At 44.2% G+C, this 107727-nt stretch overlaps 3 protein-coding genes across 8 annotated transcripts in view; all 3 read left to right on the forward strand.

Annotated features, from left to right (window-relative positions):
• Positions 1-17815: 17815 nt before the first annotated feature.
• ZNF766 (zinc finger protein 766) lies at positions 17816-44325 on the forward strand. Of its 2 annotated transcripts, XM_030821204.1 has the most exons (5): positions 17847-17870; positions 25928-26469; positions 31156-31282; positions 32329-32457; positions 39384-41070. In XM_030821204.1, the coding sequence occupies exons 2-5, from the start codon at positions 26407-26409 to the stop codon at positions 40514-40516; spliced, it is 1452 nt and encodes a 483-aa protein (XP_030677064.1). In that variant the 5' UTR covers positions 17847-17870; positions 25928-26406; the 3' UTR covers positions 40517-41070. The 2 variants fall into 2 exon arrangements, with proteins under 2 accessions (XP_030677065.1, XP_030677064.1); XM_030821205.1 differs by lacking the exon at positions 25928-26469 and having other exon boundaries at positions 17816-17870; positions 39384-44325.
• Positions 44326-50306: 5981 nt separating this feature from the next.
• ZNF480 (zinc finger protein 480) lies at positions 50307-78860 on the forward strand. Of its 4 annotated transcripts, XM_030821208.1 has the most exons (6): positions 52949-52981; positions 53395-53455; positions 53542-53632; positions 66897-67023; positions 68553-68681; positions 74543-76659. In XM_030821208.1, exons 3-6 carry the CDS (start codon positions 53561-53563, stop codon positions 75820-75822), a joined length of 1608 nt encoding a protein of 535 aa, XP_030677068.1. In that variant the 5' UTR covers positions 52949-52981; positions 53395-53455; positions 53542-53560; the 3' UTR covers positions 75823-76659. The 4 variants fall into 4 exon arrangements, with proteins under 4 accessions (XP_003269923.1, XP_030677069.1, XP_030677068.1 ...); XM_003269875.3 differs by lacking the exons at positions 52949-52981; positions 53395-53455 and adding an exon at positions 50307-50374 and having other exon boundaries at positions 74543-78860; XM_030821209.1 differs by lacking the exon at positions 53395-53455 and having other exon boundaries at positions 52939-52981.
• Positions 78861-97138: 18278 nt separating this feature from the next.
• The window catches only part of ZNF610 (zinc finger protein 610), a 21632-nt gene continuing 11043 nt past the window's right edge, over positions 97139-107727 (forward strand). The window contains exons 1-4 of one of the 2 annotated variants that reach the window (XM_030821210.1): positions 97139-97376; positions 98580-98661; positions 102359-102485; positions 102929-103057. In XM_030821210.1, the coding sequence (XP_030677070.1) occupies positions 98599-98661; positions 102359-102485; positions 102929-103057 (319 nt within the window). In that variant the 5' untranslated portion in view covers positions 97139-97376; positions 98580-98598. The remainder of the gene's footprint in view (positions 97377-98579; positions 98662-102358; positions 102486-102928; positions 103058-107727) is intronic. The other variant, XM_030821211.1, reaches the window with a different exon arrangement.

Consider the following 107727-nt stretch of genomic DNA (forward strand, 5'->3'; position numbering starts at 1 on the left):
CCATTCTCCTACCTCGGCCTCCCGATAGCTGGGACTACAGGCGCCTGCCACCTCGCCCGGCTAATTTTTTGTATTTTTAGTAGAGACGGGGTTTCACTGAGTTAGTCAGGATGGTCTCGATCTCCTGACCTCATGATCCACCCGCCTCGGCCTCCCAAAGTGCTGGGATTACAGGCGTGAGCCACCGCGCCCAGCCTAGTATGGGCTAAATTCTTATCAGATCTCTGCAACCTGCAGCTTTGAGGCACAATGATCCAAATACCCCCAGCTGCTCCTCCTCTGAGTGTCCACGTAGAGGGCACTCAGCACCTGGGAAGCTGCCACAGGTCTAACAAGCACAGTCTGGGGATGATGCAGTGACACCTCAAAAGCCACCATCTCTGGGCACAGTCATTATAGTGGGAAACACTTAAACTTGGCTCTGGTAATTTACCTCCATTTTATTAGTAGCCTCAACTCATGAGCAAGGTGGTTTTAAAAGAATGACTTCTCCACAATATTGATCATCAGAGTTCCTAGTGGAAGGGAGCATGTTATTGCACCCTTTAGATGGCGCATACGCCATTTAGATTTTTAATATTTTCTTTTTTCTTTTTTGAGACGGAGTCTTGCTCTGTTGCCCAGGCTGGAGTGCTGTGGCATGATCTCAGCTCACTGCAGCCTCCGCCTCCTGGGTTCACGCCATTCTCCTGCCTCAGCCTCCCAAGTAGCTGGGACTACAGGCGCTCACCACCACCATGCCCAGCTAATTTTTTGTATTTTTTGTAGAGACAGGGTTTCACCGTGTTAGCCAGGATGGTCTCGATCTCCTGACCTCATGATCCGCCCACCTCGGCCTCCCAAAGTACTGGGATTACAGGCCTGAGCCACTGTGCCCGGCCAGCTTTTTAATATTTTCTAACTCACCCTCTCTGAGCACATTTTGTGGTATAGGTTGGGGATCAGGAGACTTCTTAGGCTTACCTTTTTCCATGGATCTCCAAAATTCTTGTCTCCTGGGGTATTTCTTGGCTGGAGTCTCTTATTACTATACACAGCAAACAAATATGTCCTGTACTCCAGGGGTCCCCAACTCCCATGCCATGGGCCTGTGCCGGTCCGTGGCCTGTTAGGAAACCGGCTGCATAGCAGGAGGTCAGCCGTAGGTGAGTGAGTGAGCATTCCTGCTTGAGCTCTGCCTCCTGTCAGATCAGCAGCGCCATTAGATTCTCATAGAAGCATGAACCCTATTGTGAACTGCACATGTGAGGGATCTAGCTTCCATACTCCTTATGAGAATCTAATGCCTGATGATCTGAGGTGGAACAGTTCCATCCCGAAACCATCCCCTGCCGGCAACCATCATTGGAAAGATTGTCTTCCATGAAACCAGTTCCTGGTGCTGAAAAGATTGGGGACCACTGCTCTGCCCCCGAGAAGCTGACACTACCCCTATCATTCAAGGTTCCTTATTTGCATACACATTCATGAAAAGAAAGTCCATGGTAAATTGCACATGTCTCCGCCTATAAGACCTCACATGTACAGGCAGCCCACAGAGAGTTGTCTAACAACTTTATCCACCACCCATTTCTTCACTATATTTACTTTTGGCAAATATTCTCATGAGTACACCATATAGGAAACCACCCTGATTCATCAGATGCAGGAGGTAAAACGAAACACATTCAATTCCCTCAAGTAACATTTCATTAAGACCATTGTAAACAGGATAATACACACCAGAATTAGGCTAACCTGCTTAAATCCACTCCACTGTGCTCATGAAGGTACCACATTCAGCCAGCGGAAGAAACTCCAATAACCGTGAGGGTTTATCCTAGAAATTAATGTGGCTTCTCCTTAAATTTCTATATTGACTTTTCGAGGGTGATGAGCAAGTAAACTACTCAACATTTTTCAGAAACATGAAGTTTACATATTTCTGATCAGATAAGGACATTTTTTATTCCTTATCCAGACAAAGAAGAGCCTGGACACATTGGAATCACGGCTCATGAGCCGAAAGGGGCTGACAGTTGGAAAACATAGAGAAATTAGTTAGAGATGTTCACCAACCACCAGCTGAGATTATGAAAGAGGGCGATAGAAATGTGAAAGATGGAGGAGAGGGTGTAGAAAGATACAAGGGTGCTCGCCAGGATGAGAATGCTTTGGATGGCTCTGGACTCAGGGGAGGATCCAGAAGCATGAGTTCTGTGAATGGATTGGACCTGCTGCTTGTGCCTGTACAGGGTGAAAATCGTAGAGCCACTCACCCAGATTATAAGCACAGAAAATAAAACTTCAGGGAGCACTATCAATGCTGTATACACGGAGCCAGGTATTTTCTCATAATCTACAACAAAACAGTATCCCAAATCCCTTTCCTTGGTGATATTTTTGGATCTGCATTTGCTAGACAAGAACAACAGACACATTGGAAAAATAAAATTGACCAGCATGTGTAGGATCTAGCAAAGGGAAATTGAGAAGCCAATATACTTTGGAGCTTTTACTTTAAAATCTTTCCAACAGGAGTTCATAGGGCTGATCATGATGGTCTGGGAGACACTCAAGAGGCAGGTGGTGCCAGTGGACACTCCCCTGCTCATTCTCTGAACAAACAAAACAAGTTTGCACCCAAAATCATTGAGGAAATGTTTCAACCCAAAGCCTACTATTGTTTGTGGTACTCCATAAGAGAAAATGACCAAGGAGTTGGCTATAGTCAGGTGCTTGAGAATCAAATCTGTGGACCTCAACCTGCATTCAAAGTGGTCAAATAAGAGATAATGGTAAAGAAGAGAGAAATTGCCCAGAATTCCAACTGTAGTCTGTGATAAGAAGATCATTCCTATTGCAAAATTTATGTAAACTATTCTGTCATTCAATATGTTTTTAAAAATTATAGCAATTGTTCTTCTGATAAAAACGTTCATAGTTGAGTTTTGAAATCGAAAATGTACTTTGAAAGTGCGCTCTTGTGGGATTGCCAAAGACTGCAGGAGGCAGGAAGAGATGCATGGAATTCCCAGTATAATTCATGGAGAAGTCAGCACTAGGAATGAGGTAGAATTAACCTGGGGGAAGAAATGACAGGTGAGTTCAAATGGAAAGAAAACAGAATCAGACATTTTCATTATAACCTGACGTTTATGCTAGTCATATTCGAAAAAAGAAAAACTGTAATCATTACCCACATCACAGAGTGTAAATTCTGAATGGATTACTCATCTAAATATTAAAGATAATAAAGGTTTTAGGAAGAAAAATTAATATTTCAGTGGTCTAAGAATAAGAAAATATCTCTAACAAAACACAAACATTAACGATATGAATGAAATGACAAATTACATTAAAACTAATATTTATTTGCATCAAATCCACATACGTATGTACACACACGAGAGAGAGAAGGTGGGGGAGAGAACAGAGGTGGTGACAGACAGAGAAAGATGTGTATCCATCATGAAGAACTTTAACAAACCACACAAGAGATTACAAAGTGGGCTGATTGTTCCATCTGAGACTATGAAAAAGAAGTTATTCGGCCGGGCGCGGTGCCTCACACCTGTAATCCCAACACTTTGAGAGGCCAAGGCAGGGGGATCACTTGACCCAGGAGTTTGAGAACAGCCTGGGCAACGTGGTGAGACCTCGTCTCCACAAAAAATCCAAAAATTAGCCAGGCATGGTGGTGTGTGCCTGTGTTCCCAGCTACTCAGGAGGCTGAGACAGGAGTATCACTTGAGCCCAGGAAGTTGAGCTATGATCACACCATTGGAATCCAGCCTGGGTGACAGCGCGAGACCCTGTCTCTAAAAACAAAAAACAAAACAAAACAAAACAAAAAAAACTAGCTGGGTGTCATGGGCATCCGTGTGAAGAGATCACCAACAGGCTTTGTGTGAGCAATAAAGCTTTTTGCCGGGCGCGGTGGCTCACGCCTGTAATCCCAGCACTTTGGGAGGCCAAGGCGGGTGGATCACAAGGTCAGAAGATTGAGACCATCCTGGCTAACACGGTGAAACCTCATCTCTACTAAAAATACAAAAAATTAGCCGGACGTGGTGGTGGGTGCCTGTAGTCCCAGCTACTCGGGAGGCTGAAGCAGGAGAATGGCGTGAACCCAGGAGGTGGAGCTTGCAGTGAGCCCAGATCATGCCACTGCACTCCAGCCTGGGCGACAGGGCGTGACTCCATCTCAAAAAAAAAAAAAAAAAAGGTATTCAGTGGCTAAGGAATATGCAAAATATTCAATGCTGTTAGTAATCAGGAAAATTCAAATGAAACCAATACCTGGTACCATCATACACCAAACAGAAAGCTCAGATGGAAATGACAGGAAATACTAACTTTGACAAGGATGTGGATAAACTAAGAATTCAGGCACTGCTGGTGGATGTTGAAATGGATACAAACATTTTATAAAACTGTTCCAATAAGCTCTAAATAAACTTACCAGATGTCAATTTATGTTGCAACAATTTCATTTCTATGAATTTACAAAACATAAATTCTTACATATACCACCAAAGGATGAGTCACACACTATATAGTGGCACTATTCATTACTTATAAGAGCCACAAACTCAGTACCAGTCACATGCCCATTAACAATGAAATGGCTTGATCAATTGTTTGATATTCATGCACTGGAATCTGATGAAGCAATACTGATGAATACCATCAACAATACATAATCATAAAGATATATTCAGCCAGGCACGGTGGCTCACGCCCGTAATCTCAACACTTTGGGAGGCTGAGGCAGGCGGATCACGAGGTCAGGAGTTCAAGACCAGCTTGGCCAACATAGTAAAACCCCGTCTCTACTAAAAATACAAAAATTAGCCAGGCATGGTGGCGCATGCCTGTAGTCCCAGTTTCTGGGGAGGCTGAGGCAGGAGAATTGCTTGAACCCGGGAGGTAGAGGTTGTGGTGAGACGAGATCGTGCCACTGCACTCCAGCCTGGGCAACAGAACGAGACTCTGTATCAAAACAAACAAACGAACAAAAAAAACAAAAACCATAATCATAAAGATATATTCACAAAAAATTCTTATGGAATATAGGAGCCAAATAGGAAATAATTTATGCTGATTTCATTTATATCAAGTAGCAAACAGACAAATGTGATTTAAACTCTTAAATACTGGAATAAATGTAAACCAGTATCTTGACAGCAACACTTCTACAAATAGTTCCAACAGAACGAGAGCCTTGAGGATAGTGACTTAGCACAGAGGAGCTTCTGGTGAACTGGCAGTATTCTGTTTCCTCATCCGTGTGTTGCATAAAGAGTTATGTTCTTTTGTGAAATTCCAGTGAACTGTGATTTATAACCTATAACAAGTCTTTGACTTAATCAAAATACATATCACTGGAAGCCTTTATCCTCAGCAGACACAGGAACAGAAAACCAAACACCACATGTTCTCAGTTATAAATGGGAGCTGAACAATGAGAACACATGGACACAGGGAGAGGAACAGCACACACTGGGACCTGTCGAGGAGGAGGAGGGGAGGGAGAGCATCAGGATAAATAGCTAATGCATGCAGGGCTTAATACCTAGGTGATGGGTTGAGAGGTGCAACAAACCACCACGGCACACATTTGCCTGTGTAACAAACCTGTATGTCCAGCACATTGATCCTGGAACTTAAAATTTAATTAAAAAAAAAACAAAACTATTAAAAAAATTAAAAATAATAATACATATCACCAAAAAGAGTTAAAAGAAGTTTAGGGTGGGGATATTGGTGCTAAGAATGTGTGTGAACTTCCACTTGTGTCTGTACCAGATAAAATTTATGAAGATGCAGGCACAGATTAACAGCCACAGCAAGAAACATAAGAGAATAATGCCAATGCTATATAGGCTGATTCTTTGATTTTTGTCCTGAATGCAGAAGAAAACTATCCTATCTTGTTTTGTCTGTAATGTTTCTGCTGCTATATTTGGCAATCACACGCACAGGGAAAAACCATATTTATCAGCATATTCAAGGTCCAGTAGAGGAAAATAGAAAGCCCCATATACTTAGGATAGTTTATTTTAAATTCTACACATCTGGAATTCCTGGGGCTCATCATGATGGCTTGAAACACTGCAGATACAGTTGGTGCCAACGGTCACACCCTACCAACTCTGTGAGGATAACAAATCAGAATCCAAAATCACGAAGGAAATTATTCAATATAAAGTCTGCCATTGACTTGGTGCTGCATACAGAGGTGTGTCTTGGGAGTACCCTTAAACAGAATGCGTAAGAAGTGGCTATAATCAGGTGCTTCTGATTCGAATCTGTGGTCCTCAACCTGCACCCTGTTAAGTAAAAGAAGACATAATGGTAAAGAAGACAGAAACTCTTTAGGATTCCAACAAAATTCTACAATAAGTAGATCATTCCTATTGCCAACTCCCTGGAGGCCATTCTGCCAGTTCCCAGTGACTGGTATTCATCTTTAGAGCCAGAAGATCCTGCAGAGAACATGAAGTGTAGGTGAGGTGATATTATCAATTGATAATATCAATGGAAAAACCCGTATTCTACTGAGAAACATTTAAAGTTTTGTTTTGCGAAGAAGCTTTCTAGGGTTGAATGTGTAACACTTAAAGAGCACTTACGATATAGGAATCACTGCTGTAATGTGGTATGTATGATACCTTCTTTGATTTTTATAACTGTATGATGGATTCACTAGCATAATTTTCCTTGTAGAGACAAAAGGAACTTAAGATACAGAGAGGTGCAGTGATTTGTGGAAATTCACCAGCTGCTTAGGGGCTAAGAGGAGACTTGCACTTGACTAGGGTGGCTGCGAAGGTCATTGCTAAGGCCTGTGCTATGCTAACAGACCATTCAGCTGTGTTTTCAAAAAACCTGGACCTAATTAGTTTTGTTTGTTTACCATGCCATTTTATTTTCCATCTCTGGTATTTTAAAATTTTGTTCAAAACAAGTTTTCATTCCTGTGTAAAGATTTACTGCATAAGTCAATATCCAATGTCAGTAACCTTTGATATCCCAATACACTGTTGGTGCACTAATTAGAGTATAATCCTAAAGGAAACTTCCCCCGGTACAAGTTGGATTTACTGAATGCAAGAATGGCTCAATATTACTTTGGTAGCAGGGAAACTCATTAACTCATCCAATAGGAGGAAAAAATACTATGGCATTTATCAATGAAATTATTGAAGAATATTACTCTGTTTCTAGACTGTTAAACATGAAATACTAACAGGTAATAAAACAATATAGAGAGAAACTCAATTATTGGTAATTTTTGATCAGTCAGAAATCAATATGTTAATGTACAAGTTATGTGAAACTATCAGCAGGATAATGTAATTTGTAAAATACATTAAAACAGAAGAAATATCTGCAAAATGGAACTGGAGAACACAAAATCTTGAGCATTATGGATGTTGAAATCATAGTAAAATGAACTTTTACAACTCAATAGCAAAAAATAACTCCTAAAACAAAAAATAGATCAATTTAAAAATGGGTTAAAGGCTTGAATAGCATTACTCCAAAGAAGACATTCAAATGCCCAACAGGTATATAAAAACATGCTCCATGTCACTGATTCTGCAGAAAATACAAGTCGAAACCACAGTGAAGTATCACTTCACACCTCTTATAATTACTATTAGCAAAAACCCAAAACAGCAAGTGTGGCAAAGAGGCAGAGAAATTGTAACTCTTATACACTGTGGCTGAAAATGCAAAATGGTGCTGCCTATATGGAAAACGATACAGACGTTCCTCAAAAAAATTAAAATGAAGCCAGATGTGGTGCATGCCTGCAGACCTGCAGTTACTCAGGGAAACTCTGTCTCTAAAATAAAATAAAATAATAGAATAAAATGGTGACAATTACCATATGATCCAGCCTTCCCACTTCTGAGTATATAGCAAAATAACTGAAATCAGGACCTCAGAGATGTCGGAACTTCCATGTTCATTGCAGCACTGCTCACAATAGCTTGGATGTGGAAACGACCTAACTATCCATTGAATGATGAATGGATGAAAAAAATGGGATGTGTGAATATACAGTGGAACATTATTCAGCCTTTAGAAAGAAGGAAATTCTGCAAGAGATGACGACGTGGATAAATCTTAAGGATGTTATGCTAAGTAAGTAAGGCAGTGGTCAGTGAAGGACAAATACTGCATGATCTCACCTGTGTGTGTAATCTGAAATAGCCTAATAGAATGAGAGAGTAGGATAGGCCGGGCGCGGTGGCTCATGCCTGTAATCCCAGCACTTTGGGAGGTCGAGGTCGGTGGATCACCTGAGGTCAGGAGTTCGAAACTAGCCTGGCCAACATGATGGAACCCTGTCTCCACTAAAAAAAAAAGTGCAAAAATTAGCCAGGCATGGTGGCATGTGCCTGTAATCCCAGCTACTTGGGAGGCTGAGGCAGGAGAATAGCTTGAACCTGGGAGGCGGAGGTTGCAGTGAGCTAAAATCATACACTCCATCTGGGGCAAAAAGAGCAAAATTCTATCTCAAAAAAAAAATTAAAGAGTTATGCAGAATATTTTTGACCAGGAAAAATAACACAAGATACAGCTGATCCTGACTACTGCTATTTGCAACTCTTAATAGTAAAGTTACCCTTCCCTTAAATGCTACTTCCCTAACATGAAGAGGGAAAGCAGCCTCACCATAATCCTAAGAGCACAGAGGTTTTCCGTGGAGGACAATCACTGTCTCCATTAAGCGCATCATTTATACAGAGTTAGATTTCTTAAAAAACGAACTATTTTGTTCCAGAAATGATTTCAGATATATAGTTTCTGCACAGGATAAGGTAATTTTTCTAGCTCTATCCTACTCTTCATTATAATCACAGAGGCAGTATAAGCATATTATTAAAAATATTGTAAATGTACTGTGTGATTCTTATGAGGTGTGTGAACAACATATATATTTATTTACTACAATCCTTGAGCACCATAAATCTTATTTAATTATCACTGGAATTATTCACCAACTCTCATCCTAAGTGAAGATTTTATTAAGTTACCTTTGTTTTGTTTGGTTTCTGAGACGGAGTCTAGTTTTGTCATCCAGGCTGGACTGCAGAGGTGTGATCTCGGCTCACTGCAACCTCCGTCTCCCGGAATTCAAGCGATTCTCCCGTCTCAGCCTCCCAAGTAGCTGGGATTACAGGCGCCAGCCATCAAGCCCAGCTAATTTTTGTATTTTTAGTAGAGATGGGGTTTCGCCATGTTGGTCAGGCTGGTCTCAAACTCCTGAACTCGAGTGATCCGCCCACCTCAGCCTCCCAAATTGTTGGGATTACAGGTGTGAGCCACTGTGCTCGTCCAGATTTTATTATGATAGCTTTGTATCCATCAGGGATTGGTAGAAGGTTTAGGCCCCTCATCTCTCTTTATTGACTCAGCCCATAAGACAGGAATTATTCCTCCTCCCTGTCTGGCTTTGCTACTGACTCTCTTTCTACAAAAGATAAAATCCCTTTCCAGACATGAACACTTGGACTTCTTTTCTTGCAGATTCTGCCTCCCAGACTGAAACACAAAAATACTCACCTGATTCCTTCCCACTTCCAGGACAGCCCAGTTTGTGTGAAGGTCGTAACAGCACCGTGTGGGAAGGAGGCAGCCAGACCCTGAGATAAAGGTTTGTGAGTCTCTGACCTCATCTTCCCTCAGAAGTGCAATTATAATTTTACCTGTAGCAGCAATGACAGCCGACTTAGGGAGTTGATAACTTTTTGAAAAACTTTTTGCAGTTGCTAATTACCAGAGGCAATTACAACTTTCTCATAAATGTCTCCAAAGAGACCATGAGTATCCAAAAGAGTATCCAAAAGTATCCAAAAGAGGCTCTTACTTTTTAACAATCCCTGAAGACTGCAAGGAGCAGAAAATATTGGGGTCTGATCTGTGAGGCACTTATAGAGAAGCATGTTTGTCTCACTGGATTTCCTAATTCTTTTTTTTTTTGAGACGGAGTCTCGCTCTGTCGCCCAGGCTGGAGTGCAGTGGCGCAATCTCGGCTCACTGCAAGCTCCGCCTCCCGGGTTCACGCCATTCTCCTGCCTCAGCCTCTCCGAGTAGCTGGGACTACAGGCGCCCGCCACCACGCCCGGCTAATTTTTTGTATTTTTAGTAGAGACGGGGTTTCACCGTGGTCTCGATCTCTTGACCTCGTGATCCACCCGCCTCGGCCTCCCAGAGTGCTGGGATTACAAGCATGAGCCACCGCGCCTGGCTGGATTTCTTAATTCTATGAGATACTCTTCTTCCTAAAATCAAGCTGATCCTTAATTTGCAGATCCATTATGTAAGTATTCAGCAGGTAACTGGAATCAGACAAAGGATCTAGAATGGATTAATAATAAGAAATGAGATAAATGTGGGAGAAAAACATGGAGTAATTTGCATTAGAAATCGATGGACTCATTTATATAATTAAATGTAAATTAATTTAGAAATGATAATATGGGCACGTTCTAGGAAATATACTTTACTGTTGTGACCTCAGCAGTGACAGAAAAAGTCTGGACATAAGACTATTCTAAAGAGAAAGATGTAAAAAAAAAAAAAATTCTCACAAATAAAACACATGATTTAACAGGCAAATTCTACCATTCTTTTTTTTTTTTTTTTTTTTTTTTTTTTTGAGTTGAAGTCTTGCTCTGTTGCCCAGGCTGGAGTGCAATGGTGCGATCTCGGCTCACTGCCACCTCCACCTCCCTGGTTCAAGCAAGTCCCCTGCCTCAGCCTCTCAAGTAGCTGGGATTACAGGTGCATGCCCCCACACCCAGCTAATTTTGTTATATTTTTAGTACAAACGGGGTTTCACCATATTGGCTGGACTGGTCTTGAACTCCTGACCTCAGGTGATCCACCCACCTCGGCTTCCCAAAGTGCTGGGATTACAGGCGTGAGCCACCATGCCCAGCCATTCTTGTAACTATTAGATAAACCTAGGCTATCTTCTCAATTGAACAGCAGTAGCTAGGAAATTTCTTTATATTTACGATTCCTGAATTTTTAGTAAAAAGCACTAATCAGTTATGCCATTAATTTGGAAGTTTAAAATAGAAGAGCCGAAAATGAAACTTTGGTTTCCCAACACATAAATCCACAGTTTGACCCAGGTCTACTCTCCATTCTCCTAGGAGACATTTGAAGTAAACTGAGAAGTTACAGGAAACATAGTCCACACAAGACCACACTCACTTCAGACGCCCACTGCAATTTCAGGGCTTCCCCAAATCACCCTGAAGTGGGACAATTCACTGGAAGAACTCATGCAACTCCTTGAAAGCTGCCATGCTCACGGTTACGGAAAAGATCCAGGGTAGCAGCAGCCAAGGGAAGAAGCAGATAGGGCAAAGTACAGGATATGCACCACATCTGGAGCTTCCATTTGTCTTCGCCCTGTAGTCCCAGCTATTCGGGAGGCTGAGGCAGGAGAATGGCGTGAACCCGGGAGGCGGAGCCTGCAGTGAGCCGAGATTGCGCCACTGCACTCCAGCCTGGGCGACACAGCAAGGCTCCGTCTCAAAAAAAAAAAAAAAAAGTAGCCAGGCGTGGTGGCGGGCACCTGTAATCCCAGCTACTTGGGAGACTGAGGCAGGAGAATTGCTTGAACCCAGGAGGTGGAGGTTGCAGCGAGCCGAGATTGCGCCATTGCACTCCAGCCTGGGCGACACTAGAGAGACTCTGTAAGTTTTTTTTTTTTCTACAAGGAAAATTATGCCAGTGAATCCATCATACAGTTAGAAGGTACCATACATACCACATGATAGCCGTGATTCCTGTATTGTAAGTGCTATTTAAATGTTATACATTCAACCCTAGAAAGCCTCTCAGCAAAACAAAACTTTAAACATTTTTCAGTAGAATACTGTTTTTCAATTATGTCATTAATGCGATCTACACCTCATGTTTTCTGCAGGATCTTCTGGCTCTCAAGACGAATGTCAATCACTAGTAAGTGGCAGAGTGGCCTCCAGGGATAGGAGGAATGGTCTATTTATCACAGAATGTTGTTGGAATCCTGAAAAATTTCTGTCTTCCTTACCCTTGTGCCTTCTTTTATTTAGCAGGGTGCAGACTGAGGTCCACAGATTTGAATCGGAAGCACCTAATTATAGCCACTTCTTGCTCATTCTGTTTAAAGGTGTCCCCAAGACACACCTCTGTATGCAGCACCAAGTCAATGGCAGATTTTAGGTGACATAACTTCCTTAATGATTTCAGATTCCAATTTGTTTCTGTCCTCACAGAGTTGGTAGGGTATGACCGTTGGCACTACCTGTGTCTGCAGAGTTTCAAGCCATCATGAACTATAGGTGTGTAGAATTTAAAATGAATTATCCAAGGTATATTGGACTTTCCATTTTTCTCTGCTGGACCCTGATACATTGATAAATACGATTTTTTTTCCAGCCGGGTGCAGTATCTCACACCTGTAACCCCAGCACTTTGGGAGGCCAAGGTGGGCAGATCACTTGAGGCCAGGAGCTGGAGACCAGCCTGGCCAACATGGCAAAACCCCATCTCTACCAAAAATATGAAAATTAACCAGGCGTGGTGGCGCAGGCCTGTAATCCCAACTACCTGGGAGGCTGAGACATAGGAATTACTTGAACTTGGGAGGTGGAGGTTGTAGTGTACCGAGATCGTGCCACTGCACTCCAGCCTGGGTGACAGAGTGAGACTGTCTCAAAATAAAAAAAAAAAAAGGATTTTTCACATGTTTATAATTGCCAAATATAGCAGCAAAAACATCACAAAGAAAACAAGATAGGACACTTTTCTGCTGTATTCATGACAAAATCAAATCAAAGGGTCAATATCTACAATATTGTTATTATTCCCTAATATTTCCCGTGTTTCTTAATCTGTGCCTGTAGCTCTATAAGTTTTCTCCTGTACAGACACAAGTGGAAGGTCATTCATAACCTTAGCACCAATATTCCCTACCCCCACCAAAATTATTTTAACTTCTTTTGGTCATATGTATTTTTATCAAATTCAAGACCCATCACAGGTTATAAATCACAGCTCATTGGAATTTTGCAAACAAACATAGCTCTTTATGTAATACATAGATACAAAACCAGAACACTGTTCTGTTCACAGGAGTTCACAAGAAGCTCCTTCTTTGCCCTCTAAGCCACTACCCACAACATTATAATTCTGTTGTTTCTATTTGCAGGAGTGGAACTCTTGAGATTTTGGTTTATATCTCTTCTAGTATTTAAGGGATTAGATTATTTTGGCCTGTTTGCTACTTTATATAAATGGAATCAACATGAATTCTTTTATATTTAGCTTTTATATCTATTCCATTAGAATTTTTGTGTGTGACCATACCTTAATTATTGCATTCTATTAATGGTATTCATTAGCATTGCGTCCTATGATTCCATTGAATGAATAATCAGATGATTGAGTCATACTATTCTGTTTGTTTGCTTTTACTTTTGTTTGTTTGTTTTTGAGATAGAGTCTTGCTCTTGTCACCCATGCTGGAGGGCAATGGCGTGACAAAGGCTCACTGCAACCTACCTCTGCCTCCTGAGTTCAAGTGATTCTCCTGCCTCAGCCTCCTGAGTAGCTGGGATTACAGGCACCCGCCACAACACCCGGCTAATTTTTTTTTGTATTTTTGGTAGAGATGGGTTTTCACCATGTTGGGCGGGCTGGTGTCGAACTCCTGACCTCAAGTGATCCACCCACATCGGCCTCCCAAAGTGCTGGGATTACAGGCATGAGCCACTGCGCCCAGCCGAGTCATACTATTGTTAAAGGGCATGTAGTAATTTTGAGTTTGTGGCTTTTATAAGCAATGAATAGTCCTACCTATATAAACTATGTAACTTGTCTTTTGTTGATATATATATGAATTTATGATGGATAAATTCATAGAAGTGAAATTATTGAAGCATAAATTGACATCTGGTAGGCTTATGTAGCCACTACCAAACAGTTTTCCAAAATGTTTGTATCCATTTCAGCTCCCACCAGCAGCACATGAGTTCTTGTTTTATTCACATCCTTGCCACACTTAATATTTCCTGTCATTTTCTTTTTTCTTTTTTTTTTTGAGACAGAGTCCCATTCTGTCACCCAGGCTGAGGTGCAATGGTATGTTCTCAGCTCACTGCAACCTCTGCCTCTTGGGTTCAAGTGATTCTCCTGCCTCAGCCTCCCTAGTAACTGGGATTACAGGCGCACGCCACCACGCCCAGCTAATTTTTGTATTTTTTTGTAGAGATGGGGTTTCACCAGGGTGGTCTCGAACTCCTGACCTCAGGTGATCCACCTGCCTTGGCCTCCCAAAGTGCAGGATTACAGGCGTGAGCCACAGCGCCTTGCCTAATTTTTTGAATTAGCTGAAATTTTCTTCTGGCCAACATTAAGGTCACTGGTGAATATTCTATGCATGCATTATAGGGATAAATACGAAATAAAAATGAGAGCCTGCATTCCTCCTTTGAAAATATGGGAAGGCATTTCTCTTCCTCTTCTTTTTGTCAGAACATATACCTTAGAAAACTTGTAAGTGTGAGTACTTTCTCCTGAAATGTTTATTTTTAGAAACTAAATAAACCTTTTGTCAGCATAATGACCTAGGGACATCTTTCTCAAGGACTTGGGAGACCTCTCTTTCAAATGTCAACATCACTAGGGATAGCACCTGTATCTCTGTTTCTGTGGGATAGTAGGAGCCTATCTACAGTGGGTACCTGGCTCCATTTTGTAAAACTGCCACCTGTTGTAAACATATAAGTTAGGGTTTTCCCCGCCGTTTCTGAATAAAGCTGATTGGCTAACATAGATGGTCTCCCCAATTACCATGTAAGGTCAGGATGAACAATGTATGAGCAATAGTGCAATCAAGTTTTTGAGGCTAATCAGTGCTTATCTCAAAAACCAGTCTATAATGGGTTGTATAGAAATTACTCTTTTTCCTATCTCCTAACGGATTGCCTCTATTGCCTATGATATTCCTGTTAAATGTTTATTCATCAGTAAAATTGTTGGCCAGGTGCAGTGGCTCACACCTGTAATCCCAGCACTTTGGGAGGCCAAGGTAGGAGGATCACTTGAGGTCAGGAGTTTGAGACCAGCCTCGTCAACATGGTGAAACCCTATCTCTGCGAAAAATACAAAAACTTAGCTGAGTGTGGTGGCACATGCCTGTAATCCCAGCTACTCAGAAGGCTGAGGCAGGAGAATCACTTGAACCTGGGAGGCGGAGGTTGCAGTGAGCTGAGATTGTGTCACTGCACTCCAGCCTGGGCGACAGAGCGAGACCCCGTCAAAAAAAAACAAAAAAACAAAAAACAAAAATGTCCATGCTGATCCCTTGAAAATTTTAGAAGCAACAAACTCCCCATATACATAATGGATTCATAACTTTAAGCTATAATCAGCTTATCCTCTGCTTTTTAGTTTCATGAAAAGCTCTGCAATCAACTCATTTCTTTGCTTCAGATCATAGAAGTCAATGCTAAAAGTTCTTTCGTGGCAACATAGCTATTTAGCAATATTGCATAATATAGACATCTATCTTGTTCAGGTCCCAAAGTCTATCCCAGATACTGCATCTTCAAAAAATAATGCTGACCTAGGTCACCGTGGAGTGTGCCTGGAGTCCTAGCTACTTAAGTGGCTGAGGCAAGAGGATTTCTTGAGCCCAGTAGTTCATATGCAGCCTGGAAAACACAGTGAGACCCTGTCTCTAAAAAATAATAATTGAAGTAAAATATGCTGATATCGGCTGGGCACGGTGGCTCACGCCTGTAATCCCAGTGCTTTGGGAGACCAAGGCGGGCTGATCACGAGGTCAGGAGTTCGAGACCAGCCTGGCCAACATGGTGAAACCCCATCTCTACTAAAAATACAAAAAATTAGCTGGATGTGGTGGCAGGCGCCTGTAATCTCAGCTACTCGGGAGGCTGAGGCAGGAGAATCGCTTGAACCCGGGAGGCAGAGGTTGCAGTGAGTGGAGACCATGCCACAGCACACCAGCCTGGGCAACAGAGCGAGACTCCATCTGAAAAAAATTAAAAAAAAATGCTGATATGTCATCTCGTATCCATCTTTGTGACATATCACTATATCCTTCTCATTTTAACCTGCTAATATTTTAAATATGTTCATTTTCATATCTAAACATGATCATACTTCAAGATGGATGAAGGGATCCAAAAATAGGGATATAAGGCCGGGTGCGGTGGCTCACGCCTGTAATCCCAGCACTCTGTGGGCCAAGGTGGGCAGATAATCACCCGAGGTCAGGAGTTTGAGACCAGCCTGGCCAACATGGCAAAACCCCATCTCTACTAAAAATACAAAAATTAGCCAGGCGTGGTGGCACGCGCCTGTAATCTCAGCTACTCGAGAGGCTGAGGCAGGAGAATTGCTTGAACCCAGGAGGCGGAGGTTGCAGTGAGCTGAGATCGTGCCACTGCACTCCAGCTTGGATGACAGAGTGAGACTCTGTCTTAAGAAAAAAAAAAAATTGGGGGAGTGAGATATGAGAGAAAAACATACTTATTAGTACCTGTTAATTCAAAAATATTGCCATAAAATTATTGCCGGCAGATGTAAGGCTATTTAAAATTTGATAATCTAGTTTTACTTCTATCAGGGTTCTATAAAAGAATAATCTGCCTACCAAATACACTTAGAATTACTGCAGAATTATTCTTTAGATCAATAAATACAATTGTCTTCTGAAGACTATTTTAAGGGCTTTGTTATCTACAGGTGCCAGGACATTGAAGAAGAGAAAACAAGATTTAAAAGAGATTATAATTTTAAAATAAAAAGTATGTTTACTTATTACTTTCAGAATGCACCTAAAGTGAATCTGAAATTACAGTATTTTTAGAAAATACTGACGTAAGCATATTTCAAAGGTGTTTAAAATAACTCAAGTGTGGAATAGAACAAGTGAAAGGAAGAAGGAATTTACATGTATTTTTAAAAAGCTATTGCTTATTTATTTATTTAGACGGAGTTTTGCTTTTGTCGCCCAGGCTGGAGTGCAATGGCGATCTCGGCTCGCTGCAACCTCCACCTCCTGGGTTCAAGCAATTCTCCTGCCTCAGCCTCCCAAGTAGCTGGGATTATAGGCGTGTGCCATCACGCCCGGCTAATTTTTGTATTTTTAGTAGAGACGGGGTTTCTCCATTTTGGTCAGGCTGGTGTCGAACTCCTGACCTCCAGTGATACGACCGCCTCGGCCTCCCAAAGTGCTGGGATTACAGGCGTGAGCAACCGCGCCCGGCCTCTGTTGCTTTTTTAAAAGCAACAGCTGGTGACCTGACTTCTCACTGGCCTTAGTACTCCACGCCCCAGATGTGGCCCAGGAAACTCTTTGGAACTCTCTTCTCCAGAGTGAATGGGGAATAGAAATGGAGAGGATTTCTATGCTATTCTGTGGGGCGTCAGCATGAAATTACACATTCTGCACAGGTTGAGTTTGCATATTGTATTTTAGTTTGCATTCCTTTCACAGACAATTTAAGGGCTTTTCAATCAAATTTCTAAATTTTAATTGAATTCCTTAATTTTAATTGTGGGAACTTTCCTGGATCCAAACAGACGTTGACCCTCCTACTGAGATCGCAAGTCACAAACCGTGGAGCGGCTCCAGCCTGACTGTCAAGTGTGGCTTGCAAAATCCGGAAAACCGAGACACGCCCAGAGATAGGAGAAGGGAAGCGCGGGGCCCGGCCCATAAGCATTCAGGCCCCGCCCACCGCGTCGCTGGCCACGCCCCGGCCTGGCCTCTCCGTTCGCGCGCAGCCGCCTGCAGACCCGGAAGTGGATGGCGAGGAGATATGGCGCAACTGCGGCGCGTGAGTTTTCCTTTGTTTAGATTAAGTGTTCGCTTAGCGGTGTCCTCACGCTTCTGTACCCGGGATGTGGGGGGCGGTACAGACCTTAAAATCCCCGCACCGCTCTCTCCACCCCGAGTAAATTCATGCGTCCCTTCAGAATACTGGGGGTCGCTTCCCTGTGTGTTAAAATCGCCCTAGGGCTGGTTCTGTCCCCGGTCGTTCTGCCGTAGGGCCGTGTAGGCAGCTGCTTTCGCGCCGTTTCTCTGCTTAAAACCCTTCAGTGACCCCTCCGCCAGCCCCGCGCCACGTAAAGTCCCCACCTGCGAGGCGGATCCACGCCCTCCGGGTCCCAAGCCTCGCCCTTGTCGGCCCCTGGGGCGCAGCGCCGCGGCCGCAATTCGGGAGGGGCCGCGTCCTCTGCCTGGCCTGGAGATTCTGCAGACCCCACCCCTGATCTGCCTGCCGCCCTAGTCCTCCTTGGGCCGTGCCCTTCTGTCCCCAGGCCTCTTCGCAGTCACGGCTTCTCCTGATCCCGTGTTGGGGGAGGTGGCCGGGACCTATCTTAGGGCACCCAGTGTTCTTCCGTCCCAAATTCCTCCCACTGGAAACTGTGCTCTTGAGGAGGTGTGCATTTTATTCCAGTCCCCTCCCTGTGAATGTGTAGTGAAAGAGAGATGGAGAGCGAGGTAGAGGAAACAGAAAAATTTAGAGAGAAAATAATGAGGGAGATCCATAACAAGACGGCAACGCAGAGGGAGGGTGAGAGATTTGCAAAGTGAAAGAAGCACCCCAGGAAGTAGCAGGGAGAGAAAAGCAACTGGAGAAATGTAGAGAAAAGTTCTGTTTCTAGACAGATGAAGGACAGCAAGGTAGGGAGAGGGGCAGCAAAGCGGGAGGCTCCTCAGACAAAGTTGGGGAGAGGAGGAGGGATTTAGAGCCAGGGCAGACGGAGCAGCGTGGTGCTGGGACAGCAAGAGGGGGCAGCCGGTGACAAGGAGAGCAGAGGGAGAACCACCCCAGAGATCTGGGGTTGCCAGACACTGGGGACAAGGGGGCGTAACAGAGAAGAGGGAATTTAACAGGAGGAGCACAGATGGGAGAAGAAAGAGGCAGAAATATATGGAGATTGGAGACAATCAAAAGATTGGAGAGAAAGAGCAACAAGAGGAAAAAAATTGCAAGACAGAGCAGATCAAGTGGAAAAGAAGGAATAGAGGGAAGAAGGGGAGAAACTGCGGGAGAGGAGAGGGGCTCAAAATCTCGGCTCACTGCAACCTTAGCCTCCTGAGTTCAAGCGATTCTCCTGCCTCAGCCTCCCAAGTAGCTGGGATTACAGGCGCCCGCCACCACGCCTGGCTAATTTTGTATTTTTAGTAGAGACAGAGTTTCACCGTGTTGGCCTGACTAGTCGTGAACTCCTGAGACCTCAGGTGATCTGCCCACCTCGGCCTCCCATAGTGCTGGGATTACAGGCTTGAGCCACCTTGCCCGGCCTCCTCACATTTTACTAATTCGCTAGAATGGTTCCCAGAACTCAGAGAAAATTTTACTTAGGTTTACTATCAGTTATAAAGGTTATTACAAAGGATACAGATGGAAGAGCCATCCTAGCAAATCAAAACAGAGGAGTGTGTTTTGGAAATCGTTAATTTTATCCATATCTGAAGTGAGGGGCAGTCTTGTGGGACTGAGTCCTTAACTGGGATTTGATTCTATTTCCAGGTAGATACTATCAAAATGGAGTTAAATTGTGGGTCATCCAGTTGGGAGTGTGCCAGAGAACTGGTCAGTATGGGGAAAAACACGTGCACATTTCCGTCTCAACTAGTAAAGGGAAGAGATCTCCAACCGGCCCACCCACCTGTATCAGGGCCTGTGATCTCTGCACAGTAGTGACTGGGAATGGTCTGTCCCTCCCCCTGGCTGTTGCTGACCCTGCGATTGTGCACCATGTGCCAGCCCTACTCACAGTCTCAGGACACTGTAACATCCTTCCTCTGTGGCATCACCAATATTTACTTCAAGGAATTACTTTGGTTAGTGTACCCACATGGAGGTATTGTCCATCAAAACACACACAGACACACTGGCTGGGTGTGGTGGCTCACGCCTGTAATCCCAGCACTTTGGGAGGCCAAGGCATGTGGATCACTTATGGCCAGGAGTTCCAGACCAGCCTGGCCAGCACAGTGAAACCCCATCTCTACTAAAAATACAAAAATTAGCTGGGCATGGTCACACGTACCTGTATTCCCAGCTACTCCGGAGGCTGAGGCAGGAGAATCACTTGAACCCGGGAGGTGGAGGTTGCAGTGAGCCGAGATGGAGGTTGTAGTGAGCCGAGATCACGCCACTGCACTCCAGTCTGGGTGACAAGAGTGAGACACTGTCTAAAAAAAAAAAAAAAAAAAAAAAGGCACGGAATGAAGCCTTTATTTTCTTGCCACTCCTCCATGATTAAAACAAAAAATATTCTATTAATTACATCTCTCCCTGTAGTGAGTACCCCTCTTTCACTGCTCCGTTTGAGAACACAGTACACTAAAATCTTGTTTATATTTCTGTCTTCAGTCTTGCCTCCAGTTCTTGATTTACCCCCTTCCAATTACTTTCACCTCCACCATTCCTTTGATCCTTTTTTCCCAGAGGCACCAGTGATCTCTGTGTTTCAAAGTCCAGTTTTGAATTTCCTATCCTCATCTTTTCGTCTTAGCAACATGTTGCACAGCTGATTGTTCCCTGTTCTTTTTTCTTAGCTTTGAAGACATCTCTAAATTTATTTAATTACTTTGTTTCAGATTTTTGTCTTACCAGTTTCCTCTGCTGGTGTCTCCCGAAGCTGTCTTCTCTGAATATGAGAGTGTCCCATGATGTAGGTCTTTCTCGTTTTTGTTTTTGTTTTTAAGACAGGGTCTCAGTCTGTCACCCAGACTGGAGTGCAGTGGTGCAGTCATAGCTCCCTGCAGCCTCGAACTCCTGGGCTCAGGAGGTCCTCCTGCGTCAGCCTCCCAAGTAGCTGGGATTCTAGGTGCACACCACCACACCCGAGTACTTTTTTTATTTTTTATTTTATTTTTTATTTATTTTTATTTTTTAATTTTTTTTTTTGAGACGGAGTCTCGCTCTGTCACCCAGGCTGGAGTGCAGTGGCGCGATCTCGGCTCACTGCAAGCTCTGCCTCCCGGGTTCACGCCATTCTCCTGCCTCAGCCTCTCCGAGTAGCTGGGACTACAGGCGCCCGCCACCACGCCCGGCTAATTTTTTGTATTTTTAGTAGAGACGGGGTTCCACTGTGTTAGCCAGGATGGTCTCGATCTCCTGACCTCGTGATCCGCCCGCCTCGGCCTCCCAAAGTGCTGGGATTACAAGCGTGAGCCACCGCGCCCGGCCGTACTTTTTTTATTTTTTAGTACAGGCTGGGTTTCCCTATGTTGAATAGGCTTAGATCTCTAAACTCTTCTCATCTCTGTTCACACACACTACCCTTCCTTATCATCTCATCTCATGGCTTTGAACCCCATCTACCTGTCTCCATGTGCCTTGCAGACCTCTGCCCTGAGATCTAGAAACCTGTGTTCAGTTGTCCCCTCACTTCTTTGCTGGGACATCTAACAGGCATCTCCACCTTCATATGTGCCACTTTCTGAACTTCCCCAAATGCATTCCCCTGCAGTCCTGCACATCTCAGATGAGCGTGACCCTGTACTTCCTGGGGCTTAGCTGAACTTGTCATATGTTCAAAATATGTAAGATGTTACATTGTAAATACATTAAATTTTTTTTTTTTTTTTTTTTTTTTTGAGAGGGAGTCTTGCTGTGTCACCAGGCTAGAGTGCAGTGGCGCGATCTTGGCTCACCATAACCTCCACCTCCCAGGTTCAAGCAATTTTCCTGTCTCAGCCTCCTGAGTAGCTGGGACTACAGGCGTGCACCACCACGCCCGACTAATTGTTTATATTTTTAGTAGAGATGGAGTTTCATCATGCTGGCCAGGGTGGTCTCGATCTCTTGACCTCGTGACCTGCCCGCCTTGGCCTCCCAAAGTGCTGGGATTACAGGCATGAGCCACCATGCCAGCCTATAAGTACATTAATTTATAACATAAATAATTACATATTTACTAAAACAGATGAGGAAATTTGTTGTTTTTGAAATTCTTTTGAAGTATTGGAGAGAAATGTTGGCGGCCTCATCCCTGTGTGATCTGCGTCCCAGGACCTCTCTGGGCTCATCTCCTGCCTGTGTCCCCCTCGTTCCCTCTGCTGCAGCCACACAGGCCTCTTTCCTGGGGCCAGGGTTGCCCCTGCCTCAGGGCTTCCACCTGGGCTGTCCCTCTGCCTGGACATCTCTAGCCTGTCAGCTGCAGGTGCAAACACCTTTTCTTCCCCAGGTCTTTGTTCTGATATTACCTTCTTCATGGAGGCTTCTGCGTTCCTCTCTACCCTACATTTAACACTCCAGCTACACCCTTACCCCCACTGTGGTCCACATTGCCTGCTCTGGATGTTTCTTTGTGCTCTTTTGCTGTCCAGTACCTAAATCCTGGTAACGAGACCCAAGGGTAGAGCAGAGCCAGAAGGTGGGGGTGTGATGGGCTTGCACCGTCTGAGTGGAGCTCACCCCTGGTTTCACATTGGAGTGCAGATACATGTCTTGTGCCCCCAGCCTCTTACCTGAGATTCCCATTCACATACTCAGGTTGGGCCCAGCCTTAATATTTGAAGTTGATTCTACAGTAGTTGCTCTTTATCTGCCAGTGTACTTTTTGAGGTTCCAGTTACTCATGGTCAACCACAGTCCGAGGATATTACGTGGAAAGTTCCAGAAATGAAGAATTCACAAGTTTTAAATTTCTTACCCTTCTGAGTAGGATGATACAATCTCTCACTGTCCCACTCTGTTTTGTCCAGGACTTGAATCATCTCTTTGTCCAGTATGTCCCCCTATATAGTCATCCCTCGGTATCACATAAGATTTGCTTCCAAGATCCCCCCCCAAGACTACCCAAATCAGATGATCTTCAAGACCCTTATATAAAATTGCATAATACAGTCACATGCCACATAAGGACATTTCGGTCAACAGCAGCCCACGCCTATGATGGTGGTTCCATAAGATTACACTGGAGCTGAAAAATTCCTGTTGCCTAGCTACCTCAGAGCCGTCATGACATCATAGTGCAGTGCATTCCTTGTATTTGTGGTGATGCTGGCGGAAACGAACCTAGTGTGTTACCAAACAGCTTTAACCTGGATGTGGAGGAAGATGACATTGAGAATCTCTTAGAGGTGGTTCATGAGGAATGGGTTAATGAGGAGTCATTGGAACTGATACAGGAACATGTAGCTGAAGAAGAGGCAAGAGAATAGGGAACTGGCTGGGCACGGTGGCTAACATCTGTAATCTCTGCACTTTGGGAGGCTGAGGCAGGTGGATCACTTGAGGTCAGTGTCAGGAGTGGTGGCACATGCCTGTGGTCCCAGCTATTTGGGAAGCTAAGGTAGGAGAATCACTTGAACCCAGGAGGTGGAGGTTGCAGTGAGCCAAGATCGTGCCACTGCACTCTAGCCTGAGCGACAGAGTGAGACTCCATCTCAAAAAAAAAAAAAAAAAAAAAAGAGAATGAGCCAATAGGAAACTGAAGGAGAAAAAGAAAGTACTCTCAAGGCAATTCACAGTTAAAGATATAGCAGAAGCTTTTGCAGACCTTGAAAAGCTCCTTAAAAGGTTTGAAAACATAGGCACCAACACCTAAAGATTTTCATTAATAGAAAGGAAGGTCCATGATGCATTATCTGCTCATAAGAACATTTAGGAAGACAAAAGAAACAAAGCAAGCAAACCGCCATGGATGTATTTCTGAAAGGAGTGACGCCTCTAGAAGAGCCTCAGGCAGGTCCTTCAGGAGGCCTCCGGGAGAAACCATTGTTACCATAGGAGGACTTTCTGGTGGGACAAGATGTGGCACTGGAAGACAGTGACACCGATGGTCCTGACCCTGTGCAGGCCTAGGCTGATGTGTGTGTTTTTGTCTTAGTTGTTGACAAAAATGTTTAAAAAGGTTAAAAAAAAATTAGGCCGGGCGTGGTGGCTCACGCTTATAATCCCAGCACTTCGGGAGGCCGAGGTGGGTGGATCACGAGGTCAGGAGATCGAGACCACGGTGAAACCCCGTCTCTACTAAAAAAAAAAAAAATACAAAAAATTAGCCGGGCGTGGTGGCCGGCGCCTGTAGTCCCAGCTACTCGGAGAGGCTGAGGCAGGAGAATGGCGTGAACCCGGGAGGCGGAGCTTGCAGTGAGCCGAGATTGCGCCACAGCACTCCAGCCTGGGTGACAGAGCGAGAGTCCGTCTCAAAAAAAAAAAAAAAAATTAAAAACAAGAAAAAGTTTAGAGAATTAAGGTAAAAAGATAAAATATTTTTGTATAGCTGTACAATGTGTTTGTGTTTTAAGCTGTTATTGCAAAAGAGTCAAAAAGTTAAATTTAAAAGTTTATACAGTAAAACAGTTGCAGTAAGTAAGCTAAGATTAGTTTATTACTGAAGAAAAAAGTATTTTTTGTGAAGTTAGTGCAGCCTAAATGTGCAGTGTTTATAAAGCCTGTAGTAGTGTACAGTCATGTCCTAGGCCTTCGCATTCATTCATCACTCACTCACTCCCCCACAGCAATTTCCAGTCCTCCAAGCTCCATTCATGGTAAGTGCTCTAGGCAAGTGTACCATTTTTTAAACTTTTATACCATATGACTACTGTATTTTTTTTCTTTTTTTTGGGGGGGGGGACAGAATCTCACTCTGTCACCCAGGCTGGAGTGCAGTGGCGTAATCCTGGCTCACTGCAACCTCCGCCTCCTGAGTTCAAGTGATTCTTCTGCCTCAGCCTCCCGAGTAGCTGGGATTACAGGCACCCACCATCATGCCTGGCTAATTTTTGTGTTTTTAATAGAGACCGGGTTTCCCCATGTTGGCCAGGCTGGTCTCGAACTCCCAACCTCAGATGATCCACCCGCCTTGGTCTCCCAAAGTGTTGGGATTAGAGGCATGAGCCGCCGTGCCTGGCCTTACTGTACCTTTTCTATATTTAGATATGTTTTGACTTACGAGTACTTACCATTGTTACAGTTGACTATAGTATTCAGGACATAGCATGCCCTACAGGTTTTTAGCAGTAGGCTGTATTATATATAGCAGATGTGTAGTAGGCTATGCTATCTTGGTTTGTGTAAGTTCACTCTGTAATGAAATGGTCTGAAAATGCGTTTCTCAGAACATGTCCCTGTTATTAAGCAATGCGTGACTGTATTTGCATATAACCCACGCACATCCTCCGCATCCTCCCATATACTATAAATCCATCTGATTACTTGTAATACCTAATTAAATATAAATGCTATGTAAATACTTGTTATACTGGGTTGTTTTCTTGTATTATTTTTATTTTATTGCTGTTTTATGTTGGTATATTGCTTCCTTTTTTAAAAATTATTTCAGTCTATAATTGGTTGAATCCATGGATACAGACCCCACGCACTGTATACTCTGTCTGCCCATTAATCCGTTAATAGTCTTCTTTTTTGTTTTGTTTTTAATAGTAGTCTTTTTGATCAGATCCAATTTTGTGGTATCTCATTGGTTTTGTTTAAGTGATCCTTATTTTACTTAACATGTCCCCCAAGCACATGAGCATTGATGTTGGCAATTTGGATATGCCAGTGAGAATCTGTCACATGCATCCTTTAAGTGGAGTAAATAGGGTTCAGCATTGTTCCAAGTTTCATTCACTCGGGGTTTTGCACCATATCCCCTTGGATAAAGGGATTTTACTATATTCTGTATCCAGCATTGAGCACCGAAGCCGTGTCCTCATTTCTGAAGGCTGAGCTCAGCCTCTGATTCGCAAAGAGGTGTGAGGGGGGCTGTGCTCTGCATGGGGTTTGGTCAGAGCCAGGTCTGCGCCCTGAAGGGGAGCTTAGTCCAGCCCAGCTCCCCACTGCTGCAGCTTGTGTGTGGGCTTCTCTAGGAGGGGAGCGGGTTCTGAAGAAAGGGGCCAAAAACTCACTTGTTCTTCCTGTAGGAGTTTGTTGTCCCGGCATCAACTCTGACGCAGTGGGCAGCAGAGGACCGTGTTTCCACAGGGTGAAGTCTTCCCTACGTGTGTGGTTGTGGCACAGCAAGAAAGTATGTTGATTCTAAACCCTAAACAGCATATTTTTGACATTCAGGATTGACTTCTAAAGAGTCATGTTGGCCGGGCGCGGTGGCTCACGCCTGTAATCCCAGCACTTTGGGAGGCCGAGGCAGGTGGATCACAAGGTCAGGAGATCGAGACCATCCCGGCTAACATGGTGAAACCCCGTCTTTACTAAAAATACAAAAAATTAGCTGGGCATGGTGGCGGGAGCCTGTAGTCCCAGCTACTTGGGAGGCTGAGGCAGGAGAATGGCATGAATCCGGGAGGTGGAGCTTGCAGTGAGCTGAGATCGCCCCACTGCACTCCAGCCTGGGGGACAGAGTGAGACTCCATCTCAAAAAAAAAAAAACAAAAAAAAAGTCATGTTATTTGAAGGAGAAGCCCAGAAGAGGAAAGCAGAGGAGTCAGGGATGCCACTTACTCAGGTAAAGTGATATTCTCAGTAGATTGTTCTGTTTCTTATTTCTTCCTGAAATGCTGGGTGCTGGAGTTGAGAATCTTCTCTGAGTCTGAAGCGTCCTGCCTGACAGTTTTGCTCGCACTCACCCATGCCTTCCTTCAGTCCCTCTCATCTCGCTTAGATTCCATCTTTTGTGACCCAGTGACATGAACTTGGGAAGAGGCTGCACTGGGCATGGTCCTGGGAAGGGCTCACACCCAGACATGGATGGAGATGGGGTGAGGGTCCTGTGGTGTCAGTGCTGTTGGGCAGCAGGGATTGTTCAGGGGCCACATCTGGATGCACTGTCAGCTCTCTGTGGACCAGGATTAGAGCAGCTGCCCACAGAAATCATGTATTAATGTGCACAAGTACCTGGTAAATTCTGCAATAAAAATTCAGGAAATCTTTTCTGCCTTTTTTTGTTCGTTTGTTTGTTGGAGACAAGAGTCTCGCTCTGTCATCCAGGCTGTCGTACAGTGGTGCAGTCTTGGCTCACTGCAACTCTACCTCCCAGGCTCAAGCAATCCTCCCACCTCAACCTCTTGAGTAGCTGGGACCACAAATGCGTACCACCACGCCCGGCAATTTTTTGAATTTTTGGTAGAGATGGGGTTTCACCATCTCCACCCACCTCAGCCTCCCAAAGTGTTGGGATTACATGTGTGAGCCATCACGCTGGGCCTTTTCTGACTTTTAGTAATAGCCATTCTGACTAATGAGATGGTATCTCATTGTGGTTTTGATTTGCATTTCTCTCTTTTTTTGTTTTTTGAGACGGAGTCTTGCTCACCCAGGCTGGAGTGCAGTGGCGCGGTCTCGGCTCGCTGCAAGCTCCGCCTCCCAGGTTCACACCATTCTCCTGCCTCAGCCTCTCCGAGTAGCTGGGGCTACAGGCGCCCGCTACCACGCCCGGCTAATTTTTTTTTTTTTGTATTTTTAGTAGAGATGGGGTTTCACCGTGGTCTCCATCTGCTGACCTCGTGATCCGCCTGCCTCGGCCTCCCAAAGTGCTGGGATTACAAGCGTGAGCCACCGCGCCTGGCTTTTATTTGCATTTCTCTAATGATCAGTGATACTGAGCTTTTTTTCCATATGCTTGTTGGCTACATGTATGTCTGCTTTTGAGAGGTGTCTGTTCGTGTCCCTTGCCCACTTTTTTTGTTTGTTTGTTTGAGATGGAATTTCGCTGTTGTTGCCCAGGCTGGAGTGCAATGGTGTGATTTCAGCTCACTGCAGCCTCTGCCTCCCGGGTTCAAGCGATTCTCCTGCCTCAACCTCCCGAGTAGCTGGGATTACAGGCCCCTGCCAGCACACTCAGCTAATTTTTGTATTTTCAGTAGAGACGGAGCTTCACTGTGGTGGCCAGGCTGGTCTGGGAACTTCTGACCTCAGGTGATCCAACTGCCTCAGCCTCCCAAAGTGCTGGGATTATAGGCATGAGCCACCGCACCTGGCCCTTTGCCCACTTTTTAATGGGGTTGTTTTTCTCTTGTAAATTTGTTTAAGTTCCTTGTAGATGCTGGATATTAGACCTTTGTTAGATGCATAGTTTGCAAAAATTTTCTCCCATTCTGTAGGTTGTCTGCTCACTCTGTCGATAGTTTCTTTTGCTGTGCAGAAGCTCTTAAAAGTTAATTGGATACCACTTGTCAATTGTTGTTTTTGTTATGATTGCTTCTGGTGTCTTTGTCATGAAATCTTTGCCCATTCCTGTGTCCAGGATGGTATTGCCTAAGTTGTCTTCCAAGGTTTTTATAGTTTTGGGTTTTACACTGAAGTCTTTAATCCATCTTGAGTTGATTTTTGTATATAGTATAAGGAAGGGGTCCAGCTTCAATCTTCTGCATGTGGCTAGCTGGTTATCCAGCACCATTTATGAAATAGGGAGTCTTTTCCCCATTGCTTGTTTTTGTCAGCTTTGTCAAAGATCAGATGGTTGTAGATGCACGGCCTTATTTCTGGGCTGACTGTTCTGTTCCATTGGTCTTTGTGCCTGTTTTTGTACCAGTACCATGTTGTTTTGGTTACTGTAGCCTTGTGGTGTAGTTTGAAGTTGGATAACTTGATGCCTCCAGCTTTGTTCTTTTTGCTTAGGATTGCCTTGGCTATTTAGGCTCTTTTTTGATTGCATATGAATTTTAAAATAGTTTTTTTCTAGTTCTGCAAAGAATGTCATTAGGATTAGCCTTCAATCTGAATCTGTAAATTCTTTGGGCAGTATGGTCATTTTAATTATATTGATTCTTCTTATCCATGAGCATGGGATGTTTTTCTGTTTGTGTCTTCTCTGATTTCTTTGAGCAGTGGTTTGTAATTCTCACTAGAGAATAAATTTTAATGGACAAAGCAATGGGTTAGTGCAGTAGTATAAGCCTATAATTTGAGCTTCTTGGGAGGCTGAGATGGGAGGATCTCTTGAGTTTGAGACCACCCTGGGCAACATAGTGAGACCTCACATAAATTTTAAAACATATTTATATATTTGAAAATAGGTATTTGTGACTTGAGTTCAAGTTTCTATGTTTGTTTTCATGATTTACCTTTTTTTTTTTTGAGACGGAATCTCACTCTTTTGCCTAGGCTGGAGTGCAGTGGTGTGATCTCAGCTCAGTGCAACCTCCATCTCCTGGGTTCAAGCAATTCTCCTACCTCAGCCTCCCGAGTAGCTTGGATTACAGGTGCCCGCCACCACGCCTAGCTAATTTTTGCATTTTCTGCAGAGATGGGGTTTCACCATGTTGGCCAGGCTGGTCTCGAACTCCTGACCTCAGGTGATCCGCCCGCCTCAGCCTCCAAAAGTGTTGGGATTACAGGCTGAGGAGGGAGGATCATTTGAGATCAGGAGTTCAAGGCTGTACTGTGCTATGATTACCCACTGCACCCCAACCTGGACAACATAGCAAGACCCAGTCTCTAAGAATTTTTTTTTAAAAAGATGACAAATACCATCTAAAAAATAGGTCATTGAGAGACAACTCCTTATTTCATCTGATGTGTAAATTGTATGTGTATTACTTTATAAGCTAAGTGTGTGTAAGTGTGTACATGTGATGTGTTTGCATGAGTACATGGATAAGCAAGCCTATAGTTAAGGTACAACATCATTTTATAAGAATTTTTTTATTTTTATTTTTATTTTATTTTTTATTTTTTTGAAACTGAGTCTTGCTCTGTCACCCAGGCTGGAGTGCAGTGGCGTGATCTCGGCTCACTGCAGCCTCTGGCTCACTGCAGCCTCCACCTCCCGGGTTCAAGCGATTCTTCTGCCTCAGCCTCCCGAGTAGCTGGGACTACAGGCATGCACCGCCACACCCGCCTAATTATTATATTTTTAGTAGAGACAGGTTTCACCATGTGGGCCAGGATGGTCTTGGTCTCCTGACCCCGTGATCCGCCTGCCTCAGCCTCCCAAAGTGCTGGGATTACAGGCGTGAGCCAACACTTTTGGCTGTGCATGTTGGCTCACGCCTGTAATCCCAGCACTTTGGGAGGCCTAGGCGGGTGGATCACCTGAGGTCGGGAGTTCGAGACCAGCCTGACCGATGGAGAAAGGCCATTTGTACTAAAAATACAAAATTAGCTGGGCATGGTGGCACACACCTGTAATCTCAGCTACTCGGGAGGCTGAGGCAGGAGAATCCCTTGAACCTGGGAGGCAGAGGTTGTGGTGAACCAAGATCGCACCATTGCACTTGAGCCTGGGCAACAAGAGCAAAACTCCATCTCAAAAAAAAAAAAATTATATTTTTGAACAGTTGAAATTACATCTGAAATACTTTCCATGACCTTATAAGTGTTCTGCACTATTGGGCTGGGTGCGGTGGCTCACGCCTGTAATCCCAGCATTTTGGGAGGCCAAGGTGGGTGGCTCGCATGAGGTCAGGAGTTCAAGACCAGCCTGAGCAACATGGTGAAACCTTGTCTCTACTGAAAATACAAAAATTAGCCAGGTATGGTGGCGCATGCCTGTAATCCTAGCTGCTCGGGAGGCTGAGGCAGGAGAATTACTGGAACCCGGGAGGCGGAGGTTGCAGTGAGCCGAGATTGTGCCACTTCACTCCAGCCTGGGTGACAGACTGAGACTCTGTCAATAAAAAAAAAAAATGTGTTCTACACTATCACGTTAATGAGTTAATGGCAGTAAGAATAGTAACGTATTATGAGGAGGATACATGTGTATGCATATATAATGACCTTTTATGCAGATTCAGGTTTTTGTCCATGCACTTAACTTTACTCAGGTAATTGTCCGTTTACTTTTAATGCTGATGTGTTACTTAACTGTTTGATTCTTTAGGTTTGATTCTAATGCCCAGACACAAAATTAACCCACAATTATCTCTATAGAAGTGTTAGGTGTTATGTTCGACACACCAAGTGATACTCATTATCTACCTGAGCTAGAATACAAGTAGTTGGTGTCTTCAGCTCAGGTAGATATTGAATAAAAAATCTACACTAGTTTAAAGAATATCATAACTTTTTATGGAAAAGTATAATAAAACTCAATCACAGACACATAACTAGCTCAAAAATACCTTAATGTGGATATGTCAGAATATTCACATCAGCACTTCAGTTGAGTCAATCCTTACAACCCTCTTCTCATTTTGTGTGAACATAATTACTCTCTCCATACCCTGTTGGTCAAATACATCTTTTATTTTAGGGACACTTGACATTCAGGGACGTGGCCATAGAATTCTCTCAGGAGGAGTGGAAATGCCTGGACCCTGTGCAGAAGGCTTTATACAGGGATGTGATGTTGGAGAACTACAGGAACCTGGTCTCCCTGGGTAAGGATAATGCCCCTCCAGAAGTTGGGGTCTGCCCTTAGTATCTCCGCATTTGCCCTTCTGTGCCTCTTGGGAGCCCCTGCATTGCTTGACTGAGATTGAAACTCTGTTGACTTGGCTGGGCACGGTGGCTCATGCCTGTAATCCCAGCACTTTGGGAGGCTGGGGTGGGTGGATTGCTTGAGGTCAGGAGTTCGAGACCAACCTGACCAAAATGATAAAACCCCATCTGTACTAAAAATACAAAAATTAGCCAGGTGTGGCGATGCATGCCTGTTATCTCAGCTACACGGGAGGCTGAGGCAAGAGAATCGCTTGCACCCAGGAGGTGGAGGTTGCAGTGAGCCGAGATCATGCACTACACTTCAGCCTGGGTAACAGAGCAAGACTCTGTTTCAAAAAAAAAGAAACCCTGTTGACTCAGAAATGAAAAGCTCCCGTATGCTTTCTGGACTTGAAATGCCCCCTTTCTTCAGACATTCTGTATCCTTCATGATACACCTTTGGGTGGTACCTGGGTTTAAGTGTGCATAAAACCTTATGACAAACTTTTAAAATATCCGGTTCCCTGTTTTCTACCCCTGTGCTTTTGATTCTGTAGTTCTTGGAAGAGAGTTCGATGTCCAATTATTACAGGGTTCCCTAAGCATTCAGAAGGAGACAGTCTGTGGGTGAATTTGTGAAATGTTTTTCTTGAATCCTTGATTAGTTTTTTTATTTATTTGTAGTAGAATGACTTATAATCCTTTGAGTATATACACAGTAATGGGATTGCTGGGTCAAATGGTGTTTCTGGTTCTAGATCCTTGAGGAATCGCCACACTGTCTTCCACAGTGGTTGAACTAATTTACACTCCCACCAACAGTGTAAAAGTGTTCCTGTTTCTCCACATCGTCTCCAGCATCTGTTGTTTGCTGACTTTTTAATGATCGCCATTCTAACTGGCGTAAAAGCATTAATTTTTAATATCATGTCTCCTGCCTAAACAGAGGGCTTGGATTTTGGAGACATCACAGCACATCTTGATTCTTTCTTCTATAAACAGGAATCTGTCTTCCTGACCTGAGTGTTATCTCCATGATGAAGCAAAGGACAGAGCCCTGGACTGTGGAGAATGAAATGAAAGTAGCAAAAAATCCAGATAGGTGGGAAGGTATCAAAGATATCAACACAGGTAAGAGCTCAGATGGATAGAGTGAAAGCCACAACTTTTTTTTTTTTTTTTTTTAGACAGTCTCTGTCCCCCACACTGGATTGCAGTGGCCATCATAGCTCACTGCAGCCTTGAACTCCTGGGCTTCAACAGTCCTCCTGCTTTGGCCTCCCAAAGTGATGTGATTATAGGCATGTGCCCCATGCCTACCAGAGCCACACTATTAAATCATGTTTGGGAAACTCTCTATAAGTGGGAGAATTGTGTGGAGAAATAAGAGTTTAAATCCTGTGAGTTCTTAAGAGAAATCTTTCTTTACTCCCACCTGTCACCATGTCCTTTATGTATATATGTATTTATTTATTTATTTTGAGCTGGAGTCTCGCTCTGTCTCCAGGCTGGAGTGCAATGGCGTGATCTCAGCTCATTGCAACCTCTGCCTCCCAGGTTCAAGTGATTCCCCTGCCTCAGCCTCCCGAGTAGCTGGGATTACAGGTGCCTGCCACCATGCCCAGCTAATTTTTGCATTTTTAGTACAGACGAGGTTTCACCTTGTTAGCCAGGATGGTCTCAATCTCTTGACCTCGTGATCTGCCCGCCTCGGCCTCCCAAAGTGCTGGGATTATGGTGTGCGCCACCGCGCCCGGCCCACGCTGTCGTTTAGATGGGTAATAGTTTTATGTTTTTGCCCTGCAGTGTTCCTGCAGCCCAAACAGAGGCAAAAGCAAGGGCTTTTATCATGATGGACAATACCCTGTCATGTGGCTTCTGTCAACTCTTTAGTCCTTGATTCTGAGGGTCACAGAGAGCGCTGTTTCAAAGGAGTCCCTTTCCCCTGTGGTCTCTTTCTGTATGGGATTTTATCTGATGCTCAGTTCTCTGTCCTTATACATCAGAGCTGAGGTCTGCGTAGACCTGCCTCCTTGACCTATTCATGATCTGCCCATTTCCTGTACTGGGAAGACCTGATGGGGAGATGAGAAAACACAGGCTGCTGTCTTTTGCAGCTGGGTCCTGGAAACTGCATGGAGCTGTTTCAAGCCCTCTTTGTCTGTTCAGGTCTGTTTGAGGTGGGAAAAAGTCAGTGATTTTCCTACTCTCACATGCCACTTGGTATAGAATGCTTCATTTCTGGTCACCAAAATGTGTGGAGATTTCTCCCCACCAACAACCGGTTTTGGGGTTTCCTGCAACTCATTGGTGACACTATCTACCTGAGTTAGAGTTGCATCCCACAGGCTAAGGGTTGAGTTCCCAAGCCTGTCCCCCACCTAAGCCACCAATTGCCAGTAGCGGGGTTGTCACCTTTCCATCTGACCAACCAGCCACAAGTCAGGGTTCCCTCGACCCCCTTCTTCTGTTTGGTTACTTTGCAAGGGTGGCTTACAGAACTCAGTGAAACACTTCGTTATGTTCATTGGTTCATGAGGAAGGATGTTTCCAAGGATCCAGATGGACAGCCAGATGAGGAGATTCACAAGGCGAGGCATGTGGGAAGATTCACTGGCTGTGCCACCCTCCAGGCCCACCGCATGTGTTCAGCATGTGAAAGCTCTCAGGAATTTGTATGGAGGCTTCAGTACTTAGGCATGATTGATATTAACTCAGTCTCCAGCCCCTGTACCCTTCCTGGAGGATGGTGGTTGGTGCTGACAATTCTATGCTTCTAACCGTGGCCTGGTCTTTCTGGGCTTTCTGTATCTGCAGGTTTAGAAACCATGGATATGAAGGCCAATAGTAAGGGACTTGAGCATCACACATTTTGGTATCTCAGGGTTTTTTAGCACAAAACTCGCAAACCATGTTTTTCCTCTGCTCTCACACCACCACAGTTATCAACACAGAAGAAGACTTCTCTGACCAAAGGTGTGGGGGTTTTTCCCCATACACCAAGCAGCAGACAGCAGCTGCGTGTCCTCCAACTCACTTCCAACACTGTACCTGGAGATAGGGCCAGGTCCCGCAGGTTTAGGGCTCAGTCTCCAAGACTTGCCCCACTTGCCACCAGTTGCAAGTCTGGGTCCTCAAACTTCTGACCAACTGGCTTCTAGTTGAGGTTTCCACAATCCCCTCTTTGGGCCCAATTAATTTGCTGGAGCAGCTCACAGAAGTCACAGAAACACTGAGATGTTTGCCGGTTTATTATGAAGGATATTGCAAGGATACAGATGAAGAGACGTGTGGGACAGGTATGGGGGAAGGTCTGTGGAGCTTCCAAGCCCTCCCTGGGCGTGCCACTCTCCAGGAAACCGCCATGTGTTCAGACATCCTGAAGCTCTTGGAACCCAGTCCTCTAGGGTTTTGATGGAAGCTTTGTGACATCAGCATTCCTTCCCCCAGGGTATACAGCAGGACCCTCTCTGGGGAGGTCTTAAGACCCGCAATCAGAGGCCGGGCGCGGTGGCTCATGCTTGTAATCCCAGCACTTTGGGAGGCTGAGGCGGGCGGATCACGAGGTCAGGAGATCAAGACCACGGTGAAACCCCGTCTCTACTAAAAAATACAAAAAATTAGCCGGGCGTGGTGGCGGGCGCCTGTAGTCCCAGCTACTCGGAGAGGCTGAGGCAGGAGAATGGCGTGAACCCGGGAGGCGGAGCTTGCAGTGAGCCGAGATTGAGCCACTGCACTCCAGCCTGGGCGACAGAGCAATACTCCGTCTCAAAAAAAAAAAAAAAAAAAAAAAACAAAGACCCGCAATCAGAAAGGTGGGGGGAAAGTTAGAGTCCTGCCTTAGGGCAGGTGAAAGGACAGGAAGAGAAGGTTGGAGAGGTTATTTTTCTTAAGGTCTGCAGAGAAGGTCTAACCCAACATTATAACGAAAGACCGTAGCAAGGGCTATGGGAGTTATGAGCCAGGAACTGTGGACAAAAACCAATGTATATGTGTATCATACCACCACACAGAGGAGCCTGGAATGTGTCCTCCCTGGATGCCAAGGGAGGTATTCTGAATAGAAATAATGGATGTGCACCCAGTCAGTAACCAATGAAAGGGAGCTAATAAGCACAAGTGGGTACCACTGCATTTAAATGATGGAAGAACAGAGAGTCAAGAAAGACCTGGATCCCGGAAGAGCTCAATTAAAAAAAAAAAAAAAAAAGAATCCAAGTGGGCTTCCTCTCCCAGTTATAAAGGAAAAGCCTTCATTCTTTCAGTATTGAGTATGATGTTACCTTTCGGCTTTTTATATATGGCCTCTATTATGTTAAGTAGGTTCCTCGTATTCCTAGTGTGTTGAGTGTTGTTTTTTTCTTTTTTCTTTTTCTTTTGAGGGGTGTCTCATGCTGTCGTGATCTTGACCTTGGCTCACTGCAACCTCCACCTTCCAGGCTCAAACGATCCTCTCACCTCAACCACATGCCTGGCTGATTTTTGTATTTTTTTGTAGAGGTGGAGTTTCGCTATGTTAGCCAGGCCGGTCTGGAATTCCTGAGCTCAAGCGATCCTCCCGCCTTGGCCTTCCAAAGTGTTAGGATTACAGGCACGAGCCACCGTGCCTGGCGAGTGTTTTTATCATAAATGATTGCTGAGGTTTTTCAAATGTTTTTCTGCATCAGCTGAGATTATTGCATGGATTTCTTTTTCTTTATTCTGTTATTGTGGGGTATTACATAGACTAATGTTCCAAAATTACATCCTTCTTGCATTCCTGAAATAAATCTTGCTTGGTCATGAGGTGTGATCCATTTTAATATGCTGCTGAATTTATTTTGCTACCATTTTGTTGAGGATTTTTGCATTAGATTAATCAGGAATATTGCTCTGCAGTTTTGTTTTGTTTTAAGATGGAGTCTCACTCTGTGGCCCAAGCTGGAGTGCAGTGGTGTGATCTCGGCTCACTGCAGCCTCTGCCTCCTGGGCTCAAGTGCTTCTCCTCCCTCAGCCTTCCAAGTAGCTGAGACTACAGGCATCTGCCACCATGCCTGTATAACTTTTATATTTTGATAGAGACAGGGTTTCACTATGTTGGCCAAGCTGGTCTCGAACTCCTGACCTCAGTTGATCTGGGATTACAAGTGTGAGCCACCATGCCCAGCCTGCTCTGCAGTTTTCCTTTTTTTTGGCTGCAGTGCAGTGGTGCAGTCTCAGCTCACTGCAAGCTCCGCCTCCCGGGTTCAAGCGATTCTCCTGCCCCAGCCTCCCGAGTAGCTGGGACTACAGGCGCATGCCACTACGCCCAGCTAATTTTTGTATTTTTAGTAGAGATGGGGTTTCACCTTGTTGGTCAGGCTGGTCTCGAACTCTTGACCTCGTGATCTGCCCGCCTCGGCCTCCCAAAGTGCTGGGATTACAGGTGTGAGCCACCGCACCCAGCCTGCTCTGCAGTTTTCTTTAGGGCCTTTGCCTCTGCTTTCAAGGTAACACTGGCCTCATTGAATGAGTGTAGAAGTGGTTCTCCTCGTCAACCTTATGGCAGATTTTGAGGATTGGTGTTAAATCTTTTTTCAGTATTTGATAGAATTTTATACTGAGGTCATCTGGTCCATTGCTGTTGTAGTTGGTAGGTATTTAATAACTGAAGCAGTCTTATTTGTTACTGGTGTGTTTAGATTTTCTACTTCATTGTTAAGTCTTGGTAAGTGGTGTCTATCTACAAATTTATCCACTTTTTTCTTGGTTATCATATTTTTTGTTATATAATTGTTGAGTCTCATTTAATTTCCATTTTTGTTTGTATAGACTTGTTTGTAATGTTCTCTTTTACCTTTCTAATTGTAGTTATTTCGATCGTATGCTTTACGTTTCTTTTTTCTAGTTTAGGTAAGGGTTTGTCAGTCTTATTCAAAGTGTGAACTCTTACTTTCCTGACTTTCTCTAGTGCTTCTCTGCTGTTTTCTCTGTTTTCTAACCTTTATTTTTTCTTTCTGCTATCTTAGTGTTCATTTTTTTCTTTTTCTCTTTTTTTTGAGCCGGAGTCCTGCTCTGTCGCCCAGGCTGGAGTACAGTGGTGTGATCTTGGCTCACTGCAACCTCCGCCTCCCGGGTTCAAGCAATTCTCCTGCCTCAGCCTCCCAAGTAGCTGGGACTATGGGCACACGCCACCATGGCCAGCTAATTTTTTGAATTTTAGTAGAGACGGGGCTTCACCTTGTTGCCCAGGCTGGTCGTGAACTCCTGAGCTCAGGCAATCCACCCGCCTCGGCCTCCCAAAGTGCTGGGGTTACAGGCGTAAGCCACCACGCCCGGCCGTGTTTGTTTTTTTCTTTATTGAGATATAAAGTTAGGTTGTTTACATGTTATTTTATTCTAGTTTAGTTATTTATTTTTTAAGAGAGAGGGTCTCACTGTGTCACTTAGGCTGGAGTGCAGCAGCATGATCATAGATCCTGGGATCCAGTGATGATCTCACTTTAGCCTCCTGAGTAGCTGAGACTACAAGCACACGACACTGTGCCTCACTAATTAAAACAATAACTTATTTTATTTTATTTATTTTGTTTAGAGATAGAGGGTCTCACTTTGTTGCCTAGGCTGGTCTGCAACTCCTGGCTTCAAGAGATCCTCCCACCTCAGCCTCCCAAAGTGCTGGGATTACAGGTGTGAGCCACCGCACCCAGCCATTTGTTTATTTTTCATGTATGCATACATCATTACAATATCCCTTCCAGCACTATTTTTGTTGCATTTCATGAGTTTTGCTGTGTTATATTTACATTTTCCTTTATATCAAGATATTTTCTAATTTTCCTTTTATTTTATTTTTATTTATTTATTTACTTTTATTTATTTATTTTGAGATAGACTCTCGCTCTGTCGCCCAGGCTGGAGTGCAGAGTGGCACGATCTCGGCTCACTGCAACCTCTGCCTCCCGGGTTCAAGTGATTCTTCTCCTGCCTCAGTGCTGAGTAGCTGGGATTACAGGCGCACGCCACCACAGCCGGCTAATTTTTTTTTTTTTTGTATTTTTAGTAGAGACAGGGTTTCACCATGTTGGTCAGGCTGGTCTTGAACTCCTCACCTCATGATCCACCTGCCTCGGCCTCCCAAAGTGCTGGGATTACAGGTGTGAGCCACCGCATGTGACTTTTTTTTTTTTTTGAAACAGATTCTCATTCTGTCAGGCTGGAGTGCAACGGTGCAGTCTCAGCTCACCACAACATCTGCTTCTCGGGTTCAAGCAGTTCTCCGGCCTCAGCCTCCTGAGTAGTTGGGATTACAGGCACACACCACCATACCTGGCTAATTTTTGTATTTTTGGGTGGAGACGGGGTTTCACCATTTTGGCCAGGCTGTAATCGAACTCCTGACCTCAAGTGATCTGGCCGCCTCGCCCTCCCAAAGTACTGGGATTACAGCCACCACACCTGGCCTATGCAGCTGCTCATAAGTGTCGCATTTTCCCTGAGAGGCTCATCCTGCTTTTTCTTAGAAGCTTTCAATTTCTGTTGTATTTCTCTACTCATAATCCCTCTCAAACTCACCCATAATCCTCCTGAGTCCTGCAGATTCCCCATTGCTCCATTGCATCACCCTACCTTTTGGGTTTTTTCCACTGCCAGTGTGATATACGAAGTATGCTGATATTTCTTCCAGTGTCTGAGTCAGATGAGGCAGATTCCAGTTCCTCCGTCAGGGTCTAAACATGCCAGAGGCCGGGCGCGGTGGCTTACGCCTATAATCCCAGCACTTTAGGAGGCCACAGCGGGTGGATCACGAGGTCAGGAGATCGAGACCATCCGGCTAACACAGTGAAACCCTGTCTCCACTAAAAATACAAAAAAATTAGCCAGGCGTGGTGGCGGATGCCTGTAGTCCCAGCTTCTTAGGAGGCTGAGGCAGGAGAATGGCGTGAACCTGGGAGGCGGAGCTTGCAGTGAGCCGAGATCATGCCACTGCACTGCAGCCCGGGCGGCAAAGCCAGACTCCAACTCAAAAAAAAAAAAAAAAAAACAAAAAACATGCCAGAACCATGGGTTCAAATTACACTCTTTACTTGCTTTCCTAGGGAGGAACTGTGCAGTGAGAAGCCAAGCAGGAAGCAAGCCTATTACAAATCAACTCGGATTAACCTTTCACTTACCTCTGCCAGAACTGGAGATATTTCAAGGTGAAGGGAAGATTTATGAATGTAATCAAGTTGAAAAGTTCGTCAGCCACAGTTCTTCAGTTTCGCCACTTCAAAGAATTTATTCTGGGGTCAAAACCCACATTTTTAATAAACACAGGAATGATTTTGTTGACTTTCCATTGCTGTCACAAGAACAGAAAGCACACATTAGGAGAAAACCTTTCGAATGTAATGAGCAGGGCAAAGTCTTCAGAGTGTCTTCAAGCCTTCCTAATCATCAAGTAATCCACACTGCAGATAAACCTAACAGATGTCATGAATGTGGTAAAGCCTTCAGGGACAAGTCAGGCCTTGCAAAACATTGGAGAGTTCGTAAGGGAGAGAAACCTTACAAATGTAAAGAATGTGGCAAGCTCTTCAATCGAATTGCATACCTTGCGCGACACGAGAAAGTACATACTGGAGAGAGTCCTTACAAATGTAATGAGTGTGGCAAGGTCTTCAGTCGAATTACATACCTTGTACGACATCAGAAAATTCATACCAGAGAGAAGCCTCATAAATGTAACAAATGTGGCAAGGTTTATAGTAGCAGTTCATACCTAGCACAACATTGGAGAATTCATACAGGAGAGAAACTTTACAAATGTAATAAATGTGGCAAAGAATTTAGTGGGCATTCAAGCCTCACCACCCATCTGTTAATCCACACTGGAGAGAAACCTTACAAATGTAAAGAATGTGACAAGGCTTTTAGGCACAAGTTCTCCCTAACAGTTCATCAGAGAAATCATAACGGAGAGAAACCTTATAAATGTCAGGAATGTGGCAAAGTCTTCACTCAAGTTTCACATCTTGCACGACATCAGAAAATTCACACTGGAGAGAAACCTTACAAATGTAATGAGTGTGGCAAAGTCTTCACTCAGAATTCACACCTTGCAAATCATCAGAGGATCCATACTGGAGAGAAACCTTACAGATGCCATGTGTGTGGCAAGGTCTTTAGACACAGTTCATGGTTTGTACAGCATCAGAGAAGTGTTCATGAGAGAGTCCTTACAATCTGAGTCTGGCAAACTCTATCATAAGTTCTAGCAGTAAGCAACATCTGAGAGTCTATACTGGAAAGAAATCATTTAAATATACTATATGTGGCACAGGCTGTATCGAGACCCACCAAATCACTAGACATCAAAACATTCATCTTTGGTGAAGCCACACAAATGGATTGTGTGTGCCAAGGCTAACAAGTCAAAATATATTGAACCTAATGATATGATGTGTATAAAGGGTGCAAGGACACATGGAAATGGTCTGTTATATTCGGGTTATTTAAAATGTAATTGGCTGGGCGCCGTGGCTCACGCCTGTAATCCCAGCACTTCGGGAGGTTGAGGTGGGTGGATCACAAGGTCAGGAGTTCGAGACCAGCCCGGTCAATATGGTGAAACCCTGTCTCTACTATAAATACAAAAAAATTAGCCGGGCATGGTGGCACATGCCTGTAATCCCAGCTATTCAGGAGGCCGAGGCAGAAGAATTGCTTGAATCCGTGAGGTGGAGGTTGCAATGAGCCAAGATCGCGCCACTGCACTCCAACCTGGGTGACAGAGTGAGACTCCGTCTCAAAAAAAAAAAAAAAAATTGGGATTTGAAAGGCCAAGTACAGTGGTTCATGCCTATAATCTCAGCACAATAGAAAGCCAAGACAGGAGGGTCACTTGACGCCAGGAGATCAAGATCAGTATGGGCAACGTAGCAAGGCCCATCTCTACAAAATAAAAAAAAGTAAGCCACGCCCCTGGCATGTGTCTGTAGTTCCAGCTACTCAGGAGGCCGAGGCAAGAGGATTGCTCAAGCCCAGGAGTTTGAGAGTTTGAGCAGTGAGCTCTGATCTTGCCATTTGTACTCCAGCTTGGGTGACAGAGCGAGACCCTGTCTCAAAAGAAAAAAAAAAGGGTAGTTTTTATTACTTAAACCTGAACTTTGAAATCTCTTCATGTGCCTTCCCTACAGGCCTTTCACTGTGGTCTCTGGGAAAGAATCAGTAAGATGACAGGGCTGACTTCATTAGCTGAGGAGCGTTTCTATCTAATTTCCTGGAGGAATAAGGACACTGCCTTTTCAGATTAAAGATTGTCTGATTTCGAGACCATGGAGGTGGACAGAGAATAACAAAACCGTGATGGCAGTCATCATGCTTATTGCAGTTAGCATACTTTTCCTGACAGGCACAGTGCTGCTGTGCTCTACAAATGACCATGAAATAGAACACGCCATGACTTTAGGACACAGGGATTTTTATGGGAAGAGAGGTTATTAGGGACTGATTACGTAGTAGAGACGATGCAGGGGAAATGGTGTCCACCTTCTCCACTGGATAGTAATAGCTGCTGTTTAGCAAAGACTGATTAAAAAGTACTCTGATTTTTCAAATGGAAGAGAGAACAGTTAAATCAGAGTGGAGAGTTTAATCCAAACTACCAATGGAACATGTTCTTGAGTGGGATTCACATTTAACTGCTGGCATAATGTGCAACTGTTTGATTTTCTCATGTTTGGAACAATAAAGTTGAAATTTTCCAAAGTGTGAATGATTCACCTTCTTTCTACCAATATTGTTTTATCCCATCTCAGGAGGATACTTTATAGCAGACAGTAATAAGGCACCATTAGGATTTTTAAATTATTTTTATTTATTTTTAAAATTATACTTAAAGTTCTAATGTACATGTGCACAACATGCAGGTTTGTTACATAGGTATACATGTGCCATGTTCGTTTGCTGCATCCATCAACTTGTCATTTACATTAGGTATTTCTCCTAAGGTTATCCCTCCCCCAGCCCCCCACCCTCCGACAGGTCCCGATGTGTGATGTTCCCCGCCCTATGTCCAGGTGTTCTTATTGTTCAATTCCCACCTATGAGTGAGAACATGGGGTGTTTGGTCTTCTGTCACTGTGATAGTTTGCTGAGAATGATGGTTTCCAGCTTCATCAATGTCCCTGCAAAGGACATGAAGTCATCCTTTTTATGGCTGCATAGTATTCCCCCCCTTTTTTTTTTTTGAGATGAAGTTTTTGCTCTGTCACTCAGGCTGGAGTGCAATGGCACGATCTTGGCTCACGGCAACCTCTGCCTCCCGGGTTCAAGTGATTCTCCTGTCTACACCTCCCAAGTAGCTGGGATTACAGGTGTGCACCGCCATACCCGGCTAATTTTTTGTATTTTTAGTAGAGATGGGATTTCACCATGTTGGCCAGGCTGGTCTCGAACTCCTGACCTCAGGTGATCCAGCCGCCTCAGGTTCCCAGAGTGCTAAGATTACAGGCATGAACCAGGCATGAGCCACCGTGCCTGGCCAGGATTTTTAAGGTTGAAGCATCCACAACAATTTTGTGTGTGAAATGAAATGACATGCACTTTTGGGTATATACACTTGAGTAAGTATGGTTTTGGGTAATAATACTTAGTACTTAAGTTATTCTCTCTACTCTTTGTTTTTGTTTTTTGTTTGTTTTGTTTTGTTTTGTTTTGAGATGGAGTTTCACTCTTGTTGCCCAGGCTGGAGTGCAATGGTGTGATCTCGGCTCACCGCAACCTCCGCCTTCCAGGTTGAAGCAATTCTCCTGCCTCAGCCTCCTGAGTAGCTGGGATTACAGGCATGTGCCACCACACCCAGCTAATTTTGTATTTTTAGTAGAGACAGGGTTTCTCCGTATTGGTGAGGCTGGTCTCGAACTCCTGACCTCAGGTGATCTGCCCACCTCGGCCTCCCAAAGTGCTGAGATTATAGGCGTGAGCCACCGCACTTGGCCTACCTCTCTACTCTGCCCTAAGATACTTATGTGGGTAAAGTGAAAATCACGTAACAGTGCAGCTTCATCATCATATACCCTCAATGTTCATCACTGTTGGTAAACATGCACTGTATTATGTTTCTATGTGCCTTTTTCTTGTGTGCCAAATAAGACCCATGGCAGGCACCTTCATTTTCAGGAAGCAAAAATACTGATGCAGTAATATGGAAAATAGGACAAAGTGTGGACTTCAGGATGAAAATATTATAACAATCTTGCTATTGACCTCGTAGCGCTCAGTGACATAATTTGAAAATATTAATGTTCAGAAATGTTCTCTTGAGGATGAACACACAGAATGGGAATTTCGTTTTGCTTTGGTAGATTAACTAGAAACTTCATATTTTCACTCTTATAACCTTTTTGGTAATTTGAATTTTTGATCACTCTTCTGGAACTGCTTTGACATCCACCTGAAGTTTGGTTTGGATATTGAGAATAATGATGCCATTCACTAATGTGATCTCAAAATGTTTACTCCATAATGAGGCTTTCTGGGGAGAGCAGGGTAGACTTCCCCAGTTGGTCCAAATATGACTAGGGAATCGGCATAGGTGACTGGCTTGGGGTATGATGATTATTAAGGAATAGGGCTTGGGCAGGAGTGCCCACTTGTGGTTTGAACTTTCAGCTGGTGCCAAAGGAGTGGGCACTGAGGATTTTTCAGTTGGCCAGACGGGCAGAATAGGAAGAGGGAGTGCAGAGGTGTAAAAGGCGTTGGTGTTCAGACATCACAAAATGCAGTCAACTCTAGTACAACACTGAATGCTTCCTCTGGAAACTCCTGCCATCTTGGTTAGCAAAGACCCCGATTTTCTTCATGATAATATCTTACGTTCCTTTTATAGTTACAGTTACAGGTCTCATTGCACAATATGATTGTTGAAAACACTTGTGAAATATTTTTTAGTAAAATTGCCTAAGATACTTTTTATAGTAGACAATGAAAATTATTGTGTGGGTTTATAATAAATAGAATGTATTATATGATTCATTAAAATATATTTATTATAAACATGATATTACTAGAAGAGCATTTTTCCAAAAGCTATGGAAATGTCATTTTCCCATTATAGCATTTAGCAATATATTCCATGGTTCATTTTCAACTCTAATAAAATTATATTTTGTGTTTATATATGTATATATGGACACATACATAATTTTTTTTTTTTACTTTTTTCTTTTTCTATACATTGCATCCAGATGCTATGCTTGTTTTTTTTTTTTTTTTTTTTGAGACAGTCTCGCTCTGTCACCCAGGCTGGAGTGCAGCAGCACGATCTTGGCTCACTGCAGCCTCCGCCTCCCAGGCTCAAGTGATTCTCCTGCCTCAACCTCCCGAATAGCTGGGATTACAGCCGTGCACCATCACCACACCTGGCTAATTTTTGTATTTGTAATAGAGATGAGGTTTCACCATGTTGGCCAGGCTGGTCTTGAACTCCTGACTTCAGGTGATCTGCCTGCCTCGGCCTCCCAAAGTGTTGGGATTACAGGCATGAGCCACCATGCCCAGCCAGATGCTATGCTTAATACATTTTTTCCGAATGTCACTCTAGTGAAAATTTTAGGGGACATAAAAATGAGACTGTTGTTTGGAGACAATATTTTTTGACAGGAGTATGCACAAGACAATGGCACATATAAACGTTTTATTGTAAATATGAAAAAGGAAAAAATGCTTTCACTATATTAGAGGACTTGAAGTAACGTGAAGTGATTCCAAGCCTTTATCTTTATTTTATTTTATTATTTATTTTTTTTTTTGAGATGGAATTTCACTCTTGTTGCCTAAGCTAGAGTGCAATGGCGCGATCTCGGCTTACTGCAACCTTCACTTCCTGGGAGCATGCCCCTCTATCTTTTTTTTCAGATGTTTGAGCTATTCCAGGTTTTTTGGGATTTCTGTTGGTTTGTTTTGTGTTTTGCTTTTCTACATAATTGTTTGGATAATCTTGTCAGTATCTACAAAGTGCCTTGATAGTAAATATATTAACCCTGTGTATCAATTTGGGGTAATTTCACATTTTTTTCTATGTTGGGTCTATCAATAAATTGATATTGTATATGTCTCTATCTGGGTGTCTTTGATTTCTTTCATCAGCATTTTGTAGTTTTAAAATCCTGAGAATGTTAAATTAACATATTTTTTGACTTTTTTTTTTTTTTTTGAGACAGAGTCTTGCTCTGTTGCCCGGTCTGGAGTGCAGTGGCACGATCTTGGCTCACTACAACCTCTGCCTTCTGGGTTCGAGCGATTCTCCTGCCTCAGCTTCCCGAGTAGCTGGGATTATAGGCGTATGCCACCATGCCCAGCTAATTTTTGTATTTTTAGTAGAGATGGGGTTTTACTGTGTTGGCCAGGCTGGTCTCAAACTCCTGACCTCAAATGATAGGCCCACTTCGGCCTCCCAAAGTGCTGGGATTACAAGCCTGAGTCACCACGCCTGGCCTTCATTGACCTTTTTATTGAGCAATCATATGTGGTATTGTGTTTTTAATTTCAGGTTCCACGTGTTAATTGCTAGTGGATAGAAATATACGAGATTTTCGTATGTTGATGTTGTACCTTGAGACCTTGAAATTTTACTTTGGAGACTTTTGTAGATTTTTTTTGGAATATTCTACATAAAGCTATTTTGTTAGTTTCCTGTTGTTACCGGAGTGAATGCCTTAAAACAAGAAAAAATGTGTTCTTGCCCAGGCGCGGTGCCTCACGCCTATAATCCCAGCACTTCGGGACACTGAGGCAGGTGGATCACTTGAGTTCAGGAGTTTGAGACCGGCCTGGCCAGCATGGTGAAACCCCGTCTCTACCAAAAATACAAAAATTAACCAGGCTTGGTGGCGGGCACCCGTGATCCCAGGTACTTGGGAGGCTGAGGCAGGAGAATCGAGGTGGAGGTTACAGTGAGCTGAGATCGCGCCATTGCATTCCAGCCTGGGCAACAAGAGCAAAACTCTGTCTCAAAAAAAAAAAAAGAAAAAGTACATAATGGGTCATATACAAGGGTGAGCCTTCTTTGTTGTTGTCGTCTTGGTTGCTTGTTTTCTTTTTTTCTTTTTTTTCTTAGGGTCTCAATCTGTTGCCCAGGTCGGAGTGCAGTGGTGTGATCTTTCTGCTCACTGCAACCTCTGCCTCCTGGGTCCAAGCGATTCTCCTGCCCAGCCTCCCAAGTAGCTGGGAATACAGCCACCCCCCACAACACCCAGCTAGTTTTTGTATTTTTAGTAGAGATAGGGTTTCACTATGTTGGCCAGGCTGGTCTCCCAACTCCTGACTTCAGGCAATCCACTCCCCTTGGCCTCCCAAAGTGCTGGGATTACAGGCATGAGCCACCGTGCCCGGCCGACAAAAATAATTTTAAAGTAATGGCTAGTTCATCCATATCTATATGTACTCCCTATATACAGAATCTGAATTCAAATTCAATTATAGCCTTTTTTTCCCAGGTCACAGAAAACAGTCTCTTCTTGGAATTAATACAAGTTTATTTTTATCAGCTCACTTCTCTGATGGAGAAAATGTCTCCTCTTACTTGTCTTCATCAGGGCTCAGTTGGTACAAGAGAAAATACCATGATAATTTAATTTTTTAAATGTTACATAGACATGACATTTTAATTACTGCTTGTATTTTGTAGTAAGACCAAAGAATTCGTAATTCTATATGCTGTTTTCCCCATGATTAGTAGGAAAGAGAAAAACATTTTTCTAAATATCCTTTTTATTTTTGGAGACAGAGTCTCACTCTGTTGCCCAGGCTGGAGTGCAGTGGCACAATCTCAGCTCACTTCAACCTCCGCCTCTGGGTTGAAGCAGTTCTCCTCCCTTCGTCTCCCAAGTAGCTGGGATTACAGTTGTGCACCACCACTCCCGGCTAATTTTTGTATTTTTAGTAGAGACAGGGTTTCCCCATTTTGGCCAGGCTGGGCTCGAACTACTAACCTCAGGTGTTCTGCGTGCCTCAGCCTCACAAAGTGCTGGGATTACAGGAGTGAGCCACCATGCCTGGCCTAAATATACTTCTAAGTTTTTGTTCCATTTAACAGGTACAAACAATGGAAATTTCTTAACAATGGAAATTGACAAGCACACTTGGCAACAATTCATAATCTCTCTCTCTCTTTTTGAAAGGAGGTCTCTTTATGTTGCCCAGTCTGGGCTCGAACTTCTGGACTCAAGCAATTCTCCTGCCTCATAGTCCTGAGTAGCTGGGATCACAGGCCCGTGTCACTGTGCCCAGCTAGTGTTGTCTCTTGTACGTGACAGGAACAGATGCCAGACAACCAAAATGAATACTTAGGGCCCCTCAATACCATTCAAAGAGAGAAGTATGGGCAAAGTTTATGCTGACGTTATTTTCAGTTTAAACTTTTTCATGTTCCATTTGACAATTATAACGTGTGTTTATTATGTTTTCAATTTTTCATGTTAGAATATGTGGTGACAATGTTGAAAGTGACTCCACTGCTAAATTCCTAGAAAATAGCAAAGGGTGGCGGGGTGCCATGGCCCACACCTGTGATCCCAGCATTTTGGGAGGCTGAAGAAGGAGACTTGCTTGAGCCCAGGAGTTCAAGACCACCCTGAGCAACAGAGGGAGACCTTGTCTCTACGAACAGTTTTTTGTTTTGTTTTTTAAAATTATCAGAGCATGCTGGCATACACCTGTGATCCTAGCTACTCTGGAGGCTGACATAGGAGGATCACCTGCACTCGGGGAGGTCAAGGCTGCAGTGAGCCCTGCACTCCAGTCTAGCTGACAGAGCAAGACTCTGTCTCGAAAAAAAAAAAATAATAATAATTAAAATAGAATAAAGATAAAAATTATTTGTGCTGGTGATCCCAGTTACTCAGGAGGCTAAGGTGGAGGTTCTCTTGAGACTGGTCCAGGCTGCAGTGAAGCCCAATTGCACCACTGTATTCAAGCCTGGGCAACAGAGCAAGACCCTATGATTAAAAAAAAAAAAAAAAAAAGGCCAGGTTCAGTGGCTCACGCCTGTAATCCCAGCACTTTAGGAGGCCGAGACGGGCGGATCACGAGGTCAGGAGATCGAGACCATCCTGGCTAACGGTGAAACGCCGTCTCTACTAAAAATACAAAAAATTAGCCAGGCGTGGCAGACGCCTGTAGTACCAGCTACTCGGGAGGCTGGGGCAGGAGAATGGAGTGAACCTGGGAGGCGAAGCTTGCAGTGAGCTGAGATCGCGCCACTGCACTCCAGCCTGGGCGACAGAGCGAGACTCCGTCTCAAAAAAAAAAAAAAAAGGAAAAAAGAAAAGAAAATTGCAAAGGTTAAACACCCACCACAGCACCCTCCCACCCGCCCCTTCCTCCCTCTCTCACCTTTGTTTTCCTGGGAACAGCTTACTGGAGAGAACCAGCAATGAAGAATTACTCTTCCTCATAGCACTTCATTAAGTCTAATGATCCCCGCCTTGTTTACAGAAGTAAAAGCCAGATGGAGACCTCCCAAATTCCCATCCTTTGACTTACCAAGGATTACTGAATTGTTTGTCCCCACTGCCAGGTGCTCTTGCACTGCCCCATACCTGGTCCTTTCTAGCCTTTCTCCCTGCTCCACATAAAAGAAAAACTCTTTTCTTTGTGGCTCTTGGTCATGTGGTGATCTTGTGGTTGGAGCATCGTTCCTATTGTAATAATCCTTTTGAATACGATCTCTCCCAACTAAAGTATGAATTTGTGTTTCGAGAGACGTAAATATTTTCATTATGCCATCTGTGTTGGAATCTGTTCATTCTTTTGTATTTGTGTGTGGCATAGGCTATAAAGCATACTCAACAGTTGAAAATAGTTCCTATGTTAGTAAAATATTTTGAATCTTCAATGATTTGCATCTGTGTTATAATGATATTACAGGGTAAGCATATGTTAAAATCTCTGAGGAAATATTCATTTTTACTTATTAGAGAAAAACTATATCCATGTTGGTCCCTTGAAAATTTTATGCTAATTTTATATCCTAACAGGATCATATTTTTTGTTGTTGTAGTTTTTTGTTTTTTTAGATGAATAGATGGAGTCTCACACTGTCACTCAGGCTGGAGTGTAGTCACCTGATCTTGGCTCACTGCAACCTCCGCCTCCGGGGTTCAAGCAATTCTCCTGCCTCCACCTCGAGCTGGGATTGCACGCGCGCACCACCACGCCCGGCTAATTTTTGTATTTTTAGTAGAGATGGGGTTTCACCATGATGGCCAGACTGGTCTCAAACTCCTGACCTCAAATGATCCACCTGCCTTGGCCTCCCAAAGTGCTGGGATTACAGGTGTGAGCCACCTCGCCCGGTTAATGCTTTTTTAAAAGCAACAATTGGTGACCTAAATTCTCACTGGCCTTAGCCCTCCATGCCCCTGGTGCTGTCACTAGAACACTCTCTGGAGCTGAGCACAGAGTTACCTCTGTCCCTCCCGAAAGAACAGGGAATAGAAAAGGAGAGGATTTCTATTCTGCTTTGTGGGCCGTCAGCATGAACTTGCACATTCTACCCAGGCAGGGCTTTGTAGTTCACATATTAATTTGTGTCGCTTTCACAGACAATCCCAGGGCTTTTTAATTAAATTCCTAAATTTAGTTTTTTATGTATTTATTTTAGAGACTGAGTCTCTGTCGCCCAAGCTGGAGTGCAGTGGCCGTTGTAACTCAGTGTAAATTCGAGCTCCTGGGCTCAAGAGATCCTCCCGCCTCAGTCTTCGGGGTAGCTGGGACTACAGGTGCCCGACCCCACGGTCGGCTTACGATTAACTTTAATAGCAGGAATTTTCCTGGATCTAATCATTAGCCCTCTGTCCTGGCAAGAGTACAGTTCGGAGACAGCTGAGTTGCTCCAGCTTCCTTGACAGGTCTCGCCTGCAAAACCCGGAAAACACAGGCACTGGAAGCGAGGCGGTGGGAAGCGCAAGCCCCGCCCCCGCCCCCGCCCCCGCGTTGACCCCGGCCAGGCCCGGCCCCGCCCTGCTCAGACCCCTCCGCTGCGCGCGCAGTTTCCCACAAACCCGGAAGCGGATCGCGTGGAGTGAAGGTCACGCCGCGGCGCGTGAGTTTCCCTTTGTGTAAATTAATCTGCGCTTCCCAGCTCCCCCGCGCTTCTGTACCCGGGATCTGAGGGGCCACACAGACCTTGAAATCCTCGCACCGCTCCCTCTACCCTGACCAAATTGAGGCGTCTCCGTGAGAGTCAGGCGGTCGCTTCCCTGTGTGTTTAAATCGCTCGGCGGCGGGTCCTGTCTCCGTCTTTCTGCCACAGGCCATGTGGTCACCTCCTGTCGCGGAGTTTTCCTGCTTCAAATCCTTCAGTGATGCTTACATCCGCCCCGCACAGCGTAAAGTCCTCCTCCGCTAGGTGGATTCCGGTCTATCAGGTCCCCCAAGCCTCGCCTTTGTTGGCCCTGGAGCTCAGCGCTCCAATCTCAATCCAGGAGAAGCCGCGTCTTCTGCCGAATCCTGGGATTCTGCGGACACCACCCCTTTCTTGATCCAGACCCTACCTTTACCCTCCTTGATACGGGGCCCCGCTACTCCCCAGGCCTCCTCTTCCCAGCCACCGCTTCTCCTAACCCTGGGTGTGGGGAGGTGACTTATTCTGTCTCTTGACATCTAGTGTTCTTGCGGGCCACATAACACTCCACTGAAAAGGTGTTCTGCATGTGGGCATCGGATCCCAATTCCTTCCATGGGAATGTGTGCAGAAAGAGATGGAGAGCGAGGGAGAAGAAAGAGAAGCATTTTGAAGGAGAAAAGAAGATTGAGGGAGAGCCTTAAGTAGATGGCAAAGTAGGGAGTGGATGGGGGATTTGCAGAGACAGCGAATGAAGCTGGGAAAGTAGCAAGGGGAGAAAAGCAACTGGAGAAATGCAGAGAAAAGTTCCATCTCTGGAGAGATGAAGGACAGCAAGATACTGAGAGGGGCAGCAAAGTGGGAAGTTCCTCAGTTTGAGAGTGGGGGAGAGGAGGAGGGATTTGGAGCCAGGGCAGACAGAGCAGCATAGTGCTGGGACAGCAAGAGGAGTCAGCTGGTGACAACGAGAGCAGAGGGAGAACCACAGCAGGTGGAGGCCTGGGATCTCAGGGTGCCAGAGAGTGGGGACAAGGGGGTGTAACAGAAAAGAAGGGATTTAACAGGGAGAGCAGAGAGGGAGCAGAGACAGGGAAAGAGGCAGGACCGGGCACAGTGGCTCATGCCTGTAATCCCAGCACTTTGGGAGGCCGAGGTGGGTGGATCACCCGAGGTCAGGCGTTTGAGACCAGCGTGGTCGACATGGTGAAACCCCATCTCTACTAAAAATACAAAAATTAGCCCGGCGTCAGCACGCGCATGTAATCCCAGCTGCTCGGGAGGCTGAGGCAGGAGAATTGCTTGAACCCGGGAGGCGGAGGTTGCAGTGAGCAGATTGCGCCATTGCACTCCAGCCTGGGCGACAAGAGCAAAACTCCATCTCAGGAAAAAAAAAAAAAGAGGCAGAAATAGGTGGAGATTGGGACGATCAAAGATTGAGCAGAAAGTTTAGGAGAGGGGCGAAACAAGTTGCCAGAATGGAGCAGAACAGGTGGAAGAGAAGGAATAGAAGGAGGAAGGGGAGAAACATCAGGAGAAGAGAGGGGCTCAAAATGAGCAGAATCTTAGGGGAAAAATAAAGAGGGGGAAAAAAGCTAGAGAAAGAAGGTGAGAATGAGAGATGCGTACAGAATGAGGGAGGGAAACAGTACTGAGAAAAGAGGGAACCCTGGGTGCAGATGAACGGTGAGTTGATTGGATATTATAATTAAGTTGTGACATTGATTTATCTGTTTATAATCTGATAATATGAAATATACTTTAAAAATACAGATGAAGATGAAATGTACGAAACTCCTGTCTGTAAGGCTGGTGCATTTTATAATTCTTGGCATCAGAATTTAGCTTCCGCTCACATTCCCTATTCAGGCACAGGTCAGTGACTTGAGTCATTCAGGTGTGGGTCACCCACTTTCCTTTTCCTGGGATGGGGTAGGGTGTGGGCGAGTGTATAAGATAGCAAGAAAACCGAAGTGTTTTTCTTACTCTTGCAGTCAACACCATAATGAACACTCAACACAGAATGCTTCATATTTGATGAACAAAATGTGTGGGGATTTCTTCCCACCAACAAGCAATTCGTCAGACTCCGCCTGGGTGATCCGTAATTTCACTCAACTTGACACTGTCTACGTGAAGTTAGCATCATATCCCACAGGTTGGGGGCTCAGTTCCACAAGGCTGCCCCTACTTCACGTGCTGGTTGTAAGTTCCTGGTTGGGACCTGAACTTCAACCAAACATCTAAAAATTGAAGATTCCCTTGACCCTTTCCTCAGATTTTATTAATTCGTTAGCCTCGTTCACAGAACTCAAGGAAGCATTTTGCTTAGTTTTACCCATTTGCTATGAAGAATATTGCAAAAGATACAGATGACTAGCCCGATGGAAGAACCCTCCTAGCAAATTAATCAAAAGAAGGGGCTTTGGGATACCCTGATTTTTTTTTCTTTTGTTTTGTTTTGAGACGGAGTTTCACTCTTGTTGCCCAGGCTGGAGTGCAATGGCGTGATCTCAGCTCACTGCAACATCCACCTCCCGGTTTCAAGCATTTCTCCTGCCTCAGCCTCCCAAGTAGCTGGGATTATAGGTGTGTGCCACCACGCCCAGCTAATTTTTGTAGTTTTAGTAGAGACGTGGTTTCACCATGTTGGCCAGGGTGGAATAAATGGAGTTCAGTACTGTTTGAATCAAGTTCCAGGCATCCAGTGGGGGTCTTGAGACATATCCCCATGGATAAGGGGATTCCACTGTGTTCTGCATCTGGCACTGAGCACCAAGGCTCTGTGTCCTCCATTTCTGAGGGATTACATGAGCCTGGGATCCATAGAGAGGGGAGGAGGGGCTGTGCTCTGCATGGGGTTTGGTCAGGGCTGGGTCTGGCCCTGAAGGGGAACTTAGACCAGGCCAGCCCCCCACTGCTGCAGCATGCATGTGGGCATCTCTAGGAGGGGAGCAGTTTCTGAAGATGAGTAAAAAACTCACTTCTTGTTCTTCCTGTAGGAGTTTCTTGTCCCTGCATCAACTCTGGTGCAGTGGGCAGCAGAGGACATCTTTCCACAGGGTGAGGGCTAACCTGTGTGTGTGATTGTGGCACAGGAAGAGGGTGTGTTGATTCTCAGCCCTAAACAGCATATTTTTGACATTTAGGATTGACTTCTAAAGAGTCATGCTGTGTGATGAAAAAGCCCAGAAGAGAAGGAAGAGGAAAGCAAAGGAGTCAGGGATGGCTCTTCCTCAGGTGAGATGATATTCTCGGTGGATTGTTCTGTCTCCTTTCTTTCAGAAACACTGGGCCTTGGAGTTGGGAATCTTCTCTGAGTCTGAAGTGTCCTGCCTGACAGGTTTGCTCACGCTTACCTATGCCTTCCCTCAGTGCCGAGAGCAGCTTGGTCGTGGGGACCCTAACCTAGTGGCACTTGAGGAATTAAAGACACAGACACAAGAATAGAGTGTAAAGTGGGATCAGGGGCCAACAGCCTTCAGAGCTGAGAGCTTCGAACAGGGTTTTACCCACATTTTATTGACAGCAAGCCATTGATAAGCATTGTTTCTATAGATTATAGATTAACTAAAACCATTCCTTACGGGAAACAAAGCATTCTTAGCAAGGAGTAGAGAAACAGGCTCTGGCTAATTATCTGCAGCAAAAACGTGTTGAGACACAGGCCACTCATGCTGTTGTTTGTGGTTTGAGCAGTTTTCCACTCCGGGCAGGCCAGGTGTTCCTTGCCGTTGTCCAGTAAACCAACAACTTCTAGCCATGTGTGTCATAGCCGTCACGAGCATGTTTCATTGCTGCAAAAATCCTGCTTATGGCCAGTTTCTTTAAAGCCTGTTTATGACAGGCTTAGGGCCTGTTGCCAGCATGTCCCCCTTTCTGTTTTTGCAAGGCAACAAAGGCAAAGGCTGCTTTGTCATGGTGGGCTACTTCTCACTGGATTTGGGATTCGGATCTGCAGACTACACAAAGACAAACAACACAGATTAAAAGCACAATCATCATTGAAATCACGGCACCTCCAAGTGTCTTGATCCATTTTAATGTGTTAATAGCTGCTAATCCGTCTGCAGCTCCTTCAAGCTCTTTAGTTCCTGGCATTAGCATCAGATGTGCCTGAGAGGCTTGGAATACTTGTTCCTTCAGTTTTGTAATATCTAAAGATAAATTTCCAGTGTGACCCTTTAAATGTCTGTTAACTCTTTCCTACTCGTGCTCTGTTTCATTATACAGATGAGGAGTAATGCAAAAATCAGAAGTATTCTAATTACATTGTATCTGCATTCTATATTCTGGACTAACTACTTGATCTCTTAGCCACATTACAGTTTATCGGAGATCATTTATTTGATTACCTAGTTTTCGGTCTGTGTTAGTCTGGGCATTCCACCACAAAGTAGAATTTTTCTGCCAATTATTTACATAGTCTACTCTTTGTACTGTGGGATGCAAAGTAACTCCAGCTACCATGGCAGTAGCTGTGACAGCAATCAATCCCATAATGATTAAAATTAAAGTGGCAACGAAATGCCAAGAGTACCTCAAATTCTTTTGAAGAATTTCAGTAATGTATGCACAGAAGGAGAGGCTTCCCAAGGACAGGAAAGCTTTACAGGTATGCATACTCCTTCTCGGGCTCTTACCACTAAAACAGAATGATCAGTATTATACAAGGAAGAATTCACACAAGAAAACAATGTATATTCTTGACAAGTCACATGATGATTAGGGAGATCAAGTTTTAAATCGCTTACTACAAACAGAGAAGGAGGTCTTATTGTCAGTCTCGACATGGCTGCAACTGGGGGGTTCTCGGGTTCCTCCAAAAATCTCTTCCTCAGCATCTGGCTCATGATAAGATTTCAGGTGTCTTAATGGTATCCAAATCGGCTGCTGGTTTTGGCCTGGAGATACACAAGCATAACTTCTACCCCAAGTTGTTATTTTACCTATTTCCCAACTTTTTGTTATCGGATCTCTCCACCAAACCAGTTGTTCTGCTTCTGTCTTTGCAGCTGATTTCTGTAGATGCTGTTCAGCTGCTGATAGCATCTGGCCTTTAGGCAGACTCAAAAAATTTCAAGTCAATACTGCTAGATTCAATTGCATAATTGGAGTTCCATAATCACTGTTCCCCCCTTTGTGTTTTTGTAATTGCTCCTTTAGGGAGAGATTCATTCTTTCCACAATGGCTTGTCCTTGTGAATTATATGGGATGCCAGTAATGTGTTTAATACTCTATACAGAGAAAAATGTAGCTAGAGCTTGGCTAGTACAGCCTGGGGTGTTATCTGTTTTAATAGAAGCTGGAATGCCCATCACTGCGAAGCATTGCAGAAAATGCCATTTAACAGAGGCAGAAGATTCTCTTGTTTGACAGGTAGCCTAAACAAAGTGAGAAAAGGTATCTACACATACATGCACATAAGCCAGTTTACCAAAAGAAGGAACATAAATGACATCCATTTGCCAAAGAGAATTAGGTTCCAATCCTCGAGGATTAACTCCTCCTGTGAAAGATGAGGAAGGCACCATTTGGCAAGTTGGGCATCGCTGGGTAATAGCTTTAGCTTCTTTCCAGGTAGTGCTGTATCTACGTTTTAGACCAGAGGCATTAACATGGGTTAAATTGTGAAAGTGTCTAGCATTAGATATTGCAGTAGCAACTAGGTGATCAGCCATTTGATTCCCTGCAGTTAAAGGTCCTGGAAAGGGTGTATGGGCTCTAATGTGAGTAATGTAAAAGGGTGCATTCTATTCCTAACTGTGGTTTGTAATTGGGTAAATAGTCATTAGCTGTTCATCTGTATGAAATCGTAACTGAGCATTTTTAATTGTGTGGAATGGACTACATATGAAGAATTAGAAATTACATTGACAGGCATCTTAAAAGCAGTCAGTACCTTAATTACAGCTACAAGCTCCGATTTTTGAGCTGAAGTATAGGTCATCTGGAAAGCTAGTTTTTGATCCAGAATAAGAAGCGTTACTATTACTAGACCCATCTGTAAAAACATTTTCAGCACTTTTAATTGGTTTAAATTTAGTTATTCTAGGGAGAATCTAATTAGTTAATTTTACAAATTGAAATAATTTTGTTTTTGGAAAGTGATTATTAAGAACACCCATGAAATCAGCTAACTGGGTTTGCTAAGTAAGATTATTTATAAAGGATTGTTGTATTTGTGCCTTTGTAAGAGGGTCAGTAATTTTTTCAGGGTCATATCCATGCATTTTAACATTTCAAATTCTCCCATTTCCTATCAGAGTAACAATTTGATCCTAATAATGAGTTAGAATCCATGAATTCATATGTGGAAGAAAAAGCCATTCTACCAAGTCTGCTTGTGGACAGTAACACCAGTAGGTGAATGCTGAGTTGGAAAAATCAATAAGTCTAAAGTCTTTTCTGGATCTATTCTATTTATTTGAGGTTTTATATACTTGTTTTTCAATGAGTTGTAACTCTGCCTCAGCCTCCTTTGTTAATTGCTGAGGGCTAGTGAGACTAGGATCTCCTTTAAGGATAGAAAATAGATTACTCATGGCATAGGTAGGAATGCCTAGAGCAGGTCGTATCCAATTAATGTCCCTTAGTAAGTTTTGAAAGTCATAAAGTGTTTTCAGTTGATCCTATGGTTACTTTCTGTGGAACTATTGTAGTGTCGTTTACTAAGGTCCCTAAGTAGGAGTAAGGAGTAGTAGTCTGAATTTTGTCAGGAGCTACAATTAAACGGGCACGAGAAATCGAATTTTTTAAGTGATCATAACATTTGAGTAATATTTCCTGAGTGGGGGCAGCACAAAGAATATCGTCCATATAATGAATAATGTTAACACTGTGAAAATTTTTTATGAGTAGGTTCAATTGCTTGTCCTACGTAAGTCTGACAAATTGTTGGACAGTTTAACGTGCCTTGTGGCAACACTTTCCAATGAAAACACTTAGCAGGCTGCAGGTTGTTTACCGCAGGAATTGTAAATGCAAACCATTCACAGTCTTACTCAGCTAAGGGGATAGTAAAGAAACAGCCTTTTAAATCTATGACTATTAAAGGCCAGTTTTTTTGAATCAGCAGGAAAAGACAATCCTGGCTGCAATGCCCCCATAGGTTGTATAACTGAATTAATGGCTCTAAGATCTGTCAACGTGCTCCATTTATGTGATTTTCTCTTAATAACAAAGACTGGATAATTCCAGGGGGAAACTGTTGGAGCTGTGTGTCCTTTTTCTAATTGTTCAGTAACTAATTTCTCTAAAGCCTCCAGTTTCTCTTTACTTAGCGGCCATTGTTTTATCCAAGTTGGTTTGTTAACCATTTTAAAGGTATAGGTTCTGGAGATTTAACAATGGCTGCCATGAAAAATTATATCCTAAACCCTGGTGAGAATTTTGTCCTTCTGCTTGAAGTGGTTTCTTTAACCCTTTTAAATTTTTTTCTAATCCCATGCCAGGCACATACCCCACCTCTTGCATCATATGCTGACTTTGAGGGCTATATAATTGTTCTGGAATTAACACTTGTGCTCCCCATTGCTGTAATAAATCTCTTCCCCATAAATTTATAGGTACAGAAGTTACAATTGGTTGGCCAGGTGTGGTGGCTCAAGCCTGTAATCCCAGCATTTGGGAGGCCAAGGCGGGCGGATCATGAGGTCAGGAGTTTGAGACCATCCTGGCCAACATGGTGAAACCCTGTCTCTACTAAAAATACAAAAAAATTAGCTGGGCATGGTGGCGGGCACCTGTAGTCCCAGCTACTCAGGAGGCTGAGGCAGGAGAATGGCGTGAACCTGGGAGGCGGAGCTTGCAGTGAGCTGAGATCACGCCACTGCCCTCCAGCCTAGGAGACAGAGCCAGACTGCATCTCAAAAAAAAAAACAAAAAAAAAAAACAGAAGTTACAATTGGTTGAATAGTCCCAGATTGTTCATTGGGTCCTTCACAATGCAATATATAACTGCTTTGATATACTTTATGGGCTATACCAACTCCAACTATGTTAAATTGAGTGGGTTGAATTGGCCACACGGACGGCCAGTGCTGTAGAGAAATGATTGAAATGTCTGCTCCTGTATCTACCAATCCTTTAAATTTTTTTCCTTGTATAGTTATTTCACATATTACTAATATTTATTAGTAATTTGATTCACCCAATAAGCTGCTTTGCCTTGTTTATTTGTGCTTCCAAATCCTCTCGTTCATTTAGTTTCACTTTTCCCCATTTCCACTTATGGCACAATCAGGAGTTGTGCTATGGGCTCTCCTGGCTCTGCTTTCCAGGGAACAGAAGTAGATATAACAATTTGAATTTCCCCATTGTAATCTGAGTCAATGACTCCTGCATGTACTTGCACTCCTTTTAAACTTAAACTAGACTTACCTAGAAGTAATCCTACTGTCCCCACTGGCAAGGGTCCACAGACTCCTGTTGGCACTTTTTGCAGGGGTTCCCCAGGCAGAAAGCTCACAGGTTTTGTGCAACATAAATCTACTGCAACACTACCGGCTGTGGCAGGGGACAGGTATTGCATGGGGGTGAGGGAGTGGCCTGAGCTGGAAATGCCCCGGTTTGGAACGAGGCCCGGGACGGGCCCCTCATGGCCTTTCCTGAAATCGGGTTCTCATTTTTATCAAACTAAGAGTGACATTGATTAGCCTAATGTTTTCCTTTTTTACATTTTGGACATATTTCAGGCTCAGCAGATTTCTTTTTTCCCCCAACTGGTAGCCTGACTTGCTGGTTTTTTCTACATTCTTTTTCAGTATGACCATGCTTCCCCCAGTTAAAACAAGCTCCAGGAAATGGAGTATTTCCTTTACCCACTTTCAGTCCTGCCATTGCCTGGGCTAGCGGAGTAGTCTTATGCAGTTTACCTCTGATACCATCACCAGCTTTAATATAGTCAACCATATGTGCTTTTCCCCTAATAGGTCGCAGAGTGGCTTGGCACTCAGGATTGGCATTGTTGAAAGCTAATAACCGCAACACTATGTCCTGAGCAGCCGAATCTGCAATCACCTTTTTAAGAGACTCCTGTAATCTAGCTATAAAATCTGGGTACAGTTCTTTCAGTCCCTGCTTGACAGCACTTGAAGGGTATTGTTCCCTGCCTGAAGTGATTTTTTCCCAAGCTCTAATGCACACTCCTCTAAGTTGCTCTATGGCATCATCCCGTATAACCACTTGTACATCTAAACCACCCCAGCCACCAACTCCCAAAAGTTGGTCTGCACTTATATTAATTTGAGGTTGGGCCTGGGCGTTGTGAGCAGCCTGGATGGAAGCTTCATTTGCCCACCAAGTTTTAAATTGTAAGAATCGAGTAAGTGCATCGTGGTCAGTAGGAATCATTCAATCGGAGACAGCAACATTCTTTAACAGTCCCATTACAAAAGGAGAAGCTGGTCCATATTGATTAATAGCTCGTTTAAATTCTTTAAGTATTTTAAAAGGAAAAGGCTCAAATGTAGCCATCATATTCCCCTGTTGATCAGGTGGGTGTATTCTAACAGGGAACTGCTAAGCATCCATATCACACTCTCATCTAGCTTGCTGGATTCCTGCCTGAATAGAACTGAGAGCAGTTGCTCGAGGCGCAGCTCGAACACTCACTAGGGCAACTACTTTTTGCCCAGTGTCCTCTGGAAAAGAAAGATCTGGAGGGTGAGGCCACTCTTTCTTCAAAGTGATGAGGGGGTGTAGATGGGTAGGGACAAACCTCTCCCTCCTTTGTTGCTTTAGCTGGCAAGGAAACCTTCTCTGTCACTTCTTCTGTACTTCATTATACTCCCCTTCTTCCTCTGATTCCTCTTCCTTATCATCTGTGTGGAAAGGCTCCAAGGTGGAACAAACCAGAGCCCACACTGACCAGACAGTTATAGGACTATCCTCAGTGCCATCCTTATGTGCTTTCTTCAGTGTGCTGCCTACCTTTTCCCAGACCTCTACATTCATAGTTCCTCAGTCTGGATACCAGGGGCAATATTTCTCTACCACACTAAAAACCTGCGTGAGTCAGCTAGTGCTAACCTTTACTCTTCCTTTTCTGAGGAGCTGCTGAAGCAGACTCAAGCCTCACGTCTGCTCGACCCTTGTCGAGCTTCCAAGCTCCCCTTCTTATTCACCACAGGGATTGCTTAAGAGTACTTGGGTGTTCTCCAGCGTAGTTCCGTGTTCTCCAGCCGTCACTCTGGCGACCCTTCAACCCAGGTTTGAGCCCCATGTTGGGCGCCACTTGCTGAGACCAGCTCAGTCATGGGGACCCTAACCTAGTGGCACTAGAGGAATTAAATACACAGACACAAGAATAGAGTGTAAAGTGTGATCAGGGGGCCAACAGCCTTCAGAGCTGAGAGCTGTGAACAGAGTTTGACCCACATTTTATTGACAGCAAGCCAGTGATAAGCATTGTTTCTATAGATTATAGATTCACTAAAAGCATTCCTTACAGGAAACAAAACATTCTTAGCAAGGATAAGAGAAACAGGCTCTGGCTAATTATCTGCAGTTTTCTACTCTGGGCAGGCCAGGTGTTCCTTGCCCTGCTCCAGTAAACCAACAACTTCTAGCAGTGTGCGTCATAGCCATCATGAGCACATTTCATTGCTGCAGAAATCCTGTTTATGGCCAGTTTCTTTAAAGCCTGTTTATGACAAGCTTAGGGCCTGTTGCCAGCACTGCAGTCCCTCTAATCTCACTTAGATTCCATCTCCCGTTACCCAGTGACATGAACTGGGGATGAGGCTTCACTGGGCATGGTTCTGGGAAGGGCTCACTCCCTAGCATGGATGGAGATGGGGTGCAGGCCACATGGCGTTAGAGCTGTTGGGCAGTGGGGATTGTTCAGGGGCCACATCCGAGTGCACCATCACCTCTCTGTAGAACAGAAGCTGCACGTGGAAGTCATGTATTATTGTGCACAAGCACCTAGTTAATTCTAGGAAAGGAGTGAAGGAAGGAGAACCTTTTCTGCTTGATTTTTTTTCTTTTTTTTTTTTGAGACCGAGTCTTGCTCTGTCATCCAGGCCAGAGTGCAGTGGTGCAATCTCAGCTCACTACAACTTCCATCTCCCTGGTTCAAGCAATTCTTGTGCTTCAGTGTCCCGAGTAGCTGGGATGTCAGGTGCCCCCCACCACACCCAGCTAATTTTTGTATTTTTAGTAGAGATGGGGTTTCAACATGTTGACTAGGCTGGTCCTGAACTCCCAAGCTCAGGTGATCCACCCGCCTCAGCTTCCCAAAGTGCTGGGATTATAGGTGTGAGCCACCGTGCCCAGCCTTCCTGCCTGATTTTTACTAAAGTTGAAGCTAAACGCCTTTCCCAGTTTTTTACTTCTAGCTTGGTTCGGGGAGGACGTTCTCTCATCATTCTCAGCGCGTGCCTCTCACAGAGACCGATTTTCCTTCGGGGAGTCTCCTGCACCAGCTATGTTAAGCAAAAAATGTGATAATTTTGCTCAGAGATTGGAGCAGATTTATTTATTTTTTTGTCAGAGAGGAGGAAATCATATTCTTGTCTACCAATTATTATTATCATTTTTTAACATCAAATTATGTGTAAATTTGTCTTATAGGAAAACTCCAAATGTACAGGTTAGGCCATCAAATACAAAACATTCCCTGTCCTAAATGTCTACGTGACGTGTAAATAGTTGTTATGGGAGGGAGCCTTCCACCTTCTCTCAGTCTCACTGGGGACCCACTGCTGTCAGCTCTGTCAGGAGTGAGAGCAAGTCCTGTAGAATTATATGTATACAGCATTGTGGTGTTTTAAGTAAAATTCTCAGTGATTGTTTTATGATACTTTATTCTGTAAGCTGTGAAAATTTGCTCCTTTACACCTTCATGTGAACGTTCTCTGAATTAACAATCAGTCACCTCTCTGTTTTTAGTGTCTGGCTTGGTTCAGGGAGGATGCGCTCTGGTCAGCCCAGCTGGAGACTCTGGAGGTCCCTCACCTTGTCTGGGATGTGTCCTCTCTGGGCTTTGCTTGTTAACCTCCTCACTGAAGGGGGTGACCAGGTTCTGCTGAGGAGTGCCCCTTTCTGCACCTGCTCTTCAGCCTGTGTGGGGCAATAGGAAGCTGGGGTCTGCACCATCACCTAGTGTCTGCTGTGTTACTGCTGGCTCTAGTTTATGCTGGTGCCTTTGTTCTCAGTGGCTTCCTGACCTGGGGCCCTGTTACTTCAGTTCTTATGTTCAGACAAGACAGAAACTTGTCCCTTAGGCAGTTCCCTGAAAAGTCAGAAGGTTGGATAGACATTCCCATTGTTTTCCTCTCTCAGGAGATATCTGGAGTTTGTGGTATCCTCTGGATGATGGCATGTCATGCCTGGACAGGGGTTCTGGTGAGTGTGTGTCACATATTTTCGCACTCAGCTCCCAGTAGGTTGACTTGGTACTGGTGCATCTCTGGGCGCAGCCTCCTGAGTTTCTCATAAAAGTCAATTGTCCCACGTATTCTTGTTTAAGTTGTGTCTACATGGATTCAAAATGGTCCGGGGCTTCCTATTCCTCTGTCTTGCTGACATTACTCTTTTAGTAGAGTTGCAGATTTCTTACACAGGTCTGGAATGTCTTCTAGTTAGGGGCCATGTATATTTCCTAAGGGAGATGTCAGATGTTTCTTTACTGTGTGTGTCATTTTATAAATAGTGTTGCTAAAGAAGGATACTTTTTTCAATATATTCTTTTTTTAAAATTTATTTTCTTCTTTTAATTCTTTTTTCTTTCTTTTTGAGACAGAGTCTTGCTGTGTCACCCAGGCTGGAGTGCCGTGGCAGGATCTCAGCTCACTGCAACTTCTGTCTTCTGGGATCAAGCAATTCTCATGCCTCAGCCTCACAAGTAGCTGAGATTACAGGCGCCCACCACCACACCCAGCTAATTTTTTGTATTTTTAGTAGAGATGGGGTTTCACCATGTTGGCCAGGCTGGTCTCGAACTCCTGACCTCAAGTGATCCGCCTGCGTCGGCCTCCCAAAATGCTGAGATTACAGGCTTGATCCCAGCACTGTACCAGGCTAATATATTATTAGTTAATATGCTAAAATGACATTCTTTGTCTTGGTTAAAATAATTTTGTTAATTATATATATTTTTAAATCCAGCTTTTTCCTGCCCCCAACCCCCACTACTTTTTTTTTGTTTAACGTCTCTTTCTGGTCCCTGCCCAAGCATCCTGTGCAGTGGTGATTGGCTGCAGCACAGACCAGCCCCCTTTTCCCTGCCTTAAAGTCGAGGAAATGTCTGCCATGTTTACTGCTGATTATCATGTTTCATGAGACGTTCTTGCTTAATGATATGGTTGTTTTTGTTTTCAAATTTTATTTTAATTATCTAGCAATTTCGTAAGATGTATACTGCTGAGATATTTTCTTTGACTTATTTTGTTGAATTATTATATCATATTAATAAATTTTCTATCATGTATTAATGTTTTATTAATCGTATATATTGATAAGCCCCATTGGGCTTTTGTAAATACCAAATACATAAAGTTTATGGACATAATTATTATATTTGTGTAAGTCAGGGTCGATCACATGTGTGTAGAATCCCAGCTTCTTGGGAAGCTGAGGCAGGAGGATCGCTTGTATGCAGGAGTTTGAGTCCACCCTAGGCAACATACTGAAACCCCATCTCAATTTTTTAAAATATTATATATAATCATATTTTTTATATAAATAAAGATGGGATCTTTCTATGTTGCCCAGGCTGTTCTCAAACCCCTGTCCTCAAGCAGACCTCCCACCTTGGCCTCCCAAAGTGCTGGGATTACAGGTGGAGCCACCATGCCCAGCCTACATTTATATTTTTGAATCTGGGTATTTAATAGAGATTAGAGTTCAACTTTCTGTGTTTTTTCATGGTCTATCATTTTTTAATGGCTTAATATACAGCAATGTTTATAAACTCAATTGAGTACAATTTATACATTTTTGTTGCAAACATGCTGAAATGTACATAGCAAAAATAACAGTGACAGGTGGGTGCACTGGTACCAACCTTTAGCTCCAGATACGTGGGAGGCTGAGGAGGGAGAAACATTTGAGCCCCAGGAGTTCAAGGCTGTAGTACACTGTGAATAAGCCACCTCCATACAACCTGGACAACATAGTGAGACCCTGTCTCTAAAAATTAAAAAAAAAAGTGATGACAAATGTCATCTAAAAAATAGGTTATTGACAGACAACTCGTATTTCAGTTGATGTGTATAAGTGTATATGTATGCTAGTGTATATGGGTCTAAGTGTACATATATATAGGTGTGTACATGTGATGTGTGTTTATGACTACACAGATGAGCAAGCCTATGGTTTTATTAAAAACATCATTTTTATGTATTTTTTCAACAGTTGAAATTACATCTGAAATATTTTCCATGATCTCAGAAATTGTCCTACACCATCATGTTAATGAGTTGATGGCTGTGAATAGTAACATATTATGGGATACATGTGTGTACTCATATATGATAATTTTTTTTTTTTTTTTTGGACAGAGTCTCTCTTTGTCACCAGGCTGGAGTGCAGTGGTGCAATCTTGGCTCACTGTAGTCTCTGCCTCCCAGGTTCAAGTGATTCTCCTGCCTCAGCCTCCTGAGTAGGTGGGATTAAAGGCGCGTGCCACCATGCCCAGCTAATTTTTGTATTTTTTAGTAGAGATGGGGTTTCACCACATTGGTCAGGCTGGTCGTGATCCCCTGAACTTGGGATCCACCCGCCTTGACCTCTCAAAGTGCTGGGATTACAGGCGTGAGCCACCACGCCCGGTCATAATGACCTTTTATGAAGGTCCATGATTTTATCCCTAAACTTGTTTTAACTTTTTTCTTAGGTAATTGTCAATTTACTTTTGATGCTGAGCTGTTCATTGTTTGATTCTTTTGGTTTGGTTCTAATGCCCGGACACCTGGAATCTGGTGCTTACTCTGCTGTTTTTAGTCCTTACACCTGGGGCGAGTTTCTTAGAGTATCTGTGACACAGTTGTCTTCTCAGTAAGACAGGGACAGGTCTTTCTTTCATGGGCTTTTGTTGTTACAGCAGTTAGTACATGTAAAGCATTTAGAATAGTGCCTGTCACATGGGAAGTGTTCAAAAGCTTCAGTCATTGCTATTGTTATCATCACAGCTTTATAATTCCTTTTTTTTTTTTTTTTTTTTTTTTGAGACAGAGTCTCACTCTGTAGCCCAGGCTGTAGTGCAGTGGTGTGATGTTGGCTCATCGCAACTTCTGCCTCCTGGGTTCAAGCAATTCTCTTGCCTCAGCCTCCTGAGTAACTGGGATTACAGGCACCCACCAGTACCCCCGGCTGATTTTTGTATTTTTAGTAGAGACGGGGGTTTCCCCATGTTGGCCAGGATGGTCTTGAACTCCTGACCTCAAGTGATCCACCCACCTCGGCCTCCCAAAATGGTGGGATTACAGGCGTGAGCCACCGTGCCCAGCCTATAATTCTTTTTTTTTTTTTTTTTTTTTTGTGAGATGGTCTCACTCTTGTCCCCCAGGATGGACTACAGTGGTGCAATCTCGGCTCACTGCAACCTCTGCCTTCCAGGTTCAAGTGATTCTTCTGCCTCAGCCTACCGAGTAGCTGGGATAACAGGTGCATACCACCACGCCCAGCTAATTTTTGTATTTTAATTAGAGATGGGGTTTCACCTTGTTGGCCAGACTGGTCTCTAACTCCTGACCTCAGGTCATCTGCCCGCCTCAGCCTCCCAAAGTCCTGGGATTACAGGCATGAGCCACCATGACTGGCCTATAATTCTTTTTTTTTTTTGAAGCCACTGTGCACATTTTCTTCTCTGAAGACACCACTTGTCTTGTAGTGGTGGTGATATTGGTAGGTATTCAGATCAGGTAGGTACTGAATATCACTTGGAGTGTCAAAAACAATATCTAATGCTTCTATAGAGATAACCATGGGTTAATTTTTTATTTGTATTTCTTATATGTCCACAAAATGAGAAATCTATATTGATTTTTAAAATATAACTTCTTTTGGAAAAGTATAATAAAAACAATTCACAGGCCAGGGTGGTGGCTCATGCCTGTAATCCCAGCACTTAGGGAGGCTGAGATGTGTGGACCACTTGAGATCAAGAGTTCAAGACCAGCCTGGCCAATGTGGCGAAATTCTGTCTCTACTGACAATACAAAAATTAGCCAGGTGTGATGGTGTGCACCTGTAGTCCCACCTACTTGGGAGGCTGAGGCACAAGAATTGATTGAACCCAGGAGGTGGAGGTTGCAGTGAGCCGAGATCGCACCACTGCACTCCAGCCTGGGCAACAGAGTAAGACTCTGTCTCAAAAACAAAAACAAAAACAAAAACAACACATTTACAGACACATAACTACATCACAAATACCTTAATGTGGATTCGTCAGAACATTCTCTTCAATCGAGTTAATTTTTACAACTCCCTTCTCATTTTGAGTGAAGATAAATACCCTTTACATATCCTGTTGGTGAAATGTGGTTTTCATTTTAGGGACACTTGACATTCAGGGATGTGGCCATCGAATTCTCTCAGGCAGAGTGGAAATGCCTGGACCCTGCACAGAGGGCTTTATACAAGGACGTGATGTTGGAGAACTACAGGAACCTGGTCTCCCTGGGTGAGGATCATGCCCCTGCAGAAGCTGGGATCTGCCCTTGGTTATTTCAGCATTTTCCCTTGTGTGCCTCCTGGGAGCCCCTGCATTGTTTGACTGACATTAAGCAGGAGAATCACTTGAACCTGGGACACAGAGGTTTTGGTGAGCCGAGATCACGTCATTGCCAGCCTGCCAACAGAGCGAAACTCCGTCCCCCCACCAAAAAAAAAAAAACAACCAAAAAAACCCTTATTGACTCAGGCTGGGACCAGTGGCTCACACCTCTAATTCCAGCACTTTGGGAGGCCAAGGCAGGAGGATCACCTGAGGTCAGGAGTTCGAGACCAGCCTGGCCAACATGGTGAAACCCCGTCTCTACTAAAAATACAAAAATTAGCCGGGCATGGTGGTGGGAGCCTGTAATCCCAGCTACTTGGGAGGCTGAGTCAGGAGAATCTCTTGAACCCAGGAGGTGGAGGTTGCAGTGAGCCGAGAATGCACCATTGCACTCCAGCCTGGGCAACAAGAGTGAAACTCCGTCTCTTAAAAAAAAAAAAATCTAAAAACCTTGACTCAGAAATGAAAAGCTCCATAGTGTTTTCTGGAGTTGAAATGTCCTTTTTCTACAGATGTTCTGTCCCCTTCATTATACATCATTGGGTGGTACCAGGGCGGAAGTATGCATAAAACCTTTTTTGTTTGTTTTTGAGATTGAGTCTTGCTCTGTCGCCCTGGCTGGAGGGCATGTGATCGTGGCTTACTGCAGCCTCTGCCTCCCAGGCTTAAGCAATTCGCCTTAGCCTCCCTAGTAACTGGGATTACAGGTGCCTGCCACCATACCCGGCTAATTTTTCTATTTTTCACTTTTACAATGTTGGCCAGGCTGGTCTCAAACTCCTGGGCTCAAGCAATCCACCTGCCTCAGCCTCCCGAAGTGCTGGGATTACAGGCATGAGCCCCCACACCCAGCTGCATAAAACCTTATGGCAAACTTTTCAGATACCCACTTCCCTGTTTTCTACTCCTGTGCTTTGTTTTATGTTTTGTTTTTTTTTGAGATGGAGTGTTTCACTCTTGGAGGCTGGAGTGCAATGGTGCGATCGTGTCTCACTGCAACCTCCACCTCCTGGGTTCAAGTGATTCTCCTGCCTTAGCTGCTCGAGTAGCTGGGATGAGGCATGTGCCACCATGCTCGGCTAATTGGTTTTTTGTATTTTTAGTAGAGATGGAGTTTCTCCGTGTTGGTCAGGCTGGTCTCGAACTCCCAACCTCAGGTGATCCACCCGTCTCGGCCTCCCAAAGTGCTGGGATTACAGGCGTGAGCCACCACGCCCAGCCTCTACTCCTGTGCTTTATACTCAGTAGTTCTTGGAAAGGGGCTTGATGTCTGCATGTTATAATATTCCCTAAGCATTCAGAAGGAGGCAGTGTATGGATGAATTTGTGAAATATTATTCTTGATTCATTTGTGATATCCTCTCTCCTTCCTACACATAGGGCTTGGATTTTGGAGATGCCACAGCACATTTTGATTCTTTTTTTACAAACAGGAATCTCTCTTCCTGACCTGAACATTAACTCCGTGTTGGAGCAAAGGAGGGAGCCCTGGTCTGGTCAGAGTGAAGTGAAAATAGCAAAAAATTCAGATGGGAGGGAGCGCATCAAAGGTGTGAACACAGGTAAGAGGTCAGATGGGCATGTTGGAATCCATGCTGTTGTTTGGGCTTTTTGTTTTGTTTTGTTTTGTCTAGTTTTGGTTTTTTATGTTTGTATTTTTGCGTTTGTTTTGTTTTTGAGATGGAGTCTCACTCTGTCATGAAACAGAGCCTGAGAGACAGAGCGAGACTCGGTTTCAAATAAATAAATAAATAATTTTTTTGTTTATTTGACTGGAGATCTTTCTCTCTCTCTCTTTCTCTCTCTTTCTTTCTCTCTTCGTTTCATTTATTTATTTGAGATGAAATTTTGCTCTGTGGCCCAGGCTGGAGTGCAGTGGTGCTATCTCAGTTCACTGCAACCTCCACCTCCCGGTTTCAAGGGATTCTGCTGCCTCAGCCTTCCAGGTATCTGTGATTATGGGCACTTGCCCCATACCCAGCTAATTTTTGTTTGTATTTTCAGTAATGTTGGGATTTCACTATGTTGGCCAGGCTGGTCTTGAACTCCTGACCTTAAATCATCTGTCTGCCTCGGCCTCCCAAAGTGCTGGAATTACAGGCGTGAGCTACCGTGCCCAGCTTCTTTTTGTTTTTCACATACGGGGGTCTTGCTATGTTGCCTATGTTGATTTTGAACACCTAGGCTCAAGCAATCCTCCTGCCTCAGCCTCCATAACTACTCTGATTACCGGCGTGAGCCACGATGCCTAGTCTTATTTTTTTATTTTGAATTTAGATTTAATTGATTACCAGGAATATTTAATTCCCCTGACAATTTCACTCTCTCCCCTCCCCCTTTCTGTTCTGTTTGTATGAATTTCAGTATTTTGGATACTCAAATGGAATCATACAGTATTTGTCTTTTTATGACTGGCTTATCTCACTTAGCGTAGTGTCTTTCAGGTTCATCTATTTTGTAGCACATCAAGAAATTTGTATATTCTTTTAGGACTGAATACTGTTCTTCTATTTGTCTGTACCACAGTTTGTTTAACTATTCATCCATTGGTGGATACCTGCATTGCACCTACCTCTTTATTATTTTTGAAAAATGCTATGAACATGGGTTTTTGTTGTCATCGTTGTTTTTTGAGACAGTGTCTCACTCTCTCGCCCAGGCTGGAGTGCAGTGGCATGACCTTGACTCACTGCAACCTCTGCCTCCTGGGTTCAAGCGATTCTCCTGCCTCAGCCTCCCAAACAGCTGGGACTACAGGTGCACACCACTACGCCCAGCTAGTTTTTGTATTTTTAGTAGACGGGGTTTCTCCATATTGGCCAATCTCGTCTTGAACTCCTTGCCTCATGATGCACCTGCCTCAGCCTCCCAAAGTGCTGGGATTATAGGCATGAGCTATTGTGCCTGGCCTTGAACGTGGGTTTTTAAGTATCTCTTCAAGATGCTGTCTTTATTTTTATTTTATTTTTCATTTGTTTGTTTGTTTGTTTGAGATAGATTTCACTCTTGTTGCCCAGGCTGGAGTGCAATGGCGCAATCTTGGCTCACTGCACCCTCCACCTCCTGGGTTCAATCAATTCTCCTGACTCAGCCTCCTGAGCGTCTGGGATTACAGGTGTGCACCGCCATGCTCAGCTAATTTTTGTATTAGTAGAGACAGGGTTTCACCATGTTGGCTAGGCTGGTCTCGAACTCCTCACCTCAGATGATCCACCTGCCTAGGCCTCCCAAAGTAGTAACATTATGGGCGTGAGCCACTGTTCCTGGCCTTTTATTTTTTAAATCTTTATACCCAGATGTGGAATTGTTGCCTATACTGATCATTTGATTTTGGATTCTTTGAGAAAATGTCATACTTGTTTCCATAGTGACTGCACCATTTCAATTTTCCACCATCAGGGGCACAAAATTCTCTTATTTCTCCATATTTTTGATAACACTTGTGATTTTCTGGTGTTTCATTTTTTTTCCCTTTCATGACAAGAAATATTCTATATGGGTGTGAGGTAATATTCTATATGGGTGTGAGGAAAAATATTCTATTTTCTATTTGCATTTCTCTAATGATTTGTGATATTTTGCATTTTCTCATATGGTTATATATCACCTTTGGAAAAATGTGTATTTCTTTCCACATTTCGTAACTGGTTATTTGTTTTGCTTTGTAGGAATTATTTGTATATTTTTTATTTTATTATTTTAATTAATTATTTATTTATTTTTTGAGATGGAGTCTTGCTCTGTCACCCAGGCTGGATGCAGTGGCATGATCTCGGCTCACTGGTACCTGCACCTCCCAGGTTCAAGCAATTCTTCCACGTCAGCCTCCCAAGTAGTTGGGATTACAGATGCTCACCACCATGGCTGGCTAAATTTTTGTTTCTTTAATAGAGATGGGGTTTCCCTATGTTGGCCAGGCTGGTCTTGAACTCCTGACCTCAGGTGATCCACCTGCAGCAGCCTCTCAAAGTGCTGGGATTATAGGCACGAGCCACCACATCCAGCCCATATATATTTTACATACTAAGTTTTTATCACAGATATGATATGCAAATATTTTCTTACATATGGTAGGTTTTCTTTGTGGTAATTGTTTTCTTCCATCCACAATAGTTGTCCATTTTGTCATAGTGCATTGTGTGTATTTTTACCTTCTTTCCTATACTACCAGTTTTATATCTGGGGAAACGTTGAATCCAATCTCATGAAGCTTTTTACCTACGGTTTTTTCTAGGAGTTTTATCATTTTAGGTCATGAGTAAATTTTTAAGTTAATTTTTGCATAGGGTGTAAAGTAAGGGTTCAGCCTCATTCCTTTGCATGTGGGCATCCCTTTTCTTCAGCACTATTTGATGAAGTGACTGTCCTTTCCTTATTACACGCTCTTGACATTTCGATTGAACATCATTCGACCAAGTATTTGAGGGTTTGTTTCTGGCTTCTCTATTCTTGCTTTTTTTTTTTTGTATGGGGGGATGGATTCTCACTCTGTCGTCCATGCTGGAGTGTAGCAGTGAGATCTCGGCTCACTGCAACCTCCGTCTCCCGGGTTCAAGTGATTCTCCTGCCTCAGCCTCCCAAGTAGCTGGGATTACAGGCCTGCACCACCATGCCTGGCTAATTTTTGTATTTTTAGTAGAGATGGGATTTCACCATGTTAGGCAGTCTGGTCTCTAACTCCTGACCTCAAGCAATCCACCCACTTCAGCCTCCCAGAGTCCTGGGATTACAGGTGTGAGCCACCTCACCTGGGTCATATTTTACTTTAATGGAGAATTTTATCCTCTCATTTGGGTTACTGGTACTGTCTGGAATCCTTTTATTTCATTTTGAAGGACTCCCTGTAGCATTTCTTGTTGGACAGGTCTAGAGTACTAATGAACTTCCTTAGCTCTTCTTTATCGAGGAAAGTCTAAATTTCTCCTTTATTTTTGCAGGTGACTTTTGCTAAATATAGTATTCTTGGTTGATTTTAAGCACTTTCAATATGTCATCTCACTGCCTTCTGGCAGGCAAAGTTTCCGCTGGAGAAAGCACATAGTGTTATACATTTTCCTCTAAATGGCAAATATCTTTTTTGTTGCTCCTGTCAAAATTCTTACTCTGTCTTTGATGTTTGATAATTTGCTTATAATATATCTCTGTGTGAATATCCTTGGGTTCATTTTAATTCGAATGGTCAAGCTTCTTGAATTGTATATTCAGGTCTTACTTCAAAATTGGGATTTGGACAATTATTTGGACATTATTTCTTCAGTTGCAATTTCTGATCCTCTGTCTTCTCCTTATGAACCTCTAATAATTTGTATGTTGTTGTGCTTGAGAGTATCCGAAAAATGTATTAGTGTTTATTTGCTTTTCTTCTCTCTTTTTTGTCTTTGTAGCTGATACTTTTTTTTTTTTTTTTTTTTTTCTGAGATAGAGTCTCACTCTGTAGCCCAGGCTGGAGTGCAATGGCTGCATCTTGGCTCACTGCACTCTCTGCCTTCCAGGTTCAAGTGATTCTCCTGCCACAGCCTCCTGAGTAGCTGGGATTACAGGTGCATGCCCCCATGCCCATTTAATTTTTGTATTTTTAGTAGAGATGGGTTCTCACCATGTTGGTCAGGCTGGTCTCAAACTCCTGACCCAGTGATCCTCCTGCCTTGGCCTCCCAAAGTGTTGGGATTACAAGTGTGAGCCACTGTACCTGGTGGAGCTGATACTTTTGAATAACTGAGCTTTAAGTTTGCTCATTCTTTTTGGTGCTCTATCCATCTGCTGTTGAGCACCTAATGAATTTTTACTTTATTTATTGTATTTCAGCTCCAGAATGTTTTAGGTTTCCTACTTTGTTTAATATCCTCCTTCTCATGTATTGTTTTTCTGATTTCATACAGGTATCTATCTCTCTTTGATATCTTTTAGCTTATTAAGAATCTTAAGGCAGTTGCTTTAAATATTTGTCAAGGGCCAGGTGCAGTGCCTTATGTCTGTAATTTCAACACTTTGGGAGGCCAAGGCAGGAGGATCACTTGAGCCAAGGAGTTTGAGACCAGTCTAGGCAATATCATGAGCCCTTGTCTCTAAAAGAACACAGAAAAAACTTGCTGAGGCTGGGTGTGGTGGCTCACACCTGTAATCCCAGCACTTTGGGAGGAACCCCATCTCCATTAAAAATACAAAAATTAGCTGAGCATGTTGGCCGGCACCTGTAGTTCCAGCTACTCGGGAGGCTGAGGCAGGATAATTGCTTGAACCTAGAGGTGGAGGTTGCAGTGAGCCGAGATTGTGTCATTGTACTCCAGCCTGGGCAACAAGAGCAAAACTCCGTCTTAAAAACAAAACAAGGCCGGGCGCGGTGGCTCACGCTTGTAATCCCAGCACTTTGGGAGGCCGAGGCGGGCGGATCACAAGGTCAGGAGATCGAGACCACGGTGAAACCCCGTCTCTACTAAAAATATAAAAAAAATTAGCCGGGCGTGGTGGCGGGCACCTGTAGTCCCAGCTACTCGGAGAGGCTGAGGCAGGAGAATGGCGAGAACCCAGGAGGCGGAGCTTGCAGTGAGCCGAGATCGCGCCACTGCACTCCAGCCTAGGTGACAGAGCGAGACTCCGTCTCAAAACAAAACAAAACAAAACAAAAAAAAAACAAAACAACAAAAAACCCCAAAACTTGCTGAATGTGGTGGTGCATGCCTGTAGACCCAGCTACTCAGGAGTCTGAAGCAGGAGAGATCACTTGAGCTGGGGAAGTAGTTGCTGCAGTGAGCCACGACCATGCCCCTGCACTCCAGCCTGGACGACAGAGTTAGGCCCTGTCTTAATAAATAAATAAATAAATAAATAAATAAATAAATAAATAAATATGTGTCTAGTAATTTAGAGAACTGCCTGTCTTTTTCTAGGTTTGGCTTTATTTTTTAGCCATATTTCTCTTTCCTTTTGTAGGCCTTGTAATTTTTGGATTAGGTTTGGTAAAATAACTGCTTCTCTCAGTTGTTTTGTATAAGACTTGGTCAGAGGGAGATCTTTTCTAATAAGCCTGTTGCAAAGGGTGTGGGAGCACTCATTCCTTTTCTGGGGATGTGCCTTTCCTAGTTTGTGCACGTACTGTTATTATGTATACTGCTTCTCTTAAGTCTTATTTTCCCTAAGAGACTTGTCCCTTCTTTTTCTCAGAAGGTTTCAATTCCTGTTCTATCTCTCTGCTCATAATCCCTCTCAAACTCATCTGTAATCCTCCTGACTCCTATAGATTTCCCAGCACTCCAGTGCATCACCTTACCCTTTTTTGTTTTCAGCACTACCAACGTGATGTACAAAGTGTGCTGATATTTCTTCCAATGTCTGAGTCAGATGAGGTGGATTCTAGTTTTTTCGTCAGACTCTAAACATGCCAGAATTATGGGGTCTGAATTTTACTCTTTTCTTGCTTTCCTAGGGAGCAGCTATGCCTTAGGAAGCAATGCAGAAGACAAACCAATTAAAAAACAACTTGGAGTATCGTTTCACTTACATCTGTCCGAAGTGGAGCTATTTCCAGATGAAAGGGTAATAAATGGATGTAATCAAGTGGAAAACTTTATCAACCACAGTTCCTCTGTTTCCTCTCTTCAAGAAATTTCTTCCAGTGTCAAAACCCCCATTTTTAATGGGAATGATTTTGATGATTCTTCATTTCTCCCACAAGAACAGAAAGTACACGTTAGAGAAAAACCTTATGAATGTAATGAGCATAGCAAAGTCTTTAGAGTGTCTTCCAGCCTTACTAAACATCAAGTAATCCGTACTGTAGAGAAACCTTACAAATGTAATGAATGTGGCAAGGTCTTTAGTCGCAATTCACACCTTGCAGAACATTGGAGAATTCATACTGGAGAGAAACCTTACAAATGTAATGACTGTGGCAAGGTTTTTAGTTACAATTCAAACTTTGCACGACATCAAAGAATTCATACCAGAGAGAAGCCATATGAATGTAATGAATGTGGTAAAGTCTTCAGTAATAATTCTTACCTTGCACGACATCAAAGAATTCATGCTGAAGAGAAACCTTACAAATGTAATGAATGTGGTAAGGGCTTCAGTCATAAGTCATCTCTAGCAAATCATTGGAGAATTTATACTGGAGAGAAGCCTTACAAATGTGGTGAATGTGGCAAGGCCTTCTATAGGATTGCGCTTCTTGTACGACATCAGAAAATTCATACTGGAGAGAAACCTTATAAATGTAACGAATGTGGAAAGGTCTTTATTCAAAATTCACACCTAGCACAACATTGGAGAATTCATACAGGAGAGAAACCTTACAAATGTAATGAATGTGGAAAAGTATTTAATCAACTTTCAAATCTTGCACGACATCGAAGAATTCATACCGGAGAGAAGCCTTACAAATGTAATGAATGTGGTAAAGCATTTAGTGAGTATTCAGGCCTTTCAGCCCATCTTGTAATCCACACTGGAGAGAAGCCTTACAAATGTAATGAATGTGGCAAGGCATTCAGACACAAGTTATCCCTAACCAATCATCAGAGAATCCATACTGGAGAAAGACCTTACAAATGTAATGAATGTGACAAGGTCTTCAATCGAATTGCACACCTTGCACGACATCGGAAAATTCATACTGGAGAGAAACCTTACAAGTGTAATGAGTGTGGCAAGGCCTTTAGTCGCATTTCATACCTAGCACAACATTGGACAATTCATATGGGATAGAAACTACAAATGTAACAAATGTGTCAAAGAATTTAGTGTGCACTCAAGCCTTACTACCCATCTTTTATTCCATACTGCAAAGAAACTTTGCAAATGTAAAGAATATGACAAGGTCTTCAAACTCAAGTTTTTCTAATAATTCATTAGAGAATTTATCCTGGAGAGACTTCACAATTGTAATGAATGTGTGGAAAAGTCTTAAACAAAATTTCACACCTTGCAAAAGGAGATCTAAAAAAACACAATCAGAAATGACAAAGGGGACATTACCACCAACCCCACAGAAATACAAAAACCCCTCAAGGATTACTATAAACACCTGTATGCACACAAACTAGAAAACCTAGAAAAAATTAATAAATTCCTTGAAAGATATAATCCCCCCAAGATTGAACCAAGAAGAAATTGCAACCCTGAACAGACCAATAATGAGTTCCAAAATTGAATCAGTAACTAAAAACCTATCAAACAAAAAAGCTCTGGACCAGACAGATTTATAGCTGAATTCTACGAGATGTATAAAGAAAAGCTGTTACCAGTCTTACTGAAACTGTTAAAAAACATGGCTGCAGAGGGACTGCTCCCTATCTGATTCTATGAGGCCAGCATCATTCTAATACCAAAACCTGACAGACACAATGAAAAAAGAAAACTTCAGGCTGGTATTCCTGATGAATATAGGTGCAAAAATCCTCAGCAAAATACTAGTAAACCAGATCCATCTGCACATCAAAAAGCTAACATGATCAAGCAGGCTTTAGTGTTGGGCTGCAAGGTTGGTTCAGTATACACAAATCAATAAATGTGATTCATCACATACACAGAACTACAAACAAAAACCACATGACCATGATCATCTCTTTAGGTGCAGAAAGGTTTTTAATAAAATTCAACATCCCTTCATGTTAAAAACCCTCAACAAATTACACATTGAGGGAACATACTTCAATAAGAACCATCTATGATGGACCCACAGCCAAAATAATACTGAATAAGCAAAAGCTGGAAGCATTCCCCTTAAGAACTGGAACATGACAGGGATGACCACTCTCACCACTCTGATTCAACATAGTACTGGAAGTCCTAAGCTTAGTGATCAGGCAAGATAAAGAAATAAAAGGCACATATAAATAGGAGGAGGGGAAGTCAGTTTCTCTTGCAGAAGATATAATTCTATATTTAGAAAACCTGTTGTCTCTGCCCAAAGGCTCCTAGATCTGATAAACAACTTCAAAAAAGTTTCAGGATACAAAATCTATGTACAAAAATTAGTTGCATTTCTATACACCAGTAATGTCCAAGCTATGAACGAAATCAAGAATGGAATCCCATTCACAGCAGCCACAAAAAGTATAAAATACCTAGGAATACAGCCAACCAGGTAAGTGAAAGATTTCCACAATGAGAATTACAAAGCAGTGCACAAAGAAATCAGAAACAATACAAATTGAAAAATATCCCATGCTCATGGATAGGAAGAATCAATATTGTTAAAATACTGCCCAAAGCAATTTACAGAGCCAATGCTATTTCTATCAAACTACCAGTGGCATTTTTCACAGAATCAGAAGAAAACATTCTAAAATTTATTTGGAACCAGAAAAGCCCAACCTAAATAGCAAAAGCAGTCCTAAGCAAAAAGAGCAAAGTTTGAGGCATCACATTACCCAACTTCAAACCATACTACAAGGCTACAGTAACTAAAACAGCATGGTACTGGTACAAAAACAGACACATAGATCAATGGAATAGGTAAGAGAACCCAGAAATAAAGGCATATACCTACAACCATGTGATCCTCAACAAAGCTGACAAGCAATGAAGTAAGAACTTCATTCAATAAGTGGTGCTGGCATAACTGGCTAGCCATATGCAGAACATCGAAACTGGACACCCGTCCTTCATGATGTACAAAAATCAAGTCAAGATGGATTAAAGACTTAAATATAAAACCGAAGACTTAAATCCCTATAAGAAAACCCAGGAAATGCCATTCTGGACATAAGCGCTGGAAAAGACTTAATGATGAACACCCCAAAGCAATTGCAACAAAACCAAAAATTGACAAGTGGGACCTAATTAAACTAAATAACTTCTGCACAGCAAAAGAAGCTATTAACAGAGTAAACAGACTACAGAATAGGAGAAAATGTTTACAAACTGCATCTGACAAAGATCTAATCTGGGATCTATAAAGAACTCAAATCAACAATGAGAGAACAACCCCATTAAAAACTGGGCAAAGCCCATGAATAGACGTTTCTCAAAAGAAGACATATATGCGGCAATAAGCATGTGAAAAAAATGGTTAATATTACTAATCATTAAGGAAATGCAATCAAAGCCACAATGAGATACCATCTCAGACCTGTCTGAATGGGTATTATTAAAAAATCAAAACATAGATGCTAGTGAGGCTGCAGAGAAATGGAAATGCTTATACACTGCTGGTGGGAATGTAAATTAATTCAGCCATTGTGGAAAGCAGTGCAGCGATTTCTCAAAGACATAAAAGCACATGGCATTCAACCCAGCATCCCATTACTGGGTGTATACCTAAAGGAATATGATCATTCTACCATAAAGACAAACACATGTATGTTCATTGCAGCACTATTCACAATAGCAAAGATGTGGAATCAATGTAAATGTCCATCAACAGTAGACCAGATAAAGAAAATGTGGTACATATGCACCACAGAATACTATGCAGCCATAAAAAAGAACAAGACTGTGTCCTTTACAGCAACATGGATGGAGCTGAGGCTCTTATCCTAAGTGAATTAATGCAGGAACAGAAAATCAAATATCCCACGTTCTGACTTATAAGTTGGAGCTAAACATTGATTACACATGGACTCAAAGAAGGGAACAGTAGACACTGGGGTTTACGGGTGGAGGTTGGGAAGAGGATGAAGATTGAATAACTACCTATTGGGTATTACGCTGATTACCTGGTGACAAAATTAACTGTACACCAAACTCCTGCAACATGCAGTTGACCCATGTAGACATACTCCTTGAACCTAAAATAAAACTGAAAAAAAGCAAATTTCACACCTTGTAAAACATCAAGGAATTTATATTGCACAGAAACCTTACAAATGTATGTAGCAAAGCATTTAGTGTGCCTTCAAGTCTTAATATTCATCAGGTAATCTGTAATTCAGAGAAACCTTATAGTTGTAATGGATATGGGGCTGGGCACAGTGGTTCACGCCTGTAATCCCAGCACATTGGGAGACCAAGGTAGGTGGATCACCTGAGTGATCAAAAGCAGCCTGGCAAACATGGCAAAAACTCATCTCTACTAAAAATACAAAAATTAGCTGGGCGTGGTGGCATGCACCTGTAATCCCAGCTACTCAGGAGGCTGAGGCAGGAGAATCGCTTGAAACTGGGAGGCAGAGGCTGCAGTGAGTAGAGATCAAGCCACTGCACTCCAGTCTGGGTGACAGAGTGAGACTGGTGTCTCAAAAAAAAAAAAGATATGGCAAGGTCTTTACTCAGAATTCAAACCTTGCAAATCATCACAGAATCCATGCTGGAGAGCAACCTTACAAATGCAACATGCATGGTAAGGTCTTTAATCACAATTCACACCTTCCACAGCATCATATAATTCATTCACGAGAGTCCTTACAGAGTATGGCAAACTCTTCATTATGAGTTCTGATATTAATCAGCATCAGAGTGTCGTACTAGAGAGAAATCATAAATGTATGTGACACAGGCTTTATCCAGCTCTACCAAATCACTGATCGTCAACATATACATCTTTGAGGAAACCATAGGCCGGGCATGGTGGCTCACGCTTGTAATCCCAGCACTTTGGGGGGCCAAGGTGGGCGGATCACTTGAGGTCAGGAGTTCAAGACGAACCTGGCCAACATGGTGAAACCCCATCTCTACTAAAAACAAAAATTAGCTGGGCGTGGTGGAATGCGCCTGTAATCCTAGCTACTGGGGAGGCTGAGGCAGGAGAATCACTTGAACCTGGGAGGTGGAAGTTGCATTGAGCCGAGATTGGGCCATTGCACTCCAGCCTGGGAAACAGAGTGGGACTGTGTCTCGAAAAAAAAAAAAAAAAGCCATAAAGATGGATTGTGGATTGTGGATGCAAACGGTATTAATCAAGGACCGTTACAATCGAACATGAGAGCATTGAGCAGAAGAAATAACTCAGTCTCTAGTACTTTTGTATTAATATATGACATAGCATGTTGCAGAAAAATTACAAGCCAAACGATACCAAGCCTCATGATGCAAGGGCATGTGGAAATTGCGATTTTTATTCCGATTATTGAAATATTTAATTCCTTGGGCGTTTTGGAAAGGCTTCTTTACTCTTTATGACTTTCAGCCTAAACTTAAAACTCTCATTATGTGCTTTTCCTACAGGCCTTCCACTATGGTCTCTGGGAAAGAATCAATAGGATGACAGGACTGATTTTATTAGCTGGGGAGCATTTCTATCCAGTTTCCTGGAAGAAGGACGTTGCCTTTTCAGGTTAAATATTGTTTGATTTAGACAGCATGGAGGTGAGCAGAGAATAACAAAACTGTGTATCAGTCATCATACTTACTGTGTTCAGCAAACCCTTTACCTGACAGGTACAGTGCTATAAACCTGTACAGCAGGTTACACTACTGAATACTGTGGGGAATTGTAATAAAATGGTAAGTATTTCTGTGTCTAAACATAGAAAAGTTGCCATAAGAATACCATATAAGGCTGGACGTGGTGACTCATGCGTATAATCCCAGCACTTTTGGAGGCTGAGGTGGGCAGATCACCTGAGGTTGGGAGTTCAAGACCAGCCTGACCAACATGGAGAAATCCCGTCTGCTAAAAGTACAAAATTAGCTGGGCGTGGTGGTGCATGGCTGTAATCCCAGCTACTCGGGAGGCTGAGGCAGGAGAATTGCTTGAACCCGGGAGGCGGAGGTCGTGGTGAGCCAAGATCGCCCCACATTAAATACCATATAAAAGACAGAAACAAAGTGCACCTATATAGGGCACTTACCATGAGTGGAGCTTCCAGAACTGGAAGTTACTCTGGGTGAAACAGTGAGGAGTAGTGAGTGTAGAGGCCCAGTAGAGGCCTAGGACACACTCCACACTACTGTAGCCCTTAGAAACACTGTACACAGCTGGGCGTGGTGGCTCACACTTGTAATCCCAACATTTTGGGAGGCCGAGGCGGATGGATCACGAGGTCAGGAGTTTGAGACCAGCCTGACCAAAATGGTGAAACCTCGTGAATACTAAGATTACAAAAAAATTATCCAGTCGTGGTGGCGCATGCCTGTTATCTCAGATACTCAGGAGGCTGAGGTGGGAGAATCGCTTGAATCCGGAAGGCTGAGGTTGCAGTGAGCCAAGATCACGACATTGCACTCCAGCCTGGGCGACAGAGCAAGACTCTGTCTCAAAAAAAAACAAAAAACACTGTACACTTAGGCTACACTAAATTTATTTTTTATTTTTTTTATTTTTTATTTTTATTTTTTTTGAGACGGAGTCTTTCTCTGTCCCCCAGGCTGGAGTGCAGTGGCGCGATCTCGGCTCACCACAACCTCCACCTCCTGGGTTCACGCCATTCTCCTGCCTCAGCCTCCCAAGTAGCTGGGAATACAGGCGCCCGCCAACACGCCCGGCTAATTTTTTGTGTTTTTAGTAGAGACGGGGTTGCACCGTGTTAGCCAGGATGGTCTCGATCTCCTGACCTCGTGATCCACCCGCCTCAGCCTCCCAAAGTGCTGGGATTACAGGCTTGAGCCACCGCGCCCGGCTAAATTTATTTTTTAAAAATAAAGTAATTGTGCTGTGATGTTATCATGGCTACAGCGTCACTAGGCATTAGGGATTTTTCAGCTCCGTTGTAATCTTCTGGTACCACCATTGTATATGTGGTCAGTAGTTGACCAAAACATCATTATGTGGTGCATGACTACTTATTTTCACTGATGTCCTTTGCCATTTTAAAGTGATGGAGATCTTTGTACCATACTATGTTAGGCTAAGTAATGGGTTTCTGAAACATGTTAAGACACAAAATACTGTAAGACTGAGGTTAAATTATTACTGATTACATATAATGGATTACTAATGAAGGCATAGGAATAATGTAATTATTGAAATTGACTGGGCTGGGGGCAGTGGCTCACACCTGTAATCCCAGTGCTTTGGGAGGCCGAAGCAGGCAGATTATGAGGTCAGGAGTTCAAGACGAGCCTGACCAACATGGTGAAACCCCATCTCCACGAAAAATACAAAAAAATTAGCTAGGCATGTTGGTGGATGCCTGTAATCCCAGCTACTCAGGAGGCTGAGGCAGAAGAATCGCTTGAACCCAGGAGACAGAGGTGGCAGTCAGTCGAAATCATGCCACTGCACTCCAGCCTCGGCGACAGAGTGAGACTCCATCTCAAAAAAAAAAATTTTTTTGAAGAAAAGACAAACACTAAAAGTGGCATCTAGATTTTTTTTTTTAAGATGGGGTCTTGCTCTGTGGCCCAGGCTGGAGTACAGTGGCGTGAACACAATTCACTGTTGCTTCAGCCTCCCAGACTCCCAAGTAGCAGGGACCACAGCCATGCACCACCATACCTGGCTAATATTTATTTATTTAGTAGAGACAGCGTTGCTATGTTGCCAGGCTGGTTTAGAACTCCTGGGCTCAAGGGAGTCTCCGACCTTGGTCTCCCAAAATGCTAGGATTGCAGGCATGAGCCACCATCCACCAGTTTTTTTTTTCTTTTCTTTTTAAAAGAGAACTATCACAAGATACATGTGAACCTGCAAACTGCCAATTCCCAGATTTTTTTCATCTGAAACTCATCATAATGCTAAATTTTCTACAAGCAGATATTGCCTAAGACCAAGAGGGATAATAGTTTCACTATAATCAGCAGACCACAGATATTTTCTGTGGATAGTACTGTATCTATGAAGCACATAATATGCCCACCTTTCAGAAAAAAAATAAGTTATTTATATTGCAGCCATTGCCTCTCACTCAGTTTTTTGATACGTGTCACATAGTTATATTTATTCATCATGAGATGAAAAGAGGCTTTATACTGACACCTCTATTATCCTGAAAATCATGTTTGTAATTTTTGTAGGCTGGATAAACTTCACAACTACAATTGCGGTGTGATTTAAATATCAGATAATAGTATAGAATAAAACATCGACCATCACACGTGTGGATTACATTAAATTACTGTCGGAGGTATCAGGGATTTGTATAGACGGAGGACCAAGTGCTCCAGATTATGTCAGCAACTCATTAGGATGTAGCTCTGGACCAGTTTAAATTTTTTTTTTTTTTTTTTTTTTTTTTTTTTTTTGCGATGGAGTCTCACTCTGTCGCCGAGGCTGGAGTGCAGTGGCGCGATCTCGACTCACTGCAACCTCCACCTCCTGGGTTCAAGTGATTCTTCTGCCTCAGCCTTCCAAGTAGCTGGGACTACAGACACGCACCACCACACCCAGCTAATTTTTGTATTTTTAATAGAGATGGGGTTTCACCATGTTTGCCAGGATGGTCTCGATCTTGACCTCGTGATCCGCCCGCCTCAGCCTCCCAAAGTGCTAGGATTACAGGTGTGAGCCATCACACCCAGCTGGACCAGTTTTTATGAAGAATTTTCTGACATAAGAACTTCTCCAGATTCCTGAAGGCCTCCTTCCCTTCACAGATGCGCCTCTCAGAATAAAATAGAAAATATTCACCAGACTCTTTTCTGCTCCCAGGATGGTGGGCTCAGTGTGAAGGTTATAACAGCCAGTACATCTGTGAGAGAGAGACAGCCAGGACCCGAGATAAAGGTTTGTGATTCTGCAACCTCACCTCCCCAAAGAACCGCAGTTATTAGTTTACCTTTAGCACAACGGCAGTGCATGCTAGGAAAGTCAAAAATATTTCTTTCTAATAATTTGTCTCAGTTCTCAATTACCAGAAACAATTACAGTCTCTAGTGAGCATCTCCAAAGAGACTAATGCAGTATTTAGAAGAGGCCTTTTTGTTTCCATGGACCCTGCAAGCAGACAGGGGCTCACGTGGAGATTGCAGGACACACTGAGGTCTGAGCCATGAGGGACTCTCAGCAAATTGTACACCTCAAGGGACCTTCTGCTTCCTTGAGTTCTGCTCAAAATCTAACTTTTTCCTGACTCTGAGAACAATATGCTTCCAGACCCCTTCTAGATTATGGGAAGGCAAATGGGATACCATGAAGAGACCAAGAAGGATCTATTAATGCACTAAGAGTGAAAGGAAGAATGTGATGTCAACAATTGATAGTTTGAAACATTAAATGGCACTTTCTGATATACATGAATGATTAAATAAGTAATTGGGAGAGAAGAGACCCAACTCCTATGCAGAAGAATTCCAAATAACTCTTGTAGACACTCCACCTCCTGGATCTAATCCTCAACTGACGTTGGTTTGCTCCGGCAGGATCCCAGTTTGCAGAGGGCTGAGCTGCTGCAGCCTCACTGCCAGCAAAACCCAGAAAACAGAGGAACTGGAGACGTGGCCTCGGGGAGGCGTGGCCTAGGGAAAGCCCTGCCCCTTCCGCCCCGCCTCGCCCCGTCCTGCTCTCTCCGTTGCGCGCCCAGTTTTTTGCAGACCCGGAAGCGGATCGCGTGGGTAGAAGGTCACACCGCAGCGCGTCAGTTTCCCTTTGTTTAGATTCAATCTGGGCTTCCCAGCTCCCCCGCGCTTCTGTACCCGGGATCTGAGAGTCAACACAGACCTTGAAATCCCCGCACCGCTCCCTCCACCCCGTGTAAATTCAGGCGTCTCCGTGAGAGTCCGGCGGTCGCTTCCCTGTGTGTTAAAATCGCTCGGCGACGGGTCCTGTCCCCGGTCGTTCTGCCTTGGGCCAGGTAAACACGATTTTCGAGACTCCTTTCCGCTTAAAACTCTTTACTGACCCAGCGTCTTGCCCCGTGCTTTTAAAAGTCCTCACCGCAAGGTGGATTCCCGCCCGGGGAGCCTCCCAACCTCGCCCCCGGCACCTGGAGCGCAGCGCCGCAGCCCCTGTCCCGGCGGGGGAGGCCGCGTCCTGTGCTGGGTCCTGGGATCCTTGAGACCCCACGCTTCTAATAATTCAGCCCCACCCTTTTCCTCCTTGATCCGGGCCTTCCTACTCCCTAGGCCTCCCCTTCCCAGCCATCGCTACTCCTGACCCCCGGGTGTGGGGACGTGACTTCTTCTGTCTTAGGACATTTAGGATTCTTCGTCCCAAATTCCGTCCCACTAAAAATGTGCTCTTGGCGGGGGTGGGCACCTTATTGTACTCCCCTGCCTATGGATGTGTGGGGAAAGATGGTGAAAGAGTGGCAGGAAATAGAAAAACTTTGAAAAAGAAGCATGAGGGAGATCCATAAGCAGACGGCAGAGAGTAGCCGAGAGATTTACAGAGACAGTGAATGAAGCCGAGAATGTAGCAGGGGGAGAAAAGTAACTGCAGAAATGTGGAGAAAAGCTGGGTCTCCAGAGAGATGAAGGACAGCAAAGTGGGGAGAGGGGCAGAAAGGGGGAGGCTCCTCAGACAGAGAGTAGGGGAGAGGAGGAGGGATTTGGAGCCCGGGCAGACAGAGCAGCATGGTGCTGGGACAGCAAGAGGGGGCAGCTGATGACAAGGAGAGCAGAGGGAGAACCACAGCACGGGGAGGCCTGGTATCCGGGGGGGGCCAGAGAGTGGGGACAAGAGAGTGTAGCAGGGAAGAGGAAATTTAACAGGGAGAACAGAGAGGAAGCAGAGATAGGGAGGGCAAGAAACAGGCAGAATGGAATTTGGAGACAATTAAAAATTGGACACAAAGAGGAACAAGGGGTAAAACAAATTGCCAGAATGGAGCAGAACAAATGGAAGAGAAGGAATAGAGGGAAGAGGGGGAGGAACAACAGGAGAGGAGAGGGGCAGAAAAATAAGCCAATTCTTACGGGAAAAATGAAGTGAAAAAAAGCAGGAGAAAGAAGGTGAGAATGACAGAGATGTACAGAATGAGGGAGGGAAACATACTAATGACAAAAGAGGGGGACCCTGAGTGCAGATGAGCGATGAGTTGATTGAATATTATGATTAAATTGTGATGTACTGATTTCTCTAATTGTAATCTAATAAGTATAAAATTTATTTCAAAAGTACAGATGCAGATGAGACTTGCAAAGTTCCTGCCTATAAGGGAAGTGCACTTTACAATTCTTGACATCACAAGTTAGCTTCCGTTCACAATCCCTATTCAGCCAGAGGGCAGTGACTTGCCTCATTCAGGTGTTGGGTGAGTGGATAAGATAGAAGGAAAAACCAAAGCGTTTTTCCTACGCTTACAATCAACACAATAGTGAACACCCAACACAGAATGCCACATCTCTGGTCACCAAAATGTGTGGGGATTACTTCCCACCCACAAACGGTTCATCAGACACCACCTGGGTGTTCTGTAATTTAACTCAATTTCACACTAACACTATCTATGTGGAGTTAGCATCAGATTCTACAGGTTGAGAGCTCACTTCCACAGGCACGCTCCCACTTCAGGTGCCACTTGCAAGTCCTGGGTTGGGACCTCAACCTTGTGACCAACCAGCTAGAAACTGGGGGTTCCCATGACCCTTTCCTCACATTATGTGAATTTGCTAGAGTGGTTCACAGACTCAGGGAAACTCTTTGCTTAGTTTCACCCATTTGTTACAAACCATATTACAAAGGATACAGATGAACAGCCAGATGGAAGAGGCTTCCTAGTAAACTAATCAAAATGAGGGGCTTTTGGACCAGGTACCACTGTGGCTCTTGCTTCTAATCCCAGCACTTTGGGGAGCCAAGGTGGGCGTCTCTACTGAAAATACAAAAATTAGCTGTGCATGGTGTGTGCCTATATAATCCCAGCTACTTGGCTGAGGCACAAGAATCTCTTGATCCCAAGAGGTGGAGGTTGCAGTGAGCCAAGATCACACCACTGCACTCCAGCCTGGGCAACAGCGAGACTCTGTCTCAAAAAAAAAAAGGAGGGGCTCTTAGTAACCATGCCTTTTTTTCTTTTTTTTTGAGACGGAGTTTCACTCTTGTTGCCCCGGCTGGCATGCAATGATGCGATCTTGGCTCACCACTGAAGGGGTCGCCTGCCCCTCCACAGCTGTGGGTATTTCTCGTCAGGTGGAACGAGAGACTGAAAAAAGAGACACAGAGACAAAGTATAGAGAAAGAAAAGTGGGCCCAGGGGACCAGCGCTCAGCATACGGAGGACCCACACCGATACTAGTCTCCGAGTTCCCTCAGTATTTATTGATCATTATCTCCACCATCTCGGAGAGGGGGATGTGGCAGGACAATAGGGTAATAGTGGGGAGAGGGTCAGCAGGGAAACATGTGAACAAAGGTCTCTGTGTCATAAATAAGGAAAGGTGCTGTGCCTTGATGTGCACGTATACAAACATCTTGGTGCATTAAAGAGTAGTATTGCCGCCAGCATGTCTCACCTCCAGCCCTAAGGCGGTTTTGTCCTATCTCAGTAAATAGAAGATATAATCAGGTTTTACACCGAGACATTCTATTGCCCAAGGACTAGCAGGAGACAGATGCCTTCCTCTTATCTCAACTGCAAAGAGGCCTTCCTCTTTCACTAATCCTTCTCAGCACAGACCCTTTACCGGTGTCGGGCTGGGGGACAGTCAGGTCTTTCCCTTCCCACGAGGCCATATCTCAGGCTATCACATGGGGAGAAACCTTGGACAATACCTGGCTTTCTGAGGCAGAGGTCCCTGTGGTCTTCCGCAGTGTATTGTGTCCCTGGGTACTTGAGTTTAGAGAATGGTGATGACTTTTAACAAGCATACTGCCTTCAAGCACTATTTTAACAAAGCACATGCTGCACAGCCCTAAATCCATTAAACCTTGAGTCAACACAGCACATGTCTCTGCAAGCACAGGGTTGGGGCTAGGGTTACAGATTAACAGCATCTCAAGGCAGAATAATTGCTCTTAGTGCAGAACAAAATGGAGTCTCTTATGTCTACTTCTTTCTACATAGACACAGTAACAGTCTGATCTCTCTTTCTTTTCTCCACACACCACAACCATCGCCTCCCGGGTTCAAGCGATTCTCTTGCCTCAGCCTCTCCAGTAGCTGGGATTACAGGTGCCCGCCACCATGCCTGGCTAATCTTGTATTTTTAATAGAGATGGGGTTTCTCCATGTTGGTCAGGCTGATCTTGAACTCCCTGCCTCAGGTGATCTACCCTCTTGGCCTCCCAAAGTGCTGGGATTACAGGTGTGAGCCACCGATCCTAGCTGGAAACCATGCTTTGTATCTGCATCTAAACTGAAGGGCAGCCTTATGGGACTGCACCTTTAACCTGTGGAATCTGTGCCTATCTCCAAGTAGACAGCATCAAAATTGAGTTAACCTGTGAGACACACACCTGCGAGTGTGCCACAGAACTGGTCAGCATGGGCCGGACGCGGTGGCTCACGCCCATAATCCTAACACTTTGGGAGGCTGATTCGGGCAGATCACTTGAGGTCAGGAGTTCGAGACTAGCCTGGCCAACATGGTGAAAAATAAAAAATTAGCTGGGCGTAGTGGCATGTACCTGTAATCCCAGCTACTCAGGAGGCTGAGGCAGAATTGCTTGAACCCTGGAGGCAGAGGTTGTGGTGAGCCGAGACCGCGCCACTGCACTCCAGCCTGGGCTTGAAACTCCGTCTCAAACATGGGGGAAAACACACATTTGGTGATGGGCGGTGTAGTATTCTGTGCTGAACATGAGTGTAGTAAAAACAGTGTCTTTTTTTCTTACCTCAAACAGTAAAGGGAAGAGACTTGGCCCACCAGTCTCAGGGCCTGTGATGTCTACCCAATAGTGACGGAATGATCTGTCCCTGCTCCTGGCTGCTGCTGATCCTGAGATTGTGCACCATGTGCCAGCCCCACTTACAGTCTCAGAATGGAATGGCATCCTTCCTCTATGGTGTCGTTAATTTTTTTGTCTAGGAAATTATTATTATTATTACTATTATTATTATTATTATTTTTTGAGACGGAGTCTCGCTCTGTCACCCAGGCTGGAGTGCAGTGGCGCAATCTCCACTCACTGCAACCTCTGCCTCCCAGGTTCAAGCGATTCTCCTGCCTCAGCCTCCCAAGTAGCTGGGACTACAGGCACGCGCCACCATGCCTGGCTAATTTGTATATTTTTAGTAGAGACGGGGTGTCACTGTGTTGGCCAGGCTGGTCTCGAACTCCTGACCTCAGGTGATCTGCCCGCCTTGGCCTCCCAAAATGCTGGGATTACAGGCGGGAGCCACTGCTCCTGGCCTAGGGGATTATTTTGGTCAGCATACCGAAATGGAGGTGTTGTCCATTAAAACACACACACTCACTCACTCACTCACTCACTAAAGCCTTTATTTGCTTTCCATTCTTCAATCTTTAAAACAAAAAATACCGTATTTACTACATTTCTCCCTGCAGTAAGTACCCCTCTTGCATGCTCTATTTCAGATCACAGTACACTAAAATCTTGTTTATATTCTGTCTTCAATTCTTGCCCCTAGTTCTTGGTTGACTCCATCCAATCAAGTTATCGCATCCACCCATTCCATTGCTCCAGCGACCTACCTGTTTCTGAATTTATTTTTATTTTTTAAAAATTTTATTTTTTATTTATTTTTATTTTTATTTTTATTTATTTTTTTTTTGAGACGGAGTCTCGCTCTGTCGCCCAAGCTGGAGTGCAGTGGTGCAATCTCGGCTCACTGCAAGCTCCGCCTCCTGGGTTCACGCCATTCTCCTGCCTCAGCCTCTCCGAGTAGCTGGGACTACAGGCGCCCGCCACCATGCCCGGCTAATTTTTTTTGTATTTTTAGTAGAGACGGGGTTTCACCGTGGTCTCGATCTCCTGACCTCGTGATCCGCCCGCCTCGGCCTCCCAAAGTGCTGGGATTACAAGCGTGGGCCACCGCGTCCAGCCTATTTTTATTTTTTTGAGACAGAGTCTCGCTCCGTCATCAGGCTGGAGTGCAGTGGCATGATCTTGGCTCACTGCAACCTCTGCCTCCCAGATTCAAGCGATTCTCCTGCCTCAGCCTCCCAAGTAGCTGGGACTACAGGCACGCGCCACCATGCCTGGCTAATTTTTGTATTTTTAGTAGAGACAGGGTTTCACCATGTTGGCCAAGATTGTCTCGATCTCTTGACCTTGTAATCTGCCTGCCTCGGCCTCCCAAAATGCTGGGTTTATAGGCATGAGCCACCACACGTGGCCCCTAAATTTATTTTTAATTAATTATTTATTTTTTTAAGGGATGGGGCCTCACTCTATTGCACAGGCCAGAGTGCAGTGAGGCAATCATAGCTCATTGTAACCTCGAACTCCTAGGCTCAAATGATCCCCCTGCCTCAGTCTCCCAAGTAGGTAGGACTACAGGCATGTACCACTATGCCTGGCTAATATTTTTATTTATTTACTTATTTATTTATTTTTGAGACAGGGTCTTGCTCTGTCTCCCAGGCTGGAGTGCAGTGGCGTAATCACAGCTCACTGCAACCTCGACCTCCTGGGCTCAAACAATTCTCCCACCTCAGACTCCTGAATAGCTGGGACTACAGGCGCATGCCAGTATGCCGCTAATATTTTGTTTTTTTATAGAGTTGGGGTCTTGCTATGTTGCCTAGGCTGGTCTCAATTTCCTGGGCTCAAGTGATTCTCCCATCTCAGCCACCCGAGTAGCCTGGACTACAGGTTCGTGCCCCTGTGCCATGCTAATATTTTGATTTTTTTGTAGAGTTGGGGTCTTGCTGTGTTGTCCAGACTGGTCTTAAACTCCTGAGCTCAAGTGATTTTCCCACCTCAGCCTCCCAAAATGTACCCAGATGGAGGCATCATTCATTAAAACACATTCCTACATAAAATAAAGGTTTTATTTTCCTTCTACTCTTCTATCTTTAAAACAAAAAATATTGTATTAACTACATTTCTTCCTCTAGGAAGTACCCCTCTTCTGTGCTCCCAAATCTCTGGAATTGCAGGGATGAGCCACTGCACCAGGCTTAATAGTTTTTAAATTTTTGTCCTCATCTTTCTTTCTCTGTCAGCAGCAGTTTGCACAGCTGATCACTCCCTCTTCTTTTTTCTTGGCTTTGAAGAGATTCTTCATAATTTAAAAAATCTGTTTAACTTTTTTTTTTTTTTTTTTTTTGACATGGAGTCTTACTCTGTCACCCAGGCTGGAGTGTAGTGGCGCGATCTCGGGTCACTGTAATCTCCACCTCCCAGGTTCAAGTGATTCTCCCACCTCAGCCTCCTGAGTAGTCCTGAGCTGGGACTACAGGCACGTGCCACCACACCTGGCTAATTTTTGTATTTTTAGTAGAGATGGGGTTCCACTGTGTTGGCCAGGCTGGTCTTGAACTCCTGACCTTGTGATCCATCTGCCTCAGCCTCCCAAAGTGCAGAGATTACAGGCATGAGCCACCACACCTGGCCCTGTTTAGCATTTTTGTCATCACCTTCATGTCTCCTGAACTGTCTTCTGTGAATATGGGAGTGTCCCACAATTTAGTCCTTAAACCTGTTCTCTCTGCCCACACCCTCTACCTTTCCTTATGATCTCATCTTATGGCTTCAAACACCACCTGCCTGTCTCCATTTTCCCTCTCCACCCACCTCTCTCTCCTGAATTCCAGAATCCTGTGTCCACTCGTGTTCTGGACATCTCTGCTGGGGCATCCACAGGCATCTCCACCTTCACATGTCCAAAAGCGACTCCCTGAACTCCCCAGACACATTTCCCCGGCCGTCCTGCACCTCTCAGATGAGGGACACTCCGTACTTTCTGGGGATTAAGTAAACCTGTCAAATGTATTTAAAATATAGGAGATATTTTCTTATTTGTGTTTTCATTTATAATACAAACAGTAAATCACGTGTTTACTTACATGCCTGTAATCCCAGCTACTTGGGCTAAGGCAGGAGAATCGCTTGAACCCAGGGGGCAGAGGTTGCAGTTAGCCAAAGATCACGCCCTGCACTCCAGCCTGTGCGACAGAGTGATACCCTGTCTCACAAACCCAAACACACAAAATTAGCCGGGCATGGTGGCAGGCGCCTGTAATCCCAGCTACTCTGGGAGGCTGAGACAGGAGAATTGCCTCAGAGGCAGAGAGGCGGAGAATTGCCGAGAGGCAGAGGATGCAGTGAGCCGATATCACGCCATTGCACTTCAGCTTGGGTGACAGTGAGACTGTCTCAAAAAAAAAAATGTATTTGCTCAGTTAGGATGGAAATAGGCCTATGTGGAAAGTACAGTTAATGTTTTGAGTTGTACCTTGATACAAGCAGTTTCTTGGGAGAAATGGCATCCAGCCCAGTGGAGACCCGCAAGAACAGGTCATGTCCATACATTCCCGCTAGAGGGCAGTGCTGGTGTTGGTCGAGGCTTCGGAGGTCACCTTGAAGGCTAGGTGTGATCTTTGGAGAACAGCTGGCATGCAGCCATGTCTCAGTATAGGCTACAGGTCTTCAGAGAGGCCCCTGACAGCAGAGTGTGCCGCAGCCTCTGGTCTCACAGTGCCTGTCAACCTCTTGAATTTCTGTGTATTTTGAATTCTATTAGTCGAGGTCAGAATCTCATATATGGGGTCCGAGAAGGTGACATATAATATTCTCCAGGGGAGGGGGGAATCTAACCACATTCTCTGGGGTGGGAGGGAAGTTTACTCCATTTCTTATCTATGGGGGCTGCTAAGGGGTGATGCATCACTCATGAAGGAAGGAGGAACACACCCCAAGTTCTTATCGCAGCACACGTCATTCATGTAGCAAACTATGTAAGTGGAATCATTTGAAACCTGCATAACGGGGCCCAGGTTTCTCCTGCCTCACAGACTTCATCTGGGCTGTCCCTCTGCCTGGAACTCTCTGGCCCCTCAGCTGCAGGTGACAAACACCCTTCCCCAGGCCTTTGTTCTGGTAGTACCTTCTTAGGATTCTGTGACCCCCCCGTAGCCCCTGATTTAACATTCCAGCCTGACCCCACCCCAGCTCTCCTCCATTTTGAAGCTCTGTGTGTTTCTTTTCCTTTTCCTGCGACTGTCTGGATCCTGGTGACAGCAAGGACCCAAGGGGAGAGATGAGCCAGAAGGTGGGGACTGTGCTGGCACAACCCCTCTAAGTGGAGCTCAGCCCTAGCCTCACATTTGAGAGCTGAGGCATTTTGCAGAAACATCGCTTGTGCCTCCTTACAGAGATTCTGATTTCAATACTCGGATGGAGGCCAGGCCTAATATTTAAAGCTGATGCTACAGTAGTTGCTCCCTATCTGCTGGTTTGATTTCTGTGGTTCCAGATACTCGAGTTTAACTGTGGTCTGAAAATATTACACAGAAAGTTCCAAAAATGAAGAATGCACAACTTTTAAATTTCTCGCCATTGCGAGTAGTGTGCTGAAATCTAGCACTGTCCCACTCTTTTGTTTTTGAGGAGTCTCACTCCATCGCCCAGGCTGGAACGCAGTGGTGCAATATCAGCTCACCGCAACCTCTGCCTCCTGGGTTCAAGTGATTCTCATGCCTCAGCCTCCCAAGTAGCTGGGATTGCAGGCATATACCACCACACCCCACGAACTTTTTGTATTTTTAGTAGAGACAGTTTCACCATGTTGCCCAGGCTGGTCTTGAACTCCTGAGCTCAGGCAATCCACCTACCCTGGCCTCCCAAAGTGCTACGATTATAGGTGTGAGCCACTGTACCTGGCCAGTCCCATGCTGTTTTGCCCAGGACTCGAATCATCTCCTTTTCTGGTGTATCTAATCAGTACAGTCATCCCTCAGTATCAGAGGGATTGCTTCCACAACCCCTGAGGATACCAAAATCAGGTGATCTTCAAGTCCCTTATGTAAAGTTGTGTAGTACAGCCATACACCGCATAATGACATTTTGGTCAACAATCAAATCTATGATGGTGGTTCCATAAGATTACACTGTTACACTGGAGCTGAGAAGTTCCCGTTGCCTAGCTACATCAGAGCAGTCATGACGTCATAGTGCAGTGCATTCCTTGTGTCTGTGGTGATGCTGGCGGAAACAAACCTTGCCAGGCAGCTTTAACCTGGGTGTGGGTGAGGATGACACTGTGATACTCCTAGAGGCGGTTCATGAGGAATGGACGAGTAAGTGGTTGGAACTGATACAAGAACACATAGCTGAAGAAGAGGTGAGAGGATAGGAAAGTGAAGGAAAAGAAAAAAATCCAAGAACTTTCACAGTGAAGGGTTTAGCAGAAACTTGTACAGACCTCAATAAGCTTCTTAAAAAGTTTGAAAACATGAACTCCAACACCAATAGGTGTTTATTTATTTTATTTTATTTATTTTTTTATTTTTATTATTTTTTTTGAGATGGAGTCTTTCTCTGTCGTCCAGGCTGGAGTGCAGTGGGGTGGTCTTTTTTTTTTATTATACTTGAATTCATTTATTAGCATAATCAGTACAAATTTCACTCTCAGATCCTAAGCAAGCAGGAAATACAGTTACTTGGTTTTTCTTTTTTTTTCTTTTTCTTTTTATTTATTTATTTTTTTATTTTTATACTTTAGGTTTTAGGGTACATGTGCACAATGTGCAGGTTTGTTACATATGTATCCATGTGCCGTGTTGGTTTGCTGCACCCATTAACTCATCATTTAGCATTAGGTATATCTCCTAATGCTGTCCCTCCCCCCTTCCCCCACCCCACAACAGTCCCTGGTGTGTGATGTTCCCCTTCCTGTGTCCATGAGTTCTCATTGTTCAATTCCCACCTATGAGTGAGAACTTGCGGTGTTTGGTTTTTTGTCCTTGCGATAGTTTACTGAGAATGATGCTTTCCAGTTTCATCCATGTCCCTACAAAGGACATGAACTCATCATCTTTTTATGGCTGCATAGTATTCCATGGTGTATATGTGCCACATTTTCTTAATCCAGTCTGTCGTTGTTGGACATTTGGGTTGGTTCCAACTCTTTGCTATTGTGAATAGTGCCGCAATAAACATACGTATGCATGTGTCTTTATAGCAGCATGATTTATAGTCCTTTGGGTATATACCCAGTAATGGGATGGCTGGGTCAAATGGTATTTCTAGTTCTAGATCCCTGAGGAATCGCCATACTGACTTCCACAATGGAAGTCAGTGGAAGGCAGTGGGGCGATCTTGACTCACTGCAAGCTCCGCCTCCCGGGTTCATGCCATTCTCCCACCTCAGTCTCCTGAGTAGCTGGGACTACAGGCGCCCGCCACCATGCCCGGCTAATTTTTTGTATTTTTAGTAGAGACGGGGTTTCACCATGTTAGCCAGGATGGTCTCGATCTCCTGACCTCGTGATCCGCCCGCCTCAGCCTCCCAAAGTGCTGGGATTACAGGCGTGAGCCACTGCGCCCGGCTTATTTTATTTTATTTTTTGAGACAGAGTTTTACTCTGTCACCCAGGCTGGAGTGTAGTAGTGTGATGTTGGCTCACTGCAACCTCCGCTTACTGGGTTCAAGCGATTCTCCTGCCTCAGCCTCCTGAGTAGCTGGGATTACAGGTGCCTGCCACTACACCCGGCTAATGTTTGTATTTTGTTTTTGTTTTTTGGTTTTTCTTTTTTTGAGATGGAGTCTCACTCTGTTGCCCAGGCTCAGCTCACTGCAGCCTCTGCCTCCTGGGTTTCAGCGATTCTCCTGCCTCAGCCTCCTGACTAGCTGGGATTACAGGCGTGCGCCACCATGCCCAGCTAATTTTTGTGTTTTTAGTAGACACAGGGCTTCACCATGTTGGTCAGTCTGGTGTCGAACTCCTGACCTTATGATCTGCCCGCCTCGGCCTCCCAATGTGCTGGGATTACAGGCGTGAGCCACCGCACCCAGCCTAATGTTTGTATTTTTAGTAGAGACGGGGTTTCACCGTTTTGGCCAGGCTAGTCTTGAACTCTTGGTCTGGTGTGATCTGCCTGCCTCAGCCTCCCAAAGTACTGGGGTTACAGGTGTGAGCCACTGCATCCAACCCCAAAAGGTGTTTATTAATAGAAAGGAAAGTTTATGGTGCATTACCTGCTCACAAGAACATTTAGGAAGAAAAAATAAGCAAGTAAACCACCATGGATATTTTTCTTCCTCCCTCATTTCCTAATCAGCTGATTTTTTTTTTTTTTTTTTTTTTTTTTTTTTTTTTTTTTGAGACCAAGTCTTGCTCTGTCACCAGGCTGGAGTGCAGTGGTGCGGTCTCAGCTCACTGGAACCTCTACCGCCGTGGTTCAAGCGATTACTGGCGTGAGCTACCGCACCAGGCCCTCAGCTGACTTTCAGATTCATGCCACAGACATATTTCTGAAAGGAGTGCCTCCTCTCCTAGAAGAGCCTCAGGCAAGTTCTTCAAGAGGTTATCCCAGATGACAGCTCCATACATGTTACTGCTCCTGAGGACCTTCCAGTGGGGCAAGATGTGGCACTGGAAGACAGTGACATTGATGGTCCCCACCCTGTGTAGGCCTAGGCTAATGTATGTGTTTGTGTCCCGGTTGTTGACAAAAAGTTTTAATGGCAAAAAGATTTTAAATGGGAAAAAGCTTATAGAATAAAGATATAAAAAAGGCCGGGCGCGGTGGCTCAAGCCTGTAATCCCAGCACTTTGGGAGGCCGAGGCGGGTGGATCTCGAGGTCAGGAGATCGAGACCATCCTGGCTAACACGGTGAAACCCCGTCTCTACTAAAAAATACAAAAAAATTAGCCGGGCGTGTTGGCGGGCGCCTGTGGTCCCAGCTACTTGGGAGGCTGAGGCAGGAGAATGGCGTGAACCCAGGAGGTGGAGGTTGCGGTGAGCCGAGATCGCGCCACCGCACTCCAGCCTGGGGGACAGAGAAAGACTCCGTCTCAAAAAAAAAAAGAATAAAGATATAAAGACAAAATATTTTTGTACAACTGTACAATGTGTGTTTTCAGTTAAATGTTATTGTAGAAGTCAAAAAGCTAAATTTAGAAGTTTATAAAGTCAAAAAGTTATAGTAAGCTAAGGTTCATTTGTTATTGAAAAAAATATTTTTTATGTTAGTGTAGCCAAAATATACAGTAAGTATGTACGTATGTATGTATTTTTGAAACAGCCTCTCACACTGTCGCCCAGGCTGGAATGCAGTGGTGCAATTATGGCTTACTGCAGCCTCAACCTCTTAAGTTCAGGTGATCGTCCCACCACAGCCTCCTGGGTAGCTGGGACTACAGGTGTGTGCCACCATGCCTTGACTTATTTTTTGTATTTTTTTTGTAGATACAGCAGTCTCGCCATGTTGCCCAAACTGGTCTTGAAATTCCGGGCTCAAGCAATCCACCTGCCTCGTTCTCCAAACATGCTGGGATTACAGGCATGAGCCACCACGCCTGGCCGAGTATTCAGTATTTATAAAATCTACAGTAGTACACAGTTATGTCATAGGCCATCACATTCGGTCACCACACACTCACTCACTCATCCAGAGCGATTTCTAGTCCTGCAAGCGCCATTCATGGTAAGTGCCCTAGACAGCTGTACCATTTTTTAAACACTTATATCATATTATTATTGTACCTTTTCTGTGTCGAGACGTGTTTTTATTTACAAGTACATACCATTGTGTCACAGTTGCCTGTAGCATTCAGTACATAACATGATGTACAGGTTTTTAGCAATAGGCTGTACCATATACCCTAGATGTGTAGTAGACCGTACTGCCTTGGTTTATGTAAGTGCAGTCTGTAATGAAATGATCTGAAAACACATGTCTCAGAACAGGTCCCGTTACTAAGCAGTGCATGACTGTATTTGCATATAAATTACACACATCCTCCCATAGACTTTAAATCATCTCTTGATTACTTATAATGGATCACTTATAATGGATTAATGAAATTTATAAATGCTATATAGTTGTTATACTCTGTTGTTTTCTTGTATTATTTTCATTGTTTGTTACTTTTTGGTTTCTTTCCTTATTTTTGTAATTATTTCAGTCTGTCACTGGTAGAATCCCTGGATTTGGATCCTAGAAATACTGACGGCCAAGTGTAGACTCTATCTGCCCATTAGTCAGTGAACAGTCTTCTTTTTGATCTGGTCCACTTTTGGGGTATCTCAGTCCTTTTGTTTAACCCTTATTTTACTTAACAGTATCCCCCAAGCACATGAATATTGATGCTGGCAATTTGGATATGCCAGTGAGAAGCTGTCACATGCACAATTTAAGTGGAGTAAATAGAGGTCAGTACTGTTTGAAGTTCCAGGCATCCAGTGGGCGTCTTGGAACATATCCCCATGGATGAGGGGATTCTACTGTGTTCTGCATCTGGCGCTGAGCACTGAGTCTCTGTGTCCTCCATTTCTGGGGGATTACATGAGCCTGGGATCCATAGAGAGGGGAGGAGGGGCTGTGCTCTGCATGGGGTTTGGTCAGGGCTGGGTCTGTTCCCTGAATGGGGCAGCTCAGTCCAGCCCAGCTCCCTACTGCTGTAGCGTGCATGTGGGCTTCTCCAGGAGGAGAGCGAGTCCTGAATAAAAGAGTAAAAATTTCACTCGTTCTTCCTGTAGGAATTTCTTGTCCCTGCATCAACTCTGGTGCAGTGGGCAGCAGAGGACATCTTTCCACAGGGTGAGGTCTAGCCTGTGTGTGTGGTTGTGGCATAGGAAGGGGAATGTGTTGATTCTGAGCAGTAATCAGTGTATTTTTGACATTTAGGATTGACTTATAAACAGTCATGCTATGTGATGAAGAAGCCCAGAAGAGGAAGGCAAAGGAGTCAGGGATGGCTCTTCCTCAGGTAAAGTGATATTCTCGGTGGATGGTTCTATCTCTGTTTCTTTCTGAAATGCCTGAAGCATCCTGCCTGACACGTTTGCTCACACTCACCCATGCCTTCCCTCAGTCCCTCTCATCTAGCTCAGATTCCATCTCTCGTGACCGAGTGACATGAACTTGGGAAGAGGCTGCACTGGGCATGGGCCTGGGAAGGGCTCACACCCAGACATGGATGGAGATGGGGTGAGGGTCCCGTGGTGTCAGTGCTGTTGGGCAGCAGGGATTGTTCAGGGGCCACATGTGGATGCACTGTCAGCTCTCTGTGGACCAGGATTAGAGCAGCTGCCAATGGAAGTCACGTATTTTTTTTTTTGAGACAGAGTCTTGCTCTGTTGCCCAGGCTGGAGTGCGGTGGCACGATCTTGGCTCACTGCAACCTCTGCCTCCCGGGTTCAAGCAATTCTCCTGCCTCAGCCTCCTGAGTAGCTGAGATTACAGGTGCCCGCCACCACGTGCAGCTAATTTTTTTGTATTTTTAGTAGAGACGGGGTTTCACCATGTTGGTCAGGCTGGTCTCGAACCCCTGACCTCGTGATCCACCCTCCTCGGCCTCCCAAAGTGCTGGGATTATAAGCGTGAGCCACCGCGCCTGGCCGGAAGTCACGTATTAATGCACACAAGTACCTAGTAAATTCTGGAAAAGGAGTTCAGGAAGGAGAAATCTTTTCTGTCTGATTTTTACTACATTTGAAGCTAAACACCTTTCCTACTTGCTTGTGTCTGGCTTGGTTCAGAGGGGACATTCTCTCTTCTTTCTCAGCACGCCCCTCTCATGGAGACTGGTGTTCCTGCAGGGAGTCTTGTACAGCATCTGTGTTAGGTGAAAAAAGCTGTAATTTTGCACAGAGATTGCAGCATAATTTTTTTGTCATTAAAGAGGTGGAAATTATATTCATTCTTGTTCCAGCAATTATTGTTTTTTTTTATGTTAAACATCAAATTAGGTATATATTTGTTTTATAGGAAGACACCAAACATGCAGCTTAGGCCATCAAATACGAAGCCTCCCCTGCCCTGCCCTGTGCAGTTTCCCACCCTCCCTGCGTCTCATTGGCGACCCACTGCTGTCAGCTCTGTGTCAAGAGTGAGAGCATGTCCTATAGAAATATATTTATACAGCATTGGCCGGGCGTGGTGGCTCACGCCTGTGATTCCAGCACTTTGGGAGGCCGAGGCGGACAGATCACCTGAGGTCAGGAGTTTGAGACCAGCCTGGCCAACGTAGTGAAACCCTGTCTCTACTAAAAATACAAAAATTAGCAAGGCGTGGTGGCGGGCGCCTGTAATCCCAGCTACTCGGGAGGCTTAGGCAGGAGAATCGCTTGAATCCAGGAGACGGAGGTTGCAGTGCCATCGCACTCCAGCCGAGTATGTGCCATTGCACTCCAGCCTGGGCGACAGAGTGAGACTCTGTCTCAAAAAAAAAAAAAGAAAGAAAGAAATCAGTAACCTCTCTTGTTTTTTGTGCCTGACGTGGTTCAGGGACCACGTGCACCAGTCAGCCCAGGAGGAGTCTCTGGAGGTCCTGAGCTTTGTCTGGGATGCATCCTCTCTGGACTTTGCTTGTCACCTCCTCACTGAAGAGGGCGGCCAGGTTCCGCTCAGGAGCTCCCCTTTCTGCACCTGCTCTGCAGCCTGTGTGAGGCCATAGGAAGCCAGGGTCCGCAGCGCCACCTAGTATCTGCCCGTGTAACTGTGGGCTCTGATTTACGCTGGTGCCTTTGTTCTCAGTGGCTTCCTGATCTGGGGCCCTATTACTTCAGTGCTTCTGTTCAACCAAGACAGAACGTTGTCCTTCAGGAGAAATCTGGAGTTTGTGGTTTCCACTGGATGATGCACGTCATACCTGAGCAGGGGCTCAGGCTAATGTGTTCATGCATTTTCCCACTGGGCTCCCAGCAGGTTGACTTGGTGCTTCTTTGAGGTGCAGGAACTTGCTAAGGACCTTCTGGATTTCTCACAAAGCCAATTGGTCTGTGTATTGTTTAATTTTTGTCTCCATGGGGACAGAAAGGTCTGTGGTTTCGCATTCCTGTTTCTTGCTGACGTTACTCTTTTAGTAGAGTTGCAGATTTCTTACACAGGTCTGGAATGTCTTTTAGTTAGGGGCCACGTATATTTGCTGAGGGAGAGGTAGGATGTTTCGTGTGTGTGTGTGTGTGTGTGTGTGTGTGTGTGTGTGTGTCATTTATAATTAGTGCTGCTGAAGAAGGAAACTTGTTTTCTTTTTTTGAGATGGAGTGTTTCACTCTTGTTGCCCAGGCTGGAGTGCAATGGCGTGATCTCGGTTCACTGCAACCTCTGTCTCCCAGGTTCAAACAATTCTCCTGCCTCAGCCTCCTGAGTAGCTGGGATTACAGGCGTGCGCCACCACGCCTGGCTAATTTTGTATTTTTAGTAGAGACGGGATTTCTCTGTGTTGATCAGGCTGGTCTCGAACTCCCCACCTCAGGTGATCCGCCCATCCTGGCCTCCCAAAGTGCTGTGATTACATGTGTGAGCCACCGCGCCCGGCCAAAACTTGTTTTCAATATGTTTGTATTAGTTAATATGCCTAAATGGCATTCTTTGTCTTGGTTACAATCCTGTCATTTGTTAGTTCTAACAGATCCTGCTTTTTCCTGCCTCCTACCCCCACTTTTTTTTTTCTTGTTTTTTTCCTCTGCTTCTGGTCCCTGCTCAGGCATCCTGTGCAGTGGTAATTGGCTGCAGCACAGACCAGTGCCCTATTCCTGGCCTTAAATTAGAGGAAATGCATCCCACATTTACTGTTCATTATGACGTTTTATAAGATGTTCTTGTTTAATATCATTTTTTGTTTGTTTGTTTGTTTTCCAATTTCATTCTTGGCCTGAGTATTAATTATCTAGTAATTTCTTAAGGTATGTCCTGCTGAGATGTTTTATCTGACCTTTATTTGTTTGTTTATTTTTTGAGACGGAGTCTCGCTTTTGTCGCCCAGGCTGGAGTGCAGTGCTGCGATCTCGGCTCACTGCAACCTCTGCCTCCCAGGTTCAAGCAATTCTCCTGCCTCAGCCTCCCGAGTAGCTGGGATTACAGGCGCCCGCCACCATGCCTGGCTAATTTTTGTATTTTTAGTAGAGACAGGGTTTCACCATGTTGGCCAGGATGGTCTCAAACTCCTGACCTCAGGTGATCCATCCGCCTCGGCCTCCCGAAGTGCTGGAGTTACAGACATGAGCCACTGCGCCCAGCCTATTTGTTAAATTAGTGTATAATATTCTTAAATTTTGTATCATGTGTCACTGTTTTATTAATGAAATAAATGAACAAACTCCATTGGGCTTTTGCTAATACCTACATATGTAAATTTTAATGGGCAAAAGTGTATTTATAGGCCAGGGTTAGTGGTGCATGCCTATAATCCCACCTTCTCGGGAGGCTGGGGCAGGATTAAACTCTTCCCTTGAACTCAGGAGTTTGAGATCTTTCTGGGCAACCTAGTAAAACCCCATCTGAATTTTTAAAAATACTGCGTATTTTTGAATGTGAGCATTTACTAGAGATTGGAGTTGAAGTTTCTATGTTTTTTAATGATCTGCCATTTTTAATAGCTTAATATTCAAAAATGTTTATAAACTAAATTGAGTACAATTTATACATTTTTAGTGTTGTAAACAATGTGGTCCTCATTTTAGGGACACTTGACATTCATGGACGTGGCCATCGAATTCTCTCAGGAGGAGTGGAAATCCCTGGACCCTGGACAGAGGGCCTTATACAGGGACGTGATGCTGGAGAACTACAGGAACCTGGTCTCCCTGGGTGAGGATAACTTCCCTCCAGAAGCCGGGGTCTGCTCTAATCTATCTTTGCATTTTCTCTTGCGTGCCTCTTGGGAGCCCCTAAATTGCTTAACTGAGGTAGAAACCTTGTTGACGCAGAAATGAAAAGCTCTGTTATGCTCTCTGGATTTGAAATGTGTCCTTTCTTCAGATGTTCTACCCGCTTCATAATACATCATTGGGTGGCACCAGATAACCAGTTCTCTGTTTTCTCCCCTGTGCTTACAAGTCAGTAGTTCTTGGAAGAGATCTGAATGTCTACATATTGCAGTATTCCCTAAGCATTCAGAAGGAGCCAGTCTGTGGGTGAACTTGTGAAATATTATTCTTGATCCATTTGCGATATCCCCTCTCTTACCTAAACATAGGGCTTGGGTTTTGGAAATGCCCCAGCACATCTCGTTTCTTTCTTTTTATTAACAGGGATCTGTCTTCCTGACCTAAGTATTATTTCCATGTTGAAGCAAAGGCGAGAGCCCTTGACTCTGCAAAGTCAAGTTAAAATAGTAAAAAATACAGATGGAAGGGAATGTGTCAGAAGCGTGAACACAGGTAAGAGCTCTGACGGGCAGTGTGGAAGCCATGGTTTTTATTTTTTTATTTTTGAGCCAGGGTGTCCACTATCACCCAGGCTGTAGTGCAATCATAGCTCACTGCAGCCTCAAACTCCTGGACTCAAGCAATCCTCCTGCCTTGGCCTCCCAAACTTGTAGATTACAGCCACTGCACATTGCAAAGCCATACTATTTTTTTTTTTTTTTTTTGTCTCGCTCTGTTGCCCAGGCTGGGGTGCAGTGGTGTGATCTCGGCTCACTGCAACTTCCGCCTCCCATGTTCAAGCGATTCTCGTGCCTCAGCCTCTCCAGTAGCTAGGATTACAGGCATGTGTCACCACACCCAGCTAATTTTTGTGTTTTTAGTAGAGACGGAGTTTCACCATGTTGGACAGGCGGGTCTCAAACTCCTGACCTCAAGTGATCTGCCTGCCTCAGCCTCCCAAAGTCCTGGGATTACAGACGTGAGTGAGCCACCACACCCAGCCCATACTAAGTATTAAAGAGTGTGTGGGAATCTCTCCAAAGGTGTGAGAGTTCTGTGAGAAAAGAAAAGTTTAAATCCTAGGCATTCTGAATGGAAATGTTTCTTTGCTCTCTCGTCACTCAGCTCTATAAATGTGTAATAGTTTCATCTTTTTGCCCTCGAGTGGTGTTGCCGCCCAGAGATAAAAGCAAAGTCTTTATCATGATGGACAGCACCCTGTCATGTGGCTTCTGTGAACCTTTTTTCCATGACTCTGAAGAACACAGGGAGCATTGTTGCCAGGGGTCTCTCCCCTGTGGTCTTTCTTTCTGTACTTGATTCCATCTGATGCTCAGTTTCTGTCCTTATAGGTCAAAGCTGAGGTCTTCATAGACCTGCCCCCTTGACCTATTCATGGTCCACCCCATTTCCTGTACTGGGAAGATGTAATCAGGAAACAGGAAGACATGAGCTACTCTTTTTTGCATCTGGGCCCTGGAAACTACAGGTGCCTCCAGCCCCCTCTGCCTGTTCAGGTCTATTTGGATGGGAGAAAGCCAGTGATTTTCCTATTCTCACGTGCCACTCAACACAGAGCATTTCACTTCTGGTCACCAAAATATGTGGGGATTTCTCCCCATCAACAAACAATTTTTCACTGGATCTTTACTAGGTTTTCTATAATTCATTGCTGACACTGTCTAGCTGGAGTTAGAATCAGATCCTACAGGCTAAAGGTTGGGTTCCCAAGCCTGTCGCCCACCTCAGCCACCACTTGCTAGTAGTAGGTCGTCACCTTTCTGTCTGACCAACCAGCTGGAAGTTGGGTTCCCTCGACCCCCTTCTTGGGTTGATTACTTTGCTAGGATGGCTCACAGAACTCAGTGAAACACTTCGTTAGGTTCACTGGTTCATGATGAAGGACGTTTCTAGGATACAGATGGACAGCCAGATGAGGAGATTCACAGGGCGAGGCATGTGGGAAGATTCACTGGGTGTGCCACCCTCCAGGCACCTGCGTGTCTTTAGCATTTGGAAGCTCTTGTGACCCCATGGTTCAGGGATCTTTATGGAGGCTTCATCACATAGGCGTGATTGATACTAACTCAATCTCCAGCCCCTCTCCTAGAAGATAGTGGGTGGGGCTGACAGTTTCATGCTTCTAAGTATGGCCTGGTCTTTCTGGTGATCAGCCCCATCCAAGGAACCCACAAAGATTGCCTCATTGGAGCAGATCACACTCGCACCACCCAGGACATCTCAAGGTCTTCAGAGCTCTGTGTCAGGAACCGGGGAAGAGACCAATGTATGCATTTCTTCTTATTCCACAAGGACCCTCAGCCATTCTTCAGTTGTGCTTCATCCACACTTTACTGGTGTGTGTCACAGGGGAGTAGCTGGCTCTTCTGAGATGCTTACTCAGCTAAGTGGGGGCAGATAGTCAACAGAAAGACCTTGTATTGGATCCCTAGGTCCCCATGGGGAGCATGGCACAAAATAGCAACCAGATGCTTCTGGTTTTAACACTACCATCATTTGTTCAAAGCACTGTTACTTTCATCTTATACCTTTCCATGTATTATAAATTAACTTGGTTTCTGTATATTTAGTCAGCAGTTCCATATTTCATATAATACTCTTTGTGTTTATTATTTTGTATCTGTAGGGCTATAGTATCAGGGAATGGCCATTGATTTATATATTTTTGAGTGTTTTTTTTTTTTTTTACGCACAGGGTATGCTTCAGCAGGAGATTCTTTTTTTTTTTTTTTTTTTTTTTGAGACGGAGTCGCGCTCTGTCGCCCAGGTTGGAGTGCAGTGGCGCAATCTCGGCTCACTGCAAGCTCCGCCTCCCGAGTTCAAGCCATTCTCCTGCCTCAGCCTCCCGAGTAGCTGGGACTACAGGTGCCCACCACCATGCCGGGCTAATTTTTTGTATTTTTAGTAGAGACGGGGTTTCACTGTGTTAGCCAGGATGGTCTTGATCTCCTGACCTCGTGATCCGCCCGCCTCGGCCTCCCAAAGTGCTGGGATTACAGGCGTGAGCCACTGCGCCCAGCCAGCAGGAGATTTTCTAAAACCTATAGACACTCCAGAAATTTTTGAATAGGAGTTTAAATATTTGTTTTCCTTTGTTTTACCTGACTTAGTAGCTACTATTAAACAACACTTTTGCCAATTACATTTATTACAGTGTATAATATGGAAATTTTTTATATCTTAAGAATATGCTGTTTTAAAAGTGTTGCCATCTTAATCTCAGAAATACCATTACATTGACTTGCCATAATTTGTTATTTAAGACTGAGGGGCAAAACTCAAACCATATCTCCCTCTGTCTGGTCTTGCACCACACAACAATAAACACGGACAACTTATGTCACCAAATGTGAGTTTTTTCTTCCACCAATAAGCAATCAGTTCTGCAGTGGACACTTGCTGGGTGCCCTTGAATTCTATTCTGATGCTGTGTACCTGGACAGCGCGTCACATCCCACAGGTTGAGGGCTCAGTCTCCAATACTGCCCTCCTTTCAGACACAGGTCTTAAGTCCAGGCCTCTGGAACTTTCGACTAACTGGCTTCAAAAGTTGGGGTTCCCATGGCTCCCTCTTTGGGTTTGATTAATTTGCTAGAGTGGTTCACAGAGCTCATGGTAATACATACTTAACATTTACAGGGTTTACTACACAGCATATTTTAAAGGATCCAGGCCCGGCCGTGGTGGCTCACATCTGTAACCCAAGAATTTTTGGAGGCTGAGGTGGGCGGATTACTTGATCCCAGGAGTTTGAGACCAGCAACATAATGAGACGTTATCTCTACAAAAACATTTAAAAATTAGCCAGGCATGGTAGTGCATACCTTGTAGTCCCAGCTACTCAAGAGGACTGCTTGAGCCCAGGAGTTTAAGGCTGCAGTGAGCTATGATCACGCCACCGCACTGCAGCCTGGCTGATACAGAGCAAGACCTTATTCCAAATAGATAGAGAAAGATAAATTAACAGATGGAAAGAACATAGGGTCAGGTCTGGAAGGGTGCCCAGCACAAGAGCTTCTGTGTCCTGGAGTTGGCTTGTGCCACCCTCCTGGCATGTGTGTGAGTTCCTGCTCACCTTCCTGTCAGCCTCGGGGTGTTCAGCTGTCCAGAAGCTCTCTCAACCCAGTCCTTTTGGGTTTTTATGGAAGCTTTATTATATAATGAAGTTACATGATATAACTTCGTTATTTGTCTTTTTGTCTTTGTATGACTGGCTTATTTCACTTACCAGAGCGTCTTTCAGGTTCATCCATTTTGTAGCATATAAAGACATTTCCATATTTTTTTAGGAACAAAGAATGTTTCTTTTTCTTTCTATTTTTTGAGATGGAGTCCCACTCTGTTGCCCAGGCTGGAGTGCAGTGGCGCGATCTTGGCTCACTGCAACCTCTGCCTCCCGGGTTCAAGCGATTCTCCTGCCTCAGCCTCCTGAGTAGCTGCGACTACAGGCATGTGCCACCACACCCAGCTAATTTTTGTGTTTTTAGTAGAGATGAGGTTTTACCGTGTTCACCAGGATGGTCTCGATCTCCTGACTTCATGATCCACCCACCTCGGCCTCCAAAAGTGCTGGGATTATAGGCGTGAGCCACGGCGCTTGGCCTCCTTTTTCTATTTCTTAATCGGGTTATTGGTTTTCTGATTTGTAGGAGTTTTATGTATTTTAGATATATAAAATCTTATCAGAGGTATGATTTGCAAATATTTTCTCACATATGGTAGGTTTCCTTTTCACTCTGGTAATTGTTTTCTTCCATCCACAATAGTTGTAGGTCTTGTGGTAGTGCATTTTATGTATTTTTATCTTCTTTCTTGTGTTATCAGTGTCCTATCCAGGGAAGCATTATTGAATCCAACGTTATGAAGCTTTCTACCTGATATTTTCCTAGGAGTTTTATGGTTTTAGGTCTTAGTTTTAGGTCATGAATTGACTTTCAGATAATTTTTGCATACGGCATAATAAGAGTTCTACTTCATTCCCTTCTTGTGGATATCCAGTTTCCTCAGCACTATTTGATAAAGAGACTGTCCTCTCTCATTACATGGTCTTGGCAGCCTTATTGAACATCATTTGACCAAATATTTGAGGGTTTGTTTCTGGCCTGTCTGTTCCAGTCCATTGGCGTATATGTCTGCCTTCATGGCAGTACAGTTCTGTTTTG

The sequence above is a fragment of the Nomascus leucogenys genome, chromosome 10 (genome assembly GCF_006542625.1).
Source record: "Nomascus leucogenys isolate Asia chromosome 10, Asia_NLE_v1, whole genome shotgun sequence".
In the NCBI taxonomy this organism is placed as follows: Eukaryota; Metazoa; Chordata; class Mammalia; order Primates; family Hylobatidae; genus Nomascus; species Nomascus leucogenys.

Bases quoted from the DNA above. Each gene is read 5' to 3' on its own strand.
- ZNF766 (XM_030821204.1), top strand. From the start codon at position 26,407: ATGTTATTTGAAGGAGAAGCCCAGAAGAGGAAAGCAGAGGAGTCAGGG. The intron at 31,283-32,328 runs GTAAGGATAATG...TTCTATAAACAG, and splicing joins CAGGAACCTGGTCTCCCTGG to GAATCTGTCTTCCTGACCTG. The intron at 32,458-39,383 runs GTAAGAGCTCAG...TTGCTTTCCTAG, and splicing joins TATCAAAGATATCAACACAG to GGAGGAACTGTGCAGTGAGA.
- ZNF480 (XM_003269875.3), top strand. From the start codon at position 53,561: ATGCTGTGTGATGAAAAAGCCCAGAAGAGAAGGAAGAGGAAAGCAAAG. The intron at 53,633-66,896 runs GTGAGATGATAT...TTTTCATTTTAG, and splicing joins CAGGGATGGCTCTTCCTCAG to GGACACTTGACATTCAGGGA. The intron at 68,682-74,542 runs GTAAGAGGTCAG...TTGCTTTCCTAG, and splicing joins CATCAAAGGTGTGAACACAG to GGAGCAGCTATGCCTTAGGA.